Genomic DNA, 142,165 nt, shown 5'->3' with positions numbered 1-142,165 from the left:
GCGTGTGAAATTAGGAAAATTAATATTACATGATTACTTCTAATAATTCTTCGGTGACACGGTTTTAAATGATTAACGTATGTCACTTTTAATTAAAGCAGTTTCTTGGCATCCGAATGGAACAAGATAACGATTATATTCATAGATGTACCCTAAAATGTATTTTTTTTCTCCTGAGAATTGTAGCAAGCTCACACACAAAACCAACAGATTAACAAGGGAGGTCGTTAACTCAACAGCTTTAATTGATGATCTGAAAATACCTAACATTTTTAACCGTCATTAAGAACTTTTATACAAGTTCCTTGCATTATGTAGATGGGAACACGTTTCTATGTCTTGTCTTTTTCTATAACTAAATAATATAATTTGGGGATGAGAAGGTAAGTAATTTTACAATAAACACCTCATGTACTTTACAGGTTTAAGCAAAAACAAAAAACAAAACACACATAAGGCAGTCGAAAACCAAAAAGAGACAAAAGTGCAGCCCTTTACGGCAGTTATTTTTGAAAATATTTCATTCCTCCCTCCCAACTTTGGTGAGAATATTCAAGCAAAAGTTTGTATTAGAAGTCCTCTTAGTGATCAGGTAGTGTCATGCTGCATATACCCGACTGCTCGTCCGTCTGCTTTCCTGACTGACTGGCTTTCATGCAGCCGTTCTTTCCCACAATAATTATTACATCTTTCTTAAAATTATATCGTGAACATAGCCATAAGTTTTCAAAAATTATTAGCGAAAGGAAAAAAGATCCCTAAGACATCATCAAACCAAAGCTATCGTCCTCGTCGTTGCGATAATCTACTCCTCTGCTTCTTCTTCTCTCCCGTACTCTAGTACTTTAGTCGGCTTGAACAAGTAGCTCTCCAAAGATTTACGCCACAAAACATCACATCTACAGTAGAAAGGACTTCGAGCCGTGAGTAGAGTACAACAAGACTATGTGACCTAAGTATATTGTGTGGAAGGCTGAATGGTACCTCCTTTCGTGACAAGCTTAGTACAGTATAATCTCTTTTGTCCTGAACTTTGCTAACAAGCTTGAACACGATGACACTAGTCCACCGACAAACTTGTCGCCATCGCCAACACAAAGGTGCTTACATCTTCCTCCCGATAAGTTTCACGTGAACGCAGCTTTCAAGTCCCTTCGCTCAAGGGTCCCTCCGTCACTTCGCTGTGCCTGCGTCCTCCAAAACACGCCATCCCATCATCCACCCCACCCCCGTCCATTGTTCACACCAGAATGTTCAACTTGAAAGTGACGTAGTGGACCGACTTCTTCGTGCACGCTGCAGAGAGAGAAGCGCGTGCTATAAAGATGCAACGAAGCTGTCTTATTCACAACTCTAACCACGTGCACATGTCGGGGGAAAAGCGCGGATATTCTGTTTTCCTTTACCTAGGTCGCGTCATTCTCCGGGCACGCCCCTGGGGACTGAAGAGCGGCTTGGACGCAATAATTGTGTAGGATGTGGACACAATGCATAGGATGCAAACAGACCGAGAAACAACTCGCTCCTCTTGGCAAAAAGACGTTCATATTTCTAGACGCCACCCGGGAAGACGAGCTGTTCGAGATGAATATACCCGTCTCACGCTGAGCGCCATCTTGCTTCGCTTCGATCGGACGAAAGAAAATCAGGTAAGAACGATTACTCCTACTTTTAATTTTTTTAGAGGGGGATAGGGGAACGCTTGGAATAACTGACAGGAGCAAATAAACTATTATAGTCCTGACTAGTTTCTTTAACACTATCCGTCCAACATGGCTGTTTGGGTGAGAGGCGAGGTTGGCGACATAACGAGGGTAATTGACCCTTGATGAGGGAAATCTGTTCAGCCAATAAGGGTGGCGAGAGGAGGCGTCGGTAGAAAACAGGTGACCGGTTACCGAGTTGATGCTGCATTTCCTCCAGTCGACCTTTAAAAAATATATATATAAGTAAGACCAAACACTAAAACTTTTAAACATTTTATTTTAAAACCCCTTCGCTTGTGTTGTCGTCCAACCTAAAGACTCGTCCCTTTAATTATTTAACAAAGAGAGAAAAAAATCAGCGCGTTCTCTAGCTATTCCTTGCAGTAGGGTGTAACTATAACCGTTATCTGCGAATGCTCCGTATCGTCTGTAAATACAGATGGTATGTTGTATCGTCAGTGTTAATACATATTTCATAGTTATCCCTGTCATATCTCTCTCTTTCTCGTATTATTCTCATGCAGCTAGTAAATTAATTGAAGGGCTGTCAAGACAGTTGGGCTACTATGTAGTTTTTGAAGCATTTGTTTATGTATTATCAGAGAAAACCTATTGCTCTTCAAAGCCTACACCATCCGATATAATTCGTCTATTGATCACTTAGCATTTGCAGATGTATCTGGCCACTCAGCCTTTTCCTTTCTATGGATACAGTTCCTCAGCCAGTCATTGTTCCGGTCGCAAAGATAAGCATCAAGTCCTTCTTTCCATGTTACAATATTTCTAAGGACCTAGAACATATGAGTATAAAAAGCTACATTCCATAAGATTACAATTCTACAATACCTACAATTCTATCGTCCACTACTCATGTTTCTGGTTAAGCATACTTGACCATAGTTCTCAACATCTAACTCCACTTGAGAACTAGGTCGTCCATAAGCTTCTAAAAAGCCCTAACGATAACACCCTTCACGTCTTGGGTGGACTCATTTCTTATTCTTCAGGATGTTAAAATTATTTTTGAAATATTGACAAATGTACGAATAATATGTCTGTAGCTCATGATTTTATTTTTGATTCATGGCTTGAAACCTAACCAACCCTTACCCTGGATATCATTGAATTATTCTTCGCCAAATATTTCGAAAATAGTTATCAGGGCCATATTATAACTCTCGTCCTTCCCAAGTCACCGCTGTAAATCCTCAAACATGAAATGAAGCTTAAAACTGGGGAAAAGAACAGCCGAGTGATTATAGAGCACCGAACTACAGAAGAGCACGTCAGCCAGTTCGACGCTCCGTATAGCGCGACGTGCCTCCTTCAGTTGACCTGGATGGAAAGGCAACAAAGGAGAGATAAGTGACAGATAATAATTCGTCCAGGATATGAGATTTTCATTTTTCTTGTCTTCTTTTCTCCTTGCTTTTTCTTTTCTTTCTTTGCTTCTCTCATACCTTGCTTACTGTTTTCTTTCTTTCCGTCTTCGTTGCTTTCCTTCTCAATCTCCGGCCTTGACTAAAAAGTTTGACATTTACAAAGATGTGCATATGAGCACACCTTGTCGCCGTCTAGTCACACGATACTGAGTTTTCTTCGTTGTGCCTTTCTTGCAAATGTGAAATGCACCAAAAGAAACAGATAAGAAACGAAAAATGGGTGAGCAGATGTTTAAAAAGAAAAAAGAAAGAAAAGAATCTCAACAAAAGCAAATACTGCTTTCCTGTTACTTGTGTTTGAACAGTATATAGTTAATGACACGGATCCCTCGGTAACAGGCCTGGGCATCATCTGAGCAGCATTCAGTGTCAGACAAGCGACGCCGAAATAATATTCATTCCCCGCGCATCCCAGTCTGCTTGCTAAAGCTGATGCTGCAGAACCTGCTGAAGAACGTGTTGCAGATGACAGGGAAAAGCATCGCCTGTGTTTGCACACAAAATGTTGCAGAAGTTTTCAGCGCTTCTTGAGCGCAACGCTGTTGCTACTGATCTTCAGATTGTATGATGATGGGGACTGGGGGAGAAACGGGAGGAAATAGCTGTCGTTGGTATTAAAGATTTTCATTGCGAAAACAGTCAAAATGTGTGTGTGTGCGAACAGTACAGTATGTTGATAAGAAGGTGTTCAAGGGTAAGTACCTACCACTTTAGCATTCCTCTTGGCTAATACTTGAAAGTGCTTAAAAACTGTTGAGCAAATTTTGCCAACAGTACGCAGCGCTTATGTAAAGTTTGAATGTACTAGTTCTTTTCATAGTGAAATTATTTGCGATTTTGGAATAAAAGAAGGGTAAAGGTTATCAACTTTATACTGTAATAAAAGCATTCATAGATACTGATTACATAGATACACTTCGTAGTCGAAACTCCTTCTCTCAAATTTAACACCTCCCTTAAATACATGTTTTCTTACTTGTAAAGTGTGAAAAGATAATCTCACTGCAACTGACAGTGTGGAATCTGGCATTTTCTGACCTTGGAATCGACGCACAATTTGCGTGGTTTATCTCATTATTTAACCAGGAATTCCTTGCAAAGAAAAGCATTCTAGAGTGGAACTCTTCAGTAATAAAATCAGTGACTAAACTGTTTCGGTGTCTTGAATGATACTGTTTGACTAAATACATGACTGGTTCATCCACAACCAGTTTTGGTGCAAACATGTCATAGTCTTTTTTGATTATGCCATTAAAAAGCAAGCGCATTGACGTAAAAGGGTTTAAATTAATAAATGTGTTTATATATCTCCTCTTGTTTCATAGGTAAGGGTTTTTGTTTCGTATCTGCGTCTGCGCTGGCATTGGTATGGTCTACAAAGTAAAGCAGTTGGTCATCACAACATAGGCCGGTTCCTGAGACCGACGCGAGGAACAGTCCACACTCGTCTGCACAAAACAAGGAGCGTGAGCCTCAGACCTGACTTGCCAGCACCAGTGAGGACAACAACAAAAGAGATCCAGATATCTGACTTGTCAGTGTCGGTCAGACAAACGATATTCAAGTGAACTATAATATCAAACTTCCCAATGTCAGCCAAGAAAGAGTTATAAAAAATATAACCACGTAGCAGATTCTCCAGTGCATCAGAGACCAATCTGAACCATGTGCTAGACTTTTTAGGAATGAACTTGTAAAGAGAGAGTACTGTGAACCCCATGCTAGACTATTAACCTCGAGAAAGTAATCCAGCGTCGAATACACTGACACCAGACACAGGATCATGAAATAAATTTTGATGATTTTACGATGAGTACATGTTTCCCCGCTTCAAATACCTGGCTTCTTTGTTATGGAATGATCAATATGAGTGAGTGGGGAAGTAACGACACGAACATTGTGGTCGGCTGAGTGAAGAAGCCACAGACACAATGGAGGATCCAAGTGTTCTTGGTTCACAAACACGCGACGGTTCTAACCAGCAATGAAGGAACTAGTTCCAGTGACGTCCCCTGCCTGGCTAATGACTCTGGTTTGAATGACGGACAACAACCGGCTCCACAATCCTCCGACGCCGTCGACGAAGGGAGGGTCATCGCGCGTCAGTTGTCTAACTTGTCCGAGGGCGCGACGTCAGCGACGTCAGACGTGGCATCAGAGGTTAGCACGAAGAAGGAGAAAAGAAAATCTGCAAAGTATAAAACTCTCATTAACGTTTTCTCGAAAATGAAGACGGGAACCATAGGGAAACGGAACTTGACTGAGGTCACGCCTGATCTGGCCGAACGCATACTCCGGACACAATCACAGATCAAACGCATGTCAGGTAAGAACCTGAAAGACAACGGACACTCTAATGTGACGTCAATGGCTGCAGTCCAGGGATCAGAAGAATCCAAATCTCCATCCGAAGAGTTACACAACAGGAGAGCAAAGGAAGCAGGCGGCTCACATGTAACCTCTGAACCTTCGCGGTTTCAAGAAGGTCCGCCAGGAGACGTCGAGCACCAAGGTCCATCAAAACATCTGAAACGACAGGCACCGCAGATACCCACAGGTGGAAGGGTCGGAAGTGGCTTACATGTGACAGGACAGAGTCCAGACGACGCCCGGGTGGACCCGGAACTGGATTCTGAACTGGTTGTGCGTGAGCTGGAGTCAGTCATTAATGAACACGAGCGCCTTACGTCTTCTGCGCACTCTAATCAAAGAACGGTACAACAGGCGGGGAGTGGTCTCACTTCTTTCGCGTACGACCCAGAATCTGGGACTGCTCCGTCGACACAGGTGAGTGCCTCCAGGGCATACCTTGGACTACCACAAGGCAAAAAGCGAAGCTCGAATACTGTTTCAGGTGAGACACAACAGGAAGATGAAAAGTCAACGGAAGGAGACAATTTAGTGAATAAAGAAGGGAAGGACATACTGAAATCAGAAGGAACTAAAGGCAAACCCAAATTATTCCTTCCTTTACCTCTTGATGCAGGACAAACTGAGACAAATCATTTAGAGAACGGAGTCCTCGACTAGTCCCGATGAACCATTCAGTGCCAAAGTACCGTTCGACAGCGACGAAACCTTGAAAACTCCCAAGATCCTTTCCTCGCTCTCTCCCAATTACTCCGAAAAAATGCATCAGAAGCTCAGACCAGCTCCTGCCATCAGAGTCTCAGTCACCACAGAAGCAAGAGGAAGAAAGCCTTTTTTGCTGCAACCACGTAGGCGTCGCGCCGCAACGATACTGCGGTGACCACAGTCAGGCAGTGTGTCTGGAGTGTGCGTTCGAATTCCATCGCAGCTGTGCCGACGTGGAGGGGATGCAGCAGGCTGCTGTGGCACGCAGGAAAGAGCTGCAACGGCTGTGTGACAGGATGCTGTACCGCAAAGCCGAGTGGGAAAGTCTTCTAGGTGAGACAAAAACGTACAGGACCTTCGTAACAGAGGAAAAGGAAAAAACACTGTCAACTATCAAGGTCAGTGTTTCTTCTTTGTCTTTTTGTTGTCTTCTTCTTTGTCGTCGTCGACAAGGACAAAATATTCATTTTAATGAGCATCATCAAAGCTCCCAACTAACTCAAAAAGAACGTTAAGTGGATTAGATATGTTTCTTTTTCGTTTTGCTGTAATTGTCAGCTGGGCGGCCTGCTGGCGTAACGGTTAGTTCCTGTCATGCAGTGAAGATTGGCTGTCCTGGGTTCAGATCTTGTCTTGGACATGCTGTTCTTTCTCTGCACATGGCAGCTGTTTACAGGGCTGGCTGCTTTGCCTTGATGTAGCCTTAGTCACTGGTTCGGCGTAACCATCCCCCTCCTCGCCATTCCACCCCCACCCACTCCCCGTAACCATCATCTCAAATTTCTGATTTCGTGGACAGCAAATAACAGAGGAGATAGCGAGAGCCGTACAAGAAAAGGGGGAGGAGCTTGCCCGAGAGGCGGAGAAGCTGTTCGCGGGCGAGCAGGAGAGGTGGAGCCGGCGAGAAGATGAGGTGAAGCGCGCACTCAGCATGGCGCAGGAGGCGTACTCGGCCAGCGATGACGTCGTAATGACCAGCGACAACAACAATGTGCTGCTTAGACAGTTTGGAAAGCTTCGCGGCAGGTAAGAGAAACTTATGATGCTGTTATAACACTTATAACACTGCTAACAAGTCAGTCTGAAATACATAACTTTAAAGTCCCAGTAGTGGCTACAGTTTTGTTTCTAATGACTGGATAAGGCTTGGTGCAGAATAGTACTGTATTTCCGTAGGGGAGTGTCGTTTTCCTGTTCTCGAGATACGTGTCTATAAACGCGAGAAAGAGGTCAACAACGTGTACCTCAGAAATGTACTTTACAAGTGAACAATATATATATATACACGAGATCAAAACCAGGCACAAAGCATTTGTGCATACATGAATATACAAAACAACCAAAGACAAAAAAAAAAAAAAAAAAAAAAAAAAAAAAAAAGAAAGAAAGAAAACCATACACGCTGATACGTTTAAGTTTTGAAAGCCTCAGTAAATGGGAGAATAGGAATATGTTAATTAGGCGTGTCCATGGACAAACATAACGTCGCGATTTTGCCCTCTGTCTAGGCCTAGGGTGATGCTTGTATGCGTGTATCATAAGCTCTACCCAACTATTAGAAAAAAAATGCATACCACTAAATACCTTGAAGTATACACGTTTATGTCAATAGTTTAGACAACCTCTTCATTCGAAAAACAAGTTGTGTAATCCTAATGCATCCTATCACCTGAAAGATGTTCAGCGCACCTCGGTGGCACCTTTAAAAATAGTCTTCACAGTTGTACAGCAAACAACCACACTGATCACCATATACGAACATGGATGCGGCAAGAAGATAGCAGCAGGCTATGCAAGTCCTCGTATCCGAGGACCAGCCATTCTGTAAATAAATATCCAATCATTGGTGGTCTGCAGTGGACAGGAAACCAAATCCACATACACATATTTAAGTAGAACGCCATCGGGCAACTGAGGTTCCAAGCTAACAGAGCTTTTGCGGGTGTATACTCTATAAATTCATTTATCCATCTTTCCATACATACATTTCAGTCTTTTCACTTAGTTCAAGATCCCCCCCCCAAAAAAAAAAAAAAAAAAAAAAAAACAACAAACAAACAACAAAACAAAAACAAAAACAAAAAAACCACCCTGCACGCGATCGGTGACATACGACACGAAAACTGAAGGAAGCATTTCGTGACTTCAGCAGCAAAGAATCATGAGAACGCAACGACGCAAAGAATGAACGGGTTGGGGGGCAGCGGGCATCAAATGGGCGATGGACTTTACTTACATATGCAGCTATGTCCACTGTGTCAACACTGTACACGCTAGCCGTGTCAACCCTATACAGTAGCAATACTCGCCTTCAGACCACTCTTAGAGCATCGGCACGCACAGGCTTGCATCCGCACGGAGGTGTGAATTGAAGAGAGCAAATCGTTTTGTGAAAGATTTTCTACCCTAACTCTATATTTGGATGTCTGCTCTCATCCCTGGGAATGCCTAAGATCGCATTATCCCACTGATCTAAAATTACCGGACTGTTCGTGCGTTGTAATAGAACTTGCTGAGTGTAATGTCATAAGTATGTAAATCAATGTATTGTCACTACCTCCTCAGATTTGAAATAAAAAAAACTAAAGCATTTAAGAATACAAAAAGTGTAAAACGTTGAATTTTATGTCGATGAGTATGAAAATACATTTAAAAAGGGAATTAACTACTGAGACAGTGAACTGAAATTTCTAAAATGGCGGCTACTGGGATTTAAGCAGAGCTAGCTACAGTCTGCCCATTAGTTTCAGATCAGGGAATTTTTCCCGTATATTTAAAAGCATTTTCAAAATAAACTCTGTTCTAGGTGTGATGCCGTGATGGAGATCGAAATAAGTGACGTCAGCGAGATACTGAATCATGTTGAGGTCAAAAGTAAGTGGCTGCAGGAGCTGGCGACCAATGACGTCATGGAGCTGAATGCAGAGCGGTCCATACCGGTGAAGAAAATTCAGCCGCTGTCCGAGAGAAGTCTGGAAACTTTTAGACGTATTTCCCGGAAAAAAGTAAAGATTTTTTAAAATAGGGATTAGATATTGTTAAGGAGGGAGAAAGTAGATGACACTTCAAAGAAGCGATTGCAAAGAGACGAGCAGAGTGGACGTGGAGGACAGAGACAAACCCATGGACAAACACACAGAGACACACTTAGACGTACTGGGACAGCGTGTGAAAGGAAGAGGGGGAAGGAAAAGTCTGAAATTCAATACTCAGGACAGGATAGGCACGGTAAGTATTTGATGAAGAGGGCTAGCGTAAAACACGCATGCCGTTTAACTAGTGCCACTGCGTAGGAGAGAAAAGGCGCCAGCTGGAGAAACGGGGCTGGAATTCATGTCAAGCCATTAACGGACCGGTCACACCTCTGTCTTCGCAACGCAGGTGCCCGCGATGGGCGCACAACTAAGCACACAGAGCATGTCACGACCACGACAAGGCATATGCACTCCACGCAGGATAGAGGTTACCGGCTTGACCGATGTGTAAGTTAAAGGCTCGACATGAATCCCAAACCCAGAGCATCAGTCAGTCTCGATCGAGTCCTTTATATTCTACCATTTGTGCTTTACCAAAGTTGCGCAGTGCATGTGTGTGTGTCTGAGCCCTCGTTGTTGACTATGTGGTCTGTTTGACGTGTTGCTAGGCGACAGGCATTAAAGAGCAGCACATTCGAGGGAAAAGGCGGCAACTCCCTACTCCCACCTTCACGGAGTGGCCAGCGGGCGTCCCTCGCCAGGTCTCTCGCCTCTACGGGCAGCCTGGCATCACTCACTGCCTCCACGCCCAGTATGAGCTTCCTGGATGGACCGCAGTCTGTGAGATTTGTTCATTTTATTCTCGTCATACTATAATCATCTTCCTCCTATTCATTGTCATCATCTTTTTATTTAGGTTTCTATCTTTTTGTCTTTCTGTCTCTGCAGCTGTTTATCTCTCTCATCAGGCCTGGTGTTCATTTTATGTGAACAATAAATACTGGAACTGAAAGAACATATCATCTTTTAGCGACTATCATAGAGAAGATACGAAATTTTCTTATAGATATTTAGTGAAGTTTTTTCTAATAATAAGGGAAGCTTAGTACAAGATACTATTTCCCAAATTTTCATTCTCGAGATACACGCCTACAAACATTACCATGCGCAGAATATCAGAGTTGTACATGGATACATTTACGTTGTCAAGGATACCACGATATGGTCAATGTATTCAAAAGATACCTCTGTGGACAACGTGACGTCATGAATGTGACCTCTTTCTGTACATGTTTGTGGGCATGATTCGTAATAACGGCACGAGTGTATTGACCCAGATTTGGGGAAATCGGGAACTTTACCCACTGCAGGGGAAAAATTGCACCCTGCCAGATCTTTCACATAATGCGTTATGTTGTAGCTAGAGACACTCTTGTTTCATTTAAGAATTTTTGAAAGATGCATATCTTAAAGGAGTCATTATAATTATTGAAATGTTTAAGCAGGAGGTTTTTTTTCTATCAGATGTTCGAGTTCTGGGCCGGACTGGGATCTGACAAGTACCCCTTCGGTTTGGGTGACATGTGTATACTGCAGCCTAGGGGGACCATTCTGATTACTTATCTCACCAGTGACGTATTGAGAGGGTTTCCGTGGCGACAGGTGTCGCCCGCCTTTGTATCTCAGCCTCTGGGATCCACTCTATGCAGCATTACACAGCTGACAACAGAAATTGTAGCCGTAACATCATCGAACAGTGACCAGCTCTCCTTCGTTAAGGTGATTATTCTGGATTATTTCATGCAGCGTGCATCTGAATATTCAACAAGCTGTTTCTTTTCTATTTTCATTCTTCGTTATTTCCTTTTTCCACTCTTCCTTTCATCTTATGCTAATCTGATTTTTAAAATTCGCAGCTTTGTGGTTTGAAAGCTAGAATTCAAAGCAGAATAGATTTCTAGTTTGAGTGTCGGACACATCTTCTGTCTACCAACACTAGCGATGTGTATCTGATTTATCAGGTAAAAGAAATCGACGCAAAAGGAGAGGGCTGAGCTTTGCTGTGCCATAGATAATGAAATAGTGTTCACTGCCCATGCAGGCACTAACCTACGAAACCTTTACTTTTTCCGTTTACGTATAAATTGGACAAAATATTTTCTTGCATTTATGAAGGGTTAGGTTTTGTTTTAATTAATTACTTAAAGTCTAAGGTGGTATGTGATCAGTTAGACATTGTTTTCTCGCAGGTTGAAAACAACACTATTAATCTCATGCACACGCTGTCCATGAAGAAGCAATACCGCGCAGTCACCTCCATTGACTTTCGCACATTGGCGCTGGCCACAGACCACCGGAAGTCTCAGAACAATGTTATCGTTATCGTCCGATTTGATTCCTCCGACTTCCGGTCGTGGACCCACTTGCGGACGATCAACGGTCGGACAGGAAGCTTCCCGAGGCTGAGGCTCTTGTCGAGGACTCTATTCAAGGTAACGGCCTGGTTCAACAGCAAGAAGGCAAGGAAGATCAATAACAATAAAAGAAAAAGAAGAAAATGAACAAGAAGAGGATAGCAGAAATTACAGATTTGGGTTGTTTTCTTCTGTTTTCTTGGTTTTCTCCCTACTTAGCAAGTTATAAGTATCACGTCACTTTTCTCTTTTCATCTACCACCATGCAGAGAGGAGTAATTTTGATGTTGCAGGTGCCGTACAGCATGTGTATCACTAACAGCGGTTACCTGGTGGTGTCCGACAGCGAAAACAAAGCGTTGTTGTGTTTGGATCAGACGGGACAGACTCATTTCCTCTTTCAGCCTCCGAAGTAAGATGAGCTCCATCTCATGTTGCCACGTAGTTACACCCAGATCCGAACCTGTAGCTTCACCCCAGCAGCTGCAATGCATCTTGTATCACGTTATATTTTTTTAACAGTATCAGTCAAGTATCAGCTTGTGAACGAACATTGAAATAAGCAAGTTTACTTAATGACACATTCCTTTGTCTGAAATTATCCGACTAAAGAAGTTTTTAGAGAAGTTATTTAAAATATACGTTTTGAAATGTTTCGTCTTTGGCAGGCACAGTCGAGTGATCGACACCCCAGGAGGTGTTGCCTGTAGTCCATCTGGGTTCCTCTACTTGGTGGACTCGTGTGAGCAGCGAATCTTGCGTTTCAATCCGCGCGGAAGACTTCTCAAGGTGGTGTTGTCGCAAGAAGATGGTCTTGAATGGCCAATCGCCGTTGGATGTGCAGACGACAGCACACTTTGCGTAGCAGAGTTTTACGGACAAGTCAAAATTTTCCAGATTAGGTGATCGGTCGCCTGTGCATTGGTTGATGTAGATAGGACAGCATGCAGTATGTGCTCTCCCTTGTAATCACAAACAAAATTCTCGCTTTTGCTCAGGCTTTAAACTCCGGGCAAAAATATTTTGGACTGAAAACTCTTTGAATTTTAGTTTTTGAATGCAGTGAAGTGTGACGGCTTCTTCCCCTCCCTAAAGTCCCCCTTTGTGCTTTAAAAAAAATCCTTACAACTTTTTCTTAAATGGTAACTCTCATAGTTTTTTTTTAAGGAACTATCTACCTTACCGTTCAAAATTCGACCTTTAAATATTTTAAACTACCATGGATGAAAATTGAGCCATTTTCTTGAGCACTTTTTAATCCAAAAAGAGCAAATCAAAAATTGTGTCAAATAATCTTTATTTCAGGGGCCTCTTTAACACATGTGTTTGTTTTCATGTGATATGAAAATAAATCTTAAGTGGGCGATCGTTAATGAAAATCTCGTTTGAATAATCAGCTTGCCTTAATACCCCACATGCCCAAATGTCAAGAGAAATTTTTCAGATGTGAAGTCGAACAACTTGGGCTTTGATGTCGTTCGATATCAGATAAAACCAACCTTTGATCATGGCCGTCTTAGTCGTGTAGGTGTACAAAAGTACCACTGGCCAGGGAGGGAGTTGTCATGTCCTTTGTATAAAATTACCATTGGCCAGGTAGAGGGTTATCAAGTTATATGTGTTTGAGAACACTTTCCTGTAGGTACAAGGCAGGAAATGCAAAAAGTGCGAGTTGTGTTTTTTTCTTCATCACTTGTACAACAGAAAAACTTCAAGCAGCTGTATGCTGTACCTGCTTGAAGAATGCTAACACATGCGTACAAAAGCGCCTATTTTCGTGGTGATATGTATGCGTGTGTGTTTGTGTGTGTGAAGAGAGAGATACATAAAGAAAGACGGTGTCGTTGTGAGAGATACTGAGCGCGAGAGGGAAAGGGTGTGTATTTGTGTACACTTGCTTGAATATGTGTTCATGTAGTCACATTGTAAAAGATCTGAGGGCAAAGGTCGGGACGGGCTGCAACATATGTTAAGGCATTATAAATATAACTGGCAAAATCTCCTCATTTGTTTTAAGAGAAAGAACTGCAGCTCCACAAGTCTTTTATTTGTCGTGTTACCGCTACCCGGTATGTCTCATAGTGATCATAATGCATGAGAATATTTCCATTGTATACGAGTTGACTCAAGCTTGCAAGCCATTATATCACTTATAAGGACTTGTCAAAACTGCGTTATAGTTTTTAATTTCCTGTGATAAAAGGTCTTGCCACAAATAGTCGCTTAACTCAATGAATTGTTAGAATATTTACATTTTTAAAAAAATACGAGGTGTCGTTTATGTGTTTTGCTGAGTGTGATTTGGAGTGACTGGAAAGGTGGTCTACATTCAAACAACGCCCCAATGATTATGACTAGGAAAAAATTAGAAATTTGATTTCATTTGTTGGGATGGAAAAGTTGTTATGCCAGTATGCTTATTTATTTATTTTTAGCTCGAACATTGTACCAAGAACACAAAGCAACTTGACTGCCACGAGCTTATCAAATTCGCTTCCGAGTAAGGCTAGGAGAGAACAGAAATGAATGAATGCGGGTCAATAGTATGTTGTTATAGAGGAATCTGAAACAAAGCACAGACGGAAAGTGAATGAGTTCGCACGCAGCACATAACTCCAGCTTGTCAAGCTCATTTAGCAGGTTCAGGTACTGTAGGTGTGTCGCTAAGAATGCCACAGTGGATTCGGCTAGAAACGTATTTCTGCTGCCTCACCCACTGTAGGACCTGCTCAGCGTTTGGGGAGGTGTAGGGGGATCTTGAAAGTGGCTGGTAGATGTGTAGTGAGTGGGAGGCTGTGTTTGCTCCACATGTTTGTCTTATGTCTCTCTTCACTGCCCGCTCTCTATTCAGTCCGGTCGGGAGGCTCTTCCTATCATGTTAATTTTGTCGCTGTATGCTGCTGATCTTACGCCCACTTAGCATCTAGCAAACACTGAAAGCCTGTCTCTAGCAGCCTCGTGCATAGCAGGTGGGCATAGAATTTGAACCTGTTGTCTGAATTCTCCCGAGAGCATGCTTGTCTGTCTGTTCGTCTAACTGCATATACAAGGTTCTATTCAAACAGTCAACGACTGTACAAGATTGAAATAATTAAGTGCATCGGTATCTACACAGCAGATACTATAAGACTAATCAGTTAATTAACATATGAGAGCAAGCACGCACACAAAATTGCATGCTGGTACATCGAGCGCCTGCCGTATTTGATGTGAGTCGTTCCGAAAAGATCTGTGCCTTTTGCACATTTATGTACCGAACGCTTAATAGCGCATCTAATCAATTTATCAATGTGAACGACTACTTGTGTAAATCTTTCTTGCCTCTGTGGCTGGGGTTGACTATTGACGTGTGCATGCATGACTTACAGCGCTACAGGGCTTTTGTGTGCGCCACTGAATGTACGTAAGGACTTCATTAATATCGGATGGTTGCGGAATTTAGCATTAGTTATTGACAATACAGGTCACTTACAGTATTATCTTATGAACATAAATGGGACAACACTCCATGTCAAAGCTGATTTAGCGAAGAATTCCCATTCCGTTGTTGGGATGGCGTGGACATTACCAAAAACAAGCTCACGCATTGGTAATTATCGCTCAGTTGAGGCACGGACGTGTAATACAAGTTCGTGGTTGAGCTGTCTGCGTGTTCGAACCGAGCTTATGCGGTTGAAGGATCATTCGTGTGCTTGTTAGGAAACGGCCATGATCGGTCGATTGGACCATTTATCAATGCCATCAAGTCGATTTGACCAAGACTAGGTCGATTCAGCCACAGTCATAGTCGATTATCCATAGCCCACTCTGCATCACCAAATACACCAAATACAAAATAAGTTATTATCCAGTGTGATAACATTCGTTGTTTGTTGCATACATTCAAAAGGAGATGAGATTTTTTTCTATACAAACTAGTGACGTAACAATCGTAGGTCATTCGCCATGCATTTATATCAGATGATAAATATAATACATAGATGGGACACGCGGATACCTATAGATGCGTGTGAGCGAGGAAAAAAAAAAATCGAATGGCAAGGGTCATAGATTAATTTACGCAATAGCAGAGCAATTGGTATGGCACAGCCGTATAGTTGATTGTCACGTATTAAAAAAAAATTAAAGCGTGTTAAAAATGTGAAGATAATAGAATATACAGAAAACTCTGATTTATCAATTAAAATTGACTTGGATCACTCTCTCTCACACACACACACATACAAGATCGACATGTATTAACCAAGGACCAGAAAGGAAAGTTCATAAAAATCCACTTATTTCGCTGATGAGTTAATTCATGATGATTTGGTCGAATTAACTGATGGTCAATTCGGCAAATTGAATCGACCGGCGCCTTAGGAAACGACAGACAGCAGAAAGAACGCCTTAATTTCAAAAGTTTCTAACAATTTCAGGGTGATTAATACATTGCAATTATTACATCAGATTACGGTGACGGTTATTTTCGTTTTGAATTTGTTACCTTTCTAAAACTGCAGTTGTTTACAAATGTCGACGACAGCTACGATAACTCTCTTTTCAAACTATCCGGATGTAGGTGGCGCGGTTAGGTTTATCGGCTCTCAAAGCGTGCTTCGTAACCAACATGACAACCATGTTCTTTTTCAGATTCAGTGATAAAAGGAAATTTTATGAATGATAAGAAAGGAACTCTCTTCGTAATGGATTTAGATATGTCAGCTATTCACACTTGCTCCTTTCCTTTGCACGTGAATGCGTTACGCATTGAAGCAGCGGTTTGGCGTTCCCTCGTCTGCCAGCCACTAGCGAAAAACACGCCTGCTGTTTGGGACATCACCGATGTGAAAGCAGAACCCCTAAGTCTGATTGGCCACACAAAGGCAGTGTCTGCACTTTGTTTCAGTCACGATGAACCCGTTCTTTTGTGTTCTGCAGCCGACGATTATGTAATTGTGTGGAATATTCGCAAATGTCAGCATGACTTTGCCAAGCAACTCAAAGTCACAGGGAACGTTGTAGTTGTGAGACCTGGAACGACCACCTATATCAGCTTTAGCCTTGATGCTGAACATATAGCACTATGTGTAGATTCGGTAGTGAAAATTGCTAGTGTTTCGAAGGCAAAAATAGTTGCAGAACTTGCGAGTCACCAGGCGAAAGTGACGGCGGCAGAATTTTGCCCACACTACATTGGAACACTCGTGTCTATTTCAGACGACAGAACATTTAAGGTGTGGAACGTGCAAGATGTTAGCGTCCTCTATCACTCCCAGATAATTACTTCTTCCCCACTAATAAGCATATCTATGAATAAAGCAGAGCCCCACGTTGCTGTTGGCTCAGCAGGTGGTGTTGTAAAGGTTTTTGACTTAACTGATGGGAACAACTTCCGACAGTTATTTCAGCTAGATATAGGCAAACACCTGGCAAAAGCACACAGAACGCAGAACCAGGAGACACAGAAAAAACAGTTTTTTCCTGACACCTCTGCAGTTAGCTCTCATAGTGGCACCTCCCGCCAAAGGACAGTATCAGACACATTCAGTAAAAGGGGATGCCAGTTTCACCAAGGTTGAATCAAGTAACTCTGTATTAAGTGTCTTCTATGTGCACACACAACCACAGAACCTCAGAAACGTTTCTCACAAAGGCCACCATGCAGTAAGTGATGCCCTGTCTTCAGTTAGTCCTTTCTTGCCATTGCCACAACAGATGCTTTGCTTTTGATTAACTCTCGGACACTTGATCTTCTGAATTCTGTTAATCTAAAGGAACCATTATACAGCACCTTATATTCCTCAACAGATAGAAGAACTATCGGCGCCATTAGCATGGCCAGCACTGGACTAGTTAACTCCCAACAACTTCTAACTGTTGTTGGAACCCTTTTTGAATCGCAAGTACATGCAATTCAATGGAAGATTCCATCATCATATGATAGTTCTGTTGCTAAACAGTCTGTTATTAATACCATACACAATCAATCTCCTGGTGATTTATTCCAGGATCAATTAAACTCTGCATCTTCTTTGGATGATGCTTTGAGCATGGTTGCAAAGACTCCACTGCTAGAGGATTCACCACTCAAAATTGAGCTTGTGCCAAAGGGAGAGACTACAAGGAATGGTCTATCAGCTAGCCGTCAGTCAACATTAAACAAAAAGAAGAAGCCTGATCCTATGAATCAGCCATTAACATTCAAATCTAGCATCAAGTCTTCTGGCTACTTTCAATCCCCATGCAGAACCATGTTTAAACCCAAAATCAATAACAGCCAGAAATCCAAAGATGCAGAGAGGCATCCCACAGGCAGAAGTCAATTCTGTGTACAAGAGTACCCAAGTGATGCTGGTCCACCACGAGAGATTGAGGAAAAATTAAATGTAAGTGCTATTCCTACAGCCATAAGGAGTCTGAAGTTCTCACCCTCTGGAAAGGGCTTAGCTTGTTCACTCACCAACATGTCCATGTTGGTGTTTCACATCCCCTATGGCCAGAAAGAAAGCAGCATTTTTGTGGGGCATGAAGGTAGGTTGTCATTGTAAAATATAGAACAGATAGTATTCAATTTATCATTTTTGACAAGAGACTTTCATTATGAAAATAACTTTTTCTTTTACACAAAGAAATACTTGAGTTTTAACTATTAAATTAAGTAGAAATTAACTGTACTTTTATTTATGCAATTTTTTTTTTTTTTTTTGCTTTTTTAGAAAATCTGCATATATCACCTTAACCAAAACTGGTTTTTAAAACTGTTTTTCTGAAGTAGTCAAAACTTAATGTACATTGTAATTTCAGTTTTAAAAAAAAACACTTTAATTAACTTAAATCACTCAAAAGTGGATAATGATTATCCGGAACAAAGGAAATCAGATATATAATCAATCTGATGCCATTGCTGCACAAAACTCTCAGTAAACTATGGAACATTGTAACACATGGATATGTTTCACTCGCTTCTCCACAAAGAAATTACATTTGAAAAAGACTAGAAATCCTTTTGTTTGTAGAAAAACGATTCAGTTTGCAGTATTTCCAATGTAGTGGTTGTAGTGTGCAGATAGAAAAATCAAACATGTGACAAATTTCTCCTGTACACTAATTCCAGCATGGTGCACCACTGGCTGTAGCAAGCCAGAGTGCTTGCACATTGAGCAGCACTGTCCCCTTCCTGAATTTTTATTGACAAGTTCGATACTAACAACTGTTACTGTATTTACAAGGTTGATATAAATCAAATACATAGGCACTTACAGATTAAAGAAACAATAGTACAAGTGCCACATAGATGATGCTGGAAATCTGATTTTGTTTTGTTTTAGGTGCTGTTAATACAGTTCACTGGAGCAACTGTGGCAAGTTTCTCATCACTGCATCTAATGATAAAAGTGCCATTGTGTGGGACAGAAGATCTGGAGAAGTACTTCTTCAGCTTTCAACATTCAGCCACAACTTTAAGGAAACTCAGAGTTCAGGAAAAAGCAAGGATGCTACTGCTTTTCTGAAAGAAGTCAAGGGAGCACAATTCTTTTATATGGACAAGTTTATCTTGCTCATTGTGTGTAACTGCCTGTGTTTGTACAAATATCACCTGGATGGAAGTAAAGATGACATCAAAAGATACCAGGTGAAAAGCAAGTACAAACTGGTGAAACAGTGGGAAAGCCCCAGTCAGAACTTGACTGCTCTTGCTGCTGTCAATTCCTTTTACTCACATCTTGCTTTATGTGCAGGTTCAAACCGAGATGTGGAAATCTTTGACCTGAACATAGGGCAACAGTCACATGTGTTCTCAGATGTTCATGTCAAGCCTGTGCACAGCATTGGCCTGAATGAAGGATCAACCTTTACCTCTCAGCCTCTGGATGCCTTCAATGTCTTTGCCACCTCCTCTATAATGGACTGCATCAAGCTTTGGGATGTTCGAACCAAGGGCTCTGTCATGAGGCTGGAGGGTCATGCAAACAATGCACATGGATGTGGCCTTTCCTTCAGTCCCTGTGGAACCTTCCTTGGATCTGGTTCGGAAGACAAAATAGTGTATGTTTATGATTTAAGATCTGGAACTTATTGTCAGAGGTTAAGAGGTCATTCTGATGTTGTATCTGCAGTAGCATTCAATCCTGGATGGCCATTGATGGCAGCAGGCAGCACAGATGGGAAAATCTTTCTTTACAAAACTTAACCTTTTGCCATCTCCTTAAGTACTTTCTTTATACAGGACAGGACATCTCATTTAGATAGACACAAGCAGTTTTGGACATATGTTTGTGTAGCCAAGGATCTTGTACAGTGCCTGTGCAGGGTTTCTTGTTGAGGGCTTACTATGAAAACATTTCCTAGAGATGAAAAATGTTGTTCTCATAACCAGCTTATAAATAATTGCTTTAAAAAAAATCAAGTTCTAGAAAAATGTCACAACACACAGCACCAGAACAGAGCTGAATTTCCAAGAGGGTTAAGAAGGCAAGGGACACTGAACATCTGGGGCACTGCATGTGCAGAAAGGCAGAACCCAGCCTTCTTCGTTCACCAGCATCTTTCTAGAAAAAATAGTTATCTGACTTATCATTTTTTCTAGAAAGATGCTAGGTGGATAAGTGGAGTTTTACATACACAAACCCAAGCCAACCTGGAACCAGCAACCTTTAGCTTTAACTGAGCACAATAACTGCTAGGCTACGTAGCCTTCTCAGTTTCTTAGGTGCAGCTATATGCTTCTGACAGAAAGACATTTAGCAATAATCATTTTGCTGGTTTTTCTCTCCACTAAAAGATAAGTATAAAATATGCTTGCAAGAAAGCTCTTTTAAAAGTAAGACAAGCATATGTTTCAAGTTACTGCTGACAAAAACAAGAGCTTGAAACACACAGTGCCAAAGATTTTTCTATTTATATTGTTTAGAGTCCTTTTTAAAGATGATGAGCTGACAACAAAAGTAAAATATGTGATGGATTGATAATAAATGATTGAGTATACATGGAAAAGCTGTTAATGTCTGCATTGTCAGAAAAGACATACCAGCCTTCTGACTGCATCATGTATTGGAAGCTTTCCAGATATGCTGCTGAAGCCTGCTTTTGAAGATATGTAACATTTCTAATATCCATGCCTAGACCCCAATACCCAGGTAACAGGAAAAACCATTAACAGTGGAAAAAAGTAAATCTGACATTTACTGGCAAAGCAGGTAAACTTATTTGAGATGTTTCCAAGTTACCTTTCTATTTCAAATTACTTTCCAGGTGACACATCTTTGCTTCCTAGAAGAGCAAGTGTCATGCAGTGTGTGTTAGTATTTGTTTAGTCCCTGTCAGCAGTTCATGTTCTGAACTCCTGCATTAATATTATCTGGTTAGGCAGTGCAATGATTGGGCATCTTGCAATTTTGTATTGTTTTCTCATCACTCATCTTTTTTTCCATCTCAGCTCTTGTATAGGGATTGTGGCTGTTACAGTAATGATGCAGATTCAGTTACAGACCTACAAATTTCGTTTTTTGCAAAATACACTTCACAGCAATAAAAAGATAAGTGTGCATGTCATTAAAAGGTGACACGTGGTTTTCCAGGAGTTCTTGTTGGTGGTAGTTATACATATGTTCATGAATGCACACACATCTTAAAGAGTATATGGCTTACTTCTTGATTCACACAATAGCAATGTTCAAAGCAGCAGCCAGGAGGTGGGGGGATATGATTAAAGTTTTATGCTGAGCCAGTAACTAAGACTTTATCATGGCAAGGCAGACAGCCCTGTAAACAGATGTCACATACAGAGAAAGAACAGCATGCCCAAGATGAGAGCTGAACCCAGAACAGCCAACCCTCACTGCATTGGTGACAGGCACTTAACGTTGCGCCACTGGATTGCCCGCAGTGGCAAGGATAATGCAATAATTTTTTTGTTCACAAGTAATATTAGTATGGAACTGTCCCAAATGAGTAGCAATAATTACCTTCCTCTTTTCAGAAGAAAAAAGACCAGTTAATCAAGATAAGCATACCAGGCATGTGAAATATTATATTGTCTTCAAGAGCAAAATGTTACTTTCGTGTTATTTTTATCCTGCTTTGTAATGTGATCCTTTAAAGTCTTCCTTTACTTTAAAAAAAAAAAATTGTGGCTCGTGTAGTTTATGATTTGGTTGTTGATACTCCACCTTTCAACATAAAAATAATACTGTTAATGGCTTATTCAACACTCTCATTTGAATCCGTCAAGTTAATCTGATGTGGATTTGTTTTTTGTAATCTATGAGTTATCAAGGGATTGATGACAGAAAATCGATCTCTTTCATTATGTTGTATTCAGAACATCTGACTGCATATGGTTTTTATTCCCACCTCTACAATGCTGATAACAACAGTTAGGCAGAATAACTGTCAAGACTAAAATATAATTAATACCAAGTTGTGAGCACTCATGCCTTGATAATTTTATTGATTACTACTAATAGAGCCATTTTTTCAGCCCAAGGACGTTTTTATGTACAGTCCAACAATAAAGGGTTGATAAAAAGTGAAGATTTGCCTTCCTCTCTCTATGCATGTGGCTTATGCATAGGACACACCCATCCTCACCTCTGCCACTGTTACCCGTGCAACTACAAACGACCAAAGATGCAGTTAGCAGGGCACACACACACATCGGCTGCAGCAGCAGCAAGCTAAAAACTTGAATACCTTGTGCATGCTGAGTATCATTTTCACCCACGTAACCATGGAGTTTCATTTAATCTCCATGCAGCTATTCAACCCGGAGAACTTACGTAATTTTTTGCAGTTTTCCTATATTTTAAGCTTTCAACTATTTAAATCAATTATCCTCTTTGTAGGCATAACAATTGCATTCGTCTGTATATTTCCAGCTGTATTTAGATGACTGTGCCGTTTTTTTTAAAATGCGAAAACGTAAGGAATGAGGTCAACTGAAGACGGCGAAGGGGTTTCCCATCTCGGAATCTCCAGCCTCGATTTAGGAAACCGCATCGTTGTTGTTAACCTGCATATTTTAAAGCCGTTCACACTACAAATATTTCTCTGTAAAAGCAATAAGTAAAGGACAACTGATGGCCACATTAAAAACAGTAAGTATCGTCTCGAACTGTGCACCGTCATGTTACTTGGCACAACCATAAAATGCCCATAAATCTAAAGTTTTAATTTTCGCAGACAGATGTAGGGAGTTGAAGAATAACTTTCTCTCCATGTTTCTAGCGTGTTGTGCATCATTAAGTGTTAATGATACAGAGCGGTAGTAAGACAGGTTTGGACTGAATAATGTGCCGATCAGAGCTAATAAATAAGATAACGACGCAGAAACCTGCATTGCTACATAAAAGAACGTCAATAAGGAGCTCCAAAAGCTCAGTGATGCCCCACGAGCTGAAATGTCAAAGCCCGGTGAAGTCTGCAAAGAAGCAGAAGGGGAAGAATTTTCCGAATTAGAATGACTCGGGTGGCCCTTATAAGCTAGTGCTGCGGCACACATGCCGTTCGGCCGCCGCAAGAGGAAGCATCAAAGCAGTTTAATGAGAAAGAAGGCCCCCACTCGGTCTGAAGATCCTAGATATACTAGAACTCAGAGGGTTCGCGATTGGTTGCTGAGACATGGCAGAATCTAAACCGCTGAAACTTATTTGTACAAAAAACCCAGAGGCCAACACATGACAAAAAAAAAACGCAAGAAACACCAACAATGAACTGGGGGAGACGTACTCTACAAAGATGGCGGAGCTGTAGAGCATTGGGAGTAACCTAGAAAAAGACAGATTCTGGACTTCGAATACGAGCTGAGGTGCTGGGGAGGTACAGATTTCTCGGGACTTCGGAGCGTGAGGCTATTTATGTGCTGTGTGCGAAAGGCGCTTCTTGCTTGTTTGGGTATGGGTGCGCTCGTGCGTGTGCAATGCTCAAGGTTGGTCGTCAGTGGAACGGTTCCAAACTCCCTCGTTGGCTGCTGGACGCTTTTGGTCCAGCGTCGCAGAAGACAAGCCTGCCGGCAGAGAGGGTTCGAAGACGTGGGTGTGCGATGGTTTCGCGAGAGGTGTCGTCCGCTTTTCCTCAACATGAAACATGCGATGGTTCAACACGTGCAGCCCTCAACTGGATCTGTACGTTGCATTATTAGGCTACGAAACTCGGCCGCTGTTTCTGGTGAGATGGATCTCAAGCTGTCGTGTTGTGGAGAAAGCGGAACAAAGTAGTTCTAGACAATAGACTTGGGAGGTATGTGGATTAGGCTTGCTGGCTTTCGTTGTTTTATTGTTGCATTCCTCATGAAGATTTGGGTGAGGGTGGGTGGCGAAGGGAGGTGGAACAGCCATGGTAATCAGAGTTGACGAAAGTCTCCAGAAGATTAGAGCCTCTATTGTAACCATTAACGCGTCCACCTAGTATACGTTATTGTGCAGTATCGAAAATGACAGAACATCCTGCACAAGTAGAGCTCTTCAATAGAGCTTGATTTAGAGAGCTGCTAGCACTCTTATGGCTATGATGTGCTTGTGGAAATCCCGCGCACACGCTTATACCTCCCTCCCCGCGTCATCTGAGTTCATCGACCTGTTGATATGTAAACTCAGTTAAGTGAACATATGATTTTTTATTTCACATGCGCAATGGTAGTTGTTATTTATACTGTGATATCTGGTTTTGAAATGCTGGCATATGAGGCATTAGACCTACATTGCATACTTGGATGTTTGGGTGCAGGGTGTTACACGCTAAGACAGACTTGCACAGGCGACGTCAAGCTCTTAACACCAAGGTATTAGTCGCATACCAGTCAGTGATATTAGGCAAGAGGATAAGGTTACTGTAATAGAAGTGATGCTGTTTGTATAAAAAAGAATTTAGAAGGCATAATATTCGTGTTATGTTTGGAATATTCGGTGTGTACTTTGACAGCATACATGACTGCAGGAATTATAGTCTTGGTTACAGGTAAAAGATGTTAGCGTTGTTGGAGTGCCTATATAATAGAGTAGGATAGATTTAAAGATGCTTTCACTCGGGTTAAGTCCATACTTAATCTTAAGATCAATTAAAAATCACTTGAGGTATGGTCGGGGCATGTACTGATGTATGGTGACTGTGCAGCAGGGCAAGGAAAGTTTAATGGTGCGTAGCGGAGTGAATATGTACTGCGGTTAGGTCCTCCGTCACCTATTCGTAAGCTATGTGAAAGATTTTTTTTCTCTCAACATCCTCCTCATTTGATGACTGCAGTTGAGCAGATGCTGAGCTGTGTTTTGTCTGGGGATTCTCTCTCTTGTACTAAGGAGGCTGGCGACCTCGTGATTTGGCTGCGAAGTCCTGTTGGAGCTTGGAAAGTTACAGAGTGCAAAAGTCATGATTTTTTATGACACATTTTGGTTTACAGAGTCTATGACTCAACGAACCTGGTGTGGACACAGAGTTATTGCTACAAGCACTTCCTGTCGCTGAGTGTAGCTAATTAGAGGAATCCTTATTAGAATGTGAGTTGTTCCCTTGCCCGAAAAAGAATAAGTGTCTTGCATTCTTCTAGAGTAATCTTAAATGTGAATATAGCAAGGTCCACAGTTAGATAGAAAAATTGCCTGGCATAGCACCGAGCACACAGAGGAGAAGGTAGGGTTAAGGAGAGGTATCCTTTAGTTAGCAGTTGGCCCATACGATAGATGAGGCCACTCCTAAGTTAGTACAGGCCTTCAAAAAGATGTTTATTTGGTTTGCATATTTTTATAGTGTATTTTGTGAACCATAGATGACAGCAGTTCCCTTTCCAACTAATGCTCCTTCTCGCCTGTGCAGAAGGGGATACACATGAAATGAAGGGTGATATCTCTCAATCTGCTGAGTTGTTTGCGACGTTTCTGTCTGTATCGGGCCAGTGTAAGCTGCTGCCTTAATTTTTGGAGTCAGCGCTGTATTGCTTCGTGGGGCAAAAAAGAGACATCAGTTGGGCAGGTGAAGTGTAAATGACAGACATGATCAACACGCGAGTGCGATCCTAACGATGATTGTTGAAGAGGCAGTGGTTCCAACCAGGGCCTTTTGTGTTAATTTGCCCCAGTAATGAGGAGGTGTCAATGTTAAGTGAAAGCCGATTGATTTGTTTTACAGACTTTTAGGTTGAAATGGTTATCATGGCATTAGTGAAGAAATACACTATCGCTAAAAGTAAGGACTCCCTGTTCTGAGAACGTGAAAAGCTGTTGTGTACTTTTTGTGTAGGATGTCAGCGCTTACAAAGCATCACATGGTGTTAATGAAGAACCATTTGTTGTGTGTGCATAGGGGTGTTACGGAAATGACATAGACGGGAGCTTGAAAATGCCATGCTCATGGTGCAGATTATGTGGCTGGGTTGTTTGTTTGCAAAAGGACATTGTAAAATAAAAAGAGCATGAAATTGCAAAAATTTCAATCTGTTGTATGGATTGAATGCCTAATTTAAGGTAATAAGTCGTCAATCTGACTCCTTGGCGTGTGTAGCAAGTGATAACACAGAGGTGACTCTATGTGACAGTTGCAATGAGAATTTGGGTGTTTTCTGATCCTTGTTCTCTTGTTCCTTTTTTTCTTAAAGCATGGGGATGTTTCTAAGCTTTTATCTCAAGGACAGAGTAAGGTTATACAGTCAGACTTTAGCAAATTCTATCTTGCTTAAAAATATGTTGCATGGTAGTTGAACCTCAGAGATTGACACACGGATACAATTACTTAATTCATCAAAAACAATACTAGATCGAAAGTTGCGCTAACTCAAAAAATTCACCATTTTGTCTATCTCACTTTAACACTATTACAATAGCAAAGAACAATCTTGTCCAGCTTTATACTGCTTGGCATAAGGGAGACAATCGACCAGCTGTTATCCCGAATCTTTTTGGTACAAGAATGGTCGACGAAACATCGAATTCAAGTTGTGGATTCCGATTTTTAAAAATATATTGCTCATTCTTAAAATGCTGCCCATTCTTTTTCTGGGTGCAACCTAAAGTCTTGTCTAAGAAACAAAGAGATGAGATGACTTGGTGGCCTTGTAATTGAATTTCTGGTAATCCATATTTGAAGAATACTTGAAAGTCATGGGGTGCTACTAGGCTTGAGGAGAAGGGTGCCACAAGAAGGTTGCCATTGTATTTGCAGCTACTTCTAAGCAAGGAGCATTCCACAGAAATAGACGATCTTTCTTATCCTTTGCAATAGGAATGTAGGTTGATATACTGCCGACATTATTTGATTATCATGGTCATCTTAATCATTCTTAAAATGATTCTTGAAACAAAGATGCTACAAAATGTAAAAGGTTTATTGCGAGGTTTATTGCATTGGCTTTCACACATTAAGGCAAGCAAGTTTTGCTAGCTTCATCTTCTGAAACTCACTACCAGCTGCAATCAGAGAGCAAACTGGTAAATACAATAGACATCAAGATGCATACATGGAGAAAATCTTGAAGTAAGGGCTGTTGCTGATGACAAAAGCTTTGAAGATAGGGCATTCTGATTGGGTGAGCTGGTGATTGGAATGATGGATTGACAGTCTCTGTATTGGCTTCTAGGTGCTCTAGGAAAATACTCTGAATGCTGTGGAGTACCTGAATGCTGGCACATGATTTTCCTGGCAAGGTTCTCTTATGGGCTTGATTTCTATCCATTCTTGTATCTATTTGAATCCAAACTGCATTCGGCACTTGGGGAAGCGATTGCCAAGTGGTTAGAGCACCTATGTCTAATGCCGGAGATTTGATACCTGTGAGGTGCAACCTATTTCCTCTAGCTGATCCAGCTATTGAACGGGTACCTGACCCCTTTATAGCATTTAGGCAAGAAGGGCAGCAAGGGAGAGGAGAGGCTAAAATACCCTGCCCCAAGAAATCTGTGGTCTCCACCACATCCCCACCACATGAAGACATGCTGAAGTCTTTAAAATTCCAAGTGATTTTTTTTTTAAATTCAGACATGGGACATGAGCTATCCAGTAGTGGAAATATCATTCAATGATTTCAACTGTCACTGTGCTGTCAGTGCTGAGTATATTCTTAGAATACTTTCGAAGTGTTTGTCCTGATGGTTTTTACATTGTTAGTAATGGGAAATTCTTGATGCACAGCCATCCTACTTCACATTAGGATGATGCTTTTGATGTCAATAGTCTGCCAAACGACATGGTAATATAAAGGCCTCAGGCAGTCACTTAGGTTTTTTCCAACATGATAATTCCCACCAGAGATAAATTACCTTAAGGGCTGTGATAAACAGTCTATGCTTTGCAGTCTTCTTGTCTTTGGAGGTGCCTCCTTATCATTCAAGGACTGAATCACAGTTTATAAGCACTGACAAATCTTTGTAGGCTCTAGGGTTACTTTCTTTGACCTGTGGACATGAATATTTACATGGAATCAGGCATGTAGGTCTTGGAACTTTCAGTCTTGAGCTTTATAACCTTGAAGGGGAAGGTGCAGTGTCCGTAGAGTTATAATTCTCAGGTCCATAGACAGTATATTCAAGGTTTTGTCGGTGGTAAATTCCAGGGCTTTGATTTCTTCCAATACAGGTGTTAACGTTGTTGGGAAACTCAGGAATAGCCTTATGAGCTTGAAAGAAAAAATTTGCACCAACAGCAGTGCACTGAGCAGTACACAGGGCACTGGAGGGATGGAAATATAGCATTCTACATTTTTTTCCGCTGGGAATCGTTGCCACAGACATCATGCTTTTCAGCCTCCCAGCATTTGCAGAGTTATGCTGTACTTTTCCCTCAAGTGTATTTCTTTTGAAACCTCCTCAGATTTCTGCAGTCATAAGCTACTTTTTATGCCGTTTACTTGAGTAATTTCCAAACAGATTGTTGACATTATTTTTGGTGAAACTAAAGAAACTTTAAATAGGTTATTGTAACGGGGAAAAAAATTGATCATAGTCAACATGCATGATGTTTGAGGGTTATTTATGAGGTGAATGAGTGAGCAATGGCTCATGCTTATATATGTGTGTGCGTGAGAGTGAGAGAGAGTGAAATGGCAAGAGAGACGATAAAAGAGTAGCAATATGAAAAAGGTATATTGTATTTTAGACCTATTATATTTCGGTTTTTTTTTTTTAAAGTCAGTTTGTATCATGCACCTCTTCTCAGACTCCCTAACACGTTTAAGTATTATGATTGGTGAGATTATTATGAGATGCATGCTCATGGCACGTATGTCTGCGTATGATATATTCTTGTGAAACACACCGTGAATCTGAGAAAACAAACTCAGGCGCTTGTTTTGGTTGAACCAAGAGCAAGATGCCCTGCCAAGAGAAGATTCGTTTGGGAGATATTTCTGGAGGTGAACGCTGTTTCTGGCAGTGTGAAATCAGGTAGCTGTTGCAAAGACTGCTGGTAGAGAGTGTTTGCACATTCCAGTGGGTTTCTCTTTCCTTAGCTCCTTTGCCCAGGAGGATGACATGGAACGTAACTACTGGAAACAGTAGCCGTCATAAAGGTACTGTTTGATGGTGTCCATAAATCAGAAAGTCCCACATCTGTTCTTTGAAGTATGATTTTTAAAACTCATAATCAGCTTGGTGTTTGCACGACAAAGCAGGCTCTCCACAGTTATTATGTGATATTTTATAGGAAGTCATTTCATAATCACTTTCAAAGATATTTTTGGCCAGATTTTGTTTATTTGGCTAAAAAGGTAGTGTAAAGTGCACTCTATTGGATCAGTTTTACTCTGTTACATGTATGTCCGAAAAGATAGTGATTGTAAATGAACCTTGTCAAGTATGGTAGCTTGCAAACAGATGATTAGGCTTGACAGGCTTCTGTGGCTTTCAGTAGCCCAGACATACTCAGTCTTTGAAACAGTTTTGAATGCCTCACTGAATGCCTCACTTAATGCCACATGACTCCTGTCTGGCTGGGTTTTGTGGGAGCTCTTTTTCACCACTCTTCTTGCAGGTGCATCAATTCCCTCTTTTCTCTTCAACAGTCCCTGCAGGAGCAAAGTTTTCGGATCCTTTCCCAATCCCAAGCCTTCCTCTGGCAGCCCACTGCATGAGTAATTGTGGCAGTACTGGAAGTTTCCATGGAAACATGCTTCTTTTTAAACAATCTTTGTTGTTCTTGCTTTTTCTTCTAAACACATCAGACTCTCACATAGCCAGCCTCCTGTGTATGATCCTCTGTGTGTGTCTGTGTGATCCTCTGTATGTGTGTGTGGGGGAAGGGTAGGAGGAGAATTCGGGTAGGAAACATGCACATAATGCATGTGTGTGAGTGAGGTACCTTGTATACCTGAAAATTCCATCTGGAAATGAGGATTTTATTCTTTTCTGCCTGAACTCAAGCACACACACCCTGCCTGTATTGTCAGTATGGTTTAAGTGTATGACTGGCATATATGGGTAGAGTGAAGAAGGGTGGGCAAGGAGAGAGAGGTCAGAAAACATGAAAATCATAATGTATTTGACTTGTGCTATTGGTAATGGTTGTGTACTTGTGCATGCTTATGTCTATTTTTATCGATGTGCAGACCTTTATATCTGAAGGGTGGGTGGCTGTATTCACTGCTTAAATGAAATTTATAGGGGTTTATATGATAAATATATTTTCCATTAAATCTTGTTATCTAGTTGTGTTGTTGAATAAATAGATTATGTACATCTTCACACTAGTTTATAATAGATTATCTCTACATTTCTCTAGTTGTTGTTAAATGCCATTCGCTCAACTTTAGTAGTGTATTAATGTCAGGGATTTAAGTATGAAATGTATTTCTTGAGATTGTCAGTTTCATTTGACGGCTGTATACTTTAGTTCTAAATGTAACTGTCAGTTTCACTTAAGGTTATATATGTTAGCTCTGTATTTAGATAGATCTGTGTATATATATATCAGTTATCCATTTATTTACACAGGTATTTAAGAGTTAAGTTAAATTTAGTTAACAAGTTTAATTAGTAGTATTAACAAAGAAACAAAAGAACAACTGTCTATGATAAAAGCGTTGCTACATGTGAGTACCTTTTCTTTTGTATAGTGTATATTTTTGCAGCAAAATATCTGAGTGATGATGACAGTGTTGCATACATAAGGTCTGACCTTTTGAAAATGTTTTAGTGGTGATTAGAAATTATTTAATGTGTGATTTTAGTGATGTTCATTTCTAGGATTTTGTGTGTGTGTGACTAGGCTACATAAACCATTTTTGTCTTTCCAGTTTATATCAGGATATCAGACAGCAGATGTGTGCAGTTTTCCTTCTTCCTTATCTGTCAGCTGATCTGCTTCGCTTTATCAAATTTGATCTTCTAGCCTGCATGATAATCAGGATTTTGGTTCCGTTTCCTGATTAACATCTTGCCAATTTCTTGTGCAAGTAAAAGACTTGATATGGATTCTTGTAACAGTTTTCTGTCCACCAATAACTTTTTTTTCATATAATTCACTGCAGTGAATATGGAATATTTAGCAACATGTGCCTGCAATTTTTTTGGCAGTCATTAATAGTTCTTTTTCATGTAAATACCTTTCCATGAATTGTTTCTTCTGTCCTGCTGCAGACTGACTGGGAGAAAATTTTGTAAAAAATATGGTCCACACTGTTTGTTTCCCTCCATTTGTTTTTTTCTTCCACATGCTCAGCATAACTTAAGTCACCTACTTGACACTCTCAGTCAGAGGCGCATAGCACAGAATAAACCAACGTGTTTGTCTTGCAGTAGGCTTTCCCTGAAGGCTGGATTGTGTCTGAAGTTGCCCCACCTATGTCTTTAGCAGCTCACTGTTCTTTTCAGGCTGTGGTAAAAGGTGAGCACACCTATGTCTCAGCAGCAAATGCCAGCATTTTGTTTTCAGGTGATATTAACCTTTTGTTAACCCAGCTGCTATGTCTATGCAATGGATCATTGTATTTTCGAGAGATATCTTCACAGGGTGTGTGAATGTTGTGTTTAGAGTATTGCGTATCTGACATGAACTAATTAGAGCTGAGGAGGAGATATATATCTTTTGTATGATACAAGCACTAGTGGTCTGATATCTCAAATATATACGTTGGCTACTTCCAGAGTTAGTTTTAATTATTACTTTTTTCACTTTGTCACCGACTGCTGTTCTTCTGCATTTGTGAGTGAGCGAAAGAATATCCAGTTCTCTCATGTTTGATTTTATTCCTGGAATCTGCTTGCATCAGCTGCTGATGGCATTTTCTCCTCAGGAAGAAAAACTTTTCCCACTTTGCTAGTAATATCTAGTTACTAAAGGTGTGGCTTATAATCTCAGGTATGAAGTGAGTGCATGTTTAGCCTGAAAGGGACCTTTGACATGACTTGTGACAGAATGCAGGTTGTGTTGGATTGTAACTATGGATACAGAAGGGCTCTCTCCCTCTCTTTTTCGTACAGGCACACTTTTTCTTGCTCAGCCCAGCAGGAACATGCTTGTGGCAGTTTGGGTCTGTTATCTGACACTGACTTTCAGCAGAGACTTCTTGCTGGCAAGCTGTAGCACAGGTGATGAAAACACCTCTCTCCCTCCCTCTTCCACTACTGGCTGGTAGTCGCTGTTTGATTCTGTGCAGGCAATGTTGAAAATAAAGACAAGGAATTGGAATGCCATTGCAGGTGCTATTTTTCACTCCTACACCACTGCCAGCACAATTTTGATCTAAAAAAGAAAATGAAGGAGAAAACCATCTTCTCTAAATATATACAGATGTCAGTTTATGTGGAGGGTTAGAAAGGCAGTTTGAAATTAAACCAAGAATGTCTTGGCTCATCTCTGGGTCTCTACTAGTGGAATAGGGACCCTGCTTCATCAGCATATATGTCCTCCAAATGCTGAGGCCTGGCAGCAGTGTTTAAAACTAGAGCTTCAGATGATCTTAGGAAACCGGTAGCTTTAGTCTTTCCCTGACCTCCCAAGTAGTCCAAGGACACACCAAGGGCAAAACTGCTCGCTGCTTGCATAGCTTTTTGTGAATGAAATTATAATCTAACGAGAGTCTTTAATGCTGAGAAGATTACGGATAGTTGCATGTCTCCTCCTGGAGAAAGACAGTCCAGTTATTTGCTCGATCTTGAGTTCTTTCTGAGAAGTAATTATGTGTGAATGTAACTGTGTTCCTGTTCTTTTGCTAACATGCAGTTGTTATCATAGGGAAATAAAATATTTTTAAGCAGAGAAAAAACATGCATAAAGTATCCTCATTATTCGTGTTTCTTATACATTTTTGGGCATTATTATTATTTTTTTCAGGTATACTTTTTTTTTAAAAAATGTGCTCTTTTTACCAGGCATGCCTTCCACAACAACTTTGAGGATATATAGCTGGAAATTTAAAGGCATATGGTCAAATTCAAGTGTGTGTGCAGAGTTGTTTTCACCCATATTTTAAAAATCACACACACACACAAACAGAATGTTTCTTTCTTTCTTCAAATTACATTATTACATATCATGAGGTTTGAGTTGCCTAATTATCTGCTGTTTTTACTGTAATAAAATGGGAGGAAAAATGCATGCAAATATCAGTTATGTGGTTTTCATTAAATAGTAGTATTGGTTCCTGTAAACCTATGGCAAACGTAACTGAAAGAAAAATTTCATAGTCTGCTTAAACTGACAAATGTCTGATCATGCATATGTATAAGAGGACCTCACACATACAGAAACATATAGACATATGCATTTACACACATTCACTTACACTTTTGGTTTGAAGGTGTACTTTATAATGAAGCATGTGCTAATTGTTTTTTCATCCTCAGTATATTTAGAGCATAGTCAGCAATCTGCTTTGGCAGATGTCAGCAGTGAATATCTGCCTGAATTGACTTGTAAGCAGGCCAGAGAATTGAATGAACAAGAGCAGATATCGGATCATTAAGTGCTGTGGTAACCATGATGTAGCCATTGAAGTAGTAACTTGAATTAGGTATAAGTTTACAGATAATGGAGATAATGGTGAACAAGCATGTTGCATACTAGTTGTTCAGATGGGATAGGTGAGTGGGGCTGTCAGCAGTCTCCACCCACCATCTGAAGGTCCAAAGCATGATGACATGATATGCATAGCTTCCTCTCTTTAGACCAGAGGAGTATATGGGCATTTTTATTTAGAGCACACTTTTTTTTTGGTAAAAATAGGATATGAAATGCACATAGACTATATTTAAAACATATACCATCTGCAAGGGATAAACAGAGGGAAAGAAGAGTGATCTTCATTTTAAAGTTCTGCAGATACACTATTTTTTATTGCTTCAGCCTGCTTCAGAACTGTTTTCTTTGTAGTCAAGCCTTGTTTCAGATTTCTTGGAGCTTGTCATGCTAAGCACAGCAGCACAATCTGTTTCTTCGCAGCAATGTGGCACCCTGTCAGACACACCCTTATGCTGCCTTGAGGAATCACAGAAAAGACTAAAACTCTTGTGGTTTTTTTAAAGATCATCACCATGTTATTGCAAATTTTCTTCAAGTGATTAGATTCACACCAAGCATTTAATATACAATTAATCTATATAAATTGGTATAAGTTGATAGCATCCCATAAAAGATGCTTTATTTCATTTTCTGTACTTTTCATAAGAACCATGAGCATTATGTAACTCTTGTGCAAGTCTTGTGCTTTGTAATAATAATTTGCATAAGGTGCTGCCCTGCCTATTTTTATGCTAGTCAGGAATGGTCACAGAAATAATAGCTTGTGTAGAAAAGCATCTGTTTGTTTTGTAAGTCAAGCATTTTCAAGGAACGTAAAAGGCATGGAAAACCATATAAAAGGGCAAGCAATATACACAGTTTGGCATGCAAGTCTTCCCATAATTTCAGCATTTTTATTAGACACATGCCCAGCCAGAGGTCAGCTATGCATTGTAAACAGTTTTCAAGTTGTCTACTCATACTTGCACACATTGGCGCAAGGACTGAAGGTGTTACTGTTTATATTTCTCCCCAGTTTTTCCTGTTACAGTTGCTGCTGTGTCCGAACCACTGTAGGCTGAGTAAAGAGTGATGATGTTACAAACGTTGGTTGTATCTTAAATTATTGAAAAATAGTCTGCATTGGCAAAACTGTGTGCACACATTAGTGATGCTGATGTTACATAGCTTTTTCCTTTAGTCTCCAGTATGCTTTATCTTGCTCCACATATTTGCATAGCAAGCTGACATTCCCTTCTGATCCACACACAGAAGAATTCATCTCACAGCCAACAACCACATAGAAAAGAAGCGTAGGAGCCTATTCAGAGCAGCTAGGGCTAGGTAGTCACATGCATAGAAACATGACCAGCTTCTTTACAATACAGAAATACACATCCCTTCCTGGCTCATTATAATTCATAGGCCTTTGTTTTTGCTTTTCAGACCTTAGATCTTTTCTGTCTTATCATATGTATGCCTCATCTCACTGTTAGTTTATATTACTGCCTGTCAATCAGCTAATCATCCAAATGCATACAAGCTTCATATAGGTAAATGTGTATTGATTATTATATATACATGCACACATATATAAGCTTATGTTCTGCTTAAATGCTTACATATGTGCATCTGGACAAAAACAGGTGATTTATTGCTCTTATCCAATGCTTGAGCATGAAATTTTGGTGAAGGCATCAGGATCGGACAGTCTTATATGTGTATATTATTGGTTTCCATTTAAGGTGATGTTAATAATAAATTAAATAATATGATAAATAAAAGCTCCATGCAATGTGTGTTTATGTGTGTATATCCACCTGTAGTATCTGTAGCATTTCTCATATACCTTTCACTGGCCCTCCTGATGTAGTATACATTTGTATGTGTGTGTCTGTGTAAGTAGACATGTGTGAATATGTATGTTATGGCTTTGTTGTTGTAGCCATATGACCTGTTTATCCTCTGTATTTTTCTTGTTCTTTGTCTCACACTGTGTGTTTGGATTGAAAACAGAAATCCTAGTGGATAGTGTGAATAGGAAAAGCTGGTTTTCCTTATCTCCTGTTTCAGCTGGAGCTTACACCCTCTCACAGTGATTATCAGCCCCTAAGTCCTGCTCGCTCTCCTTTCCTTCCTCTCTTCCTTCCTTCTTTCTCTCAACAACACGCTGGATGGGAATGCATAGACACACACACTTGCAAAAGAAGCAAAAAGACATTGTGAAGGCTTGTTTCATTTGTTGTTTATATATCATTCTACACAGTGGATGCTTGAAGTCAGCAATTCTGAGAATAGATGAGGAAAAACTGATTTTCATTGTGTCATTTATTAAAGGACTCATTAGTGAGTCTTCTTTATACCGCAAAAAGTACATCAGAAAACAGGCATATTTGGAATTAGTAAAAGTGGGAGAAAGAAGAAATGGAGAGGATTGAAGGAAGAATATTCATTGACATTCATCCCTGTAGCTGTGATGTGTTGAACATTCAGTGGTAAGATGTGTAGGCCAGAAGAGTAAACGAGTAAGAGTGACTTGGGTCATGGTGCTAGACTTGTTACTAAACATGCACATCACTGTGCAATAGGAGGCAGTCAGTATGGATTGAAGGGTTTATTTCCTCAGTGATTCCTCACTTTATTGTGGGCTACCCCACCTCTATATAATCATTTTGAAATTTTGAAGTGTGAAGACATGGCAAGGCACTGTTTGTTCCTTTTGCCATTCAAGCATACACTGAATCATGACCCCATTAATGGGAAAGGATGAAATCTCTCATTACTTTAGGATGCATATAGAGTTGTGCACTGTGTAATACATTAAGTTAGAAACAAATTGGGGAAGACACCTAGTCTGGTTTGACTTTTGGCCGCATGGCTGCCTGTTTAATACTTTCCTGGTCTGTAAGTGGAGCGTTTTCCCTGTTCACTCAGTACAGGGGTGCCTCAGGGAAGATAATGTTGATGAGACGAAAAAGTGATTCCATATATGTGCCGTTCAATAGACTTGGTGAACCACTCACAGCTTACAATGGGCATTTGGCAGTAGTCACCTCTTTTTAGAAACAAATTTGACCAAGCTGATATTAAAAGGCATGCTTTTGTTAGGGGCAAAAGGTGTGGGTTGTTCGTTTTGCTTTTTTTTTCTTTTTTTTTTTTGAGTTGGTGAACAGCATGTTGTCATGGTTATGTCTCTTTATAATTAAAGGGCTATCATCGCAGCTTGATACCTGTTGTCTAAACGTGGCTACTTTTGCTTGGCTGTGTTTTGCTTATGCCAGAACATCTAGTCTGTCACTTTCATTGCATCTTTTCAGAGTTCTCTGGAATCAAGGAAACTAGAATGAAACAGGAGAATTACTGCTGAGAATCTCTGCCTTAATGGAAAATCGATGTTTTTACTTTGTGATTATAGCTCTGGTTTCAAGGAAACCTGTCTCTGTTGTATTCTAAAGTGACTCATGGTTGATTGATTGAAAAGTAAAGTCTTTCTCTTGTCTCTCTGTTCTGTTCTTTTTTTCTCTCTCTCTCTCAAAAATGTTCGTGATCAAGAGAGAGAGTGTGTTAATCAGTTCTTATTCCCAAACATCTTTCCCTAACTTCTCAAAGCAGGATTTTCTTTTCAAACATTTGATCTACTGGCACAAAGTTGTTGCTCTATCATCCTCTCCTGTAGTGAGGAATGAGGCCAGATTGTAGGGTCCAAGAAAGCCACTTGTTTTGCCACTCTTAAAGTGCTGAGTACATTGATTTGAAGATGTGGCAGAAACATCAGACCCTGGGCTGCAGCTCTGTTTACAGAGTGTTGCAGCTTGGCTCACAGAACATTTCTGTTCACAAAGTTAGAGCAAGTGCATAAGGCTTGGAAGTGATGTAGGCTGAGCCTGTATTTAGGCAGGGGCAGGAACATAGTTTGAGATCTGGTTATGTGTATACATTCCTTTTCCTTGAAAGTACTGAGAGCTTTTCTGTCTGGGTAAGAGATACTGGGTTAAATGGCTGTGACAGACATTCTGTTCTTTTAACCACAATGGGAGGTTTTGATCACTGATGAGGACTTTAAAAATAATGTGGTTTGCTGCTTTAACTGGGCTAAAGGGTACGGTTAATGAACTAAGGCATATACTAGGCAGAACCTCTCTACATGGACCTCTCTACATTTCTGGCTGTAAGACTTTTTGTTTGTTGCAAAAAGTGAAGTAACTTATTTTCACACTATTTCTTAATTTCTTTTGGTAGTTATTATCCATGCATAAAAATCATCTTTTTAAATAATTGGCAGAGGCTTGCATGCATGTGTGCATAAAATTTCATCCTCATCACAGCAGCATTAGCTGTACTTTTCACCAGTTAGAGAATATTATGATCTAAACGTTAGAATTGTAGTTCGTTGGAAATTGAAATATGCGCTTAGAGGGTGAAGACAAAACAGGGTTTGTCCTGGGAAAGGTAGACTTCCTGAGCATCATTGGAGTGTGGATGAATGACACAATGGGTTCATTTGTAGAAAGGGAAGAATACATCTTTGTTACTGAAAACAGTATACACCTAAAAATAATGTGTGTGTGTTGGGGGAGGGGAATTACAGGTGGTGGTGAGTGCATATATAGAAGTACAAGTAGCTTTGTGACTAAGAAAGAAACTTGGTTGTAAAATGATGTAGCAGGAATGACATTTTTGTGTTTTCTTGTCATAGTTATGATCAAGAAAATGAGGAACTGGCTGCAATTGTAGTAATATCATCTTCTACATGTAAATTAAACCCAGGAGATGAGTGTACAGATAGCTAGAAGGTGTTAGCATACTGAATATTAGTTCTGCTGAGACAGACGCAGGAAAAAATGCAATCAAAATAACTTACATCAAAGAAACAGAAAGTTGTATCTCTTCACATCAAGACAAAGAGTTATTGGTTGAAAGAGAGCTCTAGTAAATGCATCTGTATTGTATCCATAGCAATGCAATGATTTCATTATTGATTGATGGAACAAAACAGGTTTTTCAGAAATTGTGAGGTAGAAAAGGGAATAAAATAGATAACTTCCCTCCACATTTTATACTTTTGACTACCAGTTTTTGTTTTGTACAGGGCCCAGTCCAGTCTCGGTTTGAGAGGATTCAGCCAGGAACCCTTCCGCCAAAGATCATCGACATCTCCAGTCAAGCGGCACCTGAGGACACCTTTGTGAGTTCCATTTGGCACTTGTATCAACTTTCAAAAAAAGAAAGTTTGATTTCAAGAACTGGACAAAGTTTCTCAAACCAAGATCTTTCTTTACTTATTTTGCAGTATGATTTCCCTTTAGATAAGATTCTTTACTTGATTACTTTACCTGATACTATAACATTGAACAGTGTCTGATCATTGTCATGAACATTATTTGTCCTTTTCTTTTCTCCCTCTTTTTAGTTGTTTGATGGGTTTTAAAATGAGTAAAAATTAAGTTGATTTCATGCAAAATAAGGCAGTGTCTGGTTTAAAAAACTGGCTCTTGCATCTGTCTGCAGCTAATTCATGCACATCTGGAGTCACAAGATTTGCTGTTGTCATTGTTTGCTAGCCAGCAGACTGGGGAGGGTGTTAGACTGACCAACCTTGTTGCCCACGTTCTGAAACTTAAAGGAACTGTGAGTATAAGCTACTGCCATAAATTTCTAGTGCTAGGAGGGCTGCATGTTGGCTCCATGGCAGATGAGCACTCGTTTCTATTGGCATTGTCTTTATGAGTCATTGTTGGTGCAAGATATCATTTACATTGATTTATGTGCACAGTCTACTGCTAGCTTAAATAATGACAGTAATGAAACTAATGAATTGTCATCAGTGTTACAATTTATGATTAGCAATTTGATTATTATTATCAGAAGTTTAAATTGTGTGCACACACACATGCACATTTTCTGTCTCTCTCTCACGCACAAACACTTTTTCTCTGTCAAACACACATGCTTTCTCACACATACACCGGTGAAGACAGACAGAGGGAGCAGACAAAGCAGGTGGACAGATAAAACAGAAAAATATGGAAAGATGAAAAAAACTTTAATTGTGTTTTGCACAGCTTCGTGTGAAGGCATTCCGGGATGGCAAAGATGTCAAAATTCGGACTAACTTTGAGGGTCGACCTGACATCAAGATTTCTGTCAGGCCAACTAATCCCTACCAGGTATGTGTCTGTGCAGTTACCTCATTGGGTGATTTAAACAATAACCATTTTCTTTTTCACTGTATCCAACAATCCATTTTTTCCTTTTTAATTGTATACTTTAGCAGACCTAAGTATGTAAATGTTGAGAATAAAAAATTTCAGGTAGTACAAGATAAGATCTTTTCAATCTACTCTTCAAATCAAACTTTATCTTTATTTGTGATCTTAAACCTCAGCTATTCTAGCATTTCTATAAGGCAGAGAAGTTTGAAATGTCAGATCCCAAGAAAGGACCCTCTGTTTTAAGATCTTAGGTAAATACCCTATGTAGTGAGATCACAGATAAATATCCTATATTGTGAGATCCTAAGTAAATGTCCTGTGTAGTGAGATCACAGGTAAATATCCTGCTTTGTGAAATCCCATGTTAGCATGATATTGTATTTACAGGATCCTACCACCCTGGTGGACATGGGTGTGGTGGAGCAAAATGTGCGCAATGCCATTTCACTGGCCGCCACAACCTTCACCATCACCCACCTGCTTATGCCTGGCGACCTGTCCACACTGGCACCTGAAGCTACTGGAGAAACAACTGAGCCACAACGGCCTGATGAAATCAGGGTCCGAGCCTCAGATGCAGGATGGGGGATAGCCCAGTCAGACGTTGCCCTCTTAAATCAGGTACTGAGCCCTCAGACATCAACTTGGTGTTTTGGCTGAAAAAGAAATTTTTTTTACTATTATTTAGAAAATAAGACTTGTTAAATAGCAGGAATATGATAAAAATGCTTACTATTGTTTCAGTTTCTTTAAAATAGAAACTTTAATTTTTCATCTAAATTATGTCAAGCATAGAGAGCCTGACCTTGTGCTTTGACCTAGCTATGTAAGTCATCTATCACTGTCCCTAGAGTCAGGGCTCTTTCAGAGAAAAAGACATCTTTCAGCCTTAGAGAAATCACCATCAGAATGTTAATATTTGACAGATTAAGCAATTAAGTTACCTTGTTGGGATTATGTCATTTCATTGAAATTTTAGTCTCACTATTCGTGTAAGATGTTGGAAGAGGACACAGTGCTAAAGCTAATTTTCTCCCTTTTACCCTTGTGGATATCCCTTGAAACATTTTCAGTAATTTTTTTGTTGTAAGTAGTATGTACTGTGTAATATGAGATATTGTGAGAAAAAAATTCTATTTAGATCTGCTGTCCATCTGTAATCAGATAAGAATGATTTCTTTTTTGCTAATTTGCTGCCATTGGCACCTTTGTATTTCTGTGCTCTATCATCCACATTGATTTGCACCTTGATGAACATAGGGCATTCCTTTTTCTTTCCTGAGAACATTTCAAATATTTATTCAGTACATCCTATTTAGTATACTGTTGGTTCAGCTCTGTATTATTCCCATCTTTGCGTTTGAGTTAAGTCTTGATTTTGTCTTTCTGTAAAGCACACTGATCTGGCCTTCATGGGCAGTGAAGTGTATGATATAAAGCTGATTTATTATTAGTCATAATAGCAATTTTCGACACAACTGGTTGGAGTTTAGATCACTGTTAGCCTGATGCCTGTTTGCCAAGATGGTGAGCAGCTCAGATAAATGCTGAATGGCTGAACCATGTGGTGAAAGATTATAGTCTCCCTGGAAACTTGTGTGCAGAGGTTTGCAGCGCAGAACTTGCAGAACCAGATGGCACAACTGGCATCCTCCATTCAGCAGCCAGCTCAGCGACAGTCGGCCCACATACTGCAGCAAGTGCCTCCCCAGAGCCGCCCCCAGCCCATCCACCATGTCTCGGTGCAGAAGGGACCTGAAGCAGTGCAGACATTTTCAGTGCATCCCAGTCGACAACAGCAGCAAGTGCAGGTAAAATGTCTTAGAAGGATCAGTCTTGAGGAATTTTTTGTTATTATGCTGTTTTTTCCAGAAGAGTGAGAAAGTTCTCTGTTTCTCTTTTAGAGAAGTCAGTTTTAAAAATATGTTTTCCTGTCCTTTTTTTCTTTTTACGGGAAGTATTTTTGAGGATTTGTTTTCCTTCTATTCTTGTGTGGGTTTTTTAGTTTAGTCTAGTTCTTGTTACTCCTCGAGGAGTATAGGGACGCAACAAATGAGGGTTCTTTGCATGGATGAAATTCTGAGCAGAATTTGTTTAGACAGAAATTGGATTTGGATTGTACCTTCACTGTTCAACTCTATGGACTGGTTTAAGGCAGATTTTTTCTATGATTGCCAGAATCAGTAGGGGAGATTGTGCAGTAGTTATCATCCCTGAGGACACTAATAAAATTGATATTGTGGTCATAAACCAAGACTAACAGATTACCAAGCATCTAGGGCCAATCATATGGTGATTACAGATACTGATAGCTGATTGGTTGGTCTGTTTTGCAGCAGCAAGCTAGTGCTCGGGTGTCCTCCCAGCCTCCTCTGACACAGCCCCAATCACAGCAGAGCAACAGTGTACAAGGAGTTGGTGGCGCCGAGTCACTTTTCGAGCCAGTTTCGCCCACTCAGTACCAGAGTGCAGTGAGTTGTCATGCTTTTTTTACCTGATAATGCAATAACTAAAACACTACCGTCATCTTTTTCTTGATTGTGCTAATTCCATCCTACTATAATGCCTATTGTGTTACTGTGCTGAAATGTTTTATTTGCAAAATACTTTCAGGATATATTGGCAGCTTGCAAACCAACTTTGTAAGAGTTTTTTTAATTTTTCATAAACTACTACTTATTTTACAAGAATTATACATTCACTGTGTAATGGTCTGTTAACTGCATTCCATTTATTTCAAGGATAGGTGACCTGCATGCAGAGGTCTTCAACATGGTATCTGGAAGGCCTCATTCCTAAAATCTGTCTACTTGGTCCAAGCAAATCCAAGCTCAGCAATCTGATTTGATTTGACCCTGTTAACATTCCAATATTGAAAAACCTTTTTTTTTTTCCACCCTTCCCTCTTAGAAACAGTCAGATTTTATGTCTTGCCTTTCCTGTTTTGTGCTTTTCTGAAGACTGTTTATTACCCTGTCAGGGAACTTAAATGTGTTTTCTGTATCACAATTTCAAGTCAAAGAATGTTTGCTTCTATAGTCATGTAGATGTTAAAGAACCATTTGACTGGCAACAGTTTATGCATTTTCAGTTCACGTCCCCCTCACCTGGCCCCCCGAAGCCTCCGCGTATGGTCGGTGACCGTCGATTGTTGGTGAAGCTCATCAAGGGCTCCTCTCTAGCCAGTCATGAAGGAGGTGAGTTACTACTTGCCCATGTCAATTATCATATTAGTGTAATTAAGTTTTTATTACACCTTTAGAGAACAGGGAGAAGCACACTAACTAGAGCACCTTCCCATGCTTAAATTGCCCACTGGGACCAATAAAGTTGTCATGCTTTCTGTCGCACTTTCTCTTGCAACACACCTAAGAAACCCACAGCATTTTTCAGTAACAATGTTTTTAGCCATTAATGCAGATTTGTTCCATTTTTAGTGCATCAACGTTTACATTCCCTTGTTTTAGCTTCTGTCAGCCCAGTCTGCTATGTATCAACGGATGAACCAGTGCAGAGCTACACATCCAGCGTTGTCAAGACTGCCAACAACCCATTTTGGGATGAACACTTTTTATTGTAAATATGCTTTCAATTAATCATATCAAATAGTTCACAAGACAGGATAGTTAAAGAGAAATGTTATTTTTGTGATATCTCTTTTAACAATCAAATTATTGCCCTTTTAATAAACTAATAGCCAGAAAAAGAGTAACAACCATTTTTTATGTAGGTGTGTGTGTGAATGTCTATATGATTACAGTGATGTTACCAATGCAACTCGAGAAGTCAAGTTTGAAGTGTATGACAAAAGCCGACGTGATGCAAGTGAGTAGCCAGTTGTTTGGAAAAAAACTTACCTTAAATTTCAATTATGGTGTGTATGTAAAACTGGTTACCTTTCTAAATGACAGTTTTTACATGAAAAAATAAGTCATTTGCTTATGTTTACTGTATTACATGATTTTCATGACTATTTTCTTTTGATATGTTTGATTTCATTCTTAGCTGGTTTTTTTTTTTACTTTTATACAGTTAGGGATTTCTCTGGTAGCATAATTTACAAATGTCTTTGTAGCAAGAGTCTGTGTTCTTCCATTATATTCCATCCATTATGGAGAATTGCACATTTGAAATTGTATTGTATCCCATCACAGCATAAATTAATCTTCACCATTCCATCAACAGGAAAGTACATGCATGTCATAAAGCACATCATATTCAATGGACCTTCTTCATTTTATTCACAGCGGAGGAATACTTAGGGGAGAGTGTTGTGTTACATCGAGGACTTGAAGCGCACACCAAGTAGTCGGCAGATCCTACGACTTCAGGCAGAGCCAGGAACTTTTGACTACACCACAGGCACCATCACAGCAGAGGTGAGAAACTGGATGGACTTTACATTGCAACATGAAGTCTTTTGCTAGTTTTATTCATGTTACACATGTAAACCTTTCATGATCTGTCAGTTACATCAAGGATAGATAAGGCACTGAAAAGAGGATACTAAAAATGTGATCTGTATAGGTTCACAAAACCTAGCAAACTGTGTGAAAATGAATAAATAAAGTAAGAATATAATATAATGGTATGTGATATTTGAAGTCTGATGTATATTCTAATGCAGTTTTTCTTTGTTTGGCACTTTACATTTGTGCATATTGTATAGATAATTCTTTTTTAAATTTCTGCCTCATGACCTTCACGACAAACTTGCCATTCCATTTACTATCTTTATATTGGAACACAATTTAATTTGTGCCACTAGTAGTGTGCGAGTGTTCAGTGGCTTTGTTTTCCAAATGTTTTGAATGTGTGAAATCTGCCAGGCAACCATCTTATCACTACCAGTGGCATTTAAACCAACATGAAACATGAACAGGCTCACCTACCTCCTCAGTTTTGAAATCAACCAGGAAAAGAACCTAAACAGTTTAAGAAACCAAAAAGCATCTCATGTTGACAGTTTGCTTAAAAAAAAAAAGAAGAAAATACAGTGATATCATGTCACTTTCAGTTTCTCTTCATGGAGCCTGCTGAAGCAGATCTTCTGCTCAATTCTATGAACACAAGCAACAGTCAACTGTCACCAAGGCGACGCATTGAAGTATCGCAGACAGTAACACCTAGTGGCACACGTGTCACCACAACTACCACCACCACCCAGAAGCCACAGTATGGACGTCAGGAACCTGGCTACAATAGTAGGATCCTTGTCTTTAAGCATGATTTAGATTGAGCAGTTGTTATATTCATCATAATGTACAGGAGGTGAAGCGTATTTTGTAGTGCTGAGAAGTTCAAAAGCATTGGTTCATATACATGTCTAGTGAGGGGGAAGGGAGATTGAAGGAGACATTTAATGTCCACAAATGTGTGCCGGCTTAATCTGTGCTACAATCTCTAATCCTAACCCTTATATGCATTTATCACTTTATTGCATTGCAGTTCCCTTACAAGAATGAGAAGTGAGCTCATTTAGTTGCTGCGGTGAAATCTACACAATTTAACTTCTTGTACATTTCTTGGCTAAAATGCTTTTGTATAATAAACCAGTCCTTTAGTGAATCAGAACTGGCCGACAAGGCCTTGTGTACAAATAGATCAAAGTTTAAATATTCTTTTTTTCAATTTCAGCAACCCCAAATTATGTTGAGAAGTACCTGAATGCTGAGGCAGACACCTCTGTGGCATCTGATAGCAACTCTCCCAGCACTGGAGCGGACTCCTCTGCTGGTGAGCATGATTGTGTTTTTGAGACCTATCTGGGGTTTGAGTTCTTACTTCTGGTTTTGCTGTGTTTTCTTATCACACACATTACCTCAACAGGCAACGCACATCACCCCAACAGGCAACAGACATCATTGAAAAAAAAAAAAATGTGAGAAAGAGCTTGTGATCATTGAATTATCTCCTGAAAATGTTGACTAACATCCACAGGTACAGTTGGTCATTTGATCAGACAGTGATGCTTTACATTTACAAAATTGTTCTTTTCAGATTTGATTTTCAATTCTTACTTGTCTTTTCTGTGATCACACACACATGCACACACACACTCACAAACATCGCATATATACATCCACCCACCACCACCTTTACATCAGGGACACAAGACATTGCACAGATGAGACTATTGTTTCCCCTTTTTGTGTAATGATACTACTATTACAATAAGATGCTACATGCCAAAAGAGGCTTTATAGCTTTATGGTTAGTGCCCTTGATGTGGAGCAGACGGTTACCAGTTCAAGGCCTACTAGAGACTGGCTGGATTAGTTTCCTTGGCACACCCTCCAACTGCTCAGCAGAAATGGATACCTGATAGTGGCAGAAGACTAAGAATGGGCTTCGTCTTCTACATACCCTAGACATGATGAACCACACCTCTAGGACCACTAGTCTATGGGACTTTAATCCTTTTTACGTGCATATGTTGGCATACACTCACGCACACACAGAGAGAGTAGCAACAGAAGATGTAACAAAACATACAGTATGAAGGCATAGTTATAGCTTGTAATTTACAGTAATTATATGGTCTAAATAATGAAAACCACAATAAATCTTTTCATAAATGTCATAAATGTTATCATTTTAAGTGCTCTTCATAACTTTATTTATGTAGGCTTATGTACATACATGTATAATATGCCTTCCCTTCCTCCCCCTTTTAGAATATACAGCAAATACTACAGTACAGGTGCATGAACATCTGCACACACTATTATTTCTCATTGCTTGATTACGAAAGCAGACCCCGTTTGTACTTTGCACTTGAATCATTACCTTGTAACTTCTGACAGGCGCGGCCATGTATCATGGCAGACAGATTCCTGTAAGTATTATGCACGGGTGTGTACCACATGGTTTTTACACAGGCACATAACAGAAGTATGCAGAAACTTCTTGTTTATATAAAATACAGAAGTTTGCAGGCTCCTTGGTTGTGATGAAATTGTGGAGAGTATCTAGTCAACTAAAAATTGTTTGGTATACCCTTCAGTCTTTTCATGGAAGTGTGGTGGGTGGGGGGAGAGAATCCTTACTAAAACGTATTTTCAGACCCATTCATTGGACCTATTTGCATACTTATCTTTTATGAGCTTGTTGTATGATGTTATGAACAGTTTTAGAGAGGTGCATGTTGGTCTTTTTGTCTCATGGAAAGAATGTGCTCCTCCAAAAATAGCATACTAGGAAAAACTGTTCACACATGCATGTTCATGTGTGCGATATGTTTTGTGGAATGGGAACTGCCTTCTACTAACAGCACCTGTGATGTTTAATAGAGATGAAGTTTGTTACAGTCCATCCCCTGTCTTCACCCCATGATGGGGATGTCTGTTTCTTATCTATGTCCCCCACCCAATCCTCCCCTTAGCTTTCAGTGTCCAGAACTGTGCCTAGAACTCTATTATCCCAACATTTCCACCATTCAGTTTTGAAGATAATTGATATGCTTCGTGTCTTTAGCCACCTGCCCTACATAAATATGTATTATGGTTTTACATTTGACACTAATGGGATATTTGATGGAACTCTTCTGCTGAAAACCTGAAAAAGCTGTGAGAAAGAAGCGGTGCTTCCCATCATGTAGAACTGTGCACAAGTCTGTGTAAAAGAGCTCATGTTAATCAATAAATAATTTGGTATCCACTAATCTGTACCCAAGAATTAAGACTTAAAATCTTTTAAAATAAGTGAAAAATTTAAAAGATAATTTTAGCATTATTAAAGAAAAAAGCGTATAGTTTGAGATTGAAATAGTAAGTATCTAAGCTACCTCTAGCTATATTCCAAATTAAAGAGCCTCAGTCCTGATGTGTATGGGTCACAATAAAACTGTGCTCTGTAGCTTGATTCACAGAAGATTTTAGTAATCATACATATGGATTTGTAAAGCAAAACAAGTCTTAGAGTCTGTATTGATATATTTCACATTTTAGGCATCTAATCTACTGAAAACAAGGTCAGTTTCCCTAAGGTAGAGTTTTCCATGAAAATAAATGTTTCATTTTATTTATATTTGCAGCTGAACACATTTTTTATTATTTGATTTTTTTCTGTTATTGATATGGTTATGGGTGGGTAATGGTATAAGTGTTGCTTATTTTATCAGTTATCTTATGTTCTGTTCTCATTAAACTGTCATCTGCTTATACTTCACATTGTCTATAAAAAGATATTTTCATAATTGTCATAGTGGTATGTGGCGGTGGTAGGTCTTATTATTGTAATCCTAGGCAGCAAGCTATGGACACTGGCCAAAGCAAAACCTGGTTTGAAAAGTGTAGCGAGTGCTGATGGGGAGTCAGTGGAGCCTTGATATATGTGCACAGAGAGTATGAGGGAAGGGGCAAAATTAAAGCATACTTAAGAGGAGATTGTGAAAACAATGTTTTTACATGGATTAAACATTTGTTTACTATTAATGATTAAGTTTGTAGGCAGACTATGATTAACTAGATTATCAATTATGGTATCATGTCTGCAATCAGAAAAAAGCGAGATCTGTTAGTAGCAGTTGAGTGAACATGATAAACTATTTTATAGGTAAAAAATGAGAATAGATGTATACAAGGAGAAAGTATGCTTTTTTTACAGACTACAAATCTTTAACCTAAAACTGTATTGATTTGAGGTAATCAGCATACATCGCATTGGAGACAGCTGTGTCTTAACTGATTGTCTTTAAGAGAGGATAGTAGCAGAAGATAGAACTGATACTAAAGCAGGCTGGACAAAGAGGGGTAACCTCTCTAGTCACAGCTTTCTCTCACTCAAAATTTGCCACTGTTATTCCCCTTGTTAAAACTGTGTAGTTTTATACTGTTAACAAAATCCCAGCATGCTTTTGTGTGTTCGCCTGATGCCTGCATGGTTGTCTCCTCCTGTTTTCCAGAGCTGATCGTTATTAACGGCGTTGAATCAGTCGCTGAAACTGCCATACGAGAGCTGTTGGATCGATCCCGACGGCCACGCACCCCTACCAAAACTAGCACTCTTATTATCACAGGGGTCAAACGGGTAAGGTCAACACCAAGCCCCTTCCTTCGTCCCCCATCCCCACCCAATTTTTGATGGAAATTCATCAGCTCACATTTTCTTTTGTGGTGTTGACTGAGACATTGACATGAAAGATGCTGAAACAGTTGAAATGATGAATGCTATGGGGGCAGTTGGGTGGCTCAGTGACTAAAAATGTCTGTCGCCGTGACAGTGAGACCTCTCTCTGGATGTGACACCTGTTTACAGGGCTAACTGTGGTTTTCTCTCTGGGTACTGTGGTTTCCTCCATATTCTTTGTGGGTGTGTGATGCATGTTTTGTTGTGAGCATGTTTGTGTGTAATGGTGTATGAGATACCTGCCCAAAAGGTATGTGCCCATGTGTTTGTATGTGCTTTGAGTCCAACTTTGGTGCTAGTGAAAGGCACTGTATCAATGTGATGTATTATTATTATTAGCAGTGGTATGTTTTGTGTCACCTGAAGAGGAAGGAGAGAGGTGGCTGTAGGTGAAGCTGGAAAGTGCTTGTAATCTCTTGTAGGCTTCCATGAAACTATGAGCTAGTCATTAGAGAGATCCCTCAGTGATGCAGAGTACACTCTCAACCCCTGATTTGAATGGTTTTATAATGGTTTAATAATGTACTTTACCATAAACCTATTTGTTAGTATCTTTTTCCTCTCTCTCTCACAAACAAATCATTTCAAGATCACTCTTTTTTGCATGTGCATACACTCTCTCTCTTTCACACACACACTCATACACTCTCTCATAAACACAGGTATTATTATTCTCTGTTCATCTTTTGCTACAAACCTTATGTGAGACGTTCGGCAGCTTTCAAAGGAAATGTTCTCCAACACCAAGCAATGTTGTATAGTTTCTCTATTTTTAACCCTCCTGATTGTTGATCTTGCCTTAGATATTGTAGGAATAGGTTGCAAAGCAAAGCTGGGAGGTCTTCTTCAGAGCTAAGGCCCTCTAAAGAACTTCGCACACAATTCTAGCTGCAGTTCAAAAACCCTTCTTCTGTCTGTTGACCTTAAGTTTATTGTCAAAAACGTAGATTGCTGATGATTGTTGGGCAAGGCTACAATGAGAAGTGATCTAGACATTGCATGTTGTCACATCTCATGCTTGTGCAAATGACTCATTTAATTTATTGGACTGGTAATGTGCAAAGATCAGCTGGTTATACTAGGCCAGATTATACTACACAAGCTCAATTTTTACTGTTGTGTGCTATGTGTATATAGTGCTAATGCACTTTCTCTGTATGGTTTTGTATTTGTAAATCCTGGATGTCTTTATACATATCCTTTATTGATCTTGTGTGATATTTTGCATGGTTGTTTCTTTTGAAATTGTTGCTTGAAGCCCTTTCATGTGCATATTCTTTCCAGATGACTGGATTTACTTGATTACAAAAAACATAATTTTTAAAATGTGAGCAAATAACTCGTTTCTGTTCATGAGATAGGAACAGTGAACATTGCAATTCCCACTTGAATTTTGGAAAAATTTCAAAACCTCATTTCTTCTGTGTCACGAAAATATGCTTTGCTATTATGGCAGGGCTTCATTAATATCAGTGTGAACTTTGCATTTATTGAGGAACTTAAACTTACATTTTTTTCAGAAGGACCTCAAAAACAAATTTGTGATAAACAGCACTGCTATATTCTACTAACTTGTTGACATTTTATCTTTCACTAAGGTTAACCTTTAAGATTTCATTTTTACAGGCATCTTTGTAATCCAAACATTTGTTGTTTCCTGTTGTAGGCCTTATAGTTCGCTGTAAACGTTTTTGGCTTGGTCATATATCTGAAGCGCATGGAAATTGGAATGCTTTTAGGGTTTTACAAAATTCTTTAAAAGTCACATATCTATTGAAATTTGTGTTGAGGAAAATTTTATTTGTTATCCATTCTATTGCAACGTGTCATAAATTTCTGTTTTAACTAGTTGATCATGTGATATCTAATTAACCTATTTACACTCATACAGTTTATATTTTATTATAAAGTGTTTCATATTATACAGTACCATTATACACTCAGTAGGGGTGCATGTGTACTTTTCACGCTGCTGATATTATTTATACAAGAGTTCGCATTGGCTTTCAAGTTTCTCGTTTGGTGCAAGTTTTTTTTTTTAATAAACATGTTTTGAACTTTTACAGTAATTAAATTTTGTGTAACTCCGTACGCATGTTTTTAATTTGCATGATTCTTGGAGAAATCCAATGTTAACAAAGCAGTTTTTTATTGGGAATCTTTCAGTGAAAATCTTCACATGATGTGAAAACTCTAATTAAGCATAAATGTTGAAAGAAAAAGGAGTTCTGTTCTCTTTTTTTTAATGAAGTAATACTGGTGTAATGGAAACTAGGATAGCCAGATTATAAAGAGAATGGGAACATTTTTGAGATGTTGGATGTTCTTATAGTTTGTTGGTTGTTTTGCTGTTTTTTACCTTTGCATTTTCATTTTTACAAATTCTACAAGGGCATTTTTTAAAGTGTATAGTATAGTGGCTATTTAGTCCTTTTGTTCAGCATGAAGAATTAAGTTTTAGCTATTAGCAATGTTATGAGTCAGAGTGGCCTTCACAAAAACATAAAAGCATGTGGTTAAAATCAAATAGCAGGACAAGGATAGACATGGTGGAAATCAGGTTATACTTTATGAAAAGCAAGTTGGTGACATTTTCTAAAATTAATATTTAATTGTGTGTGGTGACAGTGTCTAGAAAGAAGTGAAGTGAACACTACAGAAATATAGCATAGTTAAATTAGTTTTACTTATAACTTTGAGAGCTTTAATTTTGATTTCCCCAAATTGTAATAGTAAATTATATTCTAGAGGTTTTAAATTAAACTGGTTGACAAAAGTGAAAAGTATAAACTGTCTTGTTATTAATCTTTGTTCTTTGTATTAAGTTTTATGCCAGTTGTGATCAGTTGGCATTAATTTAGTGTGTATTAATAAACTGTCTTTCAATACTGTGTTTTTATCTGTCAAGTTTCTTCATATTGTATGTATGTTCAGTGTTTGTGCACATGCTGCATTATGCATGGTTCTGCAGTTTTGTCATTTTCACCTTTCTGTCATTCATTGCTTGCGAACTCTCTACTTATAGGAATACATGTGTTTTCCTCATGACTTTCAGTGATTCTGATACGAATACATATTCATGTTTTCTCAAATACAAATGCTGGCTTATACAAGGCAGAGTCATATCTTCAATCAGTTTCCCCTTATCTACCTCATTATGAATCCATCATTTTAAACATTTATCCATTACATGGAAATAGTCCTGAAAGTATATCAATCATTTTTATATAAAATAGCTATGCACATTGAAAATTTATAGGAACGACTTCACATTTTTTACATGCAATCATGTTTGTGTGTGCATATGTAAGTTGTTTTAAATTATAAGACTATTTCCTTAATATTGCTAATCACATTCATTTTCCCTTGCCTCTCTTTATTTCTTTGCCTGAGCAATGACCCTTCTTGGTGGCTTGATAATCATTTATTCTGTAATATTTGACAAAGTCAAAAATTTGAAACAACAATTAAAGATTTAACTGCAAAAGCAACACGCCAAGTGTATGCCATTTGTTTCTCGTATCTGCTGTGATTTGTATGCACATGATACCAACACAAGGTATTTGAAGGGCAACTTTAGGTCCATGATCTAAAAATTGCTTGTTTCTTTGATTGTCATTTTCATGAAGCTCCTAAATTTTTTTTTATCAGTAGACTGTAGGAGAGATACTTCCAAATAAATTCACACTAGTGAGAGTTTGAATATCAAGATCACACTTATTTAAGTATGTTATGTCGGTTTCAAAAAGTACTTCATTTTGCATTCCAGTCTGATCTTTTCAAGACATTTAACAGATCTGTTCTTTATCTTTCTTCTTTCATCTCTTTTTTTTTTTTCTGTCATATAAATACTGCAAACAGGAGCCAGTCATTCCACTTATCAAGGTATAAATGTTCTTCAATTCCACTTTTCCATCCAGATATTGTCCATTGTTTTGTTCAAAGTTTCGCGCTTCAACTTTTATTTTCCAAATTCTTTTTTGAAATATTTCAGCATTTGCCAGATTTCTTTTTCTTTAATTTGTCAGATTAGTACTCATATCAACACTTTATCAATATGACTGCTGATGGCATTGCAGCTGCTTTGTTATGATGATGATGCTTGATCTTCAGCTTATGTTTTTTTATTGTCATGTAACATTTTGTGAATGCAGTAGTTATGTTTAACATGCATATTGTTGCTAATATTGATCCTATAAATAATGTGGCTTTGTTGATGTGTTATATCTGTAGTTTAGGTTGATATTACTGACAAGCTTACCCTCAAAATTTTCATAAATTGATGCAAACAAATAGCAAATAAAGTATTAAGCATACTGCTTAGTTACTCCCAAGATCTAATCTTTGACACCCCTTCCTTACTCTGTTCCACTGCTGTTGTTAAAACTGAATTGTTAAAGATTTAATTTCTTTAGAATGTAGTACCCTTGTTTTCACTGACAGTTTAATGATTGAATCTTTTGTTAGTGCACCATCATTAAGAAAACAACTTAGGTAGCAAGAGAAATGATTAGAAAGAAATGCTAAATTTTGAAAGATTGAGATTCTCATCTGCTTAGAGAGAGGCGCAGTTGTCCCAGCATCAGTGATGTGCTGCTCATGTTCTGCTTTGATAAGTGTCCTTTGTCCTCTCCCGTTTCTTATTCTGGTACCATCCATTATCTCATTGGCAACCCTGAGTGAAGTCAATGGTGTGTCCCCACCTTTCCCCTGCCATTGTGTCACTGGTGGCATGCACCAGGAGATAATTTTTAATTTGAAAAGAAGCCAGACTGCTGAGTACAACCTAGAATAAAAGTATGTCCCCAAAGTTTACTGGTGGGTGGTACCAAGCATAGGAACAAGATGGGTTCATAATCTATAGAACCATCATCATCACGTCAGTAGTCAAACAAGAAGGGCTGCTATAATTGATCACATCCTTATATGGAGAGAACAGCCTTTGCTCAACTTCATAAATAGGTGAAGTTAGTCATAGTCACTAAGAACTTGCCTTTTAAAACCTGTGAGAAGCAGAATAATCCCATTATCTAATTAAGTTAAACAAAATAAAAATAAAGAGCACATTGATCCATATACTTGCATCATTCATCACATTTTTTTCAGACCATTGAGAGCTCTCCTACTGAGGAGTCTGCAGAAAGTCCTCTATCCTCTCAAACCTCACCGGATCGTCAAACTGCACGTGGTTTGACACCTGAGACAGGTATGCTTTTGCAAAGCTGCAGCACTGTTTCCTCTCATCATAACCTTCAGTTTCCATCTGGAACTTATTTCCAGCACATTTAATTGGCTGGATGTAACACTTGCAGGTCAGAAGGAAAAATATTTTCCTCTCATTCCTTTTGAAATAGGTTTTGTGCCTTTTTAGGTCACTACCTTAATGTTATTCTCTCCCCATGCCCTAAAAAAAATATCAAACCTGAAAATATTCTGATAACAGAATGTAAAAAGTACGTTTAGCTTACCCACATCAAGGTATGCTTTCTCAGGCTGCATCAGGAAATTTTGGGCTGCTGTTAATGAAAATATCAGGCTGAATGAAAGTGTGTTTCAAGACGAGAGAAGTTAAAAAATTCACCTTGAAAGAGTCAAAAGAGTATTCCAAAGTAAGCATCAAACAATCATTGAAATTTATTGTAACAGACACATAAGGGGATGAAGAGAGGGTTTTGTGTGGGTGCCTTCTTAGCTATAATTATTAATTTATTCTGGGTATTCAGTGATTAGTTATGTTGTATGCTAGAGACGGGAATAAGAGAAAACTTAGGCATCTGTGGTAAAAAGATAATGTTTTAATTTAGCCTGTCCAGTCTTTATCTCTAATTCAAATTTCATTTAAGATTCTTGTCCCTCCCAAAAAAAGAAAAAACAAAAGAACTACAGGAAAAGTCTAAACTTTGACATTTTGACTGCGTAATAGACCTGCACCACTGGTATGACTAGCCATTTTGGGAACTACAGCTAAGAAACGTGGACTTTTTCCAGAGAAAAAGAAGACCTCTTTCTGGAAGCGCTTTGGGCGCAAAAAACGCTCATATAGTGCTGACCGCTCATCTTCCAGTGTGCGGGAGGGTAGCTACCTGCGCCCACCTGAACCCCAATATGGAGCACAGTCAAAAGGTTCTAATCAGGGTGTGCTGTGCTACATGTTTAGTGAACCTCACCTGTTGTGGCCTCCTCCCTTTGGCTGTTGTTCTATTGACTTAGCTACATGAGCTGCCTTTAGTGTGGCTTGTCGTTCTCCACCATGATACTATGAGAGTATGCTGGCATGTTGTATGCACAACTCACGTTTTATTCTGTTTTATTTCTCTTTATTTGGCAGCTGTGTTCAGCAAAAGATGTTGAACACTTTTCTTAATATTTTAAAATTATTAATGTCACTTTTTTATTGTTAATTGCTTACAATTTGTTTTTGTTTTTGTTTTTTTGTCATCACCTCACCACCACCATTGCTATCATCATCATTTTTATCACCATCATTGTTGTTGTCATCACCATCATCATTTGTCAATAAAATTTTTATCAGCAATTAAATTTGCACTATGTAGAAGATCATTCGAGTGAGACTGTACAATACGTTGCAAGAATGGAATGATATCTGACCTGCCACCACGAAATGAGTCTTGTCACACAGAGCAGTTTTGTTTTAGAAGCAAAGAAAGGTGAGTACGGTCAACTTTGTGCAGTCGGACTTGCACACTTCAAGCCTTTATAACTCACTCAATTTTAGAACCAGGAAAACAGCTTTAGTTAGTATCAAAAGAAAGGTCAAAACATGTACATTTTAAAAATATTCAATTTGCAAAATCTCATTTTTTTTTTTTTTTACTTAAGACTCATTCTGTGATGGCAGGTCACATATAGACAGTTTCAGTGACCCTGGGGGCAGCTGATGAGTGTCCTGTATGCTTTGATCAGTCAAAGATTGTCCTCTCTCTTTCTCATTCACTCTTCTTTATAGTTTTCTTTGTTTCACACCATCATGCATTATTTTATAGCATTTTGCACTGGGTGTGATGCATCATTCTTTGTGGTTCCATCATCCGGTATTACAGCATGGCTGTGACCTAGAGCATTTGGTTCACTTTATTTTGTTGCCTTCGTTCACGTCACACAGTTTCATGCAATGGCCTGTTGTTTGCAAAATGTTTCATTGTAAAATTTTTGCATCACATTGTTTCTTGGATGCCAGATATTTTGTTTGGTGTTAATCTTTTTTATTTATGAAGACCACTCAAGGGGACATAAGCTAGTAATAATGCTTGCCAGACCATGTCATGACTTTCAGAAGAGTCCAATATGTCGTCAGTTATGGAAAGTTCAACTTCATGGATGATGGTGCTCAGCCGATAATGGTTTCAGAGTAATTGTGTGGTGTTTTTTCATGATTTTTGTGGGGGTTGGGTGGGAGGATTGGAAAAAATATGAATTTCCCTAAACATTAAAATGCGTTTTTATTTGGGAGTTCCTCCAGCACTTGCCATTTGGATATTACCCCCTCCCACATCTAACAGCAATGACTAATTTTTATTTCCTTCTGTACTGTCTACTGGTAATATTAAGAAAATATTTAAAACTACATAAAAATTATGTAAAATACTTCTAATATCCCTTTACACACAATGAGTTCATGGGTATTTTTGTTCAAAATACATTTTTGCACAGGTGTACATGCATGGGGCTGTTACACTTCCCACCCCTGAAATGGTCTTGATAATATGAATTGAATTTTAAAAAGTGTACATGCATATGTTGTGTACGTGCACGCATGTGTGCATATGCATGCACACGCAAGAAATAGGGCTAGGAAGTATCTCTGGTGAGCATCTAGCAGGTAAATGTAATCCAATTTACCATAAAGGAGTTATCTGTGCTCCTGTCAAATTTTAGTCTAAACAGTGAAAAATTAGATCTTTGAATTACCCATGAATGGATTAATTCTCACCAAAATAAGGAGGGGAAATAAATAGTGTAATCTCTGGCATTTCTTCTCTGTCTAAATATTAAAGCAGCTCAGTCATTCAGATCACAAAATGTGTTCTTTTATTTTATAGTGACAAGGGAGGGAGTTGCATTGAAACATTACGGTTATTTTATATTTTTCTTGTTTAAATATCACATTTTATGTATTTAGTGTGTCCGAATATTGAGATATTTTATATTGCCATCATCAGATGGCTATCATCATTGTCAACAATGGTGTTCAGATCCTTCCTCATTATCAGTAGTAAAATTTTCATAAGTGGGATGGTATTTTTTTTTTGGGGGGGGGGAATAATTCTATATCCATCAAAGAAAGGAAGACTGTTGAGAAATTTTATTTAGATGCATTATGTTTGCTTGCCTTTAGTGGTCAAGAATGCTTGAAGAAGCATGTGTATACCTACAGCCTGTTTCAGCAATAAACTAAGGCAGAGACAACTAAATTATAGAATTTTCCCCCATTCTTTACTTACTTCCCCTGAGTTTTATCTGCATAGTGAAGTTGAGAAATGCATGAGAATTGTTCTGGTGCACAAATGAACCCTTAAAAACTAAAATATCAGCCATAATTAGAGGTTTTATGTACTGATCACATAATAGTACATGCATGAGATTATTGTTGTAGAAGGATGAAAGGTAGAAAGATAAAGCAGAAGACAAGTGGTTTTCATAAGTGCTGACCTTTAGTACTTGCATTTATACAATGTTCATTCATGTTTTTGTCTTTCGTGTCTCTGTGCATTAAATATCTTACTAATATATCTCGTGTTCACACAGATGACCTCGAACTAGTACGACCCCAGGAGCCAGGGTCGCCCAACCTCAAAAAGTCAAGGTCTTTGGGAGGAAGCCTCAAGAAGCTGTTCAAACGAGGTCGGAAATCAAGGTCACGTGCAAGGGAGGCTGACACTTCCCGTGAAAGTTCCTTGTCAAGAGGCTCAGGGCGCAACCCAGCCTCCCGAGACGGTTCTCTGAGTCGGCAAGCTGCTCAGAACCGTGCATCGTCTGTGTCCTGATAAACCCTGTGTGAATTTTTAGCATTATTTATGATCACTTTGTGGAGTGGATGTGACAGCCCTGCAGGTTAAACTCACGACCAACTGGAACAGACTGGCTTTAGGTGTGGGAAAACTGGTATGACCGCATTTAGAACAGAGCCAACAAAATGGGACAGCCATCAAAATGGTACAGCCAACATAGTGGGGCAGCCAACAAAATTAGACAGCCAACAAGGAAAAAACTAGCAGTCAAGAAACTTTGCAGTTTTTTCATTGCAGCACTGGGTAGAAATTTCTATATGGTGCAATATGCAGTTATGCAACCCAAGAAATAGCATGTTTATTTATTTTAGTAAATATCTGCCTGTCTTAATTGCTATGTTTAATTTCTTTCATGAATGTAGCTGTCTTTTTTACTGAATATACTTACCTGCTTTGATCGATAGTTGATCTTAATAGTTTTCTCCATGATGCACACTTTTTTTTACTGATTGTCCTCAGCGAAAATAGGAAAGAAAACTGTACATCATCTACTGCAGTGCTGTGTTTGGATCATAGGCTATTTCACAAAAAACTTGTGGTGAACTGCTTCTTGCCAGACAGTATTGTGGCTGATTTAGGCAAAACTGTTGATCTGGTTTAGAGATACCCTCACACTCAAAAGAACTGTTGAAGACTGGTGTTTGATGGCAAGTCCTTGTGCTGTTCTAGTCAGGGTAACATATCTTCTAGTCGTGCTGCACCAGGTGACATCATCCTGCGAGACTGTGTCATGTGGATGATGCAAGTAACTGCCTTCTGTGCCATTTGGTCTTGAATTTAGCTTCCCCATTTAGCTGAGCTGTGTGAACAAGGCTTTTTTTTTTTTTTTTTTTGCAAGCCTGTGGGAGATCTTAGCTATTTTGTGCAGAACTTACAGAATGTCAGTGTGACTGGTGGAGGCCGCTTCTTTTGCTTGTGGCATAAAAATTGGCTCCTCTTGCTTGTCTCACTCTTGCATCTTTTTTTTTACATAACTTTTGCCTTACAATAGGACTGACTTGAAGAAAATAGGACTTGGATGGTTTCAGTCCATTGATCTGATTTGATTCAAATTGGTTAAGACTTTGCAGAACCACAGTTCTAGGATTCTTCTACACTTTGGAGTGATATTTTTCCATTTAAAGTAGTATGTATATATTACAGGCAGATAAATCACAGAGAACTTCTAAAGATAAACTTGTAAACCACATGGGAAGTAAAGGCAAAGCTCTCTTCAAAAGATGCGGGCACAAGGATAAGCCTTTTTCAAACTTTGTTGTAAAGCAAAAATTGACGTCTCAGATCTCTCACAGTCTTTTATTGTTCACCTGATGTATAGCTTCTTACCTCAAAGACAGTCCTGATGGGGACCTTAACTGTTTGCCACCATGACAAAGGGAGAGCAATCTCCCTGGAGCTTGATAGTAGTGGGTGAGAGCTGGAGAAATGAAGGGGAAAAGGATGTTCGTCCCACCCTCTTCTGAAAAGGCCTTGGAGTCTGATTTTTGCTCTCATCCAGCTGATGGAATTTGGTGTGTTGCCATGCCAACATACTTGCACACCTTGTCCTCCTTGGATGATGCCAGTCATGGACACGTAGATACTCTCTTGTAGATAGCAGTACCTGCAATACCCAATGTAGATACTCTCTTGTAGCTAGCAATACCCAATGCTGCACTTGCTGTAGGAAGCTCAGGGGTCAGGCTGGTGGAAAAGCACATGCCTTAAGATGCCTTTGGGATGTTCTGCTTTCAAAGGAACATGCCTGTCAGTTTTATTGTTCATATGAAATGGACTGTCTTTTCTAGACTGACTTTGGTGTCCCAGAGTTCCTCTGCAAATGTGGCTCCCTGCTTCCATGGCTTTGTGCCCATTTGTGTGATGAGGGGAAGCACTGCAGGATATACTCTGTGCTTTGTCGGTGGGTCTTTGACATAGTTAATAGTGTGTGACAGCCACAGGTGGTACATGTTATGACAATGGCAGGTGTGATTTTCTCACCGGTTATTGACGTGCCGCTTGACCATACTTTCAGCTTTGCTGTAGGAGATTGGCTGGTACTTTGGGGCCTGATCGCTCAGCCAGTAAGATTACTGGCAAGGTGATGGGTAGATGATAACATCAAAGCTCTTCTTCACTTATTGTACCAGCTTTGCCCTCCTTCATGCCAGCCCATGGAATCATTATCACAATCAGCTGTTTACAAAATTTTTCTAAAGAACTGTGCTATAAAAGCACATCACACTTAATCCTTCTTGCCTATCAAAGGTCAGAAACTGTAAATATGACTGAAATAATTAGAATGAACCTTTTTCTGAAAAATATTAGATGGCTGCCATACAGATTACAGAAGGGTATTTACAAAAATAAAATGTATGAGAAACACACAACAAGCAATTTTCTAATGCCACTTTTGGGTAGATGAAGAAATTTTCTAAGAGAAGTTGCCAGATATACATCAAGATCTGTAAAGGAGAGCAGTTTCACTCTTCCAGGAGTTACACAAGGATCATTGATGCAGGAGAAAGACAAAGAAGGCTTTGAATCAACAGCAGCATCCTCCTGTAGCTTTTATAGTACTGAAAAATTTCTTTTGCTAAGCCATCCTAGACACCATTGGCATCTGCTTTTCACGTCAGTTTGACCCTTGGTATCAATGCTATGAGTTTACTGTAAATTGGCTGTCAGGTTTGTGAAATGCAGAATTTGTGCTAATGGCAGTATTGTTTATAAGCTGATACTTTTAGGTTTGTATTTTTGCAAGACTAGGTCTAGAATTTTATACTTGGAGTTTTGGCTTTGTTGTATACTATGCATACTTTATTATGAATTATTAACTATGAATCACCTTTCATATGCAAAGTGCACCTGCGTTGTTGAGTCCTTTGAGCAGTCAAAACAAAGAAAGAAGTTACAAGTAATAATGAGAAAATTATCGCTAATAATTCAGTCCTTGTGTTCTGTGACTTTTATCTCAGTCAAAGATTGCATTTGATATAAACTTTGTTTTGTCTCATTACTCTTTCTTTTTAGCCCTGCATACACTCTACTGAAGTTGTTTCATTTCTGTTATTTACAGGGGTACATCTTCGTGTACACGGTCTCTCTCTTTATGTTCTAGGACAAAATCTTTTCAGATATTTAGCTACATTATCTTCCAACTTTTCTTTTGTGAGCTTACATATTATGAATTTCCACTCATTAACATATATCCATTTAGCCTCCCAAGTTATATGCTTGGGGTATTTTGTATATAATTATATTATTTATTAACCTTGACCTGTTCTCACCTCTATTCCCTCAGACCCCCCACCCATCCCGATGTCAGCCTTCCAAGTCACCCATTCCAACTAACAAAGCATATTTTGCATGAGGTTGAATGTATCCCGTGGTGCAGTGCTGGTGTTTCTATGAGCACTGGCTTACTAGCTACACCTGGAATATATAGGAATACTTGGGAATATGGCTTACAGGTTTGAATTTTTGTGGAGATTCTTCTTTATTCCCCAATGAGTGAGATTCCTTGAGGAGAGTATTGTTGTGTTTGTATTGTTGACAGAAAACTTGAATTGTGAAAGAAAGGTTTTAGGATGGTGAAATGTCTTAAAATACTGTCTGAAGCACAGTGACTTTTTCTCACTTTGGTTTAATTTATCCTGTAGTTTGTTTGTTTTTTTGTAATTTGTTGGTTTGTACAAAGCCCTAATTAAATGCTAAGCATGTGTTAGCCATTATAAATACTTTCAGTCAGTATAATGTTTCAACAAAATTATGCAAATGGCTTGGAGAATGTTTGTCATAACCTGGTATTTGCTGCAGTAGTACTCATCTTTGTAATAATTGTCTCTTTCCACACCAACAAGTTAAAAACTAAAAAAATTGTGTTTCTTCTTTGATCTCGAAGGATCCTGAAGATGTTTGTGAGGGGTGTTGCTGGAGCTTAACTGACATCCAGTAAATATATAAGCAGACTTGTTTCCTAATTTATCTGCATATTAAAAAAGCAGGTAGACTCGCCTTCCATCCAGTTCACTGATATCTAATGTGAAACTGCATCATATCAAGCATTTTGCAGCACTGTAACATGAAGTGTTTTGGAGCTGACAATCATTTGCCTTTATCCTCCCCTTCCCCACCCACCCACCTTCCACACTCCCTGTGGTATGTTTTTATGTTATTATTTTGGGTGTATCCAGCCTGCCAGAGTGATGTTGGGGTCATGTGCAGAAATACCTGATCTCTCCTTTCCTCGCCTTATTTCTATATTTATTCTTTTGTGGTTTCCTTTTTTGCTGAATCAGTTTCTGATGGTTATATTTATTTCATTTTGTATTTGATGTAAAATCAAATTTATACATTTCACCAGTGATGGCATATCTCATATATTTCATCTTGCACACTTAGTAGCCTAAACGTTTTTTTTTAAGAAAACAATTACTATACCCTTCTTGAGAAATCAATCTTTCAGAACTACGGAAATTTTTTTTAAGAAAAATAACAAGGAAATAACATGCAACATGAAGAACGAAAGGTTGTTCCTTATTTAAATCATGATTTGTTAAGTTTTTTTGAGTGTTCTGGTGTGTATTTGCATGTATGTACCGCTGACCTCATTTGAAACCGGTCAGTAATTCTAGAACAAATAATGCTGATCACATAAATTTTTATCACCCTTTCAGAAAATTTTGTTTGCTCAGCTTGTGTATCCAAATTGTCTTCGCTATTCAGTTTCAGTGAATTAGTTTAATCCATTTTGATGATGAACAGAAAAGTGCTCAATTTTCAATTTACTTTCAAATTCTAACATTGCTCACAATTCTTCGATGGTAATTGATCACAACACACTTAAACATGATTAATGTCTTTCTTATATGATTCAAACACCTTGAAAATGCACCACCATGTTTTGTGGCACAAAACTATGTAAGAAACCACCAAACCATCTTTCATTTTGTCTTTGGTCTTCAGTTGTTTTACTTAAGCACCAGTCCCAGACAAAGTCTTGATATACAGCATTAGGTGAAAGTATTTGTAAGCTTATTCAAGTTATTGTCTGTTTGTGGGTGGGTGGTTTGTGGTATAGATGGTTGTGGGAATGTGAACCTTGTTTTTTAGTTCATTGTCTATAAATGTTTGTTTGCTTCAATATTGTCCACAGCTGTGTTTACTTTTCATGTTTTCTCCAAATGTTTGTGTTTACAGTGCTTCTAAAGACATTTGTGTACAGGGACTCTCTTTTTGAGGGACATTCTGACATTATTACAAACGATTGGTTGTCATTAATAAGATGTGTCAAAAAATGTTATTTTAGTTATGTCTCTATTTCATAGCTAAAGGGAGACAATATTTATTATTGAAAACATTCTGAATAATATATTTGATATATAGAATTTAATATGGAGCATTTTTCTTGTTAGCATACATAAATCATACTCATAGCACTGGCTGTTCTTGTTGGATGTGATAAAACATGTTACCCCTTCTCCCCATGTTTGGTTTTGTTCTGTCCTCTTGTTGTCATGTGATTTTAGCATTGTGCCTTTGAAGAGAAACTAACGTGATATCAAAGAGTTGTCTGTGTAGAAGATTGTTTCATGAGTGTTTCCTCCTCTCCTGCCAAAAATAAATCTACTTTTTATTCGTGATCCAGTTTGTTCAGTGTAAAAGATTTTAATACCTCCTCTGCTTTTTTCTAATAATTAATGTTAGATTTTAGTGAAGAAGGAATTTTAACTTTAGCTTGAACTGGTTATGAGATGGTGATAAGATTAAATCAGTACAGTGATAATTTTATAGGTGTGCCTCCATGTCACCAGGGCTGCACAAGACACTGGAAATGAATCTTTGATGCTGAGCGTCTAGACAGACTTGAGCATGTTTACAAATAAGTTTTGCTTTTATATTTTGTTTGTAGTTTGCTCAGTGCAAAAGAAGGAAAAGAAATGATTTCCATCACAGATTGCATAGCAAAAGTAGTCTCTTATTCTTCTTCCAGTTTATTTTATTTATTATATTTTCCCAAATACTTGTCATTTTCCCAAACTACAGGCCTGGTTGATTGCCTTGATGTGCATGTATGTGTGCTAATAAGAACACAAGCATATGTTAGTGTGAATGTGCTGATTTGTGAGTGGCCACAAATTACATGCAGTTTCTTACTTACATTCAAGTTAGTTATTGTTTTCTTGATTAGGATTACCACATACTAATACAAGAATGAACAGAGACAACATTTCATTATTAAAAAAAAATAATCATATAAATAATAGGTACATATTTGAAACATCATATGTACTTAAATGCCAAATTAAAATCTTTCAGTACACTAGCTGAACATTTTTACCATCTGGTACAGGTAGCACTATTGAAATGTTAAATGAATAGTCATCCAGATCAACAGAAGAAATAGCATGACATTTTATGAACCTTTTACTTCAAGAAGAGCAAGATATTGTTGCTTCAAGAAGAAGAAGACACTGTTGTTGTGGAAAGGTCTTTTAAGGTGACTTGCTTTACTTTTTTTTAAGTTTCATGAAGATACTGTTGAGTAGACAGAGGAGCTTATTGTTGAATAGACAAATTGCATGACAATTAGATGCTTAGGTAGAGTTAGCCATTTCCTCACTGACTGTGTCATATGCTGCTTGCACTTCTTGTTATCTAACGTGTTTCTTTATCTTGGTATATTGTGATCTTTATAGAAGAATTTGCATAAAAGTTTTGACTTGTTTGTTTCATTGTGTACTGCAAACCTCATTTGTTTTGTTGTCATGTGGATGGCTCCATCTTACTACCACTTGTTATTCTCCATTCTTGGCATCTTTCCCATGTCCATGTCTTCCTTATCAGTTAATGCCTCACCATAGTACCTCAAAGTATCCTATTTCTGTAACTCTTTAACATGCATTTGTTTCTTGCACTAGATTGACAAAAAAAACAAAAACACACGGATTCAATGTTGGGGATTCTTACTCAGTGCAAAATGCACCACTTCCTCTGTTGCCTGAATTATTGTCTGTTTTTGTAGCTGTCTAGATGTTTGTATTACAACAATCACTACAGTAGCAAACATATAACGTGAAGAACATTTTCTGTCCTGTGTTTGAATATTTACTTTCATTTTCAGGTTATGTTCTCATTTTCTCAGGTAAAATTAAGCCTTTAACTACTTTAAAGCCAGATGTGTCTCTTTGAGAAAAAGGTATTCTTGGTGAAGCAGTCTTGAATAACAGAAATGTTCAGTTGTCTGACTCCATGATGCTGGTCTTAAGATTCAGTTTCTCAGAAATTCCTGCTAATTTTTCAGATCATCTGATTTCTGGTACCAGTTGAAATTCAACTTTCAATTCTTAGAAATTTTTTAGTGTGTGATATGTAATCCTGTGGAATGTGATAGTCTAAATGGTGTGACCAGTGTAAATTCGTGATACAAAAATATCAGTTATTTATTGAACATCAGTACACAAAGAAATAAAACTGTCGAAACTACTTTGCCTCATGCTCATTTAAATGTTGTTGTGTGTTTAAAGTATGTGTTTTTACAGATAGAATTGATGAAAGTTGAGTATATCTACAGGGGCACAATTAGGACATTCAAAACTGATCGATTATGACTGCTGCAATGGGACTTCTTGGATCACGTGATTCAGATCAGTCTATAATGTTTATGTTGCCAGTAGATTATCATGAATACATGCTAATCTTAAGAATGTGGAAGGAGGTAACTTGGGTGCCTATGCATGGCTCCTGTGCCCATATTAAAGAACAGAAACTTCCAATTCTAGAAACCCATTGCTATTACCATTTTGAACCTCAGCTATTCACTTTTGGAATTCTTGAGAGACTTCCAAATTGTTTAAACGAAAAAAAAATGAAAAGGCAAGGTACTGAGATTTTAAAAGCAAAAAACTGAAAGTGCATTTTACTCAGTTCCTTATTGATTAAAGCTGTTTGAAAACTGCCAGAGCCTAAGAATTTGGCATTAGTTCATGAGAACTGAGCAAATGCAGAAAGGAGTTGTTAACATGATTATCCAAAAAGACCCAAATAAGACCAAAATCATAAAGAAAACATTAAGGGCGTTCCCTCTATTTCTGTGATTTTTTTAAAGAGGGGTGGGGTGATGGTTAATCTTTTCTTTGTCACTTTCAATTGCTGTCTTTGATTCACCTGAAATTATGGATGGGACAAGTTCTTTGCATTATATGAAGCCAGAGTTTTCTTTACCATTTTGTAATCCAGTGATATCTGCCTTCCGACTAGATTTCTGCCTACTATTAAACTTTCTCCTTCTAGCAAAGGGGAGGATACTACTTTTAACTACCTTAAAAGTATTTTGGGGGTTCTTTCCCTTTAAATGTCAACCGCGATCATCAAAATAAAAGCCTTATTTCCATGCTGGTCTCCTTAACAGAAGCAAAGAATGACCATCTACACAGTTATTTGATGATTTCATGGATTTTAAGAAAGAAACCACGTCAGAGAACGACGGCGGATCCCCCAGGAGACAGGATACTCAGCGCTGTCCCAGCCAAGGGACTGTTGGCTTTTTCGTCACGGATTGCGCTGGGATGAAAACAATGCTACACACAAACACCACCTTGAAGCAACGATGCTTTAGGTACCTGTCTTTGATTTGGCTGTCTATAGTATATAAAATTATGATTTTATATTCCAAGTCTTTAAACATTGCCGCATCTAGTTGGGTTTTTTTTTCTGTAGCGGTCAAGACCTCATTATCCTGTCATGTCACAAATGTCTGTTCACTGACTGTGGCCTAATATCAGAATTATGAGTCCACATAAATCTACCTGTAATTTGTTTAAATTTAAACTTCGCTGTGCATTTTTGTAACTAGCATCACCTCTATGTTATTAGCTGCTATCAACTTTTCACTGTCTTTGCTTAATTGTAATTTATGATTGTAGATCTTATGTAAACATTTTCACACAAACACTTGAACATCTATGCATCAACACAACAATTCTCACTTCTTGCTCTCTTATTTCTCGTTCTCTCATAAAAATGCAGAACAGAAATAATCTGTACATGTTTATTCAATCAAAATTTAACTAGAGATCTTAGATGCTCATTTTTATCATTAACTTTCAATATTATCATTTTACTACATGAAACAATCAAGAAAAAACTGATGTGAATATCCAGACAGCCAACACGTGGCCTAATAGAGCCAGAAACAGGAAAGAAAGCTATAAATGGGGTCTGGCCCACCCCTGTAGGCTCCATCAGGCTGCTAATCTCCACACTTCTCTGCCACCAAGAAGCTAGAAGTAGTTTTTTCACCTTGTCTCGAAGACAAAGAAGCATAAAAGAGTTATGATAGAGCTTTTTTTTTTTTAAATAAACAGTCTTTCACACTGGCATTGTATTAGCTGACAAGAGAATGAAATGACTGATGCGCAAGATTTGAGCATCAAGAGCATTGTGCATATGATTGCTACTAACATCCTGTTAGCAGGTTTCGCTACATGTAAATAGCACATGTTTGTTTCTCAAAACATAATTTCTGGATATTCTTGATGAAAAATTTCAAGCTGTACATGTGAAAAAAGTGGTATCAAGTTATAACTTAAAAAGTAATTGTGTATATTATCTCATGCTTTTGCCCTTTTCTCCGAATACATATAAATAAAAGAATTTTTTTTCTTATATTGTAGTTTGTCTCCTGCAAGCACACAATCATCCCAATGGTCCTGTGCATTGGGCAATCACAGTTTACGTGGTCTCTAAAGGCACCCTTGGACATCATCAGCTGACCACTCCCCTCCCCCCTACACTTCTGTACACCCTCTCATAATCTACGTGCATTCAGAAGGTGCAGCCATCAGCACCACTGCACAGAAGACAAGTATAGATGCTCTTCTAAGATCTTAAGGCAATAAAACAAAGAAAAATTCTGAAACCTTGCAACTATAAACTCCCAACAGCCTTTTATTGGACTTGCTAATTTTTTGCTATGCTAAAAACATTAAAAGTGTTTGATAGAGATACGAATTCCTGTAGTTCTATCAAATCAGCGTCTGACACCCTCAGCTGAGGAATGCAAGTGTAGCAAGCTTATAAGTATATATTTGTATTAATTACTGGCTTCCAGAACAATCTAACTGCACTTTAAAATATACCAACATTTAATAAACCTGTTGCAGTGCAGTCAAGCCTGTTCACATAAAGTACAGTAAAACCTTGGTGGTAAAAAGTAATAAAGAAAACAAAAGCACTTTTCTTTCTTCAGTATGAAAGTTCTCAATATACAGAATGTACAAATACAATCATACATTCAACTGAGGCTGTACAAGGCACTGCCCCCACTGCTTTGACAGTTGAAATAAAGTGTTTATAAAGAACTTTGAGGCACAGAAGTGAAGGCCAGCTTTTTACAGTTAACAGTGAACAAAGAACAGGCTTCATTTTTTTTTTTTTGTAAGGGCACGTTTCATAATTTATTTGGTCCGAAGAAGGCTTCAAGCATGTGACCCACAATGCACAGAATGAACAAAAATTCTGAAAAAGGATTTGAACCAAAAAGGTGACGAAACAATATACTTGTCATTGTAAGACACATATACTGATGTATTACATAAAGATTGTACACTAATCAGTAATTAAGCATTAGTATACCATTTACGGAATAAAAAAATCCTCAACTTTAATTTCCTCCAGGAAAACAGGTAAGCTCAAGAGAACTGTTTATATATTTGACAACAGACTAAATATGCAAAAGGAAAAGCAATTTCACTCTTCTGAAAGCAGTCTTAATCAAATAATAAATATTGTTTATATCCCTTTGGTTATTTAGCTTCAAGAGTATGTCTAAACTTTCTTCTTTAGTTATGGGCAACTGAAGCCAGAGCAGAAGGCTGACAAATAACTTGGGGAAAACAAAAGTGCCCTCAAGAGGGCAAAAAGTTTGGTGGTATTAGAGGAAAAGAAAGAAATGTTGATTACTTCTCTAGATAATCAAAAGAAGAAAAAATACTAATGCAACTGCCTGAACTTGCACAACATCTGAATGCCTTAAGAACACAGCATGTCTAAATGTGTTATCTCGACATTCAAAGCACAAACATTTTGATGTGAATCCTTGTGCAGCAGCAATATGATACTGCAAGAAAACAAAACACCTTGGCTAGGATTTTAAGTCTTTAGAAGCAGGGCAGCAAATGGAGCGAATCATAATCATGGTTGTCTTATCAAGAGGCCAAAAGCTTTTTTTTATTCAATAGAAAACAGACATCAACATTAAGAGATTACAAAAAAAAAAAAACAAGACTCCTTACAAAAGATGGAGTCTGGGAAGAAAACTTTATCAATTTGCAAAAATTGTCACCATGGCGACCAGAAAACAATACAACATATTTAAAACTGTGTACAGGCACACAGGCAGACAAAGAGTCTTCAACATAATCCTCCAAGCTGGCCCCTAGAGGAACAAAATCTAACCAGCAAGCTGAGCTGAAGACTAAAACCATATGTGGATCAGCTGCCAAGTTGGAACTAGTAGTATAGTTTAGTGGCTCATGGCAGAAAGGGAATTATAACAGGCTTTTAAAACTGAGATGAGGAGGTGGGGCTGAACAACCATCAGATTACTGAGTGCGGACAGACACAATTCAGGTCAAAATCGTAGCATAGCAAAAAAATGGCGTATCTGATGCACAAGACAGATTTAGCGAGAGCTGCCAATGTCTGTTTGTACCACTCCGGTGTACAAATGTAAATGTCATACCAATACATATTCCTCACTGGTTAGCGTGGTATTTTGTGGGGAAGAAACCTCAAGTGTTTCTTTTAAAGACATCATGTATTTCAAAACACACAACTTAAAAAAAGTGTTTGTGTGTGCATATGCAATTGTTGATGCATTTACAGTGTGTACTATATATATATATATGTAGACACAAGCACACATACATATTGTGCTTGTATATATATTCCAGTAAAATGACACTATGATGAGGTTGAAAGGAATGGGAAGAAAATGAAGAAACTCATGGACAGATGATATTCATGACAATTGTGCCTAGCTCTGTCTAAAGAGCATGTGACATGAACTGAATGTTCCTTTTCAACTAAATGCCTTTACGTTTCTTTTGAAACTTTCAGGGTTTATTTCACACCTATGCAAGGTCACTGATAAAGTAGTTTTTACATCAAATGCATCTAAAAGTGGTAAATCTTTCAAAAGATATTTATTGTCTTGTACAACCATGTATAAAATATTAATACTCTTTTATAAAGGATGAAAAAACAAAGAGACAGAATGTGGGCAGCATAAATTCTGTAATTAAAAATCTAAATCATAAGTTGCTTATGGTGATGATAATATTGCTGACATTAAAATTGATATAAAAAAATGATACATTTTTAGAAAGGCTTCATCTTATGCAAAATAAACATCCAAAAAGAAATGTATAGAAATGGAATTTTTAAAAGTTACTAAATAAAAAGATCATGTGAAGGAGAGGGACTTGCTCAACACCATTCCAAATGGTATGCCTTGTCAGCTGCTGAGGTCCCCCAAACAACCAGAACCAGCAGCCTGCTCATCTGGCAGACAGCTTATCTGGTGATTAGCTAGTACCAGTCAAGGCATGATGATGAAATAAAAAAAAATTGGTTTCATGGTATAGCACATATAACTAGGATAACACATTTCAATATATCCCCCTGCTTCTTGATACATGCTAACCTTCAGGTCAATTATTTTTAACATATACAAAATGCTAATTCTGCTTCCTTAGCAAAGACAACCCAGAAACAAAATTTCTTTAACTCAATGTTTCTCTCTAATAACTAGTAAAAATAACTGCGGATCCAACACAAAAGTGTTACAAATGCACCAACAAGAAAAGATCTGTGCCAGAATTTCAAGTACATGAAAAAATATGCACTTTCACTACCTAGGTGTAAACAGTGTAAAAACCATTAATACCCTTCAAAATATGTGGACAAAGCAAACTGACAAAAGAATCTGAATAGGTAAGGACTGTGGTAGAGAGTGGTAACAGCAAATAGTTTATTTGTCCAAAAAAGAAAAGCTAAGCATGGATGGTGTAAAATATATTTTGAGATATAGATCCTTTTATAGAACACTTGTGGTGGACTGACTAGTCAGAACTTTGCACCAGAGTCAGAAAAACATGAACCAAGATGCTGGCATGAAGCATGGCAGTGATGACTACAAGAGTGAATATATCAACACACCGAGGAACTCCCCTGCAAATGTCAAACTGTCAACAAACTGAGAAACGTCCAACAAGACTTTACAAAAAAAATTAGGTTGAGAAGGGATGGACAGAACAAAAGCAAACAAGTGGCAGATTCATTTTGCTGATATATCATGATTTTGAAAGTGTTCAAATAACAACAACGAAAAAACAACTAAAAGCCAAAACAAACAACCTACACCTACTTTACTGGATCTGAACTATGAACATGTTTATGCATTTTTTGTGCAAGCACGCACAGGCATACACAAATATGCACATACACCAACCCTACCAAAAACCTATGGCAAATATCTACACACACATAACATACTTTTTTCTCAAACAAAAGCAACATTAAAAAAAACAAACAAAAAAACAACTCAAAGCAGCCTAAAAAAAAAATATAGTTTTCTCATGAGCTTCACATCACAAATTGAAACTGTTACCCTGCATAATTAGTACTTTTATCTTGAAATCACATACTCTTCTGAGTCATTGAAGTGAACATGTGTATGTGCATGAGTGAGAGAGAGGAGGAATTAAGTGTGCAAACTCTGATTTATTATATTTTTCTATGACCCTTAAGCAGCACAAGACAACACATAATAGACTGAAATACCTGTACACTTTTTATGCCTTTCAACCCACCTACTAGACTGTAAAAATCTTTCACTCTCTTCCACAAGACAACATTCATCTATTTGAACATACACAAACTCTCTCACCCCATCCCTTCCAACTTATACAAAGGTGTATATAAAAGCATAATATGTACAGTAACAATGCTGAAGATCACACAAAACAATCACCATACAAAATATATTTATATACGTATAGAAAGAATATAAAGGCTAGACTCATTCATGTTATAGTTTTTCTTTTTGTATTTTTAACATATACATGTAAATATGAGTCTTTCTCCATTCAGTAAAAATATAATTTTTCCATTTTCTTATATAACAGTCTTGCACACTCTCTGTACATAGTTAACAAAGGTTAATGTTTCCATTCCTACTGTCTTTGACTGCAGCATTTACTCATCATCACATTGATAATCAACATCAAAGGCATGTTTCTTTGGAAAATGCAGTTTTGTGGGATAAGGAGTTAGGAGATATCAGTGTCCTTTGTGGAAAAGAAAGTGGCAAAAAACACAGACTAAAGAAGTCATTATCAGGGAATATTACTTTAAAGAAAACCAAAGGTGTATTACATTGCAAATGGTGAAAGAACTAAAGAAATGATGAAAATCTGAGCTACAGGGAAAGGTAACTAGAATAAGCTGAGTCCCATATGACACAGTTGGACAGTCTATGTTGGCTGAGAGTGTCTATGAGGATCTAAGTTTATGTTATCTAACTGCATCACCTTTCCTTGCACCATCTGGTAAATAAAAATATTATTTATTACATATTATTTAAAATATTTATTATACATCAGCTGAATGGGTTAAAAAAGTAAGGGTATATTAAGCAGATAATTAGTGATTAGGACAAAACTGCAATGCTCAAAGATTTGCACCGTACAAAAGGAGCAGGTATTTTGTGATAAACTGAGCCCACTTTTTTTTAAAGTTTGCATTTGAGATTAGTCTTTCACGCAATATGGACTCTGATTAACTGGTCAACTGGCTGATTTCAATTTATGCGCAAGGAAAAGGGATGCAGAGTTAGGCCATCCATGAAATATTAGCTATTCATAGCATCTAAACAGAGTTATTAGGAAAATCCTGTTCTCATCTAGAAATAGTGCTTCTATTACACCTAAATTCACAGCATCTAAACAAACTGAAACGTTGAGGAGAAAATAAATCAATATTTTGAGTCATTCATGTAATAATGTTAAATTTTTGCAGTTACTGGGTACTATAGTTTTGGGCTGTCAGATCTAAGCTGCTCTGCTTACATTGTGTGTATGACTCAACAAAACTGCAAGTTCCAAAGTGGTTTAAAAAAAAAAAAGAAAGAAAAAATAAGCAATGTTCTTCAACTAGCAAATTTTAACAGATCTAGAACACAGCAATCAAGGTTTCAAAAACTTTGAATGTCCTTTTGACAACAAAAGCAGCTTTTTTGTCTTTAATGACAGAAGCTGTGAGTAACCATGACAGCAAGTGTTATTTACATAGTTCCTTCTATTACCGAAGAACAGCTTGCTGATAATTCTTTGAGAATCTTTTTTTCCAATAAAAAGTCACCAAATGTTTCAAAACTATCTGCTATGCAAAATTCAAATGAATAAAAAGCACATGATAAATTTTAAAAATCATAAAATTTTCTTCTGAAATGCAGTCATAAACACACACACACGTACGTATGTGTGCAAGCACATACACCTTTGCGCACACATATGCAAATACTTTCTGGAACATCATTTTTGCCACAAAGCTGCACAAAATGTAAGACTGCTCATAAGAGATTTACAGAGCACAAAACACATCTCCTGGCCAACACTTTGGCATCTTCCAGCATTCCATTTTTTTACGCCATGAGCTTATAGCTCCAGCATCAAGTCTTTTATCACCAGAAGCCTTAACTAGCCTTCTTGCAAGTATCACTCCTAACACAAACTGCACTAGAAAACGATGAAATGAAGGCAGGCAGGCAGGCAGGAAGAAATATTCAGGCACAGGAAGGGAGATCAACGCAGTCGCTTTCTCTTCTCTTTTCATTAGCAGAATACATCATGCTGAAAAAAAATACTGTTTCTGGGGTTAACAGAAAGGTCAATCATCTTCCTTGTTCGTACCTCACGCTGCCTTCAATGCCTTCCAAAGTCTGTGTTTAAGAGATCAGTGGCAACAAACCATATGTAAAACCTAAATATTTTTCACAGTTTCATAAGCAAGCAAAACACATGCCATCCTGCACAGTAGAAAAATGTGTCCCTTTTTGGACTTTTCTGTCCTTGAAGAAGGAAAACAAAAGTCTGCCATTATCTTTGTCTTCTCCTTTCTCAGTAACACCTTTTCAACATAACGAACTGCGTGTCAATCAGACATATCCCCCTCTCACCAATGAATTATGTCTGACCAAATTTAAGATAGGTGGCAGCTCAATGGTAGAGAGGGTAGTCAAGGCCTTCCACACCACCAGACAATGGGTTCTGATGGGCTGTAACAAAAGCTGAATTCAAGAAGGATCCTTAACAAGAACTTCAGTCCTCTTCCTTGTCCTTCTGTGGCTTCACATCGCAAGCTTTGAAGAGCTCTTCAGGTGTGAAACCCAAAAGGCTGTTGAGGTCACACACAAAGCGATAGACGTAGCGCTTGCCTGCTGTTTTGTGGATGATGTTCTTGTCGTAATAGTACCGCAGCCCACGGGAGAGTTTTTCGTAGTTCATCTTTGGCTTGTTTTTGCGGATGCCCCATCTGCGTGCCACTTCATCTGGGTCAGACAGCTTGAACTCCCAGCCATCACCTGTCCAGCTGATGAAATGCTGGCAAGACTTGTCAGTAAGCTGCTCCAGCAAGAACTGCCACAACTGAATTGGGCCACTCCCTGCAACAGACATATTGCATGTGATGGATGCATTTTAAGTATATACTTCCATAGAGTAGTGATAATAAATAAGAAAAATCAGGGCTAGTTAAGCATACCAAGAAGTAAACATCTCATCAGAATTAATGAAGAAACACTTTAGGCAACACTTGTACTGAGTGACCCTTGGTGCCATAAGTCATTTTCATCATAATTGAAAGAAAGAGTTGTGTGCGCTTGCACAAATGCACTTGTGAGCGTGTGTCCCATCATGAATAACAGGTACCCATGGCAACAGGCCAAGAAATGATCATATCTGGAAGAAGTATCATTCAGATCTGGTTGTTTCTTACTACAGTCACTGTACAAAGATATATGCAGGCACACATTACAAATGTGCATGCACAAATCACACACAGCCATGTAAACATGTATGTCACACAAACACCATCCAGACATTTGCCCCCACTCCCCACTGCATCTCCAGCCTGCATGATCCCTGTAATAATAATGGCTGCAAGTCACACTTCTGGCACTTCTTTGTGTCACACTGCTAACATGTGACTGGCTGACAAGTCGCATAACTGTGTCACTATGAAGCCAGACATGACTTTTGAACATTTTTATGGTCCACCTCCATTTAAAAGGACAGATCATCTTTCATCTTAAAAATATGTTGCGTGCCTACTTTTTCCAATGCCGCTGTGCAATAAAATATGCTAAAGAAAACCCCACAAAACAAAAAAACGTAGAGGTCATACCACATTCCAAAAATACACCACACACACACACAAACTACAAGAAAGAGTTTATATTCTTGTCCATTTTATTATAGCAATTAATGATGCTTACCCAGTACTGACCTCATTATAAAAAATACAAATGCTTTTGCTGTTGTTTGGCTCAACTATTCCAAACTCTCACACATTTTAAAAAGATGTTTCATGCAATTCATTAAACCATCCCCCACCCACCTAGCTCCTCCATAGTCCACCATATTTCATTCCTCACTAAATAGAAAAAAAACAAAAAAACGGAAATTGCAGCACAGAAAGGTAAGCTAAAGAAACACGATGACCTACACAGGCTCCCCCCAACTCCATAACCAGCCCTTGAAACACTGAAGCAAGACAACTGTTAAATGTCACTGTGACAAGCTGTTGCTTCCCCTGAGTGAGTGATGTTGCTTTCCCTTTCCATTCATCATAGCACATACAACAGCCCCTCTCCAAGTTACTGTGATTCAAGGCTTGAATGAGGCTGAGTGGATGAGTACAGGGAAGAGGAGGGAGGGATATGGGTCAGATAAGGGCCACTGGGAAATTCAAAAACACTTTTTTTTCTTGTTTGTGGTGCTGCACCCTCTGACGAACCATAGGAGAGGCTGGGGATGAGATAAAACCACAATGGTCTGTGAAGATCTACAAGAGTATTTGGCGTCAATCATGAGTTCTAAATTTTGTGCAACTGTGAGTTTCTTTAAAAAGCATCTAAACACTTTTGCCATTCAGGATTTCATGTTTAAAGAGTTCTGTACACAACATCTCGGCTCTTCCTGTTCCCACTCCAATGGCATTTCTCTGCAGATTTGATTCAATAAACATTGCTTGCTACTGCTTGATCTCAGTGAAATATGTGCACTGTGCTATACAGGTAAACACAATCTGTTACACATGCAGACTGCACTTTTATATACACTAACAGACAGGTGTATCAAGCAGGTATCCTTCTTCCCCTGTTACTTGCTTACAATGTGGACATGACAGTTTTTATTTGGCCCATTCTGTTAGTATATTCAAGCATGACCTCATGTTTTTCTGCTTTCCAGGCTACCGATGGTCTATATTAGCTTCATGGCAGAAATGTCACCTGGGTGATTTAAGTATCTGCACTGGGTATGCTGATAACTGTTGGCTATTCCGCTGTTTCATGCCATTTTTTGCTATGGAACACTTTATTATACAAATGAATTGGCTGTTTGGCTCAACTACTTCCACATACAATCTTGATGAAGACAAACTAAAATGTTCTCCCAAAGCATACATAAAGGAACATTTCCGGGTGGTTAAGATGGAACTGTTTTTTTTAACCTTTTGTTTTAAAAGAAAATATATAGTTTGTGCATGGCTGTAAAGGAGCATTTACAAGAATAATTTCAGAGATAAAGGAAATAATTTATTTATAGAATGCACATGGACTTAAAGGGGTTTCTTTTCATCCACATCCACTAATACTTGCACATGCTTGTAAACACATCATGCATCTCAAGCATAACATCTTAAACATAGCATGTATTAAATTAATAGCACTTTATTTCTTACCAGAATATCCTGCCAATGTTGCTGCCTGGATCATTGGCTTGCCACCATGTTCCCCTGAGCTACCATCTGGAGAGGCTGACTGCATGGCACGAAATCCACCTGGCACAGCCAGTGCTCCAGGGATGTCTCCAGCTGGCCACGGCTCTCCCAAGTCTGTACCATAGTCGTGTGGGGACCAGGGCAACTCAGATTTTATGTTAGGCACAGTCTGGTAGGAGTGAGGTGTATCATAGTAAGAATCCTGATTGCTGGAGTCTCCAACATACTGACCTGAAAAACAAACACATAAAAAAAATTGTATGCTGAAAAACAAATGAACTAGGATTAGTCTGCCAGTCTGGATTTTGCTACGACTTCATGCATTAGACTGTTTAAAAGAAATTGTTAGGTGAACATTACACACAAAGGTTATTCCTATAGTGATTAGTTTCCAAAAAAAATGCATAATATGGGAGCAAAAGCCTAGGAACATCAGGAAATGATTTGTCTTCTGCAAATAGGTCAGTGCAAACATTTTTACAATTGTATGACACTAAAAGTGTCTATGATTCTCACTAAAATGGTTTCTTGATCACTCATACTGTTATTAGTCAGTGCGCTTAACAAATGCACTTCAACCCAACACGAATACAATGCACACAAATTAAGCTCCTTCCCAACAGCCTTCACACATTCTTAAAAAATCTTGACCACAGAGCACACAACTGTGGTCTTTCACCCTATAAAACTGCTGTCTATAATCAATTCTCCAGAACAAGAACGCTCATAATACCCAAAACAGCAATGACTTCAAAAACTATAACTGGCCGATATAATTCTATTACAGCCTCTACCTTTAGATCTACATGAATGTTAATCAATTGCTTGTTATTCTATGACATTTATTGACTTTAATAAATCTTTCCATAAGGCATTTTTTAATCATTTTAAATATATATATATATGAGAAAAAGTTGCTGGCAATATGGGAGTAAAGATCTAAGAAGAGGTAGAGAAAATATACATCAGAGAATATTCCCTGTTTGCTTGTTTTCCTAGCAGTCTGTCCCGCCTCTGCCCTCTCCAATCTCCCAATTATCTGCCCCTGCTAGCAACGTTCTCCAGTCACCCAGTGCGAAAAGGTCCTTGTTGCCTAGCAACAGGGCTGCGCTCTCATAAATGGCTGCTCTAATCAGAAGCACGATTACAAAAATATAAATGCTAGTCTCCTCATACAGTACGCTTCCGAGAGTCCCCATCACCTACCACTCCTCCGCCCACTCACCCCCTGCCTTTCTCTTCCAGATACCCCCTCCCAGCCCCTTGCTCTTTCGACGACTGCACCGATGACTGAGGTAGCCGATAGCTCTATAGATGGGCCGAGGGAGCCTTCCCCACAACTCCCGCCTTTTTCACCTGCAAGGAAAAGTGTGCAACCCATCTGTGAAATGCAGCAAGCTTCTTGTCAGCAACGCACTCACGGGGCACAAAGATAAACAAAAAAGCCCGCGTGCAGAATGGAAGCCTTCTCCCGACTTTTGGAAATCTGCTGACATTGTTCTCCGTGTCCTTCTGCGCACTTACGTCAGTCCCCGCCATTACTGTGGCTCCACGGGAAGCATGCTCCGCTCGCTGCTGTAAGACATCTACTATGAGGGCGGGGAATAACAAGAGAAAACAGGTTCGGCAATGGAAAGCACTCTCAAATGACATTTCAAAAGAGAGGTCTTAGCGCCATTGGCACACTTTCTTTCGAGACCAAACTGATCAGTCTCACGGCAAAATGTTTCGCAGATAATTTTTTTTATCACAAAATTAAAAAATACAAATCAATCCGTTCTGCGGCTATGTTTCGCTAATTGTGAGTTAAATGAAGTCTTGGTCACGCTATTGTTCTATTTTTATAATTTCTGATAAAATGCTAAATCTCGCAGTAACACTGACCACGTGACCAAATGTTTTCAATCTCTCCTCGTCCTCCCTCTGGCGTTCTTCTCCGCTCCGCCCTTCGTCAAACGGCAGACAGTGCTGCACACAGCGCTTGGCACAACGCGAGGCCTGTGACCTCTGGCATTTCCGATCGTCTGCCGGCTGTTTATTTGTGTCTTCGGTGACAGGTGGTTGTATCGCCCTGCTTCATCTCTCAGCCTTATAATCATCTGTACTTTTTGGTGGCACGGTCTAAAGTACCATTTCACATCCCCGCTACTCCCCTACCCCCCATACACACCCAATGCCTCGCTCGCGACACATTCACAAAATTTGCTTGCGTCTGTAAAATACTGTAAACCACGCCCCGCCATCTCTAAGGACAGTAAGAAACTTTTTTTTTTCAAAGATTCATTTTTGTCTTCTAAAACCTGCGTTCGACCACTTTTAATAATGCGATACATGGAAAGGAAGTCACAGGGGTGACTGAACACTTTCTAATGCAGGCTACAACGATACCAATCCCGACTGATGATAAAAACTGCAATCAACATTTATTTCCAGACGTAGCTACTCCGATTTCAACTAGTTTCACCCAATCATGGTAGTTTCTCATCCTTCCTGTTTCCAGTTCCCCTTTTAAGAGGAAAGGATGGAGAACAGGGGTCACAGACGATACAGTAGACACGCAGAGAACTAGGCACAGTTAAGTCTTTCAAATTAAAGCTGCAGGAGCAACGAAAGAAGATCTAAGTTAGCCAGGGATTAAAACACTTCTGCTGCCTACACTTTGTAGAATAGTAAGCCCCTGTGACAAGTGGGGGAGAGGAGGGAGGCAAGTAGAGAGGCGGGAACGGGTGCCGATACTACTACTACATAAAGACTGTGCCACTCGAGCATCCGGTGCCCTTTACCTTCAGCTGAATCCTGCAGCCGCTTACTCTCCTAATCCTAACCCCTTTTCACCAACGCCCATGTTCACCACTATCCCCAAACTCAACCCCAGAGGGTTACCTTTGTCAAGATCTTTTTCAAACGCAAGGAGGTGAGTGGCTGGCTGGGTGGGTTTTTTTTTTTTTGAAAGTGGGCTTCGGCAAGATGTTTGTCTTTCATCTTCGGCGGTAATCTTTCACTGGCAAAGGGCGCTGTCATGTGGTTTCCTGCGACAGTGTGAAAAACAGGCTGCCTGCTGCCACATGGTACTCAGCTCTCTAAGCCTTAACACCTATTGCTTCACAGCAATGCTTGTAAAAATATGTGGGCATGTGTCCATCATCCCTTACGCCAACACATGTAGATTACGTAAGTGCTTAGGTTTGTAAACTTTAGTGCAAATGCCAAAAAAATCTTGCAAAATGGCAAATATTTCTTTTAAAAACTTACCAAGGCACATATTCTTTGGGGTTTGCTGTACAGGTGGGTGATACTTGGGTTCATGTAGCGGGTAGAACTCTGGGTGGCCAGTCTCGTAGTAACAACTGTGCTCTAAGCTCTGGTACTCGGAGTTATCCTCGCTGAAGCCTCCAGCCCCACAGCTGCTGGTCCCACCACTGCCTCCACCACCACCGCCGCCGCCACCGCTTGCTCCGCCACCACTGTTGCCACCGACAATGGCGTCAACTCCACTATCAGACATGGACTGCATGGGTTCTGGAATGTGGTAAGGGCCTGCACAAAGCAAAACGAAAGATTTTCTTTCTGTCTAGCCAGCTTCATTGTTTAGAATGTGTTAATGCACAAGAGAGGAGTCAAGAATTGTTCTCCCAGTCTGTCTTATTCAGTCTCCAATAGTGACATGGTCTGCTTTCGTATCAAAGAGTATCATCTCAAAATGCGTTTTTCTCTTTAGTTTCTTCGATCCTCGTCCGGACGCTAGGTTTTTACTTTCTTATTTCCAAAATCTTCTGGACTGACTTTGAACTAAAGGCCAGACCATGTTCACAACGGCAATGATAATACTTGAACGATCATTGACAAAATTATGCAGGAACAAATTTCAATAAAACTGGGGAGAAAAAAAAAAATAAATAAAGCCACATGGAGGTGAAATATCATTCTTCAGACAGCATAAAACAGTCTCAACTCGTTATCTCGCACTTTCTGGCAGAAGGATTTCCCCCAAAGTGACTGCGTGAGGGCACCCGGTAATGCAGCGGTCAAAACACACTTCTCACTGGTGCATTGAGAGGTTCTGGGTTCAAATGTCGTCTCAGGACATTCTATTTGCAGGGGTGGCCGTCTAGGGTGGGTGGTCTTTCCCTCTCTCCCCTCATAGTATACGGTACCTTTAGGTGGAAGCACTTTCCGGCCAAAACAACCACCCACCCACCCAAAGTTATTCCCTTTTCATGGATCATATACCCTCTATATATTCCCACACTCGTCTCTCCCCTAACATTTGTGCTAGACGGATGGTAAAGACAAATGAGTTAAGACTTTGCTATCAAACCAGTGAATCATTCAGCACATAAAAATATCAGACTAGTCACTCATCCTCTATAATAGACAACAAGTAATAATATCCAGCTCAAAAGAATGACAGATGCAACAATCATAACACAATTTAAACATAAACCACGTAAAGTGTTAGTTTACAGTATTACAGAAGGAATGTAGTTGTTAAACTAGGGTGCCAGAGAAGTCATTTTCTGAGTTCACATTTATTTTACTGCTACCTCCAGCACAACAGTACACAACCATTTATTTCCGCTGCTTGCCTTGTTCACTAAGGTCTGCTTGACAGAGTACAAAGTCTGACAGACGACCAGCCTATGCTGACAACTTGTAAGTTGTAACTACTTTATCCTTTTTCAGTACTTTTTCCACTTCCCCCCCTTTCCGCCCGCATCTAAAAAAGTATAAATTTCACCTGGTGATGCGTACCCCCAACCTCCACCCACTCGCTCTCCCCTCCCTGCTCGGCCTTGTCACCTCGCTATTTAAGTTAGCAACCAACTAACTGGAAGACTGTTTTAATCGTCTGCCACAAATCCCCGTGCATGATTAAAAACTCTACGCTGAAAAAAATTAAATAAGAATGTCAGCAGTGGTGCCCTTGATGTATGTGGGCAGGTCAAAGGGAGGGAGTCACTGTCGGCCGAGTGCCAACAATCAAGAAGAAAGAGACAGTTGCTGTCGCCATGGAAGCAGTCATTTTTCTTTCCTGCTTCTCTCCTATTTCCGCATTTTCACCTACACCCAAATATATCACCTGGGACTTAAGTTTTGCTGACCGGGTCACGTGAACAAGTAGGCGTGTGTGCCAATGTTATATAAAGCGCACACAAAATGCACACATACACACAACTACAACACAGGCACACTCATTTTCATCTCATCTACAACAGCATTTATTTTTTCTAGAGACTGCTTCTGCATAAAACAGAATTAATTCATCTTGTCTTACACTAGAATTCTAGCGGCTACAAAGACACACCCACCTTCGATGTACCCCTGACCGTTGGGGGTAGGGGGCAGGGTGGGCTCGGGGCTTGGGTAGCCCTGTTGATAGTCGCCCAGCTCGGGAACACACATGGGTTCGCTGTAGCACAAGAGTGATCGCGCCTGTACCACCTCTGTTAAACACAAACAAGGGGGACAAATTATAAACCAGGGTGACGGTAATATCACCAAGTTATCTTTCTCTGACTCAACAAGTGTGATACAAGAGAATGTCTCTTTTAGTCTTGATTAGAACCAACAAGTCTCTCTCGCATAGTGCAGAGGTCTGATTTCTTCCCATAAACCCATGCATGCACTCACCTTTCTTCATCATGTCCAGATGCTCCCACAAGATGTCCCCAACAAAAGGAGGGCAGCGGGCAGTGAACTCCTCCCTGTCCAGCTTGCACAGCTGGCTGCCCTTGATGGTCCACATGGCCGTGTCGATGCCATGCAGGCTAAGTTCCGCCGATGCCCACGCCAACCACTGGCGCACCTGTAGGGGACTCCACTGAGCCGGATCTGCGACAACAACGCCACCATCTCAGTTTTACTAACGTGGTTTACCTCAATGGACAGCTTAATGAGATAGTAACTCATATGGCGTATACTACCACACTTTTTATGCTTGCTTTGACATTGTTTTGTTACATTGTATAAAGGAGTGTGATGTGAGCTTTAATAGTTCTCTGTGTGTGTGTGTGACCTATGTGGACAGAGACAGGTAACACGACTAAAAAATATTGCAGCTGCTTTTTTTAAATTTCGTAACGTTTAATTTTATGATCTAAATTTTATGATCAGCTGCAATCCAAGCTACACGTGAAACAATATCCAAATTTTCTATTAATTTTTCTTGATCTCCAACTGACTCTAGGTATTTATTTATTTTCTCGTTTTCAATGCTCAGTATGAAACACCTTTCGACTTGTTCCACCCCATCCAAAAGCAACCTCTCTCTGAAATGCACGCGAACGCGCAAAAGCGAACCTTGCAACTGCTAGCTACAAACTTATTTCAAACAATGAAATTTACCTCACATTAAGACCGATTGCATTTCACCGCCGAAAGTGTTCTCTGTAATACAAACCTGTGTCTGGGGTCCCATCAGCTGAGAAAAAGTGAGGTGGGGTTAAAATCGGTTGGCTATCAGCAAATTAATCCAAAACAATGCAACGTGCCCTCGACTAACCTTCGCTTTATCAATCTCTTTCCATGTCCCTCGTCGCCGCCTTGTGTGGATTTTTTCCCCCCTCTACCATCGACGACTTCGAAGAGCGAGAACCACCCTCTTCCCACCCCCAATCCAGTTTGCACCCGGAGCCTGCACCCGAGTCTGGTTTCACGGTGAGGTTGTCCTGCATCGAATACCCCCTTTTCCGCGAATCTGTCCTCGGGGCCGAGCGCACGCGCTTAAAAGCGACGCCTAGCCAAATGATTCCCAAGGGAGGGTGCGACGAAAATGCGCTGTCCATCCATCTGATACACTGCCGTCCCACCAGGCCCCCGCAATCACGTGACAGTCGTTTTTCACCTGCCGCTATTAAAAGGTATCACGGTTCGCCGTCGTCACTGGTCCAAGAGACAACGGGATTGCGGTTTTTTTTTCGGTTCTGCCTCTGCTTTTACATTCTTTGCCACTTGATTATTTTAAGCACGTCCTCTCTCACTCTCTGTCACACATATGCGCGAGCACACACACACAAACGCAACGGAGATATGAGATTAGCAGGTAGGATGCAGACAGGCAGCGTTGGGGTAGTCGTGACAGAAAACGTTCAGCACATCCTCCCCGTGCCCACCACTCACCACCACCGCTGCCAACGTGGTCGCCATGGGAGAAATGCAACTCTAGAACCAAACTCAAAAACCGCACAAGCCACTGAAAGCTAACCAATCAGATTGGTAACACATTTCCTGATTGCTAATAAAGGAGATTATCTGGGCGCTCATCGCTGGCCGTCGCCACAAATTTGCAGGCGCCCGCTGGAGACGCGGGGATTCCCTCCCAGGAGACCCCCCGTGTCAGGTGAATTGAGGTGGTGATAAAAGCGACTATTGCCAACCTGCACCACACCTATTAAGCAAATGATGAAATTTATTGCCCGTGCGCCAGTCTACGGAGAGTGCAAGCGCGCACGTGTGAGGCTGTGTGCAGACGCCCGTTGCATGCTCGTGCGCGCACAAATGTGTGCGAACATGCAAGAGTGCATACACGACTCCGGCATATTGTCACGAATTGGGGAAAACAGAGAAAATTAAGAGAAAGGGATGATGAGAAAGAAAGATAAACAGCTTGGAAGGGAAATTTATGAGGAATCCTTTCCATACATCCATCTCTTTATTTCCCTCCTTCCCCACCTCTTTCTGTTTCAACACTAGACAATTATGGTTACTGAAGCTGAGGCAAAAATAATTTTTTAAAAGCCTTAAGCATGCTCCCTCCCGAAGACTGCCAATGTTATCAACCCTTTCTTTTTTCAAACCATCGTCGTCAGCCACAGCTTCCCGTTGAAGTCTGGGTGGGTGTCACGACTCCCGATTCTAAATCGCTTCCCCTCGCTGAAGTTTCAGCTCGTTCAGATTATTAGCCAGAGAGCGCTAAAGGGATTTTAATTATCTTTTGTCGGCAGTTTCGGTGTAGGGAAGTGGGGTGGGGGGAATGGTGTTAAGGAGGAACAGGTTGGAGAAAGATTTTCTAAAAGTAACAAGTTATTAATTAGTCTGGGCGATTTTACGCGTGGGTAACGATATGAATCGTTCACTCTCTGTTCAGAAATCGCAGGCAGGCTTCCGTGATACCAGATGGACTTTTGTTTGCTGTGCGTGCATGCACACAATCGATTGTATCTAATATACGACAAAATGTAAACACAAATGTTTAAAAAAAATCATCGTTTCAACCAAAAATGTCATCTGAAGGAATGATTGTATTTACAACGAAACTCCACGGAAGTGGGACAGCGCATGCGCAAACGGATGTCGGCGTCGTGATTTGCAAAAGCACGCAACCGTAGTCGGCAGTGAAATGCAAGTTCATAGCTGGAGCGCAGTGCGATTAAAAAAAAAAAGTCAGAAGATAGGGTGCACCCACGCATGCGCCAGCAGGTCTCCCAGGCAACAGGTATGAGGACTCACCTTTGGAAATGTTCAGTCGCTGCTGCTCCTTGTCGAAGGACCGGAAGCTCTCCTGCAGGACCTGCGACATCTTCTGGGTAGTGCCGGGGGTAAGCGGGGGCACGCCTTGTGACGTCTGCATGTCTGCAACAGGCAAGAACGGAAGAGGTCAGGCCAACCACGAAGAACAGGATGACACCAAGATCAAGATGTTTCTGACAGACGACAACGATTGATGGATGTGTGGGTGATTTTTGACGACAACGACGGATGATGTTGAAGGAAGTGGTTGGTTGGAGAATGAGGGAATACTAGAGTGCAAACGCGAATTTTATTCGAAACACAACTTTCCAGACACTGAGCAGCATAGACAATTTTTGGAAGTGTATCAGACAGTATGAAGGGCGATACCTACCCAGAAAAACATCAGCGATAGCCCAACAGTGAAGCATAGCTCACTGCACCCAGCTAATTAAAGGGACGTCATCTATCACCATCCTCTGCAGCAGCCTGACTACAGATTTCTCACGGTAAGCATCGCCACCTCCCCCCGTCCACTGCCCATCCTTCTTTCCACGCAGGCGCGCACACATCCATGCGTCAATGCATTCTCTCTCTCTCACACACACACAAAGAAAGAGAGAGCAACACTGGAGAAACTGGAAGAAAATGAGGAGAATGAAGGTAAATACATTCTCATTTGTACAAATACATCTTTTCACCTATTCCCTTCCGAAAAACTGAGAAAACAAATAAAGAAGGCCAACAGAAGTATGAATGAATAAGATAATCCAGCGCAGCGCATTTTATTATTGCATGCACGTAGTGTTTTCCCGCGGCCAGTCCTGGCACACGCTTGCCGTGTAACACCCTCAATAGACCCTGTGTTCTTTATTTTAAACATTCTCCCTCCCCACCCCTGCCACCTCCCTCGCTAAGAGGATACAATTACTCTCCCATTTCTCTCGTCTCCTAAGTCTTGTTGCACCTTGTGCTTGTTCTTAGCTCCTAGCCAGATGCTGTGTTGTCGAGTACCCTTCCTCCACCCCACTCCCCAAACCCCGGACACAAACCGGACTGCTAAAATGAATTTTAAAAGCTGCACAGAACTTGGTAGAGACCTTTGAGGACGAGCAGCAGGCAAAACGAGCGAAAGAGCCATTCTCTTCGTTCTCTGAATGGTTGGCATCAACGATGATCTAGAGTTCGCAACTTGTTTCACTCGCAGTCATCTCCCCTACGTCACCTGTGGCGCTGCCATCACTACATCCTCACCTTCTACGACCTATGGTCATTACTTCCAAAGACTCATCCCAAAACAGGGATTCCACAGAAAACCGTCCGTAAGAAACCCACGTGGTTTGCTCTAATTCCTTCTACAACCCCAAGCGCGCGCGCACCCGCGAGAGTCGGGAAAGACAGGAGGGCGAGAGTGAAGGGGAGGGGTAGACAGGGAAGGGTCAAAGGTGAGAAGTGAAGTTTGCGTGGGAGATGGGCCAGAGTATGTTGGCTTTAGAACACATGCACTCTTGCGCGCCTCCCAACCACCCCCGCGTGTGTGCGCGCGCACGCGCATCAGTTTATGCGAACGTGCAGGTGTGCGAGCTTCCAATTTTAGTCTTTACCCTTTGACAGGAGCGCGCTCGACGTTGCTAACTGCATTTATCTTTTGCTGACGACGGATAAAAGATTGTCGATGAAGCACACGTTCTTGTAAACGTGTCAGGGTCATCTGTTCACAGGTTCTTGTTAGTGGGAGGGTAAGGGGGGGGAGGTCGTAACAAATGAATGAGCATGGTGTTTTCATTACCCACAATGTATACACACCTACTCACACTCATGCCGCTTGTTGCCGACCTACGTGCACCGGTCGTTCATAAACATTTAAAGGCACCAGAAGGTGGAAATTCTCGCTCTTCATAAGCGATAGAACATAGGACATAAACAATAATCGATTTAAGCAAATCTGAGCGTTTTTATATATATATTTCAGTTTTGAACTGAAGTGGGTTGTGTGACCGCTTTCTCTCTCCCATCCCGTCTTTGGCCTCGGTCTCAAACAGCTAGTGTGCACCTCTACAGCGCCCCCTATCCACCCACCAGGTTGCGTGCACTCAATTCCTCAATGGACAGCACGAGCTGCTCCCACATGATCGCTCCCCTCTCCCGACCTCCAAACCTAGCCTGCCGCAGCAGCGGGGCACCCGACAGGGCAGCAAGCTAACCCACTCGCAGATTTCGACCTTAACCCAGTTCCATCACAACGTTGTTTGTAAAAGCGCAGCCCTGCACAAAAAAAGGACATGGCGGTATTTGTTTTCAATTGTAACCTATGCAAATTTGTGGTAATGAATGCCAACAACTTTCACCCGCAAACTCAGGGGTGGGCGGGTGGAACGAACTCGAACCGCATCTTACTGCACTTCCACCTTGAGAGCACCCCACGGCGTGCAGTCCCTCACTGAACACCCTTCCCGTCCCCTACTTTCCAGAGCTCTGTGTAAGAGCAGATAAGCAAGGAGGCCTAATATGGAAAACCTTATCAATGTGAAAACCAATGAAAATGCAGCACCTGTGACCTCTCACCTGAGACCAGGCTGTGAATGAAATGGTGCATACGGAGGATAAGGAGGGCTTCGGAACACAGCTGGTCCTGATGTCTTGCACCCACACCTCTCACCCTACTCCCCTTTTGTCTCTCCCTTCCCCACCTTTACTGAGAGGCGCGCGTGCGCCGTAGCTGTTGTGCTTACACTCCTCCATCCCTGCCCCCCTGTACACTCGAGTTTCTTTACTCCAGTCGTCGCTCCATGATTAACACCCACAGAGCTCAAGAGGGAAGCTGCGTTACGTAAGTGTACGCGCGCGCTCGCGAGCGTTTTCCATCTCTAAGCGACAGGCTTCAACTGCTGACGTCTTCATGAATGCTCGGCTGGCTGTTTGCGCCTCGAGTCTGAACGAAAACCTTTAGACAACGCAGTAAGCAAACCTGGAGAAGTTAAAAACGATACAAAGAACACGTTGTCTACTTTGAAAAAAACAACTTTTCTTAACCGCAGTGACACTTTGGATAGAGCCTGTTTTTTTTTAAAAGTAAATGTCAAACTCGAGGACGAAAATTGATAAATTAAATATAATCTTTGCTCTGCGTGAAAGGGTGGCATAGGTCTTTGTACCTTTACCCCATTCATAAATCCACATCAATATGTACCCACTTTTGTAAATGGGGAGGATGGCATATGAACCCGCTTCAACGATTTTTTTTTTCTTTTTTGCATCGCTCTGCTAAATTGTATTGCAAAAGTATTGTGCGCGAGCACAAGGAAGGACTGACACAGTCCATCGTTGATTAATAATAGTTAAGCAAAGTCTGTTGACACACAACCTTACACCCTTACTGAAGAGTGCAAGTAAATGAATGTCTGCCGAGACTCGTGATTAACCGAGGTCCTTGTCGAGGGCAACTAGCGAGGCAAAATCCTCACCAAGAGGGCCCGCGTGCACAACACGTCACCAGGCACTAGCTGGGTGGCGAAGCAGCCACTAGCTAAGCTGCTCGTAAAATTAGTAGTACTTAAAATGACTGCTATGCGACTTGGTGGGCAGCTCAACTGTAGGCACGATGATAGTCCAGCACACCCCCGGGTGGCACCACCACCTCCAGCAAGAGATGCCACTATACCTGGTGTGGTACTACCTGAACGCCGCACCAATCAAAGTGTCAGGGACTGGCAGCGAGGAAAATATACGGCTTGCAGGTGGCCACGTGTCCCGCCACGAGATGGCGCTGCACAGATGAATGAAGCACTCTTTCTCTCTGCGTCTGTCCGACTTTCACTCACTGTCTCCCGTCGCTACGGCACCCGTTACTTAGTGAACACTAGCCCGCTTCCAACTGACCGACTAGAACACGTGTACTCCCTCCCCGCCCCACCCCCTGCAAAACCCACAGCCTAGCGAGTTTGTCGGGATGAATGACCTCCCTTGTCGCTCTTTGTGACATGCCTGTTACGTCAGAGTATGCAGTCTGGTCCCGCATCACGTGGCGGTCGAGCAAGTTTACTCCCTTATCAGTGGGTTAGGTCCCTTGTCAGCTACAGCCCCGATGAACACTCGGTATCTTTGTCACGACTCGTCACGCTTGATAACTCTTGTGTTCTGACAACAAGTACCAGTGTACTCCAGACAAGTGGCAGAAGTTGGTGGCGGCGAGGAGCCACACTTCTTGTTGCCGATGTCTGTCACGTAACTTGCTGGACCACGTGCATAGCAGGTGACTGCTGTAAACTGACGATCGTCGGGTGTCGTGGACAGATACAATGATGGAAGCTTCGCGTCGTTGATCCTTGCTGACAGCAAACAGGTTAATGACAGCAGAGGAGAATTTTCTCTTTATAACTTTATAATATAATAAATGAAATACTTTGGTTTTGAGCGAGTTTTTTTTTTCTTTTCTCTCACTCTAGCTATAGAATGCACTCTACTCTTATAGCATTGAACTGTATAAATATAAAATTCATTATATATATATAATGTAATGTATAGCTATAGAATGAATTCTATAAGTATAAATGCACTGTATAGCTATAGAGAGAAAATGAGAGAAAATTCCCCTCCTGGCGCCCCATACCCATCACGCGACACCAGCGAAGGGAAAAGCCACGAGGCACCCGTAACAACGCCACCCGCCAGTCTTTGCCTGCGTGGCCCCCCTTCGTGTGCCGCCAGAGGGCGCAGGGGACCCCCATAACAATCACTCCACGCGCATGCCCAGCCAGTGCTGCTCGCGGGGAGCCCCGTAAGGGCGATAACAATCAATTGTACCCGCTGGTAGGGTCTAGCTAGGGAGACCGCTAGCATTAAACGGTCATTCCGACTTGTGACCTTTAGGCAGACGTCGCCTTGAAAAGGCCAGAGGTGAGGGGCCATTACCAAGGCCATGATCGGCGATTTCAGGAGGCAGGGGTGTGCGTGCGATACAGGAATTTAATACCAGACTTCAGTGCCGAAAGGTTGAGAGATGACTTGCCCTAGGGTCAAACAGCTTTGTGAACGGACCACAACAGGCAATTACAACATGTCCCTAGTCATACTTATTTCATTATTTAATTCTTTTCACTATCTCACTTCCCCCTCCCTAAATAGTTTTTATCATTTTCTTGGAAAGAAGAGAAGGTGTGACGGGAGAAGACGAAAGGTAAAAGAAATTCAGCTTTATAAAGCATCACATGTCTTGTTAATAACAGTCGTGCGATAAACATGGCAGCTGGTGAAAGGTAAATTCCTTCGTCCATGTGGATAGCTGAAGAAAAGTCATTAAAATGTTTATGACAAGCTGGAACAGTGACCTGTTTCGTTAACAGCTTCGTGTCTCAGACATGTTTATTACTAGTTGGCGACAGCAGTGTGTTTCGTTCACACCTGCTTCCCGTCTCAGGTAAACACGAGAGTTTCTTGTATTTTTAAGACGGTGAATCCAACGACAAAAATGTAACAATGTAACAGCCTTCTGTTTTAAAAAAATTGTAATTTATTTTTAACATTTCCCACAAAACATTCAACTGTTTAAAGTCTTTTGGCTCATACCTTCTAGAAAGAAACAGACGATCTTTTCCATAACAACTTTTCCAATTTTTTTTATAAAAAAAAAGACAAGGTAAGACAAACAGGGAGAACTGCCAGTTGTGCATTCGAGGCAGACTCTGTAACAGCAGCAGTTCGGAGCTGCAAGGTTCGAAACACCCCAGCCCCCTTAGGCCATCCTCCAGCCTTCCGTGCTGTGGAGGTATTGTTGGTAAAACAATCATCAGCTTATGTCTCACAACTGTGATGCCACTGCTCCTCTCGTTGCCACATGATCCGGGTGGCCAGCGATAACAGTGCTACTCATTTCACCGATGTCGTCTGAGAGGGCATCGTCTGACGTCTGCATCATCAGATGAAGGACAGACTCGTTAAAAAAAAAACAAAAAAAAAAAACAGCATTTTCTGATTCAGAAAACCTCTACCATCAACCCCACCACAACCTACATCTTTAGTTCTTGTTGGTATTTTGAACAGACTTCGACGAGATAGATGGCTGATGCGTCTTCAACGAGGGCTTATTCAGCTCTAAAATTTTGGAAAAGGTGAGGACAAACATGAAGATAAATCATCGAGATATATGTATTATTATTATTATTAAGCTCCATCAACTTGGAACAGATTACCCGCCGGTCTTCGTCATTCTGACTCTCTTACCAACTTTCAAAGAAAATCACTGGAAAAGTGCTGAAAATTATTATTGTTTCTATTTTGTATTATTTGTTAGTAGTTTACTGTAAGCTTTGGTGATAGTTATCAACGCATTGAGTGATCATCATATAATAATATTAACAACGACAGTAGTAGTGAAAAGAACCGTTCAGAATCTTGGCCTTCTGCTAATGTCTAGGTACAGGTCGTTTAACCCAAAACTAAAATTTATGAAGCTTTGCTTAAGGCGTTGACTAATGAAACAAATAATTTCCCATCTTATCTCTACAAGTAAATCTTCCTCGCTCGCAAAAGAAAAAAAAAATCGTTAAATTCTCTTGCTTTATCTGGATTCAAAAGAAAGGAGCTTTGCTTCCAAGTTGGGTAATTTACATGTCTTTGATGTTTGAATTTACAACGCCTCTAACACCCTCACACACACACACATACACACGCCTTGCACTCAAGTCCCCTTGGGTACGCATATTCATATACATTACACAGAGAGCTTTCTTTATGTTAGGATTATTCAGACTATTCCTTCAAACGCATTTAAAAATTCAAAGTCGCCTTTATGTTTGATACAACAATCAGGAGAGATATTTCTTTGCTTGTAATTAAGATAAAACGGTGAAGCCTCCATTTGTCATCCCTTGCGTCACTAAGCATGGCGCACTTACTTCTGTAAGTATCTATTCAATCTCTGCGATGAAGAGGTGTTTATTTTAATATCTACATCCTGATTAACCCATGCAGTCTCAAACCCACCCATCCCTTCAGAAACAGAAAAGGTGAGAATGCAAAAGAAAAAAATTCTTCAGCAATTATTACTGATTTATCAAGACAGTGAGAACATCAGAGCTAAACCTTTTGCGTGAATGCGTGTGTGGTGCTTTTAGTTTGTATATAAATTTTCCAGACGGAAGATCTGAACAAAGCACATTAAACAATCAATAGGAGAGAAATTTACACCATCCAGAATAAACGGAATACAGCGGAGGAAGAAATACAACCCCATTATGAAAATCCTATGATTCCAAACTTCATCCAAATCAAGGCAATCGAGATATAGTTCAAACATAAACTAAGTTAACAAAAAGTGAAGCAAGAAGAAAAAGAAACAAAGACCTTATTCTTACTTTAGCCAAGGGTTGTAATCAGCAACCTGTGACTCCTACGCGTAGCTGGACAAGTCATCACATGGCGAGGCTTACGAGGGGGCAGCTCGACCTTCTCTGAGCCTGGCTCTTTACATCAGCAACCTCCCCACTCCACACCACAAGCACTTTCTCCCCACTGAAGGGCAGCACTGAGTTCAGAGTGTTTGTCCTCTGACTTCGTGTATTCTCTCTCTTGCCACCCACCATCCTCCAACCTCCAGACCACTCCTTTTTTGTACAATTTCTGTAAGTTTTCTCCCTTTAACACTTCGGGCCAAAAACTAGCATCGTAACCACACACTGAGTCAAATTAACAGATGTTCGTGAATTTTTTTTATACAATGTTCACTGAGAAAAAGCCAAGCTCACCAAGCATAGCTACATTTTCGACAATTAGCCTCCATTCCATCAAGAGTTTACACGCGCAATGATGCACACGCACACGCACACAAACATGCAAGCAGTTTAACCAGACTCTCAGACAACTCCCGTTTCAGAATGTCATAGGAATTTCCACTTTTTTTTAATGATCACAGATGCAGCCATCAGAAGTGCACAGAGAAAGAGAAGAAACAAAGACAGAGAACGACCTGGGCTACTCGTGGCCACTTCATTTCTTAGTGGCGCGAGGACTTTGTGAAGTGCCCAAACTATTCCCTCTTTTTTTTTTTATTCTTTTGCTTCAAGACAGCCTAACCAGATGTCAGATTGCTTTTGTGCAATCGCTGCCGTACGGGGGTACCACTCTGACATGTATTAAATAATAGACAATAGCGATTCTCACAGTATTCAGTATTCAAAAAATGAACAAAAATTCTAATCACTTGTATGCCAACATTCCTACAAGGCCTTGCAGCAACAATTCGAAATGCATTCCACGTGTCCGAAACACATTTGTATAACAAGGCAAACAGAACATCGCTGTAAGGCAGCCATATTTCAAAATGCAACACGCCTTGCAATTTCATTCATAATTTCTTTTCTTCCCCTTCACCAAAAAAAAAAAAAAAAAAAAAGAGCTTCAGACAGCAAAAGCTCAAAGCAAAGCTAATACAGTATTTCCTAGCGGTAATTCTATGCGCCCGGTAGACCGTATCTCGACTTCAAGTGCTCGGTAAATGTCACGTGATCTGTTTCACAACTCGCGATTGGCTCGATTAGCGTCTTCTCGTAGCTTTGAACACGCATAAACTTTTTTAGTTATGGTTTCCTTCGTCGACCGTACAGGCTGAGGAGACTAGCGAGGTGTACGCCCCAGGAGGGGCGCTCGCAAAAAGAAGCGGAGGAGCAGATCACATGGCGACACACTTTGCTAGTAACCCCGCGCCCCCCGACCTCCGACCTGCCGGCCGAGCTTGTCGCCGTCCACTACTTAGGCCTAACAAGCAGCGGCCTCTATCGCACCACGACTCTCCGCGGCTGCGTATCTGTCATCTTGCAACCTCCTCCTCCTCTTCATCCAAACAAGCGCGCGTACACACACACAAACACACAAGCTACGCAGTTCCAACAAGTGGTGCGAACATGAACACACCCTCCTCCACCCGCACGCACGCACGCGCAGATCGTTTGCAGACACCAACACCAGCTGCCTCCACTCACACAGCAAATCACATGTCGGTGTAACACTTGCAAAGTTTGTTTTGCTTCAATGCTACAACCTTTCACCTCACCTCCAGGTCTCCTTTGTTCCAAGCAACTTCTTAACACTGATACAGGCTGGACAGGGTAAGTACAAGTATATATAAAATACAGTGCAACGGCAATGAAGCATAATGAAAGGCGTGACAGGGTTAGAGGTCACAGATGGTTTGGAGCATCAGCGAGTGGGTGTGAGGGTTTCTGTGTCATGTTAGCCCTGCCCCAACTGTTTGTTTAGACGCACCAGTTAATGGCGATGGCCACTGAAAGACAGAAAGAAACAGGCGAACGAAATTATTAAATAACACATCGCTCGGCAGCTCCCACGTGTAGACATGCGGGTAACACACATGGGCGTGCCGACTTGTACTCCAGCTCCAGGTCAAGCTGACCATCTGAGCAAGTCGTCCAAGAACAAAAGGAACTGGAGCTTTGTAGGGTCTGCAATGTGTAACAGTCCCACACATGTCAGTAGCCACACAAGCTGGCACTTCTACACAAACCCTCACAATCCGTAGAGCAGTTTAGCTATTATTAATGTAGATGCTGCTAGGATCTGAATTTTCCCCTCAGCCCATATGGTTTCTATTCAAACTGCTTGCAAGCCCGACTAGAGTAACAATGTCAGAGGTAAAATACAAAAACTCCTTTAGGGTAAACAAATTTTCTTCTTCTAGGGTTGTCTCGCCCCACTAGCAAGCACGTTTACATCCATGCGTGAGTGGTAAACACCGCACGTGTAGACATCACAAACAGTGAACCAGTCAGTGTGATTAGTGGAGAACATTAAATAACTCAGGGCGAGAAAACCCAATGATACCCGTAGTTGGTAGTTGCTATCTTCCCTACCCCAATACACAGTACCATGTACTCCAACGTCTGAGAACACAGCCTGGGGGTCGAATCCCATCTACAACCATCCCCTTGAGAGGACCTTCGGACCGTTGATGTGGCCGGCACTAAGAAGTCCCACAATCAGGATTACATCACCTGCTTTGTGGGCATCCAAGGAGTCGAGATCCACGGCAGGGTGGCAGTGAATCGGGTGGATGGGGTGGGTGGGTGAAGGGTGGATAAGCACGCTGGTAATCAGACAGTGGAAGTCGCATAGCCAAGCAACAGATCCCACAGTCTGGTCGTTATGTCATGGAGATATGGTTGTCAACACCACAATACCACACATGGGGAAAAGTGAGCAAACAAAACCAGAAAGAAAGAAAATCACGTTTACCATTTTTATTGTGTAAATGGATGAAGGAATTTCCGTATCATGCTGCGCAGGACCACAGTCTGTATTATCATTATTGAATCAAAATAACGTAAAAGTTTAAATCGAAATGGACAGGTCCCTTAAATCATGTTCGCAAAAAAAAATTTTGTTGTAAAACCTTTAAAACAAGCAGGTGTGCACTTAAAATCAATTTACTTGTTTTTTTGTTTGTTGTGTTGTTTTTGTTTGTTGTTGTTGTTTGACACACACAAATAAATTCAGATTATATCTCAAATTAAGAAACAACCTTTGTCTTCTTTAAATGTAACAGGGAATGAGCAAAAATGAATTTTCCCGGTGCGTTGAAAATTTTCAAATGTTTTTGTCTAACCATAAGAATGGCGTATATAAGTCGACTTCGTATAACAAATGTGTACATTTTTTTTTTATCAAATCCAGTTTCAAATTCTTCTTTTATAAGATTTTCAAAGTTGGTGACAGTAAGACTGACGAATGTCAGTGTAGGGTATACAATAAATTACAGGGAGTAGTACAGAACTTATACACACGCTCTCTTACAGATAGGCAAACATAATTAAAGTAATCGGCTAGACTGTCGATGTCTTGTTGTTGCTTCGGTGCAGCTTCATGGCGAACACTTTAACTAAGAGCGAGGTGAGTATGCGTGTAGCAACTTGTACGCAAATAACAACATTAACAACAATAATGCACACGCACGTAGAACTCCGAATGTCACATGGTCAAATTACGAGGGGACATTAAGAAAAAAAAAAACTAGCATAATTTAGAAAGTTCTTCCGGAGGTTCAGCTATTGCAAGCCGCCGGGGCAGAGTATGACGCGCGTGCTACATCCACTTCCTGTACAAACAGTCGTGATGACGTCCCCATGCCTTGTATTTTCACAGACGCAAATTGGCCAACGGTTGTTACTATTATTACTTTCGGACGATGACGACAATGAAGCAGTGACGGAACGCATAAATAAAAAAAAAAAAGTGGGATGAAGCGAGTTCAAGTTCTCCACACGAGAAACCACACAACGTGCACGTAAGCCCCAGCCCGTTCATCCGGTGGTATGACCAGTTGCGATCCCGGTCGACCGTTGTCCTGCGCCCGACTTTGCTGACCGGCTAATTCATTAGCTGGTAGGCAAGGGCAACGTGGGTCAGCAAGAAGACTTAGGCTGCTTACGTCCCGTCACAACTGTCGAGAGCCACTACAGAAAGTGCCCTGCTCCATCCCCACGTCCCGTAATCAACCTCCCTCGCCAACACATCCCAGCTCCCTCAGACCGTACTTTCTCCACACATCTATATCTTCTTCAGGGTATCGCCGTTTCCTTTGTCTGCTGTCAAAATTTTAACCAGATTTTTCTCACTCTCACGTTAAAAAAAATTAATTTTAATATTTTAACTAGTTTCGCGACAAAAGACTCCCATAGCACCATCTTCATAGGACGAAGGAAACTAAACACTATTATATTTATTATTTTTGAAAGAACTGTACCTCAAGCGAGACTGAAAGCCCTCAACAAGGTAAATAAAACAAAACCAAAAAAAACCCACACAAAACCCCAAGACAACTCACCATGCCGAGACAGATGTTGTGACGACAACGGTCGAGGGTTGTGATGATAGGCGCCGCCATGCGCAGGTCGTTGCTGCTGCTGTTGCTGATGGTGATGATAGTGGTATAGTGGTTGAAATAGTATGGAAGGTGGTGGCTGCCACCTCCACCACCTCCTCCAGTACCACCGCCACCTACGTGCTGGCTATTGAGGAACTGGTGATGATGAGAGGCGTGTGGAGAAAAGTTCGTATGTGCGCTGTTGTTGTTGTTGTTGTGATGGTGGTGGTGTTGGTGTTGATGGTGGTTCTCCGCCAGATGGTGACCCGTATCGTGTGGCGTCCGGCCTGCGTACGAATCCTGCAGCTCCGCGGCGCAGTCGGGAGGGGAACGGTCCTCCAGAACCATCCTACCGTCCAGATACTCTCCCCTCCTCACGGGCGAGAGCATAGTACTCCCCCGTGCACAAGTCTGCTCATCACCGCGCTTTTCTTTATTATTATTTTTTTCTTTCCTACTGCGCTCTTTCGCCGTCACTCATTTGTTGGAGAAAAAGGCGAGTTTATCAAGATGTAGGTCAAAGTTCACTCGCAACCCCGCCTTGAAACTTCGAGGACTTCGAGAGTCCCCTTGCGATATGCACAAACACCCAAATCGGAAATAAAAGCAACTTTCACTCCATCTGTACTCAAGGAAAGATTCCTTTGCATGTCCTGAAATTGTATCGTTTCAAAACGACGATAGTTCCTCCATAAAATGATCCTTTAATTTTTTGGAGGGAATCGCAAACTGAAGAATTGTACAACTGCACACTTAATTCGTCGTGACAAAAATAGTGACAGCTGACTTGTTTTTTTAAAAATTAAATATGAAGTCCACAGAAGACAGGTATCCAGGTTGAAGCTGGTGTTCAAGAACTAGAACGTGTCAACAGGCGAGCTCGTCCCGACGAGCGCGTGACGAAAGGAATCTGATCAGCCGCCGATATATATGCAGACGTCAATCACGCTGACCGAAGACAAGAGAACAGCACGCGGCCTGCAGGCATCCCAGTGGAACTTGACACACCCAATAAGCCGCCTGGTGGCGATCGGATCCCGCTCATCAACCAATCAGGCCGGGCACGAACCCAGGCTCTCAAACTTCCGCCGGCCAATCGCAAGCCAGCAGGCGACACGGCGTCATCGATGGGAAGAGAGACGGTCGCGGCTGATAGCGCCTGCTCCACGCACCCTTGGCTCTCTCCTCCCCTCCGTTATTTATTACTCATTGCCACAGCGACCAACTCGCACACAAAATCCCTGTTTACACTGTCTGTGAAATCGTTCGTGTTCAGCTTAAAGAAATAAACATCTAACAACAATCTCTCTTATCCCACCAGCTTTCCTCCTCTTGTGAGTCTTTCTGGGAATTAGCGAGGTCCTTCAGCTCTCCATCAGGGTGTGCCACTGTATTTATACTCGAGAATCTTGGCCATCCTTCTCTTTCCCTACATAGCACACAAAGAACCGAACCAATAACAATCGGAAGAATCATCGTAAATTATGAAAAAGACTGGGAGTGTGATTTTTATTTCATCTATATCTTCTAGCTGCATTAGCAATGAGCCCGAAGTCAATGGAATCGAACTTAGATAATTCCTTTTCGGATGCAATAGGAGAAATAATAACTGTAACAATTGCGAAGGTGCTGGCTAAGACTGATTGAAAATGGTAGGGAGAAAGATGCGGTAGGTGGCGCAAACGGTGCCAGATGTACATAACACTGTACACATGACTGAGTAGTGCTCACCCTCCCGCAGATAACGTTTCTATCAACAGGGCTAGAGGGAAGGGACACAGAAAAATATCATCTTTTCAAGGGATGTCGATAAAAAAACAAGCAGCTCGCCCTGCTAAAACTAGAGACTTGCTAAGGTCGAACTAATTCTAGAGATTTCGCTTGCCACTAATTAACGCAGCGTTTGCCTGGAGCGGAAGGAAGTCGACTGTCATCGTTTTCTTGGGTCGTTTCACAGTTAATACACCCCTAACTATTTCTACAAGATGTTTGCTTCCTTCTATCGTTTCGTGTTCGTTTGCTCTGATGATCTTGGTGTTCGGGTTTTCGGATTGCAAGATTCTAAAAATCACTTGGGTCTTAGTTTGTTTTTTTCATTTTTAGGGAGGTGGTGAGGGTGTTAAGGTTCAAAAATCTATATATCCTCAACACGTGGCCTTCACTTGTAAAATACTCAAAAAAGTTTTCAGAGCTTCGTTTAAATTTGTGATTTATCAATCTCCAGGACATACAGTATTAGCCGATTGTCTAACAAACGTATCTGTCTTTAAATCGCTGAAGACTACAACAACGGACACAATGGCATTGCTCAAGTGTCATTACAGGCTACAAGGGATGATAAGATGGGAATGCCATTCATGTTAAGAACGCAATAAGGGCTCTACTTACTGGAGAGGACACTTCCGGTTACGAGACATTATAATTAGCACAATTTGTACGTTATTTATTCGTGTATCTAAAGATTTTTTTTTCTGAAGGAAAGAAAAAGTATCAGAAAAGTTTACAAGCAAGCGCAATGCCGAGGTTATGCCTAACTCTAGACAAAGAGCTAAACATTTAACTCTGCAGCTGGTCGTGAGTGGAGAAGGGATGAAAAGACTGTTGGCAAGACTTGTCTGAAACTTGCTTTAGCCAGGCTTAGCGCTGACCGCGCGCAACTAATTTTAAATGAAATTTCTGGCTGGCGCACGCACTAACCGTGTGAACTACTCTCAAGGTGCCCGTTTATTCTCTAACCGAAATTCATCCAGAAAGAACAAGATGTTGGCAAAATAGCGAAGAAAAGACTGCCTACTAAAGTTTTCGCACTCGGAACAAATGCAAATATCAGCAACTGGCTTTTTTTTTTTTTTTTTTAATTCCTAACTCCTAGCAAGGTAAGCCTGAATGGTAAGGCGTCATGCATGACATCTGACCTCACAAAACATCATGTCTAGCGTGACGATGATGCTTTCGGAAAACAAACCTTTCTCCGACGAAGCTGACGATGCCAGCGAAGACAAGAACAAGAACACAAGAGGTCGCCGAAGCTCTTCCTCCGGCGATGACGACAGTGCATGGCCGCACGCACGCACGCACACACGCGCACGCGCAAACTCTCCGGCGTTCTCAAGCACCTGTGGTCAGGCTCGACACACTGACCTTCTTCAGCCCATGCTGGAAATCCCACAGGTGCGCTGCCGATGAAGCAGGAGCAGACTGGCAGCTTAGCACGGGCCTAGCGCGCGCCCCTCCGACTATATCGTCTGCTGCGCACAAACGCCCGGAAAAAGTCGCAGATCAAACGAAGCGTTCGCTTGGGACCCAGTGGGTGAGTGGCGTGCGCTGCAGGTCTGCCAGTCGCCGGGGATGTAGTGGTGGAGAACAGGGGTGGTGGGGTGATGATGATGGTGATGATTCTCGACGAAAACTCTCCACACCGCGGGCAAAAGGAAAGCGAAGAAAAAGGCCGTCCGTTGTGCAAGAGAGAGGCAGGCGCACCACAAGCCTCGTGCGCCGCTCGTTACCCCCCTTTCTTCCTCCTCGCCTCTGTTCTCTATTCCCAATTTCCCCTTTCGTCAGCTCATCTCGCCATCACAGTTTTATCTCTTCCCTCCATCGACCTTCTTTTGCAACGCTCACTCTTTTTTCTCCTCTTTTCCCCCTTCCTCTTTTCTCTTCTTCTGTCATAAACCCCCCAGCCCAGCTTCTTACTTTTCTCTTCCAGCCTTCTCTCGATTTACTCCACAGAACTCGTCCACGGGCGCTCGTAAAGTTATGAATGAACGTCGTCACGCCGAAAGCGGTCCTCGCTCCCCATCAATCACCTCGCCCGTCGGCCAATCGCGCAGCTTAGCCGGGAGTAATTACTCATTATGCAAGCTCCGCCCTCTTCCGACTTTCACTGAGAGGGATGTTGGGCCCCCTTGGCGTTCGTTCCCATAAGTGTCAGTGTAAACGTGAGAGCTCCAGTCTCGCTCTCTGTCAATGGGATGCGGGAAGGGTTGGGGGGGGGGGAGGAGCAGGGAGGAGGAAGAGAAATACCCCACCCGCCACCCGACTGAGAAAACAGATAGCGCGGGAGGCTCGCTCTCGATGCAGTGGGTGATAACCACCAAGCCTGCAGCGGCAGTGGAACAACCGACTTGGAGAGCCAGTGCCGGTCTGCCAGCCGCATCACAGAGGTGTTACTGCGGTAACTTAGTAGTCCACTGGGGGTGTGAATCAAAAAGATCCGCCTCGACTTCCAAGTCCTCCAGTGTGTGTGGGTGGGTGTGTGTGCGGAGGAAGGGGGGCGAGGAGTAGTGATGGTGGGGAAAATGAGACCCGTGTTGTAGTCTCGACACCTTTCTTTGACAGTAACGAGAAAAGTTTTCAGATAGAGTCTGAGGTCTGGCGATCTGGTATGTCGTTGGCCTCTTCTTGCTCACACGAGAGAAACCTCGGCTGTATCCTCACCATTTAAAGTCTACCATTACATCACCGATCGACCTCATCGCGTTTCACGTCCCAGCGGTTATCATCGCCAACAATAAGTCTTACCGCCATCCTTTGCTAATAAAGCGAGACCGCCAATCTCCTTGTTTCTGTAGGTCGAAGTTATATCTAACAATAAAAGCCAACATTCTTTCTCCTACAAAACAAAATATACAGGACGAGATTATTTTTTTAAACATCCCCTCCACCAGAAGATACTAGTATCTAATCGCTATTGTCTGGAGCTTTTTTGGAAAGATTTCTTTGAAATGGAGGACAACACTTCGTACTATTTTGTAAAACTAGATATGTGATCGACAGAAGCCTCGATCTGACGCATAGACTGGACATTGGCAACAAGGTATGAGTATTAAAACGATCAAATTTGAAATTTTGACTCCTGTTACTTTGAGATCGTGAACGTTTGGAACTGCGCATGCGCTGGGACCAAAGAGCCTGAGATTTAAAAAAAAAATGGAGAAGGAAGTAGAGAAGATGAAGAAAATGCATGTTCACAGGCAAGTGACTGGACGGAATATGACAACATGAAGACCTCCCATTGCAGACAAGTCCGAGTGTGTAATATCATGCTATAAGGACCTGTTTGACCACAGTTGCAGCCCGTGGTCTCTTCATGACCAGTAATCAACGTGGCGTGCAGGCAGTACATCTCAGCCTCTCCTGTCTGCAGCGGGACACATACATCACCCATCGCCAGCCCTCTCGCCTGTGGAGGGAGGCATAAATCACAGGCCAAGAGCTCGGCGGGTTATCATAAGCCGGAGGGAGTGGGGATCGTGACCAGAGCACGCTTAGAAAAACTAAATACATGTAAACACAAGTACCCCGGATGGAAGCACTCTACGACTGGGTGAGGTTAAATGTCATCAAGTACTGTCGTGTCTACGAAATGTCAAGAAAAAAACAAAACAAAAAACTCAGCAAAAAATAAAGAAAGAAACCTGTGAGGGGTGTATGGCAGGGAGTGGGGTGGGGTGGGAGAAATAAGTTTATTGTTGTCTTGTCACCGGAAGAAGATACCTTAGAGAAATGAAGCGGTGGGTATGTTCCAACGTTACGTCACAAGGCTAACTGATTGCATAATTAAGTTTCCAGCATAATAAGTGCCAGGCTACTAATTGTGCACATGTGCAGGTAGAAAAGGTAAGCTGCGATGTGTTGCACGTGACTGAAGTGCGACTGCTCGAATGATGCACACGAGCATGCAAACAGGGCTAATGACTAACTAATTTTGAGGCTAAATTATTCAGTCTGCTGACTTGCCATGGCTGTAAACTACAGGTAGGAAAGTGGGTTCCCCCTCCCCCTGATGAACATGGATTAGGCTGTTGGTGTAAGCAAAGGGAGGGACGAGAGAGAGGGGGAAATTCATACACAGTGGCTTTCCATGATGTAAACACTCTTCAACCAGTCCGTGAGGAAGACGCGTGTTGATTTTTGGCATTAATACCTCAAGTGGAAGGCGTTCGTTTCTGCACATGCACACGTTTTTATGTTTTCCGTCTACAGTGGGAAAGCCATAACCATCAAGAAAAAAAAAAAGAACAGACGGTGGGAGGGGGAAGGGGGAGGGGAGGCAAAAACACTTAAAATTTTCAGTTTCTTGGTGTTTATCATCAACAACTTCTCCTAAACGGATGTTTTCAAACATTCCAAACAGAAAAAAAATCTGGATTAGTTAAAATTTATTTAAAGCGCGTTAGATTGATTGATTGAGTGAACAAACTCTCGCTAACTCCATCGTTCAATCTTTACCTTAGAAACTTTCTTTTCAAAAAAAGGCTGACATCTGAACAAACAGAATCTGGAAAGCAGTACGCGCAGACAGGAAAATAAGGTAAGCTGAACGAGAAAACACGAGACAACTCTTCTGTCAGTTACCGATAGACATTCAAAATGAAACAGTCAAGCTGGCAACGCTTCTCTTCAACAAAGTCCCTTTCTCTGTTACGACCAATGAAAACAAGCAAGCAAACAAACAGCCAAACTCAGGCTAGCGGTGAGACAAACTTGCACCTGGAGCAGGCTACAGCAGGTTATCACCGCCGAGGGGCTCCTGTGCACAACCCCACCACAGACTGCACGGCGGGATGGCGACTACACCAGTCTGGTCGTCTGATTAGACGACGAGGGGACGTGTGCTGAGCTGCGATGGAGAAGGACGAGGAGAGGGAGAGTTCAGGGCCAGACACTACCCCAAGAGCCGTTTTCACACACCAGTGACACTGGGATAATCAAAGGCGCGGTGCCGAGCGTAGAAACCCTACCCGCCGCCATCTTATCTGCCGGGGTCGGAGTACTCCCAACTGGTAGTGGAACTCCCGTCAGGGGCATGTCTCACACCCCCTGCCTGGTCTGTCGCTGCCTGGAACCAGGCTGACCAGTTCGGACACAAGCTGACGATTGCTATGGGATACACAGTTCCCGATCACCTGATGAAGTCCGGTTCCACGCGGCTGAAACTTTGATGTCAAACGACGCCATGGCAATCACGTGATGTCAATAAGAACAGAGGCTCGGAGGTAATAGGTCGTCCGCAGTGACACTGTTCACACATGAAGTGATCAGTGTTCATGTGGTTGGTGTGTGCATACTGTCACCGCGATATAGACTTAGTTGCTGACCAACCAATCCTGTGTATACTATCCATGTACTAGGCCGATACCACGTTCACCAGTGTACATTCAGTCTAACAGATTGGAAAGATAGTGTGTATGTTTTAAAATGTTCTTAACTCTTGGCTACGACAGGCAAAGTCTCGTGAAATATAAAACTGACCATAAGTGAAAGTAACAATGGAATGAAAAATAGAAGAACGGAAGACATGAAAGAAGTAACGAAGAGAGATTAGAAGCAGCTTGTTAGCATCTTAAGCGACACTAGGCATGCAAATTAAAAAGGGTTAATGCCCTCCCTCGTTGGTTGTCACTTGAGGTGGCACAGACGAGGGAGTTTCTCCACGATGCTGAGGCGGTGGGCAGTCAGGTCAGACGGGGTTCGCTCCCTTGACTGTCTGCCCTTGGCGCCGTACATCAAGTCTCGCGGGCTTAGACATCGACAGCGACGGGCGGCGGCGACCATCGTCGTGGATTGTGACCGACAAACAGGCTTGAAGGTAATGGTAATGATGACCGTTATCACCCTCCTGCCCTCAATCTAACGCCCGGTCCTTGACTGTGGGATAGCCAACCACGGTCATTCCACGAGCCCCCATGCCCAACACCAAGGACCATAGATTATAATTATCTATCGACTTTGCTGACACACCCACGCCACTTGTCACGAGGGTTCATCGACGGATGACTTCTTCAAATCTACAGGGCGTCAGGAATGGGAAAGCCCCACCCCCTACATGGTCAAACCGTCAATTAAGTGAACAAATTAATGACAAATAAAATAATATATAACAAGGCCAGCTGGTGGGTTAGGTGAAGTACGGTCACGTTTGAAATTCAAATTTATTTTCAAAAATATAATCTGGTGCGAATACCTCGTACAGTGCTTTTTCATACAACTTATCACACAGACTGTGTTAACTCCTTTATATATAAAACCCCAACTGGTCAAAATGACTGGCTCCCTGCATGGGGTCAATTTCCTCTTAGCTTTCTACACCGGTCTGCCTGCCCCATCAGGTCACATGATGCTAAAGGGTGGTGGTGGTGGTGGTGGTGGTGGTGAGGGAGGATGTAGGACAGCTAGCCTCGGCCTGGAGTCTTTAACTGTCGACACATTAGATGCGGTGTCAGGGACTTCATTCTGCAGCAATTAGCGGCCAGGGGCGGCGACAGGGGCCTGAAAAAACACCAGACGCACGACCCGAGGGGTAGGGGAGAGAGGAGGGGTGGGCCGAGGGATGTGGCGACGCATTGGACGGCACCAGTGGCGCAGCAGCAGCCTTGTTTGCGGAGCCGACAAGCGTGGCGCGGTCGTCGTACCGGCCCATCGTCCACAACCGCTGTCTTGCCGCGTGAGGTGTGTGCTCCGGCATACGGCAAAACGAGGAAAGCAGGGCTCGCCGCTTGCGCTGCTGCCGAGGAAAAACAGGGAGCCGCGAGGGCTCTCGGGTGATACTGTGTAAAGTCGTGGCTTCAGCCAGGAGCTGCTACCCGCTTTTCAATCCTACATCTGACCGAAACTTCATTTTGGGTACCGGTTTTGCTTATTCATTTCCTTACAAAATTCTTACAGGCTCAACTAATGTTGAGTCTAGAAAGTATGACAGTATGGTCCTTAACCATTATCCATCTAATCTCTTTTTTCTTCCATTCCCTGTCTGTGCAAGTATAATCGGATACCATTCCGTGGATCGGGAAATGAAGAAATAACTGTAACGTTTAATGAACTTCGACCTCAAAGACTACAAGTATCTTTGCGTTCGATCGTTGTTTCTTCTTTTACGCATTATTGAGTGAGTTGGAAGAGTGGTTATGACTGTGAGCACTGGTGTGTGCGTGAGTGAGAAAGGAGGGAGAGCGTGCACGTGGAGGCAGCAGAGATAACGAGACCCACACTCCCATCGGCGACCTTTCGCGTCCGCGCGAATTGGACGAGAGGCGATGGTCTCTGATGGGACTGAACTCGTTGCCCGTCAAAGTGACGAGTTGCTGCCCCTTATTTAGCCGACATTACGGGGCAGATTTACGGGCGAGCAGGGCTGCACTGCTGTGCTCACTCCAGCCAACTCCAGCGTTCACCAACAGCAGCAACACAGACAACTGATGCAGGTCAGCATGCAGCAGCCGCTAGCCTTGTGAGCACTCTCCTTTGCAGCGCTGCGACGACCAGCTGCTTGACTTTAACTATTCCCCATCGTCCTCATCAACAAATCTGGGGTACCGCGATGTGATGTCGACATCCCAAAAGAAAAAAGGAAACAGTAAAATAGCAACTTTCAGTGCGAGGTCTTTCTCATATTTCTTACGTATAACAGAGTGGTGGTGGCGAAAAAAAAAAAAAAGCAAACCTGAAAAAAAAATAAAGGGAGCGAGTGAATTCAAGGAGAAATAAGTGTTATGTATTCTGCGTAGGCACCTCTGAAGCATCTTTGGCCTTGCATGTCTCCGATGACATTTATGTGCGTGATTATAATGTGTGTGAGTGCGAGATGGAGACAAGGCCCCAGAGAGAGAATTAATTGTGCAAGTGCTATTTAAAATTCCCTCAAACTTGCCCCATGAAAGCCTGTCAGACTTGTCTGCCCGTGACATCGCGGCAGGAGGTGAAAGGCGACCTGGTTGTGGGATGGATGCAGTCAGACAGGTGTCGTGACAGCGAAATGCGACATGATCTCCGACAAGCCACGTTTCTTCCTGGTACTTTCTCAATTTCGGGTTTCTCTCATCTCTTTGTTTTCGTGTGCATCGCCATGTCACGTGCCTACGGTGTCAAGGACCTCCTGCCAGTGCGGCACAACTGCTTTTTTCCATTTTCTTTCCTTTTCTTACTTTCTCCCTTGTTTCTTCACCTCTCTTTCTGTCCCTTTAATACTTGTATCCTATTTTTGCATAAATCATAAATCACTTTCTCTCGACACACTTGAATTATTGTTTAGGGGTCTGCGAGGGCAAGACGGTGGAGAACTCAAGGACAAGCACCTTGTCTCCGTAATTATAAAGTGGTGTCCAGAAACCGTAGATGTAGTTTAACCCCTTAGGCTGTAGTTATAAGGCCGTGGCAAACGATGCCCTAGGGTAAAATAAAACAAAGCCAAGTTTGCGGGGTCTGCACACAGCTTTACAACCTCGGAGATAAAAGGCTTGCCGCTGGTTTCCCGATTTTGCTCCCGTGGTTGTCTACTTGCTACTGTAGCAAGCTGGTAGTATTGTTCGATATAAGATTCTATGCATGTACGTTGATACATAGTTACAATACATGCAGTTAAACTAAGTACGCATCCCCACTCCCTCAAAAGAAGAAATATACGTGTGCATGAAACATACATTCCAGAAATTTCCATCAATCTGTCAGAAGAAAAATACACGCAAACAAACCAACAACCAAAGAAAAAAAGGAAAGCAAAACATTATTTTTTGAGCTTCGTGCGCCATTGATAGCGACGATAGACAGGCGCACTTCTAAGGCACGAGACGACGGAGAAGCGGGTGACAGGTAAGTGATGAAAGGCTGCAGGTACCTGACGCCGCACCCCTCTCCTCCACCCTGCTGCACGGCAGTCCACATGTTTACTGCCTGCTAAAGCCGTTTATTTCAACGCCGCGTCGTGCACCGCAAGCTCTGCCATCGCCGTGCACAGACAATAAGGACGGCACACGCAAGCTCCATATCCTTCCCTCCCTTCCCAGTCCTCTCCCCCTCCTCCTCCTCCTCCGCTTCCTCTCTCGCTCTTTATACTTGTTGCCATTCTCATCCTGCTGCTCAATGTCTTATCATTGTCATTAGTCTGCACAGCCTGTGTTCCTAATTATGGTCGTCTGTGGTGGTGTTATTTCTGGTATCGCTGATTATCAATTCTACAAAAAGTCGTTGGCTGACTACATCTTCCCAAACCTCAACATTTCATGCGGCTTATTTTTTTTCAGAGTATGTCAAGGACATGCGTACAAGGTCGCATGTCACTGAAGATTCACTGAGGGTGGGACTGAGTTGGGAGTGGCAAGGGGTAGTCTTGGTACAGCGCTTGTTTGTTAGTTCAAATTTCCTAGTTATCTTGTGCGTACATAAAAGTGTGAGTGTTGGGGGTGGTTAGCAAGGACTACTTCCACCCACCCTCTGCTGTCGTGCGGAGGAAACAGCCAGGGGTTGTGTGGTGGTCGTGGTGTGAGTGCAGTGCTGGCAGAAAGACACGTGGCATTGTCAGAAACACAAGAAACGGGGCCGACACATACTGAGCGAGCAAAGCCCTTAGATCGCACCTTGGTATATAAGGTCTCAGGTGCGCGAAAACACCTGTACATGTGTTCTCTCTCGCGCGCGCGCTATCTACACACATTTACCAGATTCGCCTCTCCCAAAACATGGGATGTCAGATAGGAAGAGATTTTAGTCGTTATTTCTTCAATAACTCTTCCTTTTTTAATATAGAAAAACACATCTGAAACACCCTAATGATGTTCCATTAAACATGATGTGTAAGGGAAAATATTCACCACTAGTCCTTCATACGCACGCACAATCAGGTCCCGACATACACTCAATCGTCTTGCATAAGCACCTACACCCAAGCTTTGTCACATACAACTCGGGTCCTTTATACACACGTACACCCTGGTTTTGTCATACACACTCACATGTCTTTCACACACACGCACACCCCAGTCTTGTCACATGCGAAACACGCGCTTTCTCGTCGCTGGACGATGTACCTATGCAGGTAAGCAGGAGCGGCGGATGCACACGCAGAAAGTCACCTTTGGGGGTGCAAGGCATGTGCACCGACTCTCTGCTGCGCCACGCACGCACGCACACAAGCAGCGCGCGCGCCCCAAATCTCGAAACTTCAGCCGCCGGCCGCCGCAAAGCTTTTTATCCTGGCATCCTTAACAGAGCCTCTTCATCGGCCTATTTTTAGCGCCACCACCGCTTTTTTCGCCGCCCCCGCACTTTCGTGGCAAAGAGGATGGCGTTAGCAGCCAAGGAAGGGAGGAAGGGGGCGAGAAGGAGAGGAAGCAACTCCCGCCTCCTCCACCCATCCCTCTCTCTTTCTCTCAAACACTCTCGCTCTGCCGAGGGAACTTGGCGTACAGCGAGGTTTGCGTTGACGAGGCAGAAAAGCAAAACCTTCACGTCTGACGTCTTCCAGTCTCAGGTCAGTCAATCAAGCCACCAACACACACACTACCGACAGCAACCAATCAGAACTCCTATACTTGTTTTTGTTACGTACAGACAAAAAGCTGGTAAACTCTAAACAAAAAACTAACTTAGCTGAGTGGAATACACAGACTGCATGGCTTAACGTGTAACAAGCGTTTCTTTCTTTTTTCATTTCTCTCTCTCCTCCCATCCCGCCTCAACTCCCCTTGCCTCGGTCTCGCGCAGCCTGCGCCAGCCGCTGATGGCCCCTGACCTTTAGGGTCAGTCTGTGACCTGAGAGCCCTGTGAAAGAACAATGAGGAATGGAAGCCGAGTTTTCCCACCATCCTTCTCATAAAAAAAAAAAAACCCCGACCCTTTGCCATCTCAGTCAGCTCTCCTGTTCTGCCTCTCACATATTCACCCCTATCCACCCCCTCCTCCGCCGCCGGCATACTCTCATCGTTGGTTCAGTTTGTGGCGTTGTACATTGGGGGTGTTGCAGCATTACCCCAACTCCCCCTGCGTCTGGTAGGTATGTGAGGGTGGGGGTGTAGCAGTAGCAACAGCTGTGGAGCATGCGCAGTGAAAAGACCATATACTATACGAGGTTCAAGCAAGTGACCGTTGTAGTCACTTCAACGGCTAAGCAGTAATCAGGAAAACAAGGCATCAATGAAATGCGTACGTTTTTTTTTGTTTTTTTTTAAAGAGGTAGGTAAAAACACAGGCAGACACAGACACAAATATGCAATAAAAACGCGCTGATAAATTCTCTCAAGCTCTACCAAGTCTCACAATCGTCACTAAAGAACTTTGCACCCTTGGACGCACCATCACTACATCGGGGTGTAGTTTCGGGTGTGCAGCTCGGTCAAAGCACACTCATCAAGGCGCCTTTGATTCTTTTCATAGACTCACTAAACACCCACACCCTCCAGAGCCTAGCCTCCCACCACCACCACCACTCAACACACCTCCCTGTTTCGTCGTTCTCAAGGACATCTCAGGTAAACATTCTCTCACCTAGCCTTTCAAGGTGCTACGGTGTGGGAAGAGGTAGAGGAGAGATTGGTGGTGTCGGGGGGTAAGGAGGGGGGAGATTAGAGAGTTGCGCTGTTCTTTGAAGCACGTGTCTAGATCACACGACAATCTGGGCACGAGAGGTCCCTTTTCCCCCGCCACCATCTCTCCCCCCGTCTACCCTCCCCCAAGCAAGCCTTACCGCTGACATAAGCAGTTTCTTCTCATAAAACACACATTCAAACAAATGAACGAACGAAACCCTTTTTTTTCTTGCCAGACATCATCCTACTGACACTCACGTTGCCAGCAACACATTCAGGAACACTGTTCCCAGCTAACTGTCCACAGAGGAGTACACACGAGGGCTGCAACTAGACACGATACCGCTTTTCACGTGCTCATGATGTGTCTGCCATCTTGCCTCTCTTCCGGTCAAGTTACGAAGCGTCGCTCGAGAGGTTGTGACCAAACCGACATATTCTCTTTATAATCCCCCTTTCCCCATTTCCAAACGTTTCGTTAGTTTGATCACAAGAAGCAGATAGTCAGGTGTCTGACCAAACTTATATTAAAAGTAGCGAAAAAACGGCCGTTAAATTAACGTGACAATGACGTCACGTTGACCGTGAAGTTGACGTCACGATTAGCGGTAATATAGACCATACTGCGTACTGGATTCAGTACCGGATGTGACCTTAGTATATTTTTTGTACAGTCATGACCTGGTTGCCTGCCATCACTCTTTTTTTTAACCTAAATTTTAGAGGTCGGTCTTCATGTGGTGTAGGCCGCACCACTCCCTCTCTCACCCCTCAACCCTACTCTTCTTACGACTCGCTGTCCAGCCTCTTGGTTGTCGAATCTTGACCTGTATATGACACTAATTAGCGGACTATGTAGCTCCACGCGTTCAAGTGCTTCAAGAGCTACTTCCTCTGCGGGACTCTCGTAGGAACGTAGGTGGATTTGCTTTTTAGGAGCCTTGTGAAACGATTGTGTGTGTGTTTCGCGCGCACGTGCATGTGCATGCATATTCAGCGTATTCAAAGAAACAGCGAATGCACAGCGCAGCATTTACAGCGTACTATTGCCTTTAGATTGTATCTCAAAGCCCTTCTACCCCATCCACGCTAGGTCGCTAGCCTCCACCCATTTCTCTCCCCCCACGCTTCGCTCTCGTAATGGTAAGCGCCATCAGAGTCCAGGCCATGCATGAACGTCAGATGAAATTTATGAATGGGGGAAAAACGGCGCTCTCTCTCTCTGCTTCGCGGAGTTTTCTAGGACACCCCCAAAAGTAGGTGCCGATTGTCCCTCGTCACGCGCTCGTCACGTCGTGCGCAAAAAGAGGTGAGGGTTGCTGGGGGAGTTGGAGGGGCAGGGAGGACGGAGTCTGCATCAGCCAGCTGGTATGGGGGAAGGGAGGGATGACTAGGGGGAAGATTGAGTAGGTAAACTACCCCGTGTCAGAACAGAATGGTCTGGCCCTACAAAAGTTGTTCTTTCGTCAGATGGGTTTATCGGTCCTCTGATGGAAGCAGGCTTGAAAGAAGGGCTTTTGTTTTCCTTTAAAATCTTCAGAAGTTGGGAAATGAATGTCTTGAGGCACGTTGGCTCAGCTTGTGAGTGGAGGTTTGATGCGAAATCTCATGTCCTGCATGTGTTTAGCTCTTAAACCTCGGAAAATAGTTTTACGAATCCAGGTGTGAAAAAGAGGCCATGCTAGTTGTTCCCACGCTAACAATTCAATGGTATTGGGAACCAGGTTTCTACTTTATTCTCTCTTTCTCATCGCCTGTGTGTAAGTGATAGAGGTGAAACTGAGATTTACATTTCTATACTAAACTTGTATGGGATGCAAGGAAAGAAAGAGCCCGAATTTATAATCGTTTATAACGATCTTTTCTGAAAATCGCTGCTTACTAAATGAAAGATATGAAATCTGGTACTCAATGAAAACTCACCAATTAATAGAACGCCCTTTAAAAATCCAAGCAGGTTTTTCATTGTTTCTTTTTGTTTTTAATTTTGTTTCTTTGATTTGCTAGTTCGCTCGTCTGTTTTTCACACAGTCGTCACCATGATACTACTGATGACGACGACGACAACGACGACGACGGGTGTGACCTGTTGGCAGAGAGAAGCCACAGGAGGGAGCCAGGCGAGTCGGGAGAGCCGCCAAAGATGGGGCGTTGCCACGCATCAGGACACCAGCTCCCAACACATTCCTGGCGCCAGCCCAAGACTGTCGTTCACTTCGAGCAGGAGGGAACGGTGAAACAGAAAGGAAGGGACGAAAGGCGGGTGGGGGGTGGAAGAGAATGAGGGAGAGGGGCAAATGTTCCAGCTGCCTGCCCTGTTAGACACAGCTGATACCAGCTGGGCGCGTAGCCCTGGCGCGAGAAACGGGTGCGAGTGCACGGGTACGCCCACCAAGCGTACGCACAGGCACCGAGAGAACGCCAACAAAACGCTTCCAGACTGGCCAGCAGTGCCAGTGGAAACCGTTTTCCGTCCCAGCCAGCCCCACCTCCCCTCCTGTGCGGACGTGGCGATTTGGGCGGCTGATAGCTGCAGACTCCTGCAGTCTGGCGGTAAACAGCCTGTGATGTCCGTGCCAGAGCACCGTGCTGTGACGTACACAACATGGCCACCACCGCCCAACGGAGTTCTGGAGGGGTGGGGGATAGGGGTGGCACTATGCTGCTGCTTCTACCTGTGTCGCGACTTGGTCCATCCGCAGCAGAAAACATGTTTTGGATGGGGTGGTGGTGGTGGTGGTGGTGGGTGGTGGTGATTGAGTTTGAAGATTCAAACCTTTGGGACTTCTGTACACTTTTTTATGTTGGTTTTACATTTCGTGTAGTGAATCCGTCTTTTGTACCATTAAAAAAAACAAACAAAAAAAAAAAAAAAAAACAAGGGCAGATTGATAATCTGTGTTTCTCCACCTATAATTTAAGTATATAGCCCTAACCACAGACGTAGAGTAAATGAAAGACGTATGCAGTAAGGATCGAATTTAATAGAATTTTTATGCCACTATCATTTTACTGTAACAGCCAGCCTACCTAAGCAGAATTAATAAACGACATCAACTTCAGAATTCAAAAGATGCTTCAGGTAAACCATAAGCTTAAGCTTTTAATTCTGTAGTTAAAATAAAAGTTGAACAATTATGCAAAAGGTAATGCAGCGTACTACTTTTCTGTGGCTTGGTGATGGAAAGGGAAGATTGCAAAACAAAAAGAGAGAGAAAAAGAAAGAAACGGGTATCGTAAAAAAGAATTTCAATAACATTTTCTCTTTCATGTTTCTGTACCGACCCTGCCTTAGGAGATGCCTCTGAGATAACATCTGAAGCTCAGTAACCTTGCCTTCCACATTCAGAGATGCGTCATCGTTAAATTATGTTTTTGTTGACTAGAAAACGAAACCAAATGCTCAGCTTCATGTCACATCAGCAGAAATGTGTGTCTGACAGAAAAAGTCGTTTTAGGAGGTCTGTGTTGCGCCCTATTTTCCGAATTATAAGAGCCAGGGGTCATTGTCGTCCGATTTTTAATATTTTTTTTTAATTCTGAATTTATTTTGCTCATGCTGAGATGGTATGACAAATCATGACCAGCGTATTCTGCTGCCAAAAAAAAAAAAAAAAAAAAAAAAGACCGGGCTCTTTCTTCTTTATGTTTTAGAATTTTTTTTTTTTTTTTTTTGCTTGAAAGCGGTCGTGCAAAAAATGTCTGCCAAAATAAAATCTCGGTTGTTTTTTTTTTAATTCTGGTGTTATTATGATTCTGTTAATGTCTCAAACAACAAAAAATGAAAGCGGTGCGGTCAATCCTGAAAGATCAAATTGCTGATAAACTAATGATTCGTAACACCGAGTTTTACAAATCTGATGCTTATCTACAGCAACCACAAAATGATACTAAATTAACAACACAGAGAAGGAGTGATAAAGGTTGGGAGAAAGTAAGAGACAGACACAAAAAAAGCCAGAGAAGAAATCTGAAAACATCTCGGGAACACACAGCATCACCCCTCTTCATCTGTTCCACTGCCCCTGTAGGGACGCAAGAGGCAGGTGTTCATAGCCTTCGTGTGATCTCAGATACGAACACAGCTGTCCGGATTCCTCCTGCAACCTTTCCCGCACAGACGTCCGCCACGGTCCCAGCAAGCAAACCTACCTTGACCCCTTCTCCTGCCTCTCACAGGTGTGACACATGGCTAAGATTGCTGCAGGTGGCGCGGAATGACCAAATAGCGGGGTTGTAAAAACACTGAGCACACACGTGAGCACTACAACTACACCATACCCTCCTCTCCTCTCTCACTCACTCAGTGCAAAGGAGAAAAAGAGAAAATGAATTCAGAGCAAAAATGAAAAAAAAAAAAAAAAAAAAAGGAAGAGTAACGCGAATACAAACTTGAGATACTGCAGAGAAGGAGTCTGTCGGACAGAGATGGCGGCGGTATGGTGTAAACCTCGTTTACCTTCGTCGGCAACAACAAAGAGGATCAGCAATACTGTGGTGAAAACGGCGATAATACTACTGCCACCAACAGTGCCTCCCAGTACTAAAAGGTTCCCTTCAGCAGAGAGCGAAAATCACTTCGCCACTCTTCCTCCCCTATGACGAGTGCTCAGTTCTCTCGCCTTCATTGCTGACTGTTGAGTGAAGAAAAGCTAAACTTGAAGACCAATCCTCAAAAAAACAACAACAAACAAACAAACCAAAAAAAAAAAACAACAACAACAACAAAAAACTTATATCACGGCGAGAAACATTTTAACAGTTAAAATGCATGGAGAAACCAAGGGAGACTATCTTCGGTAAACAGTCAAGGTTGGGAGAGAGGAAAAGAAAAAAACATCACCGAAACAAAGTATCAGGACACTAAAAAGATGACAAATGATATTACAAATCGTGATATTACCTCAAAATAAATAATTAAAAACTAGCTTTTGAAACGCTGTAATGTTACCTATGAAATAAAAGAAAGAAAAGAAAATTAGAGCTAATCTTTATTGAGAGTTAGTCGAGTGAGGGGGGCAGTGGGTCAAGGTCAAAACCAAAGGGCGTGGATGAGTGGGGAGACAGCAAACTCCGCCACAGGAGGCCGTTCCTTACGGGGATAGAGGCTGCAGTTTGTCGGGCCATGGTCGGACCCGGCGCAGGCCAACAAAGCCGACCACAGTGAGCAGCGCCATGTGCCGTTTTGGCCAGCAACGAGCACACAGAGCGGCCCTCGAGAGTAAACTCCCCTTGGAGAAATCTCGCGGCTGGACGGCAGGTTTCTTCTGTTTAGTTTTGCTTTACTTACACAAGAATGTCTCGCCCCTTGCCTGCGCATGATATTTTTAGATGCGACCAGGGTGTTATTATGAGGTCGGTGACCACTTCCCGCCATGCCCACTCATTCGGGGTTGTCCCATCATGCGAAAGGGGGAGCAATAAGTCGATCAACTCGGACAAAATCACAAAATCGCTTTGCGCAAGAAGAGATAAAAACAATGACGGTGATATTAATTAGGGGTGTGGAGAATGAGATGAAGTCTTACAACCATGAGTCCTTCTCTCTGTGAGTTCGTCAGCTTGACCACGTGACATAGTGGCTGAACACGCTACATCTGCCTCTTGTACTTCTTGACTTGCAAGAGCAGCTGAACACCGACAATTCTTGAATGTTGCCATCACTGAGTCTTATGTCATTAATTTAAATAAACAGTTGTCAGCACCTGCTGCTGAGCAATGCCTTGGCAAGTACCGGGTGTCGTTTCTCTGAGACCTAAGGCTCCTACGGCTACCATCAATCACGACAGTTGGTAGCTACCATCTTAAAGTAGACAGACCACCGCATCATTAGGGATCTAACTTTCTTTTCTTCTCCCTCCTTCTGCTCTTCTATAACCTACCAGAGATGGAAGACAGAAGGGTCTTCAATCCAGGGATGCTTTCTGCCTTCCTCCCCCAACTCCACCTCCACCCTTCCATGCGACAAGAACCAGACCACAGGCGATGCCTACAGACGATCTATAAATACTCTTTCCCCATTCATGTCTCCAGGTTTTCTTCCGCTCCCCCCCCTCCCCTCCAAAAAAAAAAAACCACCCACCAATATCCTCTGCTGCCCTTACATACAGGTTCTTATCTCTTGAGTTTATTTTGTTTGATGCTGGGGTCTGTTATTGTCTTGTTTGTTTGTTACTAGAGTCCATTTCTTTGGTCGAACTGTTTATTGATGGTGTCTGTTTGTTGGCTGCTTGGGTCTGCTATGATCTTTTTACCTCACCCACCCCTGCAGAAAGGCTATCCCCTACCCCACGCTGCAATTCCATACCTACTACAAGCAACCACAATGGACTTGGAAAGCGACCAGTGACCAGAAATAAACACTGAAGTCACGTTCTACATTAGCCTCCTAAAGGTTTCTTGACCTCCGCGCACTCTTGGCCATAATAGCACTGTTGATGCTTCTCAGTCCATCACCCCCTGCTGCTGCTGCTGACATTAATTAGAAAAGAAATGCGGCATTGTCGTGTCTTCCAGCCACTGAAGACAGAAAGGCACAGAGCTAGAATTACAACGCGAGGAACGGTCTGTGAATGTTCCTAGAACTCCTGTCATTGCGATTGGGATAAACCGAGGCTTGGCCGGTCGTAAGATAACAATGCAGGATAAAGAACATGACGAGCAACCGAACTTTTGATTAGTGTTTTGATTTTCAGCGACAGACTGAAATACGAGGCAGAACACAGACCCTCTCTATCTCGCTCTGTCCATCAGCCCCCTGCCGGCAGCGGAGAAACGATCCACTTGCGACTTAACGCTCAAAGCACGCAGCAGGACATCGAGTCATCTCTTGCCCTTTATCGCATTTCACCTCCAGACAGATGAAAGTCATCTCTGAATGCACATGCATTTCTGTACCCAACTTCTCACAGCACGATTCTGTTATCAGCCATCCCCAGCAATGTGCAACAAACCCAGACTTTTTAAAGATGTGAACAGCTTCTGTGCTCACTGGGAAAACATGGCATGTCGTTCTGTTCTCCCATCCGTGTTTAGCTTTCTCTGCTATCGACACTTCGGCCAGGTATGTTGTCTTCCCCCCATACCCCTCCTACTCTTCTAGCTATCTTCGTCCGTGCGTATGCAAGTGCACGCACACTTCTCTGTTCGTGTGCGGGAAAAGGATGACATAGACAGATACTTCAGGCAGGGACTGAAGAGCAATCATCTCTTATCTGCCTGCCTTTCTGTCGGAACGCACGGAGAGTTGTCACCGACTTTTTGAACGCTGGCTGTTGAGAAATCAGAGCGCACTAAAACTCTGTGGTATTTCATCAGACATGGAAACTGAAAGAAGCACATTATATATATATACCTATGAGTGGAAGAAAAAATAAAAAGAAATCATCATGAGAGTGGGAGTGAGGGCAACGAGACATAGAGAATGGGAGACAATTCAGAAGACATTCTTTCCGAAGGAGCTCAAGTACTCACCAAGACTCTCCTCGGACAAGTCCGACAGGGATGGCACCTTCTGCATGCTGGGCACCCGCCGGTCGTCGTGGTCGTCGGATGAGGGAAGAAGGAAGTTGACGGGGGTTGGGTCCTTCAGAGTGGTCTCCGCATCGTAAGGCTGCTCGCATGCTACCTGCAAACAAGAAGAGAAGCCAATCACCATCGTGCATAGTTGCGTGCCATCTGCTAATTTAATGTCAACCGTGATGGCCACCGTCGCCATTAAAAAAAAAAATCAACAAAACCCGCAAGCTTGGTTTTCTGCCAGTCTATAATAATGTTTCTAAATGGATCTATCATTTTTGCTAGTTTGGAAGGGAAGACGGAGGAGGAAGGTGAGCCTCAACACGTTCACCCGTTTCCAACCAACCACGCCGTGGGTGCGCACCCCACCACCACCACGACCACCACCACACCACTCCCACTTGTCTCGCCCCCATCCAAACTGCGTTCAGTCTGAATTTTTGAGTGTTTATATAAAAGTAGTAATGACAGGATGTTTTCATTTTGTTTTAGTCCATTTTTGTCTCGGTGATTCATGAAACGCTTTGATCACTTCAACGTCTTAAAGTCCACAAAAAGTCTACATCCTTGCAAGACCTATTTCTCTCTGTGTCACACAAGCAGCAGTGATAGATGGCAACAAGGTAAGGTTGCTGCACGACTTCCCATACCTGCTCTCATGCTTGCATAAAGAAAAACATTACAGGCAGTGTTTTTCCAAGTAATCTTACACGTATTAGGAAACAACACTAAAACCAAGTCTTCTAATTTACATGTCAGAAACCTCTTTTGTAACATTCCTACAACCATTTTATCGCAAACCGGTAACAAAAACTAATCGGCATTCAGACATCGTTTCCAGATTCACCTTTGATTGAAAGCAGACACACGATGCTCGGTATACGCATCTATTTTATGTAAAGATCTGCTGGCAAGAAAGACAGAAAATGTACGCCGCTCATCAAGGCTCGTTCCGTCACGAAGCTGTTAGCTCTGACCATTTTCACAAATTTCAATTTTGTGCGGTCTGACAATGACCAGGATGTCGGCTATTAGATCATGAAAGCATAACTTGGAACTCGCACCCGTTACACGAATCACGACCGCCTGCTAACCTGATCAACGGTTTTGTGGTGCTAATACGGTCTTTGCACTTTACAAACGCCAGCCACGAGGGCCTCTCTGTCTCTCTCTCTCACACTCACACCAAGATCAATTATCCAGATGTTTTTTGTCTGCAAGGTGCAAAGTCAATCAAAAGACGGGACGGGGGTCTGTGAGCATTGCAAAGCCTCTCTCTCTTTTTTTTTTTTAAATTTGTTAGATCCTGCTTTTGAACTTTGTATACAATTATAACATTTTAGCAAGTACACAGAAGGAGCTTCTGTCCGTCAATCCGATTTCTTAATGTTGAGCCATTAAACTTGAAGTTTTCTTAATGAACTGCAAAGCCATGCTGCCAGGATGTCCATCTCTATTTATACCTAAGCTTGTACGGATTAGTATATTCAACTTTACTCAACCTTTATTATCTGAATAAGTCACAGGTCAGACACACCTGCCCATGCATTCCCCCTATTAACCACTGAACTAATGAGCCGCGATATGAACTATGAGTGTATATAATCATTTTCTCTCACCTCGGCAACCCAATCATACGCAGGTGGGGGAAGGGAGCGGCACCTGCCGGCGGATTCCGAAATTATAATCAACTGCAACCTCACTGCGTTTTGTTTCTAAGCATATCCAAGTTTTCAGATGCTGTTATAGCCAACAGCTGAACATTAATCAACAGAAATGAGAATGAACTCGACGGTCTCACAGGAAATAGTAGATCTAATTTTACCAAGTAATTCCGCCATAGTGATTTTGCAAAGGATTGACGTACGAGTGAGAGAAGAACAGCGATAAATACAAGCGAGATCCAGATGAAGCAGTTTAGTTCCACTTTTTTTTTTCATCCATATTTCACTGGTGACCACACTTCACTGTATCTCTCTAAGCCACACCCTTTTGATTTTCGACAAGGCGATGGCAGACGACAACAGACATGGCGGCGCGTGACTGCAGCGCCACCTGGCTGCCAGCTCAAGAGAGTGATCTCCCCTTAACGCCGCTAGAGTGCTTGTCACAGCCACGGTCACCGGCGACACCGTCCCGGGTCATCATCATTTCACGCCCGACGCACGCGCGTTGTAGGTAACTGAGGAACGCAGCGACGAGGAGTGTAATCTTCGTAGAACTAAGACTCGCTCTCGTCTGTTCAGATTAACTTCTCTATGATATGCAAAGATACAGATGAGTTGAAGATATATGCCAAATGTAACAAGCGTGTTCACACGCACGTATATAAACACGAACGCGCGCGCGCACACACACAACCGAACTTTTCAAAGCGGTTGCTTTTTAAAATGAGAAAAAAAATGTTCTTCTTAAAAGTAACCCTACTTTTCCCTCAATCCCTTCTGAATAAGTTAGGAACAAGAATTTTCTTTGTTTCTAGTTGTCGGTTATCCTAGAACAAAAACAGTCTCACTTTTATTGACAGCGCTGACTACTAATGACAGCCATGACAATGAATATGATAAAATAAGGCCCAGTTATCTATGATGCTTTTTCTTCAACGAACAAATTTAATGCACAATTATCTGATGGTCTCCAACTGTCGTCCTAAATCTGCCAACCAATCCCACATCCTATAATCTGACAGTAATAATGTTTACAAGTTTACCAAGCCCTGCTTTAAAACGAAAAATTGTCACGTCCATCAAGTTCTGAAATTAAAAAAAAAAAAAAGAAAGAAAACAAAATGACGTGTGAAGTAAATCCTCCCATGTCCGGAATTCAGGAACACATGCGCTATCTGAAATCTTACATCAAATTTCCCGCAGGCGCAAACACGGGTTTTCAAGAAATTAACCCACTTTCACACATTCTTCACTACCACCACAAAGCCACAAAACACATTTGAAAGAGCTCCCCACACACACTCTCGGCACTCCCTATACCCCTCAGGCCCTCACAACGGCTTCTGTCACCCGTCGACGTCACAATCACGTAACGGCGCACAGCCGTTAGCACAATGATGGCATTATCGTTTATCAGCTCGAGAACAAAAAACTCCTCCTTGCTTGAAAACATTATGCTTCACAGCTGGGACAAACATAATGAGTTTGTGTTTATAACATTAACTAATCGTCAGTTCAGGTTAGCCAGTTCGAAGAAGACATGTCATGGCGTGTGTCGTTCCTCTCAGCTTTGTCTGGTTTTAAGGAGACTCTGGTTTACAAAGGCGTAATCAAAAAAAAAAAAAAGGCAGTTGAACACGTGTATAAGCTGTGATAAAGAGCGGATTTGTCTCCAATAAATGACAAAAAAGTAGGCTTACTAGAAACCTGCCAAGAAGTGGAGACTTTAGAGAGGTTGGGGCGGGGTGACAGAGGAGCGCAGGTTTGACACATGTTGAGATAACTGAGCGCAGTTCGACTGTTCGTGCATGTTACACAGCAGTCGATCACTTACCTCCCTTTTTCACACTTTTGTACAATGTGAAAGAGTGATCTTTGGGAGGGGGAAGGCGGAGGGTGATTGGGTAGGAATAGGGGTGGCATTGGGTGTGTTCAAAATGGGGGCAAAAAAAAAAGGAGCTCTACACTCTTGTATTTGTGAAGGCAACAAAGACTTTCGTTGCTGAAATGTTGTTCTCCAATTAAGAGGGAAGCTTGATGGAATTGTATTCTGTGTGAAATTCAGGTTGTAAAAGAACAATGTCGCCCCAAAGTATTGTTTGACACGAGGACCAACAATCACAGCAGTGATGTAAAGGATTGCTGTGCGTAATAATACAATGTCAAAAACACAAATCGAAGCAATCACAAACACAAGATTGTATCTACAAACAATTCTGCTGCCCTTATTTGTCTGTGAGCATGATGGCCACGGTAGCTATTTTTAGCGGTTCCACTAAGCATCGCAACAGTCATCAGCTTATGAATAGTTAGTTTAGCAACAAACTGCGAACGCATTTAAGAACATGTATCAGAAGAGACAAACCTACAAATATCATATTCCTCTATGTCTACAAGCACTCGTTCTGCACAAACGTGTATGCACCCCTTCTCCACTTTCGCCAAATTCTGATTCCGGTAACAGCAGGCGACAAAGAAAGACAGAAAAAATAACAGAAAAACAACTGCACTCAGCACAACCAGCCTATTACTCATTGCACAAGACTGTTGACTGAACAAGAACAGGAAGACTGCAGCAAAATGCTATGGGAAGAGAATCTGCAGGTATGTGCAGAGGGCACAGAGACCTCAAAGCAAGGAGAAAATGATGGCAAGGGTGGGTGGTGGTGGAGGGCGGAGAGCGTTGCTGGTGAGGTAGGAGGTGTGTATTTGGGTATTCCTGTCGCAATGCTTTCTTCTCTGCCCATGTTCTGCCAAGGGGACACAATTTGCCAGCGACAAACACAGTCTTGTCCGCCCTCGCTCAAGCTGCAAAACTGTGTGTGTGCGTGGGGATGGGGGAGAGCATCACACACCAAGGGGGAAGAGAAAAATAAAAAAAAAGAAAGAGAGGGAGGGAAAGTTTTGAAGGGCGTGGGTAGTTGCTGACCTAAACTTATTCGCTGAAAATGGCGTGTTGTAGTGAAAAAATAATTTAAAAAGTATATGTCCATGATCTGGCAAAGACAAATATCTTTGTCACATTGTTATGCTCCTCAGGGGCACTACTTCCTTTCCATGCGAAATTAATTTTTTTAAAGTCCTGGATGTCCTTCAGGACATTGTGCACACAAAAAAAGGCTGACTCCACAAAACTGCGGGTAAGAAAGAGTAAAACAAAACAAAACACTCCCCTTGTTTTTAAGGAGCAGTCTCCCCCGCCACCAATACTTGGAAACTTTGGAACTGTCCGCACATTAGCATTAAGACACTTTTGCTGGAAAATTAAACTGCCGCGTGCAATTATCACTAATTCGTCTTATGATCAAAATGAATAAATGGAGAAAAAGGGTTTCCGTGGAGACGAAATTAAAAGTAAATGGTTGTAGTGTAAGATGCAGGCACACGTATGCGCGCGCACCCGTGCTTCAGACCTTATCTGTTGCTATCTTAAGTGAGGCTGGCGTCTATAAGCAACGTGCTACGCCGAGAAATGAGGCATGGTAGGGGTGCGGAGGAAAAGGACAGGGGATGTGGAAGAATAGAAACAGAGAAGGACGAGGAAGATGAGGGGAAGGGGTAGGGGAAGTCGCCAGTTTTAAAGCGATTTCTATACCGATAAGTGAAATAAGTAGGTGGGAAAAAAGCAATCACTTGAAAACAATTTCTTAAAGTGGCCCGGGGAGACAGAGTTATTAACCTCTGGGACTCGTGGAAAACTCCGGTGTATAGGAAGAAAATTAAATGAAGTTAGCTGTGATTGTGTGTGTGTGCATGTGATGGAAAGAGAGAAAAAAGAAGAGACAGACTGGCTACTGCTGCAAGGAAGCCACACTAATCAATAAGAACAATCTTTTCCTACTTCAATCCTGCAGGCGCATCTCAACTCTTGGCAATTACTGGCAGTTCACTAAAGCAGTTTCAATCTATGTACACGAGGCTGTACCACGGGGTGCTGCCTGGAGGCTGAGCGGTCGTGACAGCATCTCTATAAACAATGCGGTTTGGTAGGTTTGACCCAGTCCCAGTCGGCCTTGCCCTCTTGAAGACTCGAGCGCTCCCCTCTGTTAACTTCTTCCGACCTGACCCCCAAGCCACGGTGCTGTACTCGAGATTACTGAAGAGAAAGCCAATTAAAAGCGCCGCTGCCGTTCTCTGGCAACTGGCATCACCCCCGCACCCTCTTCGCCAAAACTCCCGTTTCCCTCGTTTTCTTACTCTATAAGGCGTGCGTGTGTTCATGCGTGTGTTCGTGAGCGTGCGTCTCTGCAGAAGCACGCTTTTTGTAAAGCAAGACTCTGATGGCTGTTCAAACATTTAGCAGAACAGCGACACTGTACAGTGTGGACATAGTTTCATTTCAAAATAAAATCTGAACACAGTTCTCTGTGAGAGAGAAACAAAAACCGAGGGCTTTGTAGCGGAAAGTACGAAAGAAAAAAGAGATTTGGTTTTGAGGTTGCAGATTTGTTGAGCAGCTTCATTACTAATATGTCTTCCTGAATTAATTACTGTAAAGTGCAAGCAAGCTAGGATTCCTTTATATAAATTTTTGATTCTGAGCGACTTCGTTAAAATATCTGCAGAAAAAGTCATCTGACTGAGAAGCGCAATCAACAAAAAACAAAAACACAAAGTCATAAATGTTCAGGAGGTAAATACCTGGCACAAAGACACTGGCGGAAGTTTGAGAGACGAAAACTCAAGAGTCAAGAAGTAAGGAACATCAAACTTAGGAGGACGTACAGAGGCCAAGAGGTCGCCAGCTGCTGGTACAGATCGCAAATGGCTGGGGCACAGCACACTTGTAGCAACAATACATGAAACAAAACTGTTGAAAACAATAAATGGCGCCAAAAAAAAGTGCACATGCGCACGCACACACACACACAAACACACAAGCCACCTTTGAACATTCACGTTCCCCCCGTTCGCCGATCATGTCACCCACCATGCATGTATCGTCTACAGTGGACAGATTGTTTTTCACTGTATCAGCAGCAGCAACAGCAGAGAATTTGCCAGCTACAGTGTCGTCCACTGTCCGAGCAGGGTAGCATGTCTACATCACAGTAGCTTGTCCACTATATCACACTTAAGTCTGCTCTCTTACCACAACCACAATAAACCTTTAACACGGTACCACTCTAGTAAAGCATAGTCGTACTTGATACGATGGACAAACATTTCCACGATTGTGCTACATTAGAATGTGGTCCCAGGTGACGAACCACCACGAACACTACTTTCTGCACCACAAATAAAAGTCCACTGCGTCTATTGTTCTCAAGAAACACAGAGGGTAAGAAAAAAATTTTAAAAATAGGGAAGGGGGAAGGGGACTCGTGGCAAAGGTGGTGCTGGGATGGTGGGGATAGAGAGGTGCGCATGGTCCTGAGAAAAAGGGGCGAAGACAGAAGGTAAGGTCCACAGTTAAATGCCCGACGACCTGGCTAGCGCCGAAGTCAAACTTTGCCCAGCGTTCGGCAAACAACCTCCAAGCGCACTCCAGATCCCCCCTCTCCACCACGCCTACCTAACTCCCCCTCCCCGCCTTTTTGTGATCTAATTTCTCCTTCCTGGTCTTCAATGTCCTTGCCCAACCACACCCTCCCCGAAAGTAACCTCCCTTCACCAGTCGCTGCTCTATCCGTATCTTAGCGGCGCTCAAAAAAAAAAAAAAAAAGTCAGGTATGCCCCACACATAGCTCTTCCGAGAAAACCACAATCTCCGAAACTTTAGCGGCTATGTGGGGCCATATTCATATTTACCGGAAAAGGATTTGTTCTAGCTTTTCCAAACAATGCAAATGCCACACTGTCAAATGGAGGCTTCATTCCAGCTTTTCTTGCTCATTCTCTCTGGCACACAAGCGTGCGCGCTCACAATTTTACACATATTCAACATGTGCTATGGGCTATTTCATCATACCAGTGCACCAACGAAGAAGGAACACAGAAGTGAGACTCTATTTGGTTATGAACAGAAATCCTTCAGTCCTCTCCTCTGAAAAAAACCCAAACCCAAACTTGAAGGCTTCCACAACGTTTGCTTCACAGGAAAGAGTTCAGCCACGGCAGGATCAACTAAATGTTCAAATGCTTAGAGCTATCCAAGTGCCTGAACACAAGCAAGAACTTTATCCAGATAAGATTCCACCATTCAGTGAAATCCATGAAAGAATCCTCTAAAGAAGTGGTAGGAAGGGTTGCTGAGGGTCATCAGTTAGTAAAGTAGTGGTGTTGTGAACAGTGCTCACTACAAATTGCTGCAGATTCTATGGTTCTAAGAAGAATATGCCCTTATCTTCTACACACGGCAATCTAATCCACACACTCAATACTTTGTAAGATAAATAAGCAAGTGTGCCTTCATGCAATAAAAAAGAATGGAAACAAATGATTACAAATGTAATAAAAGAAAAAAGAGAGCCTGTTGACATGAATGCAAAGACCACTTTTTAAATCAGAAGACATTGCGGCTCATTGAAACACACAGCTCACTGTGTATGCTACCGCTACAGCTGTTCTTCCCAACTTTTTCATTCCATGCAATCTTTACAATGCCCACAGATTCAGCTATTCATAAACCTTACTCCTCTAGTTAAATTTACAAAAAGATTTTGTGAAGTATAATAAAAAATTAATGTTTCATTGCATCTGAAGTACAGAAAGAACTTTCCAAAATGTCTCGCTCCCTCACACACACACAATTTAAAAAGTTCTCCATACTTTAAACAGCAGGGTTTTACTACACTGTTAACAGCCTTGAGCTGATCTCTTTCTGAATATCCACAATATCTGTGTATATATGTGCAACTTCTACTGTGGATAAATGGTATCAAATGTGTATGTGCCTGTCTGCTTACAGGTATGTGCCAAGTATACAGACAAATATTTGCAACAGATTGTCGTCAATGCCAGAACAAATCCACAATAGCCTATTTGCATTTTTCAACGCTTTAAACAAACAGCGGGCAAAGCAAATGTGTGCCTTCATCTCTCCACAGTGTCCATTGATTTCCAGAGCACAAAATGGTGCTATAGATAAGTTATTTTTAGCCTTGTTATAAACCCTATTAGTTCTTACATAGCTTGAGAAAATGCATCTCCTGGTCCCCACCTCTCTATCTCTTAGTCCCCACCCAAAGCACACAAACAGCTTCTCTATACAATCCCTATACAAGTTTTTTCTTGTAATTACCTACTTTTGGAGCACAAAAACTAAACAGTATAAAACTACCAAATTTCCATACTATATTATTCACACAACCCACATTTTAAAAAAAAAATAAAATAAACCTTGAGCAGAAAAGGCAAAACTAAAAAAAAACTTTTTTTAAGGCTCACAAAAAATTGTTAAATAAAACAAAAATTTGTATTGTAAAAGTATAAAGTTTACATATAATTTTACTTCTTTATGTGACATAAATATATAAAATGTTAATTATGTTATACCTCCTATGGATTTGTTTAAAACAACAAGATTTCAGAAAAAAATAACTTGTGTTTAATACATTGGGACCTGATTTTGACTATAGCAGACACTCCATAGTAATGCAATTGTGGTGAAAATTACAAAGTAAATAGTCCAGGTCCAGCGAGCGAAAAGAAGAACTAATTATTGTCTAACAATAATTATGCTGCTTTCTTTCTCATCAGTCCAGGATAAAGTGTTAAAGATGTAGTTATCTTAGTAGTGTTCTGTGCTTCTAGTTTGGGTAGCTATTAATACCTGATCGTGAGAACGCGAGCTGTGCTGGTTGAAATATAAGCTTCACGTTTAAAAAACTGTAGCTGGGTTATTGACCATCTTCTCTGAGGGAACAGATTTCAAGTCTGGTATTAATGCAAGGTGAATGAAATATGATAGGCCAGAGGACTGTAGAGTCATGTTCCTGTTTATTGTCAAACCTTTTTTTTCTTTTTGTTGGTGGATTAGGTGAATAGACATTGTACCAACATATCTGTTACTCTCACATGCACCCCTCAGCACTAAAATGTGTTGATGAGATAAAAACATTTGCTACACATTACAACAGTGTATGTTTCCCCTACTCCAAGATCATAAATCACTCTGAAATATTGAATTATTATCACATGTACTTCAAGCAATGAAGACATGGCAGAAGTATATATCTGTCACACTTTCATGCACTCCACTGACAGAAATGTATTCAGCATGAAATAAAACTGGTTTCACATTACAGCAGCATACACTTCCCCTCACAAACAGCATAATTTTGTTCTGAAATATTTTGATTAATACATGTGTTTTGACAATGCAGCTTCTCCCACTCCCTTACACTCAAAGCAATTTTTATTAATGTTATAGTGCACTGCTGGCCTTGTTGGTGAAAGGTGTTGAAAGTAAACCCTGCATTTAACATATGATTTGTTAATAAGAAGTAGTCATTGATATTCTATTGCCATCATGGTCACCTGCTTCTATTTCAATACAGCACTTATTTGAAATACTGTTAATGTTATTTGTTCTGACCTCGCTGATCCATTTTGTTTTGTGTGCAAGCAGTAGGCTAGCTTCTGTTTTATTTTCCAGACCTGTTTTCTGCTAACGCAATATCGGTCATTTATACCAATTTAAAAAACCCGATATGCTCAGCACAGCTTTTTTTATTTACAGCCAAAACACTAATAAAAACATTGAATAAATCCGTCTTTCTGTACATACATATATGCATCCTCACATACACCAGGATTCGCTACGTCAGGCAAAAACACTTTAAATGTAAACACATGAATGAAAGGAGTTGTGTGGCTGGCTAATCCCGAGAGGAAAAATAGATCTTCGAGCGTACTCAAACTGCTGACAACAGCAATGTAGATGTAAACAACGAAGATGGTACTTCCAAATGCTTCCTAACTAAGAATACAGGTACCTGATTCACATCACATAATACGTGGAAATAAGAAAGACACACTTAAAAGAGTGATCCATTCATAAAACATACGAGCAGTTTATGAATGAACCAAAGGGAACTCGAAAACGAGGCTTAATCCTACCTTTGGCAGAAGCATCGAAGCTACCCGGAATTGTCTCTTCATTTTCTGCTCTCCAAAAAACTCCACGTTCTCCATCGTATAATCAGACTGGAGAAAATCCAGTTCCATGCTCCTGGAATTCAAAATTTGAGATGCCATTCAACAAAACTTCAGGCAGAAATTCTAAACGCACCCACCCTTGACAACAGACAATTCAGCAGCCATCATGAAAGAAATTCCTACGCCACGATGACTATGATTGATCCGAATCAAACACGCCAACAGACCAGCGCTCTCTCTCACACACACACACCACCCACAGCAAGCAATCATAAATTCAAAAAAAACACATACCGCAGAGAACCACCTGAACGACGTCTCTTCCAGTTCTAATCAACTTCTCTGCAGAGAACCGTTACATGCAAGCTTGAAAGTAGGTCAAGAAGCGATGCACCACGGTAGAGATCTGCTAAACCAAAGCACCGCTCTGCTTGCTTCGAGAAAAGAACGCAAAAGCCGGTCATCGACTGAGGTGCAGGCTCCACCTATGTCCAAAGTGGTAAACACGCCACATAAACAGGGTACACTTGCGCCGCGGACACACAGTTTGGGCGCAGAAAAGAAGCACTTTTCTTTTTTCGGTCCCTCCTGCTGACTTTTCTTTCTCAGGGCGTAAGGGCCGATTCATGATCTCTCGCAGGCGAACCTGTTGGAGTGTGAACCGCACAGACCAAGGCGAAACAAGTAAACTGCGCTCTGATTGGCTGAGATGTCGTGGGGTCGGGTCATAGGGCGGAGCTGACCTGCGGTAACAGAAACAAGACTTCTGTGCACGGCCTGGCTAAGAGCTATCCGTGAGGCACTCAAGTTTTCAACTAGAACACAGAGTAGATAAATTATTTAGCTCATTTCTTGTTTAGATAGTCAAAGTAACAACTGGCAGAGGACAAACAGTACCGAGCTCTTAGCCAGGGTTTATATAACTATTACAACAAACTTACATGATTCTTGACCTCTGGGCTGTGACACAGAAAGCAGCATTAGAATAACTGTAATATTGTTCGCATGTCAAGCGGTAAGAAATGTAAATGAAAGATGTGATAGACTGTCCTTGTTCTATCCCACACAATCGTCTTAGGACTGAGGGTGTCTCTAATGCCGGTCAGTGTGTGACCGACATAGGAAGGATACCTGGGCAGGGCGGACACTCGCTGTCGTGGAGAGAAATCTGCCAAGACCCCCTCCCTTATAACCCCTCCCTTCAGCTCTCCTCCCCCTTCCTCCGTGCCCGCTCCCCCCTACTGCGTGGCACTGAACTGCCAGGTGTGCTACTTTCATGTTTGACGTAAGGTTGTTTACATCTTCGGGCAGGTGAGATCCCAGAACTGGACAGCAATTACGTTTTGGGAGACCGATGAGCACAGTATAGTTTCTCTTTTTTCTGCATGATTTATACAACTATAGGACTGTATTTTTTGCCTTTAAAAGGCATCCTGTTCGGGAAGTCACGATCTTCTCAAAAGTCCGAAATGTCACCTCTATAAACAGACAATGTGATTTCCGTGTCGTTTATCAGACCTTTTTTTTTCCAAGTTTATCTTTGTCGAAAGCCGTAGATATTATTTTCATGAGAGGATCTCAGATTGGGAGAAAGAAAGCATTGCAATGACACACTACTGACGATTTCACAAAATGTACACGTGTTTTTTTTGTTGTTTTGTTTTTTTTTAACATCTGTGGCCTTCTGAAACTTTATAATTGGTATTCAGTAACTTGCTGTATAGGAGGATTAAAAAAAAATTAATGTCTTGCTCTACATTGAATTTCTGCTTGTTGTTGTTGGTCTGCAGTGTGAGATATTTTGCATATGTGCTGGTGCACACAATGTGTTGGTCTGTACAGCCCTGGTGTTCCCTGTGTGGAGTTCTGCGGTCGAGGCAGTGAAGTTTATAGGGGGCAGGGCCTGCGGAGCCGCCAAAAGTCTAAATGCTAAGTACACTGTGAAAGCTTTCATGAGACATTTAAACCCTCTACAACAGTTTTTTATTTCCCTTAATTCTGGCGCAAGCTGATGGGTTGTCTCCTCTGCACGATTGGGCGATTCAGTTTCCCTCGAACTTTTCAGTCTGCACGTTGACTAAATCTTTTACTAGATCCACGACAACGCCCTCTACATGAACGTCCTACAGGCGTATTTACGGGTGCTCACAATTATCCAAAAATCACTCAACGAGGTACATACTACCGTACAGTTCCTAACCTTCACCCTCTTGAGGAGTGAACCATTAGGCTGGGCACGACCGTTACTGGTCGCTGAACGATCGCTCAGGCCACTCAGCCAGTGGACACAAGTATTTACTTTCTGACGAGCAAGTGGGTGGGGTGATGGTGGTGGTGGTGTAGGAGGGGAGGGTGACGTCAGCAGTCAACCTCGCAGCACGGTTGTGACTGCGCGCGGAGTGATGTTTGAGCACAAAGAAGAAATGACGGCGACTCGACCTCGACGATGGACGACAGGTCTGTCTGGATGGACGTAAAATCCAATCATAAGAAGAAAGCCCACAGCCTGCGAAAACTTAAAAAAAACCCTCACCCACCTTTCTCTCTCACTGGAAATAACAAGGTATCTCCGGGTCACAGTAAGTCAGTGCTCGTAGGTTGATGTACGTACGTACAGTTCCCTGGCTACAAGCAGATCCTGTTGTACGCGAAACACACTAGGTACTTGCAGCTGCCTGGGTACTTAAATTTCATTGCCGGGTATACGCAGACCCCTTTTACTGGATCTCCTGGTATAATTGCAGTTACTGGGTATCTGAATTTCCTTAGTACTTACAGCTTGTTGTGTACGTGGCCCTTCCTGGGAATTTGTAGTTCTCTGGATAGATCACGTCGGACGTGTTTGTGGCCACCCAATGAAATGACCACAGATAAATGCTAAGTGATATATATATTAGGAATATGTACAGTTAATGGAATCACCGCAGACTAGCAGTTCGTAGGATCGACTGTAAAGCGGAAGATCATTGGTTCAAGGCCCGTTCAGGCTTTACCTGTTAACCCCGTAAAAATAAGTACCCGGTTTATGAAAAAGAGGTAATAGACGGCAGAAAGCAAGGGTTGATCGTCACCTTCCGAGCACTTGACACGGTGAGCCAGTTTTATTTTTCAATTACAGGCCCACATGAAACACGTTTCTTACTTAAAAAAAAAGTAGGTGCGACTCTTCGGCGGATGAATGTTAGTAGTCATTCCATTCAGCATGTGCATGAGTGCGCGCGCGCGTGTGTGATCTCAAAACAAAAAACTCGAGGCAAAAGTAATCTCTATTTTTAGGTCAAACTTTATTTCTGTAAAGCCCCAAAGCTTTTTTGTCTCTGTGGATCTCAGCATCTCACCAGCACACGTGACCATCATTGACCTTGTCAAATCACTTCTGACAAAGCTTTTTTTTTTTCTACAGAGCACAACTTCCGGTCGTCGAATGAAAATAGCTTACCATCTGCAGTTGAGGAGGTCGCTGGCGTGATGTTGTCCAGCACGTCGCCATCATTAGTCGCTGTCGCCAGCCGCACTCAGCAGCAGCATCCCCGGCAAGCTATCTCCGGCAAAAGAGCATCATGCGCGCGCAGGAGGTCACTCTCACCACTTCCGGAATGTGGTTGCGCTGCTCCTGTCTAGCATAACTGGTATACCAGGCATGATTTTCTTTACTGTTCTCCTAAAGAAATTTCCGATGCAAAAACAGACTGGTAAATAATCTTATGACAAAAAATTCCTTCCACGACCTCTTTTGATGTTTGTACCACGCTCTGTCGTCACATTATTAGCTGTAATGAACTTTTGCTTGACTAGAGATAAACGGAGAGGCATTCTTCGTGCCTGAGTAAAGCTGGGTAGCTTGAGAATCTCGGCAGCCATGCGTCGTGCCTTCATAATTACTTCCTCCCACTCATTCTTGTTGCATGCGGTAGTACGTCAATGCTGGGGTACACGTATGCGTGCATGTGTGCATGCATATGTGTGTGTGTGTGTGCTCATTTGTCTGGTGTTTTTTGGGAGGGAGGTGGACCGGATGACACTAGGAGAGAGACAGCATAAGGAACAACAATTTTATTTCCAAAGACTTTATAACAATATTTATGTGTAGATATTTATGATGTTAGTGTTTTAAGTCCTTGTAGACATCTTTTATCATTTTGTATGTATAGATTTTTATGTGTAATATTTGTATAATTACAGACACAATGCTGAACATGTTTCTGATTTTCCTCTCTCTCTCTCTCCGTTTATTTTCTCAACTCTTAATATTTTTTTTAGGTATTGCAGTAAACAATTCTAAAAATATTAAGCTCACAACAACTCATGTAAAAATAAAAACAGAAAGAAACCAGAATTTTAAAGTGAGTCTAAAGCCATTTTATTAAGTAAACCAGGAAAAATGTGTAGAAAATATCAATCCAAATCAAACAACAAACGCCCATACCTAAACAACAACACAATCATGATAATATATACTCTTACATGGAACAGTGTGAGGTATAAATGCCACTAGAAGTAAATGTGTGACTCGAGCATGGACAAGCTAAGGGAGATAACTGCTTGCTAGACTGATGTTTAATGAAGGAAATCGGTGAGTGAATGAATTTTACAATATATCATCTTTTTTTAATTTTACAATATATCATCTTTGTTGATTCCCGCTTGCTGAGTCCAGCAAGAACGAAACACGAACTTGATTATTCACGGCTATTAATTAACAGGATCGGCACAAGGAGCGGGCTTCTTCTCATATTTTTTTTTTTTATCTTTTGGTTTGATATGATGCGCTATGTCTTTATAATCGGTTAAAAGACAGTGAACTGGCAAGAATATGTATTTAAGGAAGTACCATGTAACTTTATAAACGACTCTGTTGCCGTCTGAAACGTCAACAACAAAATATACTGTTTGAAACTGTCGGCAGCCTATACAATTTTTTCTAATATTTTTTTAAAAAGGATAAAAATTGTTTGCAATGGCTGCCACTTGTTTGCCTTCGTCTGTAGCTAGGAGCAGTTTCCAGAATTCTACAGTTCTGATAGCAGATTCCTGTCGTGTGGCATTCAGTCTATAACTAATCTCTATGTCCACTGCGCTGTTGTGGCTCCAGTAAAACTGCTCTGAGTTCTGAAATTCGACTCACAGCATGTTCTCTCTCTTCTGCTCACAACAGTCTTTTCTCTTCTCGCTCACTGCAAGTGTTCTCTTCCTCTCGAGCTGCTCACAGAACTGTTCTCCATCTCACGTAGCGCTCCACAAGTGTTCTCTTTTTCACGTGCCTACCGACTCACGCACGTGCACCCGCTCTCACTACACGTCGAGCTCCGTCGGCCATTTTGCGTCGCCCCCTGTTGCTCGCGATTCTTCGAGAAACCCTCCCCTTCCACGAGCCTTCACGGGGAGCAACGGCAGTAACAAGCCGTGCAAAATGGCGTCGTTTTGCGGCTGCCAGGTGAGATAAATAAAGGCCCAGCCAAGGTTTTGATCTGATAACAAATAATTTTTTTTTTTATTTCTTTTTTCTGGTGAGCCGCCCGGCAGCACGCTAACCGAGGCGGGTAGGGACTGAGTGTACCGTTAGGATATCTCGCAACGGCACGTTTTTATCATCAAACCGCAGGTCTGCAGGCATGAGAGAGAGAGTGTTAGTCATAGCCGCTTCAGAACAATGGCTAAGAACGGACGGGTGGAGAAGGCTGGTGAGTGGAGACGGGAGGGCGCGGCGAGGGAGAGGGGTAGGTCAGCGCTAGTCATGAATGGGTGACCCACTCTTGAGCCTGGGATCTGTGACCTAAAGTTCGGCAACCGAGTGCGGTTACGCTGTTATGTAGCCGAGCGGCTTGTCAGTCAGGGTGTAAGGATACATCAACCGAGCGCGATACGTTTTCTTTCCATCTACTTCATCAATCAGCCGTTGAGAGCAAACATCTCACAAAAGAGATTGAAAACAGTATGACGTAGTTCCAAAATACAACGGGAGCATGCGATACGAGGCTCTTGCAGAAATCTCACAACCTGTCAGCCATTACAATAAGTATTACCGAACCTGACAGATTGGTACGCGCTTGTGGTGAGTTTTCTCTGGGTGTTGCCTCAGATTCGACAAAACCAGTCGAAATTTTGTGTCTGTGTGTGAAAGCGCGTGCGCGCCCGCATTGTTATGCTCCCACGGCAGTAATGTCAGTTCTTTTGTGATCGATTTGGCTCTGCATTAAGCTTCACTCATCGATTAGCTCTGGGTCACGTGAAAGTGCGCTTCACATTTGTAGGTGTTTAAATGAACGAAAGGTTAGCGTTCAGCTTTTTTTTTTTTTTTTTTTTTTTTATCGTTTCCCATTCAACTGACGAACACTAAAGTTTTTATTGATGCTTGTCGAAACATCAAAAAAAAAAAAAAAAAGTCTTTTACAATGCATTACAGAAGACATGAAAAAAATCTGAGATTTGAAACAAATCACGGCCGTTATAGCATAGGATGGTAAAGCAATAACAAATAAAACTCAGCAATAAAAACAATCAGAAGAAAATAAGAAAAGTTGTTGCTGGCAAGTATCGAGGACAAAGCTCGATAATACAATACGTTGTGGTCTATTATAGGAGCGGCGGTGTAACAGTATCTTTTCGAACCACCTGTCGCTCCACGTGATGTGCACCCCCGGGGCAATGCGCACCTCCACGTAGTACGGAAGGGCAAATCACTCTGCGAGACTACAGTACGCAAGCATGCGCAGGAGCAGTGGGTGCACTGACGGAGGGGACGAGTGACGCTCGGTCCAGTGTGCTGTCAACGAGTGCCGGCCCTCCACTTGAACTCGTCAAACGAGTCAAAGACCGAGGCGCGGCAGCCATTCAGGGAGTCAGGCCCCGTATGTAACTTGAACGAACTGCACCGCTTCAGAGAAGTGTCGGTCCATTGTCGTTTCTGGGCGCTAATGGGAACCTTTCTTGCAGGCGTGAATGACCGGACATCTGATGCTCGGTGTGTGACTAGGTTTTCTGGCAAATTTGTTACATGTCGTTCCCCAAAAATACTTTGCCAAACATAGCCACAGGACTGACACTACGAGTCTGAGTAAGAAGCCCCGTGGAGAACTAGGGAATTGAACCCCGAAGCATTAACCTCCAAATACGTTCTGTGTTGTCAAAGAAGAAGAGGAGGAGGAGGAGGAGGAGGAGGACGACGACGACGACTGATTGTGATAAATTAAGGGTGCTGCTTCTAGTCGACCATTATGGATCGGAGTACAAATCCTAGCGATGAAACACTTCAGGGTCGCCATTTATTCACTCTTTCTCTCCTCCCCCAGACCATATCCATACCCACATATACAAAATATAGACACACACTCATTCACAAACCCACATATACACATATATCCACGAACACACCGACATATATACACAGCACTCATATACATATACACACAAGCACACACACATACACACACATCTATGCACACACACACACATACTCTCGTTCAACCCTCAACCAACCTCATGCCTTTGATTCTGAGTCTTCACTTGTAGCCATGGAGACAGATAAGACTGAGATAATTTTCCGGGTCAGTGAAAGGTGCAGAGTCAGAACCAGATCATCGACATTCGAGAAGGTTCCAGTGACTGATTACCATACATTACATTTAATGTTACTGTCATCTTAATGACTTGTTTCATTCTTTGCTTGTCCGTCCACAGGTCTGTGAGTGAGTGAGCTCAATGCCTCGACTCTTACATTATTACTTACACCTGTCTTCTGATTACCTCACAAACCAAGACTATCGCCTTCAAACACAAAGTCAAAAGGTATCGGAGGTAAAGGGAGGAATCCCAGACGTGTGTTGATTGCGAGCACCCTCCAAGTGATAACACCTTTGGAGAACAGCTACACATCGTCTCCAGCATGTAAATATTTTAAAAATGGAAACAAGAAAATCTTTTTTTCGTTTTCTTCTCCACTCGTGTCAAGAAGATACATAAAATTTTCAGTTTTTTTTTTTTAAATCGAAAGCTTTCTGTTTGTGATTAAAGCAACAAGAGGTTCGCAGATGCGGTGTGCGGCAAGAGAAATGTTCCAGAGGATCAACCCGCATTTAGTCATCAGCATTAACAGGAAACATCTCCTAGAAAAGAGTCCATTCATTATCTTTCAATTCAAGGGTTACTTCGTTCGATCAACAACTTCGTAAATGTCGTCCGCAAAACAGTCCAACAAGGTTACAGCGGATATTATGAAATAGTTTGTGTTTGTGCGCGCGCGCGCCCGCCCCGCATCGGCTGTGCCATGTCTCATAAAAAGAGAAAAGAACAAGAACAGGACACTTAATCTCGGTCTGTCTAGTTGTATCAAAGCCGTGCTTTCAATAAATCCCTTAAGGTTGTCATCGAGACCTTAGTGTAGTGTGGTACTATTATCTCTCTCCCTCTCTCACGTGATAAGCTTGACAACAAGGGACTTAGTTATTATGGCGCACGCTTTCGCATCACATCACGACTCCTCCATCATTCTCTCACTCCCTTTCTTTCTTTCTCTCTCATACACTCAACTATACCCAAATCACGATCACACACACACGGAAGTGAATGAAGAATGCCAGTTGCGCACCCCGGTTATTTGAATAACCGTTACATGCGCTGACGCCATGAAGGAGAGAAGGAAACAGTCTTTGCTCACACACAGAGCTTATTTGGTGCAGCCTTCCAACGACATATGAAAGTCAACCTCAGCCAGCAGTGGCTGGAACTAATCTGGCCTGCAGCAGCGATAGGGTTAATCTGCAATAGACTCATCCTATCTTTACGGAACGCTTGGCGCCGTGATAAAGTGTAAAATATCAATTTTACAGACTTACCGGGGGAAGATAGTTTCAGATGGCCCAGTGGTTAAAGGTATGGGTGAAAGAGAGAGAGAGATGGTAGTGGGGAAGAAACTAGGTAATGCATCTTGATTTCATCGCAACCTGATTTGGTTCGAAAGGGAGAGTGTTGGGTACGGGTGGACAAGATGGTGTCTGAGGGTGGGACTCGACGATGTAGAATACAGGTCGGGAAGATTAGGAATAGATGAGGTATAAGAATATAAGAATACTTGACCGTCTGACAGACAGACTGGCTGACAGAAAAATAAACAAATACTCTGACGGATGAACTGACAGACTCAAATATATAGACTCCTTCAGATAATTTTTTTTTTAAAATAGTTCTTTTCTGGTGCTGAATATTTAAACAAAACGAGTAAAGTTTAAAAAAACATCAAACGAATATTTCAAACGACATGAATAAACTCTTTCAGGAAATAAACATATTCTTGTGACATACACCTGTGAATAGCTCTTACCACAAATTAAATGTTCTTTCCGACTAAAAAGAAAAAATAAATTAATGGAGTTTAAAGAAGAAACAAGAAAAATAAAATAGTTTGTTGTCTTAATTTGGTGCGCCGTGGTTGATATCATATTACCACGTGCGGCACACATGGCTGGGAGGGAAGGGGGGGTGGTGGGTGTGTTGGGTGGTGGGGATGCTCGTGCCGGGTGCTCGTGCTCTCGGTTGCGTCAGAATCTGATGCCGCTCGTCGCTGATGCTGACGTTTCCTCGCTCTCGCCTCTGTGTGCTCGGCACCCCGCTAACCGTGTTGCTGTACCCTTTATGCCGATTTTAAAGAAAGAAGCAGTCTTTGGTACATCCACCCTTTCACGAGCCCCGTACTGCTAAACACCACTCTCTCACAGTGAGAAATTAATCTATAAACAAAATTTTATGTTTACTATCCGTAAACGCCCAGTTCACATGTATTCTCTGAAAACGTCCAGTTCATCGTAAATACCATCTTCACATTTTGAAAATTAAACTCTTATTTATCCTGTTTTCTTAAACTCTCACCAAACAAGCATTCGTGTTTCTTTTTGGCCTACACTGTTAATATTCATGCATGACGAAGAGCTCTGTTTTTGACAGTTACGAATAGTAAGAGGGTGTGTAGGCGGTTGATGGTGAGACGATAAACTATTCGTGAATAGGAGACGTGCATGCTTCGCCATTTGTAGATGATAAGTATATAATTCGGGAGTTACTTGTTAAATCGTTATGTTTTGAGAGCTAGGTGTGAAAAACATGCTTCGGGAGGAGGATACACTCATTCGCTGTCTCTGAGCGCGCGCACATACACACACAACGCTCGTGCGCACACACACGCTTTCTGGCAGAAATAAAATCAAGCTGTGTGTTGCTGAAAAAAAGTGACAAATTATTATACTGTGTGACACAGTAGGTATGGTGGAGGATGTCTAGAGGTTAGGTAATCCGTAATACAAGAGGGATGGCTGTAAACCACAGATTGAATACTTGAATGACGCAGTCGTTCGTTAGTTCGTACTAACTTCTTGTTTCACCTGTCGATGCCCTGGCTTATATAAAATTAATTGCAGAGAATGACAATGAGGCTCTGTTCGTCTGTCTTTCCTCTCTTTCTGTGTATCAGTGTATGTGTGAGAGAGAGAGACTGACTACATGCCTGCCGGTCTGTAAGTGTGCATGCGTGCTTGCTTGTCTGTCCGCCTGTCCGTACCTGTCGTATCCAATGTCTGCACAATCTGCCTACCTTGCACTATTGCCGTCTACGTAGTTTATGATGTGGCCCGCATGTAGATGTTGTGTCGTAAATCGAGCCGCTGGACCCTTCTTCGTATCACAGTCGGACAGGTGGCGGACCAGCGGAGTGTCGGATGGGGGGCCTTCTGACAGGCTCACGTCCAAATCAGTCAAACGACGGCGATTTACGTCCCGTAGATATGGCGGCCACCGTTCTAGTATCTGCATGTGACAGGCCTACGTGAGTCGGGAGATGTTTAGTTCCTAGCATCTACACACATATATCTCAAGCAAAAGGGCGAATAATCCGCCTCTTGGCACAGCCTGCTGATGCCGGTGCACGCGCGTGCATCTCCTTCTCTCCCTTTCTCTCTCTCTCTCTCACTCATGCCAGAGGCACATCTCTATATCCCTCATTACCTCTCTCTCTCTTTCATATTTATAGATATATGAATTTACATTTTTTCTTTCTCTGTCTCATGCCAGAGGCATATCTCTATATCTCTCATTACCTCTCTCTCTCTCACATATATTTATAATATATAGATATATGAATTTACATATTTCCTCTCTCACTCTCACACATCATCATCAACACACACACTGACACACGGCTTGCATTAATTTATTGTCTAACTTTCAATCTATCTGTTCATTTAGAATCAAGCTTATTTGCACGGTCAGTGTAGGAAAATAGAGAAATATTTGTATTTTTGATATTCGATAATTTGACGAACTGACAGCAACATATATCAACTATTTTCTTCTTTCCATCTTTTCCTTATCTTTCTTCTTTCCTTCCGACTGTGTGTGTTAGTTATATTCTGTGGTTGTAACAGTCTGCTTAAAAACTCTACCTGTTCGAGTTCACAGTTTATTTCTTTGTTGTTTTCTCACTACAGTGTCCCTTTTACTATTTTATTTTTTAGGAATGAAACCTTCGTGCTACAAATATTAGTGTCATCTATTGAGATCGGTTTGTTGAGGAATGTGATTTCACCAACAGATGGAAAAGCAGATTGAAAAAAAAATAGTTTCATTCTGAATGAATTGTTTTCAGCTGAACTTTTTATTGAGCAGCCAAAAGAAGATCAACATCTGGTGTTGCTCTGTACTAAACCTAACTGTTAATATTTAATTTTGTTTTTAAGCAGTGTCTTGTGAAGATTGTTTCCTTATTTATTCTATGTAGATATGCTGCCATCCACTCCTGCCTACACCCCCACGCGGTCTCTGTGATCTCGTGTCTCTGCTCACAGATGTCACGTGCTTAAACTGGTGCTAGAGTCACGTGCGAGCGCAGTGACGGGTAAACGTGACTGTGACCCCTGGGCTTCAGGTCAAGGCCTAGCAACCTCGACCCATGACCCACAAAAAACAATCAACGTGCTCAAGACAGTAGCTCTGTCGGACCTCGAACACACACACACACACTCATACACACGCAAGCAGGCACACACACACACACGCATACACGCACACACGAACGTACGCACATAGAGAAAGAGAAAGGAAGAGAGAGACATGCACACAATACATAAAGACACGTACACGTGTACACACACTACTCTTTCTTTCTCTTCCTTAACTGCTCAGTCGTCGGGTGGGCGTGATGATTTTCAACGAAGTGGCGTATGCGCTCCATTGCCATCATTGTCCATTGTTCTGTGCCCACTACCTATAGGTCTCCCACCTGTCGGCCTATCCACTCCTTGTCCACAACCACTCACACACAAACACACAGGTAAACAGGTGGGCAGGACCCATACGTCCGTTATGTACATTTTGTTTTCCTGTTACTTTCTCTTGTAAAGTGCATCGAGTCTTCGATCTGCTAGGTCATGAAATGCGTTGGATATAAAATTCTCTTTATTCTATAACTCCATTAAATTGTATAGCAGCAGTGATACATTATGCAATCATAATAATGAATTATGTAATTATAGTAACAATAGTAATAAAATATATATAATATATAAGTAATATAAAATAGCAATAAAAATAATCGCAAATTTTTTAAATTATAGTAACAATAGTAATAAAATATATAATATATAAGTAATATAAAATAGTAATAAAATAATAATCACAATACATTATGTAATTATAGTAACAATATGTAATTATAATATGTAACAATACATGTAGTAACGAATTTTATTATAGTAATAATAGTAATGGGTTATCTAATTATAATAACACATGTAGCTATCGTAATATATTATGCGATTATAGTAATAATAGATGTAATTTTAGTAGCAAGAGTAATACACGATGTAATTGTCGTAATACATTATATTAGGTAATAATTATAGTAATAATAGCATCTCTCGCACACATATCCTCGCCAGTCGCGTACATACAGACGCACACACGTACGCACACTCACCCACCCACCACGCACGTGCAGGAGGAGGAGTCTCGACATACTGCTTGACATTAACACAAACAAACGAACGAACGAGTTATTATGACGCAGTAACGTTACGTCCAACCCCACCCCCCAGCGCCATGCAGATGATAATTTCCGCTTCCGGTACAGCCCGTGGCTGTACATCCGGTCGCCATGATGGAGAGATCACGTTATCTCGCAATATCTCGTTTTTGCATGTTTTGTTTACATCATCATGGCGACAAGGGGGAGGTGGGGGACAGCAGCATGCAGGCGTCTTATAAACTTATCGCCCTTGGCGTCTTGGGGGGAACAGGAATTAGGCCCGCCAGACGGCGCTGCTACACGTGACGCGGCGCTGGGGAGAGGTGTTAAGCACCAGGTGAGAAAGTAGCGGGCGGGACGGAGAGACTGACTGACAGGCACATCGGAC

General features: G+C 41.5%; 4 protein-coding genes across 5 annotated transcripts; 3 read left to right on the top strand and 1 right to left on the bottom strand.

The window, feature by feature from the left end:
* Nucleotides 1-5,730: 5,730 nt before the first annotated feature.
* On the top strand, nt 5,731-10,051 carry LOC112568366. Its single transcript, XM_025245643.1, has 3 exons — nt 5,731-6,621; nt 7,023-7,249; nt 9,030-10,051. The coding sequence occupies exons 1-3, from the start codon at nt 6,466-6,468 to the stop codon at nt 9,241-9,243; spliced, it is 597 nt and encodes a 198-aa protein (XP_025101428.1). The 5' UTR covers nt 5,731-6,465; the 3' UTR covers nt 9,244-10,051.
* A 5,886-nt stretch (nt 10,052-15,937) lies between these two features.
* On the top strand, nt 15,938-22,122 carry LOC112569074 (WD repeat-containing protein 27-like). The gene is made up of 3 exons (XM_025246734.1): nt 15,938-16,828; nt 17,603-18,125; nt 18,923-22,122. The coding sequence occupies exons 1-3, from the start codon at nt 16,268-16,270 to the stop codon at nt 19,783-19,785; spliced, it is 1,947 nt and encodes a 648-aa protein (XP_025102519.1). The 5' UTR covers nt 15,938-16,267; the 3' UTR covers nt 19,786-22,122.
* Nucleotides 22,123-31,394: 9,272 nt separating this feature from the next.
* On the top strand, nt 31,395-65,347 carry LOC112568504 (phospholipid transfer protein C2CD2L-like). The gene is made up of 19 exons (XM_025245814.1): nt 31,395-31,442; nt 38,599-38,694; nt 39,018-39,137; nt 39,572-39,676; nt 40,109-40,342; nt 41,326-41,532; nt 42,058-42,192; nt 42,813-42,918; nt 43,189-43,297; nt 43,482-43,546; nt 43,797-43,801; nt 44,008-44,100; nt 44,739-44,925; nt 45,359-45,457; nt 48,627-48,751; nt 52,712-52,735; nt 53,957-54,056; nt 54,839-54,973; nt 57,617-65,347. Exons 1-19 carry the CDS (start codon nt 31,407-31,409, stop codon nt 57,853-57,855), a joined length of 2,220 nt encoding a protein of 739 aa, XP_025101599.1. The 5' UTR covers nt 31,395-31,406; the 3' UTR covers nt 57,856-65,347.
* A 1,549-nt stretch (nt 65,348-66,896) lies between these two features.
* LOC112568870 (protein C-ets-1-like) lies at nt 66,897-129,459 on the bottom strand. 2 transcript variants are annotated; one of them, XM_025246383.1, is made up of 9 exons: nt 129,066-129,459; nt 128,733-128,844; nt 118,018-118,171; nt 85,375-85,497; nt 82,558-82,758; nt 82,236-82,370; nt 80,179-80,463; nt 76,888-77,157; nt 66,897-74,587 (listed from the first exon to the last, which is right to left on the bottom strand). In XM_025246383.1, exons 2-9 carry the CDS (start codon nt 128,838-128,840, stop codon nt 74,244-74,246), a joined length of 1,620 nt encoding a protein of 539 aa, XP_025102168.1. In that variant the 5' UTR covers nt 128,841-128,844; nt 129,066-129,459; the 3' UTR covers nt 66,897-74,243. The 2 variants fall into 2 exon arrangements, with proteins under 2 accessions (XP_025102168.1, XP_025102169.1); XM_025246384.1 differs by lacking the exons at nt 118,018-118,171; nt 128,733-128,844; nt 129,066-129,459 and adding exons at nt 97,208-98,675; nt 100,212-101,770.
* Nucleotides 129,460-142,165: the final 12,706 nt, after the last annotated feature.

The sequence above is a fragment of the Pomacea canaliculata genome, linkage group LG7 (assembly GCF_003073045.1).
Source record: "Pomacea canaliculata isolate SZHN2017 linkage group LG7, ASM307304v1, whole genome shotgun sequence".
NCBI lineage: Eukaryota > Metazoa > Mollusca > Gastropoda > Architaenioglossa > Ampullariidae > Pomacea > Pomacea canaliculata.
This window is presented reverse-complemented; position numbering and strand designations above follow the sequence as displayed.

Bases quoted from the DNA above. Each gene is read 5' to 3' on its own strand.
- LOC112568366 (XM_025245643.1), top strand. From the start codon at position 6,466: ATGCAGCAGGCTGCTGTGGCACGCAGGAAAGAGCTGCAACGGCTGTGT. The intron at 6,622-7,022 runs GTCAGTGTTTCT...TTTCGTGGACAG, and splicing joins AAACACTGTCAACTATCAAG to CAAATAACAGAGGAGATAGC. The intron at 7,250-9,029 runs GTAAGAGAAACT...ACTCTGTTCTAG, and splicing joins TTTGGAAAGCTTCGCGGCAG to GTGTGATGCCGTGATGGAGA.
- LOC112569074 (XM_025246734.1), top strand. From the start codon at position 16,268: ATGAATGATAAGAAAGGAACTCTCTTCGTAATGGATTTAGATATGTCA. The intron at 16,829-17,602 runs GTGTGGAACGTG...GATTTATTCCAG, and splicing joins CAGACGACAGAACATTTAAG to GATCAATTAAACTCTGCATC. The intron at 18,126-18,922 runs GTAGGTTGTCAT...GTTTTGTTTTAG, and splicing joins CATTTTTGTGGGGCATGAAG to GTGCTGTTAATACAGTTCAC.
- LOC112568504 (XM_025245814.1), top strand. From the start codon at position 31,407: ATGTCTCAGCAGCAAATGCCAGCATTTTGTTTTCAG. The intron at 38,695-39,017 runs GTGAGTTCCATT...ATCTGTCTGCAG, and splicing joins CGGCACCTGAGGACACCTTT to CTAATTCATGCACATCTGGA. The intron at 44,926-45,358 runs GTAGGATCCTTG...TTTCAATTTCAG, and splicing joins TCAGGAACCTGGCTACAATA to CAACCCCAAATTATGTTGAG.
- LOC112568870 (XM_025246383.1), bottom strand. From the start codon at position 128,840: ATGGAACTGGATTTTCTCCAGTCTGATTATACGATGGAGAACGTGGAG. The intron at 85,498-118,017 runs GTGAGTACTTGA...TGCCTGTTGCAG, and splicing joins CTTGTCCGAGGAGAGTCTTG to ACATGCAGACGTCACAAGGC. The intron at 77,158-80,178 runs GTAAGTTTTTAA...TTTGTTTTTCAG, and splicing joins CCCAAAGAATATGTGCCTTG to GTCAGTATGTTGGAGACTCC.